Source organism: Carassius carassius, chromosome 3 (assembly GCF_963082965.1).
Source record: "Carassius carassius chromosome 3, fCarCar2.1, whole genome shotgun sequence".
In the NCBI taxonomy this organism is placed as follows: domain Eukaryota; kingdom Metazoa; phylum Chordata; class Actinopteri; order Cypriniformes; family Cyprinidae; genus Carassius; species Carassius carassius.
Window position 1 is genome coordinate 13,998,165 of NC_081757.1, and position 144,179 is coordinate 14,142,343.

At 38.7% G+C, this 144,179-nt stretch overlaps 7 protein-coding genes across 24 annotated transcripts in view; 4 read left to right on the forward strand and 3 right to left on the reverse strand.

The window, feature by feature from the left end:
• Positions 1-1,719: 1,719 nt before the first annotated feature.
• Positions 1,720-6,180, reverse strand: mphosph10 (M-phase phosphoprotein 10 (U3 small nucleolar ribonucleoprotein)). Its single transcript, XM_059530083.1, has 11 exons — positions 6,024-6,180; positions 5,035-5,728; positions 4,660-4,841; positions 4,409-4,571; positions 4,057-4,198; positions 3,905-3,972; positions 3,531-3,668; positions 2,795-2,905; positions 2,472-2,579; positions 2,084-2,317; positions 1,720-1,975 (listed from the first exon to the last, which is right to left on the reverse strand). Exons 1-11 carry the CDS (start codon positions 6,104-6,106, stop codon positions 1,823-1,825), a joined length of 2,076 nt encoding a protein of 691 aa, XP_059386066.1. The 5' UTR covers positions 6,107-6,180; the 3' UTR covers positions 1,720-1,822.
• Positions 6,181-6,238: 58 nt separating this feature from the next.
• mcee (methylmalonyl CoA epimerase) lies at positions 6,239-8,138 on the forward strand. Of its 2 annotated transcripts, none has more exons than XM_059530088.1 (3): positions 6,239-6,416; positions 6,624-6,970; positions 7,428-8,138. In XM_059530088.1, exons 1-3 carry the CDS (start codon positions 6,377-6,379, stop codon positions 7,578-7,580), a joined length of 540 nt encoding a protein of 179 aa, XP_059386071.1. In that variant the 5' UTR covers positions 6,239-6,376; the 3' UTR covers positions 7,581-8,138. The 2 variants fall into 2 exon arrangements, with proteins under 2 accessions (XP_059386071.1, XP_059386072.1); XM_059530089.1 differs by having other exon boundaries at positions 6,630-6,970.
• Positions 8,139-9,444: 1,306 nt separating this feature from the next.
• apba2b (amyloid beta (A4) precursor protein-binding, family A, member 2b) lies at positions 9,445-102,555 on the forward strand. 6 transcript variants are annotated; one of them, XM_059530076.1, is made up of 14 exons: positions 9,445-9,595; positions 33,674-33,712; positions 72,745-73,947; positions 76,178-76,258; positions 77,859-77,898; positions 78,720-78,865; positions 87,803-87,838; positions 88,879-88,965; positions 91,951-92,136; positions 98,545-98,724; positions 99,846-100,058; positions 100,326-100,445; positions 100,525-100,665; positions 101,131-102,555. In XM_059530076.1, exons 3-14 carry the CDS (start codon positions 72,787-72,789, stop codon positions 101,200-101,202), a joined length of 2,463 nt encoding a protein of 820 aa, XP_059386059.1. In that variant the 5' UTR covers positions 9,445-9,595; positions 33,674-33,712; positions 72,745-72,786; the 3' UTR covers positions 101,203-102,555. The 6 variants fall into 6 exon arrangements, with proteins under 6 accessions (XP_059386059.1, XP_059386057.1, XP_059386065.1 ...); XM_059530074.1 differs by having other exon boundaries at positions 9,446-9,595; positions 72,745-73,959; XM_059530082.1 differs by having other exon boundaries at positions 9,446-9,595; positions 72,745-73,899.
• Positions 102,556-104,890: 2,335 nt separating this feature from the next.
• Positions 104,891-107,260, reverse strand: sord (sorbitol dehydrogenase). Its single transcript, XM_059530084.1, has 9 exons — positions 107,110-107,260; positions 106,973-107,006; positions 106,724-106,888; positions 106,471-106,630; positions 106,235-106,353; positions 105,939-106,004; positions 105,679-105,857; positions 105,487-105,608; positions 104,891-105,319 (listed from the first exon to the last, which is right to left on the reverse strand). Exons 1-9 carry the CDS (start codon positions 107,161-107,163, stop codon positions 105,154-105,156), a joined length of 1,065 nt encoding a protein of 354 aa, XP_059386067.1. The 5' UTR covers positions 107,164-107,260; the 3' UTR covers positions 104,891-105,153.
• Positions 107,261-107,400: 140 nt separating this feature from the next.
• Positions 107,401-109,026, forward strand: si:dkey-1h4.4 (uncharacterized). Its single transcript, XM_059530086.1, has 4 exons — positions 107,401-107,775; positions 107,947-108,367; positions 108,644-108,783; positions 108,903-109,026. Exons 1-4 carry the CDS (start codon positions 107,614-107,616, stop codon positions 108,933-108,935), a joined length of 756 nt encoding a protein of 251 aa, XP_059386069.1. The 5' UTR covers positions 107,401-107,613; the 3' UTR covers positions 108,936-109,026.
• On the reverse strand, positions 108,821-110,999 carry terb2 (telomere repeat binding bouquet formation protein 2). Its single transcript, XM_059530087.1, has 7 exons — positions 110,447-110,999; positions 110,219-110,300; positions 109,915-110,054; positions 109,755-109,801; positions 109,590-109,678; positions 109,272-109,360; positions 108,821-109,173 (listed from the first exon to the last, which is right to left on the reverse strand). The coding sequence occupies exons 1-7, from the start codon at positions 110,508-110,510 to the stop codon at positions 109,046-109,048; spliced, it is 639 nt and encodes a 212-aa protein (XP_059386070.1). The 5' UTR covers positions 110,511-110,999; the 3' UTR covers positions 108,821-109,045.
• Positions 111,000-111,619: 620 nt separating this feature from the next.
• The window catches only part of tjp1a (tight junction protein 1a), a 141,407-nt gene continuing 108,847 nt past the window's right edge, over positions 111,620-144,179 (forward strand). For 7 of the 12 annotated variants that reach the window (XM_059530093.1, XM_059530092.1, XM_059530096.1 and 4 more), the window contains exon 1: positions 136,938-137,389. In XM_059530093.1, coding sequence (XP_059386076.1) covers positions 137,295-137,389 — 95 coding nt within the window. In that variant the 5' untranslated portion in view covers positions 136,938-137,294. Of the gene's footprint in view, positions 111,754-136,936; positions 137,390-144,179 lie in introns of those variants that run through there. The other 5 variants (XM_059530090.1, XM_059530094.1, XM_059530100.1 and 2 more) reach the window with 2 other exon arrangements.

The following is a 144,179-nucleotide window of genomic DNA, read 5'->3' on the forward strand; positions in this document are numbered from 1 at the left end:
GATTGACTGTTTGAAGGTGACCGAAGCTGCTCAAGCCAGTCAACAGGTTGATTTGACTTGAATTGCAGTCAGTGTCTCCAACAGAATCTGAGTTTCAGATTAGACGTTATCATTTGAGAAAGTTGTTCTAATGCACCTGTGAACTTTTGCTTTTATTTGGAGTTACTTTACTAGTGTGACAGTGATGTCTTGGTTTGATATGGAGCCTTTTTAATTACTTGGGGACTGTATTTTTATTTTAGTTTTTCTTCCAATTTATATGCTTTCACTTGTTTTTCCTAGAACTGGTACTTACCCTTTTCCCTTGATACCCTTTAACTAGTCTGAAGTAATGCACAGTATGTGTGTAGTTTACCACTAATGCTGTCTGGAGTATGAAAACTGTGTTTTTTTTCTAATGGCACAGTTTGATTTATCAAACAGCACTGCTATTTATTCAGTTATGCAAAGAAACTAAAACAATGATATTGTACATATCCTCTGTGCCTTGTTGTGGGCCCTGATTTTAGTGTACCTGTTAAATGTTTTTCACCCTGGATATTAAAAGCTACAAAACACATCACAGGAGATTTCCCTCTGGTGTGTCAATGGAACAACTCTGATTATTTCCAAAGCTTGGTGTGGAAGTTGTTTAGATATCATTGGTTGGTAAGTTGTGTCTGTGTAGAGTCAGAAAATGATCTTAATTTTAGTTTTTGTTTGTGAGCTCTTCAGATTTTCTTCCAAATAAAAAGAATTGCCACCTTTGAATGGAAACCTTCCTTTTTTGTTCTTTAAGACATAAATACTACTTTCTAATAGTTTTACAAGTTTAGAAAACAGTAAAAGCTTTCTTTAATCTAATTGGTTAGCATTCTCAGAAAACATGTTCAGCTGAAACTAGCATAACCAAAGAAAGGAAACATTACAGAGCACAACAGGAATGCCCTCTTCTGTCCACTTATCGCTATGACTAATGGAACATTTATTCATTTAGAAAACACTATTAGAAAACATAATTCACGAAATGTTAATGAATAAATATATAACTTGTATTTCTTTTTTTTTATTGGATTCATTTATTGGATGTTACATTAGCCCCCAAAAGTATTTTATACACAAGAAATAATAAAATCATTAAAATACTTAATAATACACTTTATGCATCATGTATCACAAATTGTATATCCCAAATTCAAAACCAGTAACATTTATTTGAAAGAAGTATAGCAAAGACATACTTTTGACATACCTGACATAGCCCCAAATTAAGCTTGTTAGGTTTTAATATATGAAGATATATTTTAAAAAAATACATTTTGCACACTTTCTAGTTGGCAAACATTGTGGAAAATGTAAATTTGTTACTGTGACAGGAACTGACTTCATAGATCCATGAAAACAGTTAAAAAAAACAATCAAAAAAGTGGCTCTACCAATGCCAGATGTTTTGATATTTTACATGTAATGCAATAAAACTGGCATTTTAATGTCTGACTTCGGTGTTTTAAGTACTTTTTATGGTTACTATACTGACAGTATACTGTGTACTGGTGATTTTAATAAAAGACTGATTTATTAATATATCACTCACGGTTCTCTGTGAGGTGATCTGTAAAAGAGCTTTCTATCTGTCCATAAGCAATATTTATAGTAAGAGTGAACAATATTTTTATTGTTTAAAGAATTAATAGTGAGACTTAGTTTGATATAGTCCAAAAATATAGAGAGACTCAAATCTACAGGAAAAAGCCATCTGTATTTTAATAAACAATGACAGAATGCAAAAATTAGATTTCTTAAAACTAACAACTGTACATATTGCTTTTGACACAAGTCAACATTACAACTTGAGCTTGCTAACAGAAATCTCTTTTTGTTTCTTCTTCTTCTTTGCTGTCTGGTCCTTTGAGCCCTTGATTTGGCTCTTGACTCGGTCTTGTAACTGGGAGAAGAAGGCTTGAGAGGAACGCAGGGCCTTATCCATGCCATCATTCTGTCAGAATGTACAGGAGGAAGAAAGAAAAAAAAACGTTATACACCTAAACAAAACCACAGTAACTTAATTAGATTCATTAATGCTGCACTTGACTTCGTTACTGACCGTGAGTATTTTGGCTTTTCCTCCTTTAGTAAGTTTCTTGAGAGCCTGTTCAACCTCCGCTTTACTCTTCTTCGTCTTGTCTCCTCCTCCTTTCATCACCTCTTTGACTTTCTGTCTCTTCTCCCGCTCTTGAATCTTCAGGCGCTTCAGTTTCTTCTTCTTGCGTCTCTCTCGTTTCTTATCTGTAGTGGTTTTCTCTGTGTCTCCGAGTATGTCTCCTGCCTTATTCTTCTCCTGAGATAAGGAAAATAAATGCATCGACATCTCATTAAGATCCTGAGATCTAACTTGTGTAAATGTTTCACTCAGAAACTACAAAGCAGGTTCTTTCCTAAACACTTAAGAGTGAGGTTTCCTGATAAACTTGATGTGAGCAGGCCACACAAACCTTAATCTCCTCTGGAGCCAGAAGTGTGGCGTCACTGGCGTTGACTGGAGCCACTTCCTCCATAGTTATAGAAGGCAAGTTGGAAACCACTTTCACTTCAGGAATATGCTAAACAGAGAAAGAACAGGAATCCATTTCACGTGTTTAGACCAATATATCTCAATGTTCGCAGATTTACATCAGCTGTTTCAATGAACAGCTAAATTGAACGTTTTTTGAACATTTCTATAGGCACAGAGCTGGAAATCAGTTTTGTTTGTTTTTCACGTCACATGCAGGAATACACTACAGCTGGCTCAAGCCACAAGGACAATTTTACTCACTGGTTTTGGCGTGAAGTGGAAGTTTGATAGCGCATCCAGTTTAAGGAAGAGTGTGTCCATGAGTTTCTGGATTTCTACATGCGCTGGGTTCTCTTCCTCTTCCTTCTTTTCCTGAATCCCACAAAAACACAATATAATAGAATACATTAGTTAAAAGGTCAGTTTTTTTTCTTGTGAAGAAATTCATACTACTTCCAGAAAGATGTATTCATTTGATCAAAAGTGTCAGGGAAACCATTTATAATGTACAAAAAGGTTTCTAATTCAAATAAATGCATCAAAATTCATCAAAGGGTCCTTAAAAAAAAAAAAATTATATATATATATATATATATATATATATATTTTTCCACAACAATATTTTTCAACATTGATAAGAAATATTCCTTGATCACCAAATCAGCATAACTTCTGAAGGATCATGTGATGCTGAACACTGGAGTGATGGATATTGAAAAGTCAGTTTTGCCATCATAGGAATAAATGACATTTTCAACCAAATTTAAAATGGTTCTCCTCAATTTTAAATCGTAGATTGAATAAATGCAGCCTTGGTAAATATCAGAGAATTATTTCAAAAAAGTATCTTAATCATTCCAAACTTTTGAATGGTTACGTATGTAACTCACATTTTTATATACATTGAACACAACTGTCGACTTCATTCAAATTATAACCTAAAATGTTTTTATAAGTGTTCATAAGAATGAGCAGGAAGTGAAATGTGAGGACTCACCTGTGTCTGTTTGATATACTCCTGCTCATAAACCTCAGCCAGACTCAGTTTGCTCTTCTCGTGGTCCAGAGTGAGTCTCTTCTTATATTCAAACACTTCCTCTTTAGGCTTCTCCTTCCTCACCACATCATCCCACACCTGAAGCACAACCATAAAGCCATAAGAAAGTGAAGTACACTGGGTCATATTTATGAAACAAGTGGACAATCATTCAAAAAAACATTCCGAAGTAAACTCTGGTATTCAATCCAATGGACAATTTGCATAAAATCTGAATTAAGAAATGATTTAGATCCACTTCACTTGACTTTATCTCTTGACGGCATCAAACTAGAACATGAACATTAAACACAGACCATGAGGTTTAAACCAACCTGATCTTTGATTCTCTGTTTGATGATATCCTCAAGCTGTAAGGTAGTTTCTTCTGTGATGGCTGGAGCTGTGGAGGAGAGAAACCAAGTAATGAACAAACCTATATGAGGCATTAAGTGTTCTGCTGTGACGATCAGCATGAAGCTCTCACCCATCCTAGAGGCCTGGTCAAACGCTATATCCTCTTCCAGCATGCTGTTCTCCGGTCGAGTCTGAGCGCTCACCTCTCCTGTCAGCTGCCACGGCTTCTCGGACAATGCAGCGGTCTCCAGTTCTTCAATCTTTTGTGCCATCTGTTTAAATTCATATCAAAGCAGGCTTAGTATTGTCGACTGACACTTAAAAAACAATGTTAACTGAAATAAAGCTGAAATGAAGCACACATAACACATGAAAAACTAAATGTTGAAGCACTAAAGTGACTAACTGAACTGAAATAATTAAAGATGCAGATTCTGATTAAATACTTTTTTTAGTTAAAGACACCAAGTACAGAGACAAACCTTTTCCTGTCTCTTTTCAAAGGATGACTTGGACTCAGGTTTAGGCATGTTTTTGGCTTTTCCACCTAGAATATCTTCCACATCCTCTCCCTCACTGTCATTATCATCATCATCAGGGAGGTCAAAGGTCACCTTGCGTAAAGCATTTCTTGCTGTGTCATCCCTAAATTAAGATGAGAAATGCATTAGATCTCTAAAAAGAAAATGCTGTAGCATTGTATTCTGTTAAAACAGGTATCCTCATGACTTACTCATTCATATCAAAATCCTCCTCATTCATATCATCTTCATCCTCCTCTTCCTCCTCCTCCTCCAGCTCATTGTCATCATCTTCTCCCTCATAATCATCATTAGATTCTGGATCCATCTTTTCAGGCTCTGCATCTACTGAAGCAAAGAAATCTTTGTATTTCATATCTCTGGAGCTTTTCTTCTGTAAAACAAAAGACATTGAGTTTCATGAGATGAGAATACATTTTTGATTTCGACACTTCTGTGTTACACAATCCTTTTACATGCATCTATATTAGACCCATAGTTTTACACCCTGGTGTCCATAAAGCTCATGCAACAAATGAAAATATCTGCAAAAACAAATAAATAAAGGCTCAGGAAAAGTCCATTACCTTTTTCTGTTTTGTGAGCGCTACAGGTTTATCAAAGCTGAGTTCCTCGTCATCATCAGATGGCAAATTCTGAAAGTAGTCGATGTCCCCCTCTAAGCTCTCGTTTCCTTCTCTTCGATCCATGTCATCCAAAAAAGCTTCCATTTCTGATAGTTTAAAAAACCTGTCATCTACTTCGGATTGAGTCCTATGAGATCTTGACTTTGATAATTTGGCAGCAGATTGTTTCTGTTTGTTTTTTTCTTCAAATTTATCTACATCAAAGTCCAAATCTGAGTCTTCACCAGAGAAGTCATCATCCTCGTTGCTTGCAGATGGCTTCAACCTCTGTTTAAATTCCTCCTCTTTGTCCTTATCATCATCATCTTCCTCTGCACTCTCTTCTTCTAAACTATTAGCAATTTCGCTATTATCAACATCTTCTTCTTCTTCTTCCTCCTCCTCCTCCTCCTCTGTATCTTTAAAAAATGTTATAGTGTCATCTGTGACCGCTTGTTCAACTGCCTGCTCAAAATGTGTCAGTAATGCATCGTTCTGAAGCTCCAGCTCCTGCCAGATCTGCTCCTCGTCAAAGTTTTCGATGACCAGCTGCTCCAGTGGGCTTCCTTTGCAGTCTGCAGGCTCGTGGGCTTTATGCAGATCATAAAGAGTCTTGGTAAGTGATTTGAAGTCTCTTGCCAGAGCATCCTGGACACTGAATAAAGGTCAAAAATATACAAAGAGAAACGTTACCATTTTTAAACACAATTATTTGTAATATTATATGACAATTTGCATATATTAATCATTCATTATATTTAGTTAGGTTTTATAAATAAAACATCCAAAGAAATCAACATGAGAGAAATGTATATCATATATATTACATTAGTAACCACCACAGCGTTAGACTTGTGCACGTGTGGCCCGATACGCGTTTAAGCTCGTATAACGTTAGAAATTAACAATCCATTCAGCAAAACAGTTTAATAATTTAACGTGTATCAAACCTGAGAAATAGCTCGGGGTGTGCTGTGTCGCTGTTTAGTAACTGTAAGCAACTCTCCAGCGTGCTGCCATCACCGCTCGCCATCTCTGCGCTCACGTGGGTTTCTCTCTGGCTGCGTAACGCCACGCTTTGTAAATACAACCCCCGGAAACAAAATGCGCTGTTGTTGCGTTCCACATAGAATGTTCCATAACCGCGGAGTTTCTTAATATAGCGATTTAGTGGTTTTTGGTCTAACGTAATTCTTTTTTTAAACTTTCAATATTATGATTTTTTATATGGGTAAATTATGCGTCTATTGCCATAACTGAACACGTGGTTCGTGCTGTTTAAATAAAGTTTTGTTTCTTTCAGATGACCGAAAAGATGGCTTCCTCTTTACTGAAGGTTGCAGGTAAACTGTAGTAAATCGATATTGTTTTAGTGTCTCTGTTTTTCCTTTAAATGTTAGCAACATTTACAGCTGCTTTATTTTAACTGGATACGTCACACTTGTCTCTTTCGTACTGTTTGATAGCTGTTGTTAATAAAATCCACCTATAGATTAATTTAGTTCCATATTTAATGAATCCACACTGCTGCAGTCTCATCTCTCTTGTAGTTACAGGTTTCTCGAGGTGTGCGTGGCACACTTTACCCTCAGTGAGGGCAGTGTCTCTGACTGTACCGGTGGGTCAAGGTGTCCCTCAGTCATTGTGGAAGTTAGGCAGACTGAATCATGTGGCCATCGCAGTGCCAGACCTGGAGAAAGCCACAGCGCTGTACCGTGATGTGCTGGGGGCTCGAGTGAGCTCCACTGTGCCTCTCCCTGAGCACGGGGTGTACACTGTGTTTGTGGAACTGGGGAACACAAAATTAGAGCTTCTGCACCCTCTGGGAGAGGAAAGTCCTATTGCAGGATTCCTGCAGAAGAACAAAGCTGGAGGGATGCATCATATCTGTATCGAGGTAAATACAAAATTAGGTTCGATCAGTGCTACGTAGTTCTCAACCATTTGAAACTAAAGGCCCCTTATTGTCCGACATAATATTCAAAGCCCTCCTATATTGGCTAAGATGTTTAGTATTTCTGCGCTGCCTTTTTTAATCTTTTCATTTTTATTAATTAAACAACATTTGATGATTCTGATTAAAAAAATTGTTTTTGAAAAATTGAAAATTACATACTAGGATACAGTATGAAATATTATTTTATTTGTTAATTCTAGCTTTTTGAATATTCCAATTTACAAATAACATTAAATGGGATAATAATAATACTAATAGTAAAGAAAAATAATGAAAATTCATAAATTAGATTTCTTGTGAATCAATCTGAAGTGAAGTGTCTTCACACTAAATATTGAACTTGTTTCACAGTTAAGTGTCAGTATCCATAATTTATGTGTTGCTTGTTCAATTGCAGGTGGATGATATCAATGCTGCAATAGTTGATCTGAAGGAAAAGAAAATCCGACTGCTCTCCCCAGAGCCACGGATAGGAGCTCATGGCAAACCTGTGATGTTCCTCCACCCGAAAGACTGTGATGGGGTTCTTGTGGAGATAGAACAAGCCTAGCTATCACACATCAGATTGTTGTCTAGTAAACAGAGACACTTTGATTAGGCTGTTCATTTTTGACACTTAAGCTATCGTGATCACTGCAAGAAGAATTGTACGATTCCACTTGTTCCATCAATTTTCAATCTGTTATGGTGTGCTTTATATTATTGGCATTTGTCTTTTTTTCTTTTTTTTCTGAAGTAAAGGTTTTGTTTAGTGACCTAATAAATGATTAAGTTCGTTTGATAATTTGACCCTTAACAAACTCACACATTCAAAATGTGCACAAAGTTTGTAAATCTTTTTCAATTCTATTCTTTTCGTTTTAATATTTGTGGGGTACACTAGATATTTTTCTTTTTTTTTAAATGATGATTACGCCAACAGAAGCCAAGATAAGCTCAATTAAATGGATGTTTTAAATGCTATGATGAAATGTTAGATACATTTTGCTATGTTTATGAATGTGAATTGAAATCCACGCAAGCCTCTCATCTGACTCTCAGTGGAATAGACAGATTGAAGCTTTCTTTTTTTTTTTGGCTGACAACCATTAGTCAACCCTCCGCCAAATAGATAGTTATTTTTTGTTCTTACTCCTTAAATCTTTTTTTTTAGAGTGAGAGAGCGATAACTAGAGGAGTGAGATTAGGAGCTGATGTTTGTGGGCTTTCTCACTGTTTGGTCTCCAAGGTCTTGTTTGAATTTTCCTGCTTCAGCACCGTTAGAATAAAGGGGTCTTTTCTGCCGTTTGCCGACACTTCAATTTATTTGGCAGTCTGAAAAGGAACAGAAATCTTTCCAGAGAAATTCACACACTGCCTGTAAAAAAATTCCTTTTGAATGACTTCCCATTTTTCCCATGCTACATTTTGGCTTTTATGCACAGGAGTCAAAAATAACTTATTAATAAAGCTATATTACATGTTGCTCTGAATCAAATGTGGAGAAAATAAGCACCACATAAATCTGATGCTAGATTAAATGTTTTCAGGGGAAGGATATCTTCAATGGGGCGAATCGCACTTCCATGATATTCTTCTGTATGAGCTTTTTGTAGAAATCATAGTGTGAAAACATCTGCCTGGATTAATCGTGAAACAAGACTAGCTGCATGGTAATTGTTTTCAGTATCCCAAAGGCATCTCATCCTAATTTCACGTATTTAAACCACATGTCCAGTTTTATCTGGGACACTGGAAGCTGTGTATTGCCTTAATCTTGAGAAACGCCATCTTCATGTTGTCTGGCCCAGAACACCATCTGCAAGAGAAGGGAATTGAGTATCACATACTTTCTGTTCTAATGTAGGCTAGTATTGATTATATTCTCATATTATTTTTTATTGTCCTATGACATCAGCTAATGTGTTCTCATTTGCATGTACGACCTAACATGTAACAACTAGCATGTACACCCAACAGCACCAGGAAGAAAAGATTATACGTTTCCTGGAAACGGCGAAAATCTCTCTTATGTAAAATGTGGAGAATCTGATCGTACAATGAGATGATGCTTAATTTGAGCGAAATCATCCTTCAAAACAAGACCAGAAAGAACTGGATTTGTGTAAATGACATCACGAGGGTAGTGGATTGGTAAACATTTGTATGGATACTAATTACTAATGATAACTAATAATGATTGATGACATATTAAACATCAATGACTGTTGTTAGTATGAAAGCTAAAGAATAACGCTTAGATCCGCGCGCGTTCAATGCTTAACTTTGTTAGTTTGGTGATCAAGACTTGATTGAAAGTAAATTTAAATGATAGCAACATTTTAAGGTCATTTCCTCACACAATGAAAGCTACACGCTCTCTCTCTCTCTCTCTCTGTGTGTCTCGGGTGGGGTTTGTGTTTGTGGTGATTGAGCGCCGCGCTGCAGTGGAGCGCCCCCTGCTGTTCTTCAGGCTTCTGTTCTCCTTAGTCTCCGGGATGCTGTGTCGATGCGGTTCCCACTCTCTATATCGCTGAAAACACAGGACTTCTATACGTGAACATTACAACATCAAAGGTTATGCAGGTAGGCTGGTTTACAGTGTTATGGTTTCCCCTATCTGAATGTTTAGTGTCGCGTGTTGATGCGGAATGAAGTGATGCGCTCGTGAAGGAGACGGCAGGATTTAATTCTCTCAGTGCAACATCAAACCCGCTACTGCGAGCACGTAGATGATGACAGTCCTCCTCCTCGGCCGTCTTTCAACTATTAAAATCGTTGTTACAGTACAGTCAAAGAGATTGTGCAATTATGCAAATCGAAGGGTTTTCGGTTTGTTCCTTTCATTTTTGTGTGCAACTCCTTTTCTTTTGAGAGCTTCTTTGGTGTGCCTGTGTTCACTTTCTCATTAAGATCCACGGCTGAAAATGTCATGACGAAAACGTGGAAAGTCTTCAAAAAAGTTGGTGAAAATATGTCGCACTGTAAAATAGTCCCAGTTATATTGCTTTATCAAGTTAAATCTCCATAAATTCAAATATCTATCTATCTATCTATCTATCTATCTATCTATCTATCTATCTATCTATCTATCTATCTATCTATCTATCTATCTATCTATCTATTTGACAAAATATATTTCTTTCAATGTCTTTAATGCTATATTTTATATTTTTAAATGAATAAAACTTGTTACAATTTTAATATATTTTTAAATAATGCATATTAAAATGCTAGTCAATATTCAATATTTAAAAATTGAGTTTGAGTGGTTAAAAGCTTAACAGAAGAGGGTCATGCAAGATTTACACTTTACTTCATACGCCCCTTTATGCTAATTCAAACCTACAATCTTCATGTTCATAGAAATGTCAGCTTATATGGGTAGTCGAGAGATATATCATTGTTTTTAGATATTGTTTTGTTTACAATTACAAGCAGACCTGCTTGGTAGTGAAGTCTGATTAATAAATCTGTTTTTACAGGGAATTTTGCATTCTATCCTGGTATAAATCTTTTAGCGACTGACACATAAAATCATGATTAGATGCTGAGATTCTAATTGTGGAATATCAACATAATTATGTCCTAGTCCTCCGGTTCTGGCTGATTTGTAGAGCTTATCATGATCATGCTAAATCAAGCATCAAATTCAAGCCTCAAGCTGGAAATCAAGCATCATGCTTCTGCTCTAAAAGATGAGCTCCTTTTTGTCCAGAGAACAATAGCCGGTCCACTCCCCTGAACCGATCAATGAAACCACAAGGACTAGAAAATATTGTGCATGCATATTCAAAAAATATGTGGAGTGGCTAAACTAAGAACATAACTAAGAACAAAATAAATACACATCTTCTAGCAATAAATGAACGCTCATGCTATGAGTCTGCTCGTCTTTGTGCGTATAGCACGAAGTAGTTAATATGAAATCTGAAACATAATATAGAGAAGTAGAGATACAGTTTACGAGTGGAAGGGACGAGAGACAGAGAGTCAGACTGAGTGTGAAGGAGAGACTGTGAGTGCTCATAAAGGTGCATAATTCCCGAGTGTGATCCCAGTTGGTGGTTCCGTCTCCACAACAGTCTCCTGCCGCGCTCTTGTCCAGGCAACCTGCTCCCACACACACACACACACACACACACACACACTCTCTGCCCCACCCCTCTTTTCATATCCCTTATAGTTACGCTTCTGTGCTGAAGGACAAACACTGTTTGCAAGAGCATGCTGAGATGATATTTATGCACCAGTAGGACATTTATAAATTGATCTCTTGCGGGAATTGGATAGAAACATAGATGGAAGGAAAAGCCTGGGTGAGGTTACTCACTTTTAGCAAACTAAATATTTAGTGGATAATCACAAAAATATACTGAAATGTAGTTTTCTTTCAAATTTTCAGGAGATTTTGAACTGTTTTGAAGGATAAATACAGTTGTGCAGTAGTGGTGAGATGTAGAGGGTGCGGGCAGGCGTTTTTTATAGTGTTACTAATGTGGATGTAAGCAGTTTTGGCCCAAAGCTGCTGTCTGGTTTAGCACTCGCTCTGATATATATGATCCTGTTGCCTTTGTGTGTGTGCACGTGTGTGTTTGTGTGATAACCTCTGGCAATGTGCCAGGGAAGAGAAGGACAAGGGTCAGAGAAGCATGCCCAATTTAAAATCTACTGCTCACTAAATATATACAGAAATGCTGATGTGCAGTTAGCAGTCTACAGCCCAGACAAGTGCAGAAAGGATACTTGTCTTCCAGTCCCATTCAAAAGTTTGGGGTCAGTGAGATTTAAAAAAAATGTTTTTGAAATAATCTCTTATTGCTCACCAAGGGTGCATTCATTTGAAATACAGAAAAAAACTGTGCTATCGTGAAACATTATTATAATTAAAACATGCATTTTGATCAGTTTAATGCATTCTTGCTAAATGAAGTAATTTCTTAACATTTTCTTAAAAAGTAAATAATTAATATCATAGAAATTTGACTGCCCACTGATGAAAATGTGGCTTTTTGTTCAACTTTAGAAAATGCTCTGCAGGACTTACAAAATATAAAAAATATTTCACCCACATGTACACTACTGTTAACGATCTTAACTATCTGTCCAGGATATGTGGTATCTCAAGCAGAATTTGTATTTCTTAGTACTATACTTCACGGACCAGAAGCTGTGTTTTCATGGTTTTGTCAGATATTGAGTTCTTTGAGCTCTTTTTAAATATGAAAATGTATTGTGATACATGACATTCAGAAATAAACATGATTTGCATTAGAATCTCCCTAAAAGTCACTGATTGTGAAGTGCCTCTTATCCTGGTATTTAAATGTTTTCGTTGTTCTTTTTAGTTTTTCGTTTCATATACTTGAGCATGTTCACACTAAAAGGCTTGATCGTTTAGAGTTTATATCAGAGATGCCATCTTCTATCGGCTCTTACACCACACAGTGCAGTGAAATAAAACAGAGGTGCCTTATTGGACACAGGTCCTATAATTCATTGCTTATGTGTCTTTTGATCAGACTGGAGAGTGATTAATATTGATAGCATAACTCAGCGACTCTGACTAGATGTGAATGAGTCGTCTGCTACCTTGATGTTTACTTCTGAAACAATCGAGTAGCCAAGCATGGTGACTTGCTAGATATTTTAAAAGCACATTCAAGCATCTGGTACTCGCAATAAATGAAAGCGGCTTTTTTAGCATACTATCAGCCCAGTATGATGTGAGAGGAGCTTTTGTGTTTGTGTCTTTTGCTTCCCTTATCATCTTTCCTTTTCGTACATAAATGGACATTTGCATTTTTGGGAAGCCGTCCACATTTAGATTGAATTCTTTTATCCATTTAGCGCTTTCATCCTCTTGTTTTTCATTTAAAAAGAGAATATTGTGAACTCAAGTGCGACGTGAGAAAGGTCTGTAGCCATTTTTTTTACTCGTTGGCTAAAGTTTATCTGACTCAAGATTATGAAACAATGTTGTTCTTGATCTTTTCATTCATTATTGAGTCAGTGTGTTCTTTGAAGAGCTAATTATTTTATGCCTCTGGCTATGTGTATCCTGCCCTCATATCTGATGTAATATCTGTCATATCGCTTTAAATAAGTAAGTATGTCGTGCACGGACTTCTGTACTAGGTTTTTCGACTATGTGAGAAGTTGCTTTTTTTGTACTGGTGACTCACAGCTTGGTGAATCACTCGCTGTATAATACTCAATTGAATTTTGGCATTTTGAATTTTGCACCCTGCATCTCTATATTTGATGAGTAGCAAGGCCGTTCCTTTTAAGATTTAGTCAAGTCAGTTTTATTTGTATAGTGCAGTGTTTTAGAGGCTTTTTCAGTCCAAGGACCCTGAGTGTGACTTTGCTGCAAAAATACAAGTATAAGAGTTTTGTGTCTTAAAATGGTCATGATATGAAAGTTTCCCAAATGCATCTTAATGTTCTTACTGTGAACAATTCAATAATTTGTTAATAATAATAAGACTTCTCCAATTATTTAGTCTGCATAAACTCTTTTTTAATGTCGACTGCAAGCTCAAATTTATATTTTTATATATTTTATATTTTAAGGGTACATGTGTGATAACCAGTTATAATTTTTACAGTATCTGTATTGCATTGTTAGGTGTACAGATGAACAGAGTCGCATTTGTGCACGTTACATATTTACATACACATTTTTTTTTAAGAGGTTAATAGAACATTAGGTTCGTAAATATATCTTTAGTTGATGTTACCCTAATATTGCATTTTTGCATATTTTTATTAATTCATTAATTAATTTAGCTATTGTGTCTTAAAATAACTTTGAGAGGAACCAGAGATCGCGAATAGCAGTACTCCTCTGGCAAATATGTTCATTCAAATGTCCATTTCTGATAATATTTCTAGGTGATAAAAAAAAACCCTACTTTCTTGTAGTATTGTCTGACCCCTGACCCTTCTGTGTAATTTGGTACAATCACTTTCAGTCACCTGTGTCTCTCCAGTCTTTTGGTGTGTGTTAGTGTGTATCAGGCAGCTGTGTTGAAAATGCAGAATGACTCATGTACAGTACCACAACCAGAAGAGCTCTGCCTTTCTACTGCTTTTTGTGTATCTGTCAATACATGTCTTGATCAACAGAAATGGGAATAAACAAATCATTCTTTTTAAGCTGGGATAAGGTATAACAGAGTATGGCATGTGCAGTGTTGTGAGTGTCTTGTGCTCTTGACCTGTTCTCTGTTGAGGGATGATGGTCTGTTATTATTTGTGATGGGTCATTTGGGCTTGTCTGCAGTCTGAAGGTCATGGAGGCTGGTCCTTGCTGGGGCCAACGGCACCTTAAATCTCTGCAGTGTCTGTTTTCAGCTATTCATATACCGAGGGCTGACTCATCGACAGAATAAATGCGTGTAGCTGTAGAGTCAGATCGAAGATTTATATTTATGTAAGCTTAACTTCCCTCCCACATTGAGAGTAGCACCTACAGATCGTCCTTGGAGTCTTTTCCAGCTCGACGAGTGGCAAAGTCTTGCCTGTAAAACACAACGGGTGAAAGTAATACGTCCAGAACAGGTATAGCTCTGTGAAAGGGTGATACATCTTTTCTCCTTTAGCTGCTGCACAGTTAGCCTCGCGCCATTTCAGATCCATGTACATTAGCATTTAAATGAGCTAACTTGATTTTACCCAGTTCAGGCTCCATTGTCTCCATTTGAATGAGTCCACACTCAGCGGACTGAAAGGAATGAGATCAGACGATCCATTCACTCTTGCTCTCAGCAGTCTTTAATAACGTGAAGGATTCACTAACTAATGGGACCACAGGTAAAGAGCGAACAAGCCTCCCTGTTCCAATGACTGTTTTCATCCAGAGCTACCAGGAAAGACCACAATTAGGTCCTATTATCATTCTCAAAATGTGGATTGATGTTTCTGGAAAGGCCTTTGGTTTTGGAACGAAGTTTGTTTTTAGCACATAAACACGACCAAAAAGTTATTACCTATGGCAAACTCTTGATTGTGTTTGCATTAGACTATACAGTTAATGATTTCAGTGTTTATCGCTCTGTTATTTCAGGTATTTTATTTTCATTCATTTTCTCTCCATTGTTAGTTTAAGTTCTAGTTTCAGTTTCTCCAGTTTCTTCAAGTTAATATTCAAGCTGGTATCGTTTAAAGTTGTCTAATAGTGTTCGATTTCACAGCACAGTCTCAAAAAGATGTTTAAACGCTGACGGGTTGGGTAATAAAGGCTTTAGGTTTTATAATATTACACAAATCTAAAACTGAAATTAATTAGGGAGCATTTTTATTTTATTTTAGTTTGTTTTTTAAGTAATGAAAGTGTTTAATTTAGATTAATTTAAAATGATTGTTAAAAAGGCACAACTTTAGTTGAAGAACAGTGGTAAAATAAAATAAAAATGCTACTTATTTAGCTGGTTTATGAGGTATGAAGAACTAAATTTCCCTCCATTCTGTTTGGCAGAACAATAATTATAAAATAGATAAAGCATGAATTACAAATTAAATGCACATCATTTGCTCTTTATTTCTACATCCTGCGCTGGCACTAAAACAGCTTCCTTCTTTGTCAGGTTGTGAAAATATATATGAGAATGAGAAAAAGATATTATATAAAAAGATATCAGTTTTTATTCTGACTTATTCCAAAATCATCTGAATTGTGTATTTTTGGAACTTTCTTGGAAGACCTGAAGGCAATGGATCCATCTGAAAATGAACACTATTGATAACTGGGAGGGAATCAGGTGGCAGGTTTACATTTACATTTAGTCATTTAGCAGATGCTTTTATCTATATCTATATATATATATATATATATATATATATATATATATATATATATATATATATATATATCAATATATATATCAATATATATATATATATATACCAGTCCAAAGTTTTTAAATGGTAAGATTTTTATGTTTTTTAAAGAATTCTCTTCTGCTGACCAAGCCTGCATTTATTTGATCCAAAATACAGCAAAAGCAGTAATAATGTGAAATATTTTAAATTGTAATTTATTCCTGCGATTTCAAAGCTGATTTTTTTAGCATCATTACTCCAGTCACATGATCCTTCAGAAATCAATCAGATATTCTGATTTGCTGCTCAAAAAACATTTATTATTAGGTTGAAAACAGCTGAGTAGATTTTTTTTTTGATGGATAGAAAGTTCAGAAGAACAACATTTATCTGAAATATAATTTTTTTTTTACATTTTAAATGTCTTTATCGTCATTTCTAAACAAATTAAAGTAACCTAATTGCTAAATAAATGTATTAATTTAATTCTAAATTAAGAATTTATACTGACTCCAAGCTTTTGAATGGTATATGTATGATGTTACAAAATCTTTTTATTTCAGATAAATGCTGATCTCTAGATCTTTCTACTGGATCTTTCATACTGGTCAAAATGTTGTGACTTGTAGTGTATGTAGTCTATGTATAACACTCATATCACATCTTGTTTTGGATAAGAATAAAACATCAGATCTGACAATATCTTGTCTTTTTTCATTTAAATCTATCTTTATTTGCATTGGCCCATGCAAACCTCTATGAACACACTTGACTTGGCCAAAAAAATCGCAGGGGATGAATTTACGTTTTATTAAAAAGTGTTTACGTATTCTACACTCATGGCACACACACATTAAGATAAGGTTAGATGTCTGCCTCCATTGCGAGTCCCTATTAAGCACTTCACCGATTGAACTACTCTCTTCTTCTCCTCCTGCCTGGCTCTTTGGCCCGCATCACTCACTGCAGAGCAAGCCTGTTCTTGAAAACCTGCTGGAAAAGCCGACGAGGAAGAAGTGGGAGTGAAGCGATCTTTATATAGACGGAGCAAAATACTTCATTGCTCCATCTATAGCGCATTGTTAATGGATGTTTACACTGTCAATACAGAAGACAAACCAATGGGCCACTGGCTGCTCGCTGTCCCTGGGTGATGGTCGTCATAAAAAAAAATAATAATTATGTCGGCCCACCGGGAAAATGCCCAGTATACCCGATTATAGATAGATAGAAAACAAAAAGATCTGTGAAAGGGATTTTGTGCCTCTTTGGGATGCACAATAAAGTGTTGTTCACTTGTAGAATGCAAGCTTCTAGAGGGCACAAAAGTCTGAAGTAATGAATTTAGGTAAAGGGGTGCAGAGCCAGTGGTGGTTTTGTAGACAATAAGTTATGGTTGATGTGCCTAAATGGATGGTGAAATTTTAATGAAAATATAGGATTGATGGAACCCCAACTTCTGTCTTGACAAGGTTGAGCTGAAGGTGATGGTCCTTCAACCAGAAAAATGTCTGTCAGACAAGCTGAGATGCGAGCAGCTACCTTCGGATCATCAGGGTGGAATGAGAGGTAGAGTTGAGTGTCATCAGTATAGCAGTGGTATGAAAAGCCATGTTTCTGAATGACAGAACCTAGTGAAGCCATGTAGGTTATTGTTCACATGCCAGGTTGTGATTGTTAGTGAATGTGGGCTGATACAGCTCATTTGACTGTACTATTTTCCAATCAGTTTGCTTTGTGTTGAAGGCTAGATTTTAAAATACAAACACCCAAATCTTCCTGGTAAAGAAAAAGCAACATCGACAGCTACTCTGAAGCAGTTATCTTGTCAGAAGTTTTAATGCGTGTTAAGTGTTAAGGTCTCTAGATAGTCTGCAGGTATTGTGGTTTTCTGTCTGCTGTTTTTCCCTCACTGTGCTTCAGTTATATCATTATTAGCACTTAAGCTTTCAGTGTATTCAGTACTAGGCCTGATCATTAGCTAGCCTATTTCTCTGAGAGATCGCATTCTATTAGCATTTAGATGAGGCGGTGATTTCTGACTGCCTCAACATACTGCTGAGCATATTCAGCTGCTGCCAACACTAGTCATTTAGACCTGCGCAAGTGAGTTTACATCTGTGGTATGAAGACTTAATATATATTTATTGTAGTACTAGGTTTTTCAGTCATTAATATAAATAACTGTATGTAGCATGAAACACACATCACATTTTATTTTCGAGTTATGCGTTAATCATTGTGAAATTCTTTCAAAGAAGTCGTGCATCTAAAAAAAGCTTTAGACATTCATGATTGATATTACTATTACAATCTCTAGTATTGCATGAAGTCTGCCTATTTTCCACTGTACATACGTACATTTTTACAGTTTTTCCAACTTAAATTAGTTTTTGTAGTTGTCAGTTTATGTTAAAGGGATACAATAGTTCACCCATAAATGAAATTTATTTGATCATTTATTCACCCTCGTGTCACTCAAAACCTGTATGGCTTTTTGCATCAGTAGAACATTAAAGGTAGACATACTCTCATATGGAATTCAATGGTGATCAAAAACATTCTTCAAAATATCTTCTTTTGTGTTCAACGGAAAGAGGCAGTCTTATAGGACATAGAAGTGAGTAATGTGGAGGACTATCCCTGTATTACTCTGTTCTGATTGGCCAATTGAGTAATTTAGTTACCTAATAGAGTTCTAATCTGGGTAACTGAATCTAGCTTTAGTGGACATCACTTTTAGTATTACAGTATTTTTTTTTCTTAGCAGAATCTTTAAGTCAAAACACAGGTACGAAATATTCAAAGTCAAATCAGTATTTCATGCGTATTGTCTATGAAATTATCATTATCCCTTAAATCATATACACAGTGCAAGTTTCAAAAATGGTCTGATTTTTGCCCAGTAAGAAACAGCATAACTAAGAGTGTGTGAATCATTATAAGAACTCTAGAAGAGGTCTTCTGGGATAATTATATAAGGTAGAAAGAGAATGAAGGATAGAGAAAATGTAGTCTTTGGGTATCACAAATGGAGCAGCTGGTGTGTGTGAGTAAAAGGTTAATTGATTTGATTCAAAAGGGTGTGTGTTCATCAGAGTGTGTGGGTCAGCTTTTACCTGCATGCTGGGAACCAGTCATAGTCCCAAAGAAGAAAATTATTTAATAAACCTATTAAACTTAAAAGTTGATGTAACCAAAATTTTTTTTTCTTTTTTCAGTTACTACAGGCCCTTTACTATTCAGTATGATGAACTCAGAGAATGAGAGCATTATTATTATTATTATTTATGATCTTGTGATATTTAGAGGGTATCTCTTTGTCTTGGTAATCCACTCAGTTTCCAAATGCATCCATCTAGTGTTGAGGATATTTTGATATTTTAATAAGAGAGCAGACATTTACTGCTATTTCTTTAAAAGTTTTCTGATACATTTGTATCTTTTGATTCATTTGGAATCAGTACTGAAAAAAACAATGAGTTTTTTGGGGCTCATATCATTAGACGGAGAGACGATGTGGAGATGGTAACACCCGGATTCAAGAGATTTCTGAGAGTTAGTCATCTGTGGAAAGCTAAATCCTTTTTTATATTCTGACATTAGCTCAAGAATGAGGCACACACACTCAGCTTGACAGATCATGGATGATCTTTACGGCGGAGCTGTCGTTTATTCAGGGAAAATATGTGGATCTGAGAGATTGCTCTCACTAATGGACCTCAAAATGGATTTATTGTAGTTGCACAAAAGGTGGAGGATCCCAACACATCCATACCGGGATAAATTGGGGACAGATTCTCTCCACACATACATTCATTTAAGGATAGCAGGTGCTTAAGATTCTTTTCTGTCAATAATCCTTACAAGCACATAGCATTTTTACAGCGAGGCCTGTCCTTGATCAGACGACATGGATCATTAATACCTGGCATATATTTGATGCTCTAAAGCCTTTGGGAATAAATGAATAGCAATTGCAATGCCTACTGACAGGTCTGTGTCTACTGTGTAGATGTAATTGCTTTAACAACACATGTGCTGCTCTGCAGGAATGTTTCAGGCCTTGATCCCTACTTTTCATCATTGGTATAAAAGCTTGAATAAAGCAGGTGTAAATAGATGAACCACAGAGGGTTTAGTCATATTCTTGTTCTGGTTTTGGCAACTTTGCTGGTTGAAGTAGGACATTAAAAGGAGCCATTCTAAAGTTAACAGATAATGACTTTTAAATCATTACCACAGTTCTTGTGTCAGCACTTGCAAAAGACTGCATGGCCTGTTATTCACCCTTGGTTTAGTGCTAATCAAATTCAGACTTTATTAGATCGTTTCTAACCTTCATACCGGATGTGACTGACAGTAGGGTTTCATTTCAAGACAAATGTAATGCTATATAAGATGCAAAAACCTCTGAGTTTTTTTTCTTCTTTTAAATGGGCAATTTTAACTCATGTTTAAAGGCAAATTTAATATTACAAAATATTATATAAATGTATATATGTAATAAAAATATAATACAAATGAATTAGGGTTTAATTTCAAATATAATGATATATATGTAAAGTCATTAATCATGAATAAAAAAATATGTAATAATATAAATTAATATATATATATATATATATATATATATATATATATATATATACACACACACACACGCATGTAAGATTTTGTGAGATCAACATTTAATGATTATGATATTCTAATAACATAAATATGTTTATATGTTATGTGTTTATATACACGCTAAATATTATACATTATGTAAATATGTGTGTGTGTGTGTGTGTGTATACATGCATATGAAAAAAAGATAACAGTAACTTTTTATGTTTACATACTACATTTTTAAACCAATAAGATGTTTTTTATATAATATTTATATATTACATAATACTTTACATGTAAAATACAAGTAAAATAAAAGTTCATTCAAAAATGAAAATTCAGACAAATACAGTGGATGAAAAGACACTGTTTAATAAGTCGTTTCGTGATCCTTTCAGGTCCTGGCAGTGAAAGCTTGTTACAGGTCAGCACAGATTATCTTCACTCATTGTCGGTGTTTATTATCCCCTTTTGCATTTACACTGTGGTGTCTCAGTGCTAGACAAAGTCATGCATACCTGCAGCATAGACAACAGCTTTGCTCTAGCAAACAAAGGCACATTGGCGCAGCAGCCTGTAACCTTATATAGGGGTTGATAGGGTGTAAATGGCAGGGAAAAGGGGCATATGCAAGCCTATAAAATGAAAAGTGTGTTGTAAGGGAAGCCTATGTAAGGAAGGAGATTGATGAGAATAGATTTTCTTCCCTCCAGCAGAACCTCCTGCGCTGTGGTTGCTGGGATGTCAGGAGGTCTGGTGCATTACTGATGGCTGGTAGACTCTAGCCAGTGCTCATACTTCAAAACAAAGAGAGAGTGAAATGTGCATTTGGATAACAGAGAAACGAAGGCAGAGAGAGCTAGGGCACTTCAGAGAGAAACTCTGAGAGAGAGAAAGAGTTTGTACAAAAGGGTCAATGAGATACAGAGGTAAAGACAGATGAAAGAGCAACGGAAATGACCTGGATTAACATCATTCATCCAGGTCATTCCCTTTAGCCTCTGGCAGCAGAGGTCTGATTACTCACCACTACAGCAGACTTCATATTCATTTTATGAAACTGAAGTTAATAACTACTGAAGTTGCTTTTTCCTCAAAGGTAAAGTTCATCAAAAAAATTTAATTAAGTTACTCACCCTCATGCCACTCTCAAAACACTCTGTTTTTTTTTTTTTTTTTTTTTTTTTTTTTTAATGTTCTTGAATTTAAGAATCTCCACACACCTATAGTTTATTTTGACCAAGAAAACATTTCTAAAAAGTATTTCATATAACTTGTTTTCAATGTTTTCAATCTTATAAAGCCAAACAACTGTATTGTATGAAAAATGAATCTACTGGATTATTGAGTTAAAACAAAATCCTCAGTCAGTTCACTCAGTAGCCATATTTGTAACATCTCTTGACAGCTATTTCAAACGTTTCCATCTACTTGAATGGGGAAATCATCAAATCTTAAAAACTGCATGACATACTTTTACATTTTAATTTTAAATCTGCAATAAAATCTGACTTGAAGTGGCCCCTAAATTATGTTTCATTTGCTCAAATATTGTTAAAAGACTTAACTATAAAGCTCAAAATATCAACATTTATTGTTCCACAAAAGAAAGTAAGTCCTTTGATTTTGGAAAAACAGAAGTAAATGATGACAGAATTTAAAATTTCTTTCTAATGTAAGTGACAATCTTGCTAAGTTCTGTTATTTTTGCTTAGACACCAGCAAAACTGAAGGTATAATAATAAGTAGCAGGCTTTTTGTTTTAAACACCCAGGTGTTTTGTACACTGAACAAAATTATAAATTCAACCCTTTTTTTCTTTTGCCCCCATTTTTCATGAGCTGAACTCAAAGATCTAAGACTTTTTCTATGGATACAAAAGGTTTATTTCTCTCAAATATTGTTCACAAATCTGTCTAAATCTCTGTTAGTGAGCACTTCTCCTCTGCCAAGATCATCCATTCACCTCACAGGTGTGGCATATCAAGATGCTGATTAGACAGCATGATTATTGCACAGGTCAACACATCTCCTTCGCATAGCTGATCAGGTTGTTGATTGTGGCCTGTGGAATGTTGGTCCACTCCTCTTCAATGGCTGTGAGAAGTTGCGGGATATTGGCAGAACTGGAAAACGCTGTCGTATACGCCGATCCAGAGCATCCCAAACATGCTCAATGGGTAACATGTCCGATGAGTATGCTGGCCATGAAAGAACTGGGATGTTTTCAGCTTCCAGGAATTGTGTACAGCAGTGGTTCCCAACCTTTTTCACCTCGCGGCCCACACAACCAAACACATATGTTTGCGCGGCCCAGTGCAAAAAAAATTAACTGACCCTGCTATTGTTGGGTTAATAACTTAGTACTCAGAAGCTAGATTGTTAACTGTATTTACTGAATGAACTATGGCTGTGCGATATGGACAAAAAAAAAAAAAAAAAAAAAACCTATCGCGATTTCTTTGATAAATTTTGAGATTTGGATTTTAATCACAATTTTGACACACACGGATATGCTTTACAGTCATAAATGCATTCAGGATGATTTTTCATATGACATATTTCCAAAAGAAAACCAATTAGAGCTTTATCAAAAAGTTGTAACATCTCTAGAACAGACATAAGTCAAAATAATCACTATAGTAAAGGTGTAACAAAATGTATAGACTTATGGCAAAAGAATATAAATAAATAAATCCAGATCCAGTGTCCAGGGACTTTTTTTCTTTTTTGCCATGTATTGTTCATAGAGCTCATTAATTGTAGCGGTGCCTCAGGTGTTGACATATATTTTTTTATTATACATTATACAGGTTCACACGTACTCCGTTTGCAGTCTGTGTAAGCGGTGCAGAAGCAGCAGCGAGAGCGCGTTATTATAACGCGAAAGCACATTAAAATAATGCGCGAGCGCGAATCTCTCGGTTCGCACGCAGATTTCCTTTGCTCTGTCACAAAACCAGACGTACTTGCTCAGATACACTGAGCATATACTATATATATATGCCTATACTAGGCGCGTTGCATTCGGATTGGATCATTGGACAGCATACTGCGGGAGGTCAGGTCCGCAGAAAATCGTGCTATAAAGCCATTTAGAAATCGTGCACGCTCAAATCGTGATTTTATGACGATTTCTATTAATCGCACAGCCCTAGAATGAACAGGCAATGAACAGAAAATAACTCGGGCTGGCACCGCTCAGCAAAACCAGATCCAGGCAGAGCTCGGCAGCGGGTAGACAGTCAGCGGAGCAAGCAGTCAGGAGGGGATGTTGCCAGCCATTTATGCATGTTTGAAATTGTTGTTTTGTAGCATATGCAGCAAAAATATAAATTGGTGGTTTATTCCTTAGTTACAGTTTAATATTTATTTTTTGTTATTTAATTACAATATATATAAAATGGTGTTATTATGTTATTACTTAGACATTTTTACATATATTAACAATATTATTAGGTTGAAAACCACTGGTGAACAGATTCTTGCAACATGGGGCCATGCATTATCATTCTGCAACATTAATTAAGGTAATGGTCATGAATGAATGGCATAACAATGGGCCTCAGGATCTCGCCATGGTATCTCTGTGCATTCAAAATCAATAAAATGCACCTGTGTGCGTTGTCCATAACATACGCTTGCCCATACCATAACCCCACCACACCACTCGATCCACAACATTAACATCAGCAAACCACTCACCCACACGATGCCATACATGCTGTCTGCCATCTGCCCTGTACAGTGATAACCGGGATTTATCCATGAAGAGAACACCTCTCCAAAGTGCCAGACACCATCGAATGTGAGCATTTGCCCACTCAAGTCGGTTACAAAGACGAACTGCAGTCAGGTCGAGACCCCGATGAGGATGACGAGCATGCAGATGTGGTTTCTTGAGACGGTTTCTGACAGTTTGTGCAGAAATTCTTTGGTTAGGCATACTGAATGTTGCAGCAGCTGTCCGCGTGGCTGGTCTCAGACGATCTTGGAGGTGAAGATGTCGGATGTGGAGGTCCAGGGCTGGTGTGGTTACACGTGGTCTGCAGTTGTGAGGCGGCTGGATATACTGCCAAATTCTCTGAAACGTCTTTGGAGACAGCTTATGGTAGAGAAATTAACATTCAATTCACAGGCAACAGCTCTGGTGGACATTCCTGCATTCAGCATGCCAATTGCACACTCCCTCAAAACTTGTAACATCTGTGGCATTGTGCTGTGTGATAAAACTGCATATTTTAGAGTGGCCTTTTATTGTGGCCAGCCTAAGGCACACCTGTGCAATAATCAAGCTGTCTAATCAGCATCTTGATATGCCACACCTGTGAGGTGGATGGACTATCTCGGCAAAGGAGAAGTGCTCACAATAACAGATTTAGACAGATATTGTAAACAATATTTGAGAGAAATAGGCATTTTGTGTACATAGAAAAAGTCTTAGATCTTTGAGTTCAGCTCATGAAAAAATGGGGGCAAAAACAAAAGTGTTGAGTTCATATTTTTGTTCAGTGTATATATGGTAGCCTATTTATATCAAATATCCATACCACAGGTTTGAGGTGTACAGTCTATAATATGTGTAGTGCGTAACATGACACTACTCAGTCTGTTGTTTTTGTGGGATCTCCATCGAATTCTGTTCCTGTGATCTGAAGGTGTTTCAGCACCAAAGACAGCAGCAAATCCTCACGCTGTGTTCCAGAAGAATGCTATCCCTGACATTCCTGAATAAACATCATTATTAATACAAACAAGGTCTCTTAATTTCAGTGGAATTCACCTGGGGCTTTAGGGTGTTTATTGATGACACTGAAAACTATTTTCTCTTTCCTGTTATGCACTTATTCATTTCCTTTCTTTAACATGCAATGCAAAGAGAGCTTTATAACTGGTTTTTGATAGACAGTCCACTGTGAATAAAACTTAATATTCACTAGCAAGAATCTGTTATCAAGAAAACTGTAACAGAAGGTTTTGAAACTAACAAGAAGAACAAAGTGTTTTCCACAAGGTAAAATATGATGCTTGAGTTTGATGAACAGGTGATAAACTAAGGGCTTGTAATGTATGAATTATATGAATCAAATTTACTGCAGCAGCCTTATTGTTAGCTTCTGAAGGCCGCGTGGTATAGAATACACCCCGCAATGCCTATGTTGTGATAAAAGGCAGAGGTGGGTAGAGTACCAAAAAACTGTACTCAAGTAAAAGTAAAAGTACTTCTAGAAATATTTACTCAAGTAAAAGTAAAAGTACTAGTCTGAATAGTTACTTGAGTAAGAGTAAAAGAGTATCGGATAAAAAATCTACTCAAGTAGTTAGTTACTAGTTACTTTGGGTCATATATACTGAGCCTATTTTTATTTAGATATATAGATAAAATGTATGTAATGTATGTGTGCATGTATAAATGTATACATTTCATCAGCCTTTACTCCAATTTATGTAATATATTATAAAACTTTGTCTGTTTACTTAAGGAACAGATATAGGTGTCATGCCATAACATTTTTAATACGACTGACTTTATATTAAATGTGAATTTAACATTGAAAGTTAATGTGATATAAAAATTGCTACTAATCTTTCATTGTTCAGAAAGAGAGAAAATAACATTTACATTATTAAAGATCATTTTCACTGACAGTCTAGAGTTCAATCACTCTCAGAAACTCCCATTAAAATCACTGAAATTGTTAACACTTTGAAATCAATATCTTAATTATAGATTCGTACACACATCTGCACTTTGTTGTTTCTGACGAGAGAATTTGCCAGAAAGAGGTATTCAGTCAGCGAGCGAGTGAAGGAAGAACCGGAATTTTAGCGATGACTCATTGGCCGAACACCTCTGATTGGCCAATGCTTTAATAAGCTCAAAAGAATCATGTGTGATTGGTTATAATGTGCCGCGCTGTAAAAACACATCTATCTCTGGCTCAGCGCAAGCAAGCAATCACAGATCTGAATTTAGCAGCTGATGATATGACTCGCTGAACGTACTCGCACATAATTCAACTTGACTCCCCTCTGTTATAAGCCACACACGTACAACAAACTAATGTCACAGTGGTATCGTGTACTGTAATCGAATGTAGCCCAAGTTATTACCTGTTAAACAGTAGACAGCACACACGGTGTTCATCTAATAAGGATCTCCATCACAAGCAAATAATAGCCTTTGCAGATTTGCTTTCAATTCAGTGCAGTTCCAGCCACGTTTTCAACGCTGCTGATGTTAAACATTACAACTCTGAGTGAACCGCTTCAGACTCTCAGCGCGTGCGGCAGGGAACTGAACGACTCATTCAAACTGATTCACGAACCAATTCACTCGTTTGCCAATTGGTTTGATCAAGCCTTTGAACGGAATTGACTCAAAAGAATGGGCGAATGGGCATCGCTCATTGTCCAGAGAAAAGTAGACGGCGAGCTTAGAATAAACTGAAGCCTTTATAACATTTATTGCATTAAGATAAAGTAACGAGAGGAGCGTCGCCCACAGTAACGAAGTAAAAGTACAGATTTTTCCCAAAAACTTTACTCAAGTAAGAGTAAAAGTACCCATCTTTAAATATACTCAAAAAAGTATTAGTTACCCCCAAAAATTACTCAAGTAAATGTAACGAAGTAAATGTAACTCGTTACTACCCACCTCTGATAAAAGGTATGTCTGTTGTCTGGTTTCACTACTAGCCTTTGTCAGGGAGCACAGCTTCTTTTCCTCTTCTCCTTGAAAAGCTATCTTCACCCATGGGAGCCTGAGTCAGGCAGTATTCACTCTTCACTCCAAGTGCAGCACTCTTTTGAAGACATAAATAGGCTGTGTGTTTACCTCCATCTGCAGCACTGAGTTGATGCACAGTGATCTATGGTGCTAGCTGTTAAAATTCAATTAGCTTTTGAAGCATGATGAGTTTTGATATGTTCGAAAGTTGCAGGATTTCATCGAATTTCAGTGTCAAGAGTGTTAGCATGGAATTGTTACTTTATGAAACTATGGAAGACTCATTTGACTTGTAAAAAGGGTATTTATTGGTGTAACCTAATGTATTCAGGTTAATTCATTTGGATTAAATCATATCTGCTGTCGTGGGTCCTATTAACATTTTTATTTAAAAATGTATTTATTTATTTAAGAGACACACATTTATCCAGATCCAAACTTTTATGACTGTCCAACATGTTCAAAGGTTTGGAGGTTAGTAAGAAATACTTTAAATAATTAATAAATTTTTTGGAAGAAATTAATACTTTTATTCAGTGAGGATTCGTTAAATTGATCAAAGGTGAGTGTAAACACATTTGTACTGCTAAGAATCTTGATAAAATGTATCACATTAAAAAATATATATATATTCAGCATCATTACTGTTTTCAACATTGAAAATAATAATAATGAAAAAAGAAATCTAATCAGCATATTGAGGTGGTTTTTGAAAAACATTACACTGAAGACTGAAATGACTTATGCTTATTATTGAGTTTGCCATCACAGGAATAAATGTGATAGATACACTTGTGATAGATAAATTGTAATGATATTAAATATGCATTTACCAAAAAAATGCTGACTTGGTGACTTGCAGACCACAAACCTTTGAACCAGTTGTTCAGAGGATCAATAAAAAAATAAAATAAAAATAATAATAAAAATTTTTTTTAGGCTAACTTAAAGGTTGTGTTTTTTTTAAGCTTTGTGTTTACAGTGTGAAGTATATAATGTGTTCATGTTTTGCGTGTAAAAAAACAGTATTTTTCACACAATTTACTTATCTGTATACCGCTGTTCTCACTGTCATAAAAGCGGGCTGATGACTTCCTTGTTCTATAAAGTCCCTCCTTCAGAAATACGTAACGAGTTCTGATTGTGCCAGCGGTTCCTGTGTTGTGATTCGACAGCAGCTTAGCGCACGCGGCCCTCCTGGAAACGTGATTGGGCTAGTTTTGGACTAGTTTTGAGAAGCAAGTGGGCAAGATTTGTTTTGAAAACCTGGCAATCCTGATCTGAACCATAGACAGTAAAAGAACGCACGTGCTGGAGATGTACTTATAATCAGGAGCGTTTTTACTTACGAGATGCACATGAAAATTGCATTCGTTTTTTTCCACTGCCCTACCATCTAGTTAACATAGCTAAACAGCGTTGCCCTTTGTGTAATAATTACAGAAACTGGTAAACGCACCAACTTAAATAATAAAATACACTTACCGGTTGTGGTCCATAAACAACGCCTTCTCCAGACAAAGAGGGAACTGCTCCATCTTTCAAGAATAATCTTTGTGTGAATCCGGCATTAAACTGATTCAGATTGAGGAAGCTCGCTGTCCTCATCAAAATGTGCTGCACATAGTTTTACATGTGGATTATAGTTTTCGGGAACTGAGTTAAACATAAATTGTAACCACTGATCTCTAAGTACAGCATCCCTGGGAAGCCCAAACAAAGGTGACTGGACTCAGAGATGAAAATAACAGCGTTTCGACGACATGGCGACAAACACACTCAACAAACACTTCCTCTTCTCCGCCGGAGCCCAACAAGACCACTCCCCCTTTTTTGTGTATTCATGTGGGCGGAGGTTAGTCAAAAAACTGTTTTAGTGACGTCATTCCTGCAGGAACTAGAGGGATGTAGTCCAAACGGGTCGTTTTTTTGTAGGCAAATTCTGTTAAATAAAATATCTTGCTTGGCATTGAACTTTGAGCTTTAGAATTTTACAGATATTATTTATACACTAACAACAACATTACACAACAACTGAAGTTTGAAACATGGGATCACGAAGAATGGGACCTTTAAACACAAAAACAGGCACAGGCAGCAATAGTATTGTAAAGAAAGCATTTTATTGATGCCAGCTTTTGCTATTTACAGTACCAGTTCAGCTGGGCTATTAAGGCTTTTAGGACAGAGTGAGACATGTTGTAGTGTCTTGACAAGGAACCATTTCTTCCCATATCAAAGGCCAGTGATGGATGCATGGCAAGAGCATCTCTCAGCTCAACCTATCCTGTTCACTTCCTCATCGTTTTCATCCTCCACATGGTCTTTCTCAGGCAGCCTCCTCAAAAGAGCCATTACACTGACACCAGGCAACATTCTGTCCTTCTGTGTTCATAATAGAGGAGAGGGCAGCGAGCAGCAGGTCTCCAGGGGTGCAGAGGGGATTTCAGCCACACTGCTCCGTGGTCATGCAGTGCGGACACTGCCATTTGACAGGATTTGGCTGGAAAATTAGACCCTGCTTCTACCCCAGATGGCAGCTTTTATCAAAATGGCTTTGAGGGTAGAGCTTTCTGAGAGATAGACAGAAAAAGATGACAGAAGTCTATAAAAAGTCTGCAAGTGTTAAAGGGACAGTTTACTCAAAAGTGAACATTTTTTTATTCTTAATTTGCTCAGCCTCATTGTCATTCTAAACCTAATTGTGTGATGATTAAAGCTCCATATATAGCCTATTTTTTATATCTATATTTATATATAAATGTTTTTGATATTTAATAATACATTTGTAATATACGCCACCTTTCAAAAGTTTGGGAACAGTACTTTTTTTAAGAACTTATACTTTTATTCAAATTTATCAAAAGTGACCATAATAATGTTTCAACAGTTAATAATTGCTCTCTTAATAATGTTTCTCTCTCTCTGTGTGTGTGCTCTTGTTTTTGTGACATATCAGGACACAACTCTGTATAATGACATGGGTATGACACAGGTATTACAAGGAGAGGGTGACTTATGAGGACATAACCCATGTCCCCATTTTTCAAAACGCTTATAAACTATACAGAATGAGTTTTTTTGAGAAAGTAAAAAAGTTTCCTGTGAGGGTTAGGGTTAGGTGTGGGGTTGGTGTAGGGCCATAGAATATACAGTTTGTACAGTATAAAAACCAATATGCCTATGGGATGTCCCCACTTTTCACAAAAACAAACTAGTGTGTGTGTGTGTGTGTGTATATAAATAGTATATTTAGCATGATTTCTAAAGGATCATGTGACACTGAAGACTGAAGTACAGACTGTGGGATTTTTTTTTAATATAATATATTGCCAATTATAATATTATAATTTACATTGTATGTAATAATAATAATAATAGTAGTGTTAATGATTTTTTTGTATTTTCATTCCAGTAAATGCAGCCTGTGTGAGTGCAAAAGTCTTATTTCAAAAACATTAAAAGAATCTTAAGACCCCTAACATTTAAATGGTATATACCATTTTTATCAAATACATATACATACATATACATATTATATATATATATATATATATATATATATATATAAATCAGATGAGATACTAAACAAATCGCAATACAATAAGGGGTAGGAGTTTATATGAATGTATGTCTGAGGGGAACTTACTGTCATTAGAAAAATTCAGTTGGTATTTTTTTCTTTTCATTTTGCCTCTGTATAATGCATATTAAAGTTCATAAGTGCAGCGCGGCTTTGTTTACAAAACCTGGGAAATACTTTAAGCACCACCTGCTGGCAGAGAGTGAATCTGCGTCTCTTTCAGCTCGGCTGCTGTTTTGGTTTCATGCAGATATTTCTTATGTATAGTTTCACAAAACTGAAGTCAGAACAATCTGTTTTTGCTTCAATCCCAACAAAAACAATTTAGATTAAAACTGCTCATGTTGCATGTATGCAGCATCTTTGTTTGGATCATGATTAAAATGCAGTGATTGCCTCTTTTTTTTTGGAAAGAGCACAGACGAAGCCTTTGTTTTTTTATATGAAGAGCTTTTTTTTATTTGTGTTACTTATTTATTGGATTTGGTTTTTTTTTTTTAAATTTCAATTTAGTTTTGTTATTTACATTATATTTTAATTTCACAAAGAAACATGCATCATTTTGTCCAAGCAATAATAAAAGGACACATTTCATTTAGAATTTGTCTTAAATCTCACTTTGTTAAAAATAATAATAATCATGAATTGAATCGAATCGAACCGTGAAATAAAAAATGTGAATCGAATTGTGAATAGAGTGAATCATTATATATATATGCCGGACTGTTGCAAGGGCTGTGCCAAGTCTGCACAGAGGGCTTCTAGAGGGCCTCGCTCCTGGCCTGTATTTTATGTTGTTTATGTCTATGTCTGTTTTTCCAAATATTTTGTCTTTTGAAAGACAAAAATAGTCATAGCTGATAGACAATATAAGACTCTGTGTATAAGAATGAGTAAAGCTGTTTGTTGTTAGGGTGACAAAAAGTTTTAAAGAGCAGGTCATATGCTATTTTAAAGTGTTCTAATATCTTGTTGAAGTTGTAATTTTCTCAGAATATACATGTAATATTAGAGTCATTTGCCAATGATTAGGAAACGATTCGTTCCTAGCAAGTTTGGAGCAAACCCCTCCATTCCACAAGCCTACTCTGCTCTGATTTATTCAACAAATTGTTGAATAAAGTTATTATTTTTATTTTATTTGTGTACAAAAACTATTCTCGTCACTTCATAACATTACGGTTGAACCACTGATGGTAGTTGGACTATTTCGACGACGTCTTTCATACTTTTCTGGACCTTGACAGTATAACTTATTTGGCAGTTTATGGGACAATCACAAACATCCCGGTTTTCATACAAAAAATATCTTAAATTGTGTTTTAAAGATGAATGAAGCTTTAAACCACACACGGATGTCAGTGGCTGCAGTCATTTAGCTTCCTTAGTAGTGCATCTGCCTCCCGTGCTGGAGTCCTGGGTTCGAGGCCCACTCGGAGCAAGGACAAGGTGTGGCGTTGAGGACCCGGGAGAGAGGGGTTACATATCCCTTTAAGCCCTGTTTTGTTCCTGAATTGGCTGTCTGCTATTGATTTGGATTTGTGTTGCTGAATGTTGGATTTACTCCTGGGTTCATGATTAAATACCCTGTTGACTCTGTTCCTTCGTTGTGCATTTCCTTCTTAGCCAGCTCACATATAGTATATATGTATGTATTGTACAGTGGGGGTCTCCTTCATGGTATAGAAATAAGCAGCATCAACTATCTGCTACACTTCTGTTTCTTTTGTGTTATTCAGAAGAAAGAGCAGGTTTTGAAAAACATGATGGTGAGAAAATAATGACAGAACTTTCATTTCGGATGAAGTATTCCTTCAAAAAGCAGAGAAAGAGGCAACATATTTCCTCTCTTCCTCTCAGTATTTCCATCTGTCCATAGAGCTGAATCCTCTTACTCAACTTATCACTGAACTGCATTTGAAAGAGCAGCATCTGCCAGCAAGATGTCAAAAAGATGTGCAACTGTGCAAATAACATCCTTATCATTCATTTTCCTATTTCCCTGAACAGTTGATGCTATATTAATCATTAGTCATAAGCCTTAAATCCTTTATTTCTTTGGGAGCTCTCTCCTGGTTAAATAAAGATGTTGTCGTCTTTCTCAGTCGATTATAGCTGATGGGAACTTTCTCCTCATCGTGTTCGGGGCAGGTGCAGAAAATAGGGTGTGACGGTGTCACTTCACATTGGATTTGATTTTTGTTCATCTCGGCCCGTCTGGAAGACACATGTCCCTTGGGAAATGAACAAATTTATAGGACACTTCCACAATTAAGTGTACAAATTACTGCCAAAGTCACCAAAGTCTGTGGGGGACATGTGTGGTGTTGTTATCAGTCTCATCTAATGGCAAACATCTGCTCGTGTAGAAGTACCCCCACGGGAGAACAAGTGACAATGTCAGGAGGAGAGGAAAGACAGAGAGACTGCTCTGCATCACTTGTCTTGGCTGGGACGTCCCTGTTTCTCCTCCTCCCTCCTTAGATTGTGCCAGAGCAGTGGCACTGTTGATTCAATCAGCCTCTTTGTGAGCTGGTGCTCAGTAATCATGGCACGCAAATCAACTCTCGGCTCCAAACAGAGTCAAAGTGTGAGACATGCCGAAGAAAACTAGCTTCCTGTTTCCCTTTAAACGCTAGATTTTATAGACATGTCAGTCAAACTCACACCTTGTCTTTTATCACTCATTGATGTGGCTTTACTAAAATTCATAGATGACCATGTTAGTAGATTGTGTATGCGTATGTGTTGTCATTTGTCTTTATAAGATCAATGAAGTTGAGGTTCTCCCATTAGACACAATATTAATAATATATTTAATCAACAAAATGTTAAATGTTCTTTAGCAGGTGAGGACAGATTCTGTGTGTGTCATGATGTTCTTATTCATTTCTTTGTTTTTTTCTTCTAGTTTTGTGCCTGAGACATCCCCTTCACCCCACAACAATCGGTAAGTGTCTCTTAAAATAAGAATGCTCTCTGCACAAACAGCAATCACACCAGATGGATGTCTCCCTTGTTTTGTGCGTCATAATCAGGCCTAGACTGTTTTTTTTTTTTTTTGGTAGCTTTTCCTGCACTGATTTTGAAGGAATGGTTTTCAACATAATAAAACGTTATGAATGTCTGTGGAAATTTGCAGTGCTTAATACAAAATATTGTGCAGATTTGGTGTGAGATGTCTTCATATATTCTCAAACTGATACACTTGGTTTGGCAAAATTTATAATTGACAACAGCTCGCAAAAAGTTTCAATCAGAATTTAAGTCAGAATTACAGGAAGTCGAACCAACTGATTTGAGAGAAATTCAACAGAATAACATTCTTGAAAATTATGTCAAAATGTATATTTCACCTATAAGAAATGCACATATTGCATTAATTTATATATGTATACGCATAGATACCATCAAAAGTTGGGGGTAGTTTTTTTTTTTTTTTTAAGCCTCACAAGCTCACCAAAGCTGGATTTGTTTTGGTTAAAAAATCCAGTAAAAACATTGCTACTGTGAAATATTTTTTATCTAATTTATTCCTGTGATGATAAAGCTGAATTTTCAGCAGGCATTACTCAAGTCTAACTGTCAAAAGTGACAGTTAAGAAACTCTCACTTTTGATCAATTTAATGTATCCTTGTTTCAATGTCATTCAAAATAAATTAATAGTTGAACAGCAGTATAAATCGAATGCAAATTTCTATAGGTGAAATTTAAAACCAGTTTTTATCTGTCTGTCAATCTTCATACAAGACTTGACAGTCCTCACTTTCCTGGTTATAAATTACACTTGTTGAAATTACATGAATTTTTAATTCTACTTCCATACATTTCAGTTGCAATTCAGCATTCAGTTTGCTACTTCAATTCAAACTGAGCTGCTGAATTGGAATGTAAAAAATATTCTCTGTTCAGTTCTGAATAATGTGCAACCCTGGGTAACACGGTTGTCTGGTTTTAACAGCTTTCTGTATTCATGACAAAAGTGTGATTTAACAGTGACATGCCTGGCCTTGTGCCAAATAATAAGGTGTGTGAATGCAATAAGAGCTGTGGGGGAAGGGCGGCACATGCTAATCTACGCTCAGAGGCTCAGTGTTGGTGGTGGGGCTGGTGGAGGAGTGCAGTATCATGGGAAATGTCTTTGAAGATGTTATGAGTTGGAGGAAGGATCACAGAGCGGCACGGCTGCCCAAACACCTCACTCTTCAGTATGTATTCATCTGCATTACTTTCACAAAAATTTTATAAGGATATGTCCAGGGAAAATATGTTCTTTTAGCATTGTTGTATTTTTGAAAGGACTGTTTGAGCGGTGCTAGAAAAGGGCAGGGATGGAGACCTGTAGCGGTTTACTGGAGGCAGCGTAGGGCGGGGTCAGACCGTCTTCTGTTGTCTATCAACAAGGGTATCAACTGACTTTTCTTCCTAATCTTGATTTCTAAGCAAAGAAAAATCACAGTCTTGTTGGATGGAAGGGGGAGGGTCGCAGAGACGTGCATTTTTTTGTCGATTAAGTCACCAATTTATTTAAATATTGTTGAAGTTAAAGAAAATGTACAGACTATGATATTATTTATTGATGCATTTAGTATAAACATATTCAGAATTGTTGTTGTCACATTACTGACTCTCATTGTATTTGTGCCATGTAAGTATTGATCTAGTTTTGTAAAATGATGTATGCCTGTTTAGAGCAAAAACAGAAAAACGTGTTGATTGTGGTTCCATCATGTCATGCTATTTAAAATCTCACAAATGTGAAGTTCTTGTAATACGGAATGACTGAAAAATTAATCAGTAAGGGAGTTGATTGTGAACAGTAGCAGTTGTGAACTTTGATTCAAACCATTTGCGACTGCTTTGTGAATCTTTTAGACTGACTCATTAAAATGAGCCATCTCATAAGAGTCATTTTTGGAGTTGGACATCACAGAAACACTGGTGTGTACTTGGATGATTTGCTGATATTTTTAGATGTATTATTGCTCGATTTTTTTTTTGTGCCCATCACTTCTCATGAGGGGCACATCACAGGCCAAAATCGAAGTATGTTTCTTTATTTCTCTGAAATTTGCCCTGAAATGTTATTGGTTCTTGTTGATTGTAAATTAGCAGAACACTGATTCTGTTGCTCTCCGCTGTGTTTCTCTGGCCTTGTGCTTTGTTCAGAGCACAGCATCAGTAGGTGGGGAAATGTAGCATTTGATGAAATGTGTTGCTGCCCTTGGTCGTACAAATCAAGCAATAATGGAAGCATTTGCATACAGATGGAGACAAAAATGCAAAACGTGCTGGTGTTTCCTGCTGTGCTGCCTCGTGCCCTTTCTAGCGTATTTTTTTTGATGGATGGAAACTGGAAATGGAGGCATGCAGACTACCCTCCTTCAAAGACTTTCATTGAGAAACTGACAATTCTGAAACACTGCTTTAGTGTTATATGATTGTTTTAGCCTTCAGTTTGGGAAGGGAAAATGTCTAATGAAGTGGTTTTGTGTACTGTTCTTTTTTCTTTTTTAAGTTCTTTTTTTTATTTTCTGGACTAGGTTGTGGTTCTCAGGTGTGTCTTGTTTAATGATGTGCTGCATTCAAGCTCTCCTGGGAAGTTATGAGTTTGGAAATCATAATAATGACATGATGATGTGCATTCAACTGATTTTGGTTGGAATACAATTGGCTCGATGGACAATTTCAGGTTTTACTCTCGCTTTTTCACTTTGAGGCAAAGACAGGAAGCTTTTTTAGCGCTTTTGCAAAATAATGCAGAGGAAATGATGTGCTCTGTGTATTTTATCATTCTCAAGCTGCCTCAATGCCTCAATTCTCCATGTTATTTAGTATTTTCTGGCAAGCTTTATTGCTATTCGTCACCACCATGGTTACTGTTTTAAGTCAGACAAGCTTCACAGTACAGTACATCCCATTGGAATGAACTGGAAATTTCTGTGAGCTGTGTGATTTGTGAGCTGTGGTAAAATATGATTAGATATCATATTCTTATCATATCTTATGTGGGCTGGGAAAAATGTAGACATTGCAAAACACTTTATGCACCATTTTTCTGTAAAGAAATGTTTAATTACAGTAACTTGATGGAAAACTGGCGATTTTGACTTTTCAACTTCTAAACATTTATTTAAAGATTTTGAAAAGAAAAATTTAAATACCTTAAAGGGTAACTAAACCCTAAACCAACTTTTTTTAGTTAATGATCTGTAAGAATGGGGCTTTATTATGTTCATTGATTCGAGTAACTTTTTTACATTTGAGTATAAAGTATTTTAATTTTACAATATATGGTGTTAAAACATCTAAGTGCTGCCCTCTTCAGGTTGAACGGTGGCTACTGCAGTTGATTTTTCCTATTGGATGTTTGCGGTGGTACGTAACATAAGCGGTGGCAGGTGACGTAAGTAGTTTCCAGCTCATCACACCCTTGGTACGAGCTACCACACCCTTGGCAGTATAAAACCATCTTGTTCCGTCAAAATAACTGTACCGAGTCAGGAGTTGGAATTGCGAGGAATGAAAACGATCAGGTCAGTATTTTAGCATCTATTTAGTATAGCATTTATATAGTTATTTAGATTATTTCATGTAGACTATGTAGTTAATTAGCATAGTTGTTAGAGTAACGTTTGTATTGTTAGAAGCATAGTTAGTTAGTAGCATAGTATTGCATCAGTTAGGATAGCTTCAAGTTAGCATAGATTTATCTACAGTATATTCAGTACAGTGGTCAGGATGGTACGTAGTGTTGCTGGTTGCAACAGCACTGCTGGACTGCATAGTTTTCCAGCAAACTTGAAAATTAGGTGCCAGTGGTTGCATGCACTTGGCCTGGAAGACCATGAGTTCCCGCCTAGAGCTGGAGTGTGCAAACTGCATTTTACGCGGGATTGCTTCTCCAACGCAATGGAGGTGGAAATGGGCTTCTCCACACAGCTCGCGCTGAAAAGCGACGCAGTGCCTTACTAAGAGACTGGCCCCATTCTCTCTTGCGTGGCTGCTTCACTAGCATCGTCGGATGCCGATCGTGATGCGGCAGTTAAGACCGCAGTTTGAGCCAGCAGCTCGAACTTATATGGCTCTGGCCCTGTGTCCACTGACACCTCGACATCCTCCACTTCAGGTGAAGGTGGAGGAGAAAAGTCCTCTACTTCAAATGAACGCTCTGTTGCAAAGCTACTTGCGTCACTACAGTCACTCTCCATTTTAGCTACTCTGACAGCAGCTGTCAATTAATCCATCACTGCAGGTCTCAGGTTCACGCCCCACCCGCTCAGCCCCACCCTCGGTTCGTCCCCTCTATCTCCGCTGTGCTCTGCCCACTTTTCAGCATTTTTCAAATATTGCCAGTGGGTGGAGTCAGGCTCTGACCAGGGGTTTAGTTACACTTTAAAAGACCAGTGACTCAGCAACAACGTTTTAGTCCATTTTGGATAATTTTCATAAAATTGCATTTTAAATTTGTCCAAACACACAGATCCTGCGTAGCTTTTCCAATAGAAGTCTGAAAAAAATGGTGGATGGTAACAGTAGCTAAGGTCAGTCTGAGTTTAAAGAAAGTATTGATTTTCCCATTGGAAATTGTGGCTTCAGGTGATGTGTGCTCATATCGTACATACAGTCCTTCCAGTTTGACAGAATGCACCAATTGGTTCTCTTGATCTGTTGCCTTCAGTCATTGCTTTTTTGTCTTGTGATTGCATTAACCGTTGTGTCTTTATCCTTCATGTTTTCCTTGTCCTTTGTCAGGTCTTTTCCTATTTAGGCTGCATGTTTGGTTAGATAATGCTTAAATTATCCTTTGTAAATAATAAAACTGCTTTAAGATCCTCTAACTCTTGCTGGTGTGAGTAAACATTACACCTGAATGTGCTGCTGTTGTTATTAGATAACATTATATTAACCTAATAAATGAAATGAAAACATCTTCCTATCCTTACGAAACATCTGTTCAACATTATAACCGGTGCAAACTGGTTGTGACTGAAACATCCTCAAGGGGGATTTTGCTTGGACAGACACATTTTTCCTCTCTCTTTTCAGTTTCTTTGCAGTGTGTTGTGTGATTGGGTTCGGGCAAGCTCATGATTGATCAAGTGCAAAAGAGGATTAGCGGATGCAGAGAGAAGGGATTCAATTCCAACTGCGCTCGCTTCGCTTATGGCAGTTAGCCGTCCTGCCGAATGCAGTGAAAGAGTGAGACAGTGTTGTGATTCACCCTCGGATCTAAACCGAGGCTCATAATCTTCTTTAGATAGTTTCAATCCATCAGCATCAAACTGACAGAGCACCCAGGAGGGCAGCAGCCATGTTGGACCCCAACAAACACCAGCCTGCTGTTTAAAACGATGAGGTTGACTGTTTTATTTTCTTGTGCTTAGACCAGTAATGATATGAGTTCTCATAAAAAAGTCTTTAAAAAGCTAAGAAAGGATGTTAAAAAAGCAGATCTGGCTATTTAATGAACAGGAGCCATGAAAAGCCTCAGTGTAAACTGATGATACGCTCCCCGCGGTGATGATAGGCCCTTAATCCATTGCATTTGGTGCAGAGCAGTCAGTCTGAATGTGGAGAGAACAGCAAGTTTCTGTTGCTTTCGCCTTCACACATACTTTCAGAGGCATACAGAATCAATTCACAGGCTGTAGGATGGCTTATTACTGATGCCTTAAAGAGAGACATACCCTCAGTTGCCTGCTTGATTTGTCATTTTGTTATAGTTAAAGATAATGTACCCTTAAACAGCATCCTTAGATGCTGGATGTTTCGGTGTTGCTACACTTGAACTAATCAGATGATCTCTCTGTGTACTGGATTTAGATGCTATTCGTGTTGTGCAAGTGCAATTTGTATGCGGGTGTGTGTTTACAAGTATATACAGTATGTGTTTTGGCAGACTGTCATATTCTTTTTGATATCGTTTGGTAATCATCAAGGCCTTTTGGTTTCATTCTGAACATAAATGTTGCTCCAAATGAATCCAGTCCATCGAGTGTACTTGAGGAAACAAAACAATAATTAGATTTTTTGCTACGAAATGTAATTTTTCCCCTCTATCAAACCTGTTGATGCCAAATCCTCCCAAAATATGAATATTCCTTCCTAAAGTATAATATTTTTGTGTAAAGACATGATGTTTTCTGAGTTTTAATGAATGGCTTTTATATTCTCACTGAACTATTGAAAATTATTAAAATATAAATTTGATATTAAGCAGATTTTCTGGTTATTATTGATAATGTTAGATATATAATAATGTATCACTTGTATATATATTTTAATAATGATAGGTTTGTATTACAATTTCTGAAACAGTAAATCCTTGGGTCAACAAGTTAATTTGAGTACTCAATTTTTTTCAAATTACATGAAAAGTATTTAAAACAAGTCAGGTGACTGAGTTTTTAGATACAGCTCTGTAGACCCATTGCTCAGTCAAAAACTTCAGAGTCACTTGTAAATGACACAAAGGGGTGTTGAATCAGGATGGAATGGAACTAAACTTTGGAGGACAGTGAGTCTTCATGGAGCAGTTTTGAAGACCTCTGAAGACTGCTCTCAGTATCCTATTACAGCTTTAGTCTCAAAACTTAGACAGAAAGCTGCTGAGGCACTTTATGATGTCAGCCTGTCATGGTAATCCAAAACCTAAAGGATGATGGGCGAAACAGCCTGCTTAAGTAGATCAGAGAACACTGCTTCTTCTGTGAGAACCCCTTTTACAACAGTCTCTGTCTATGCAGATCACACTATATGTTAAAAAGCACCTTGTAGCAGGTCTTATTGTTTTGTTTTTTTGTAAGCTGCAAGACACTGTTACACCATTTGATGACTGAAGATTCATGGTCGCCCTATTTATTTGGCTCTGACCTGCTTTTCCCCAAAGACTGATACGACTCTAGTTAGTCTGATCTGCTTTTCAACCCTAAGGCATACTGTTCTTTAAAATAATCAATTATACTGAAAGCAGAACCAATCTGAAAATATGTGCTCTTTTCATCTTGAACCTGCCAGTTCAGTCCGAAAAAAGTGTTGATAGGCAACCTGGAAGCACAGCGCTGCCAATCTGACCCATCATACTTTGCAGATATGATATCTCCTCACACTGTTACATCTGAAAATGTGGACCTGATATGAACCTTAAAATCACTTTCAGTGCTGTAACCTAATGTTGCCAGATTGATTCTGTCATATAAAATAACTTGACATGAAGATCATTCTGAGGATATCTGGCAAAACCATGCATAAATCGGTCCAACAAGAAAATAATAAAACCGCTTATTTTTGGAGGAAAAGTGATTTTCTAAAACATGTTTGACATGTATTTTATTAAATTCTAAGGAATTTCAAACACATTGAAGACGGCTTATTTTTTGACCTTCATGTGCAGTTTAAGAGTAAAAGTTCTGATTATACAAGAGCTTAAATGTAATTCAGTTATTTTTTTAAGCCAAACTACACTGAATTATTTTATCCTTACAGATAATGTGGGCAGAAGGTGGCATGTGCTGAAAACACCGTCTTAAAATAGCTCTGAATCATGCATTATTCGTACAGCGTGCACAAGGCCTGTCAGACTGTGTATTGCATGTTTATGTGTGCTCTCACACCCTCAGTTCTTCAACAGACCCTCCATTTCTGAACTAATTTCTTGGCTATAGTGTTTGTTTTTGAATTGACTTATGTTGCTGTGGTGTCCCAGCGGTGAGAAATATGAGGAGGAACACTCTGTTCCTTTGTGCTTTGGTACTAGCTGTTCCGCTGGGCGATGGATACGGATAGTGTGCCGATGGTAGCGTTTGCACCAGGTGAATTTGGCCCTCTTGTTTGTATCCTTTCTCTCTTTTTCTATCATGCAGGGTCGTCTGGGACTGGTCAGACCTCCACAACCTCTGAGAACAGAACAGGGATTTCATACAGCCACATGGCATATTACTGTATGGTAATAATAAATAAATGCTGAAGATACATCGGCATTTTAGTGCAGGAAAAATATGATACACAGTAATTAACTTGTTAAGTCATGATGCAAGTAAAACTGTATCTGGATCCAAGCTCCTACATGTTTTAAATGAGCATTATTTACTGTGTATCACACATTTAAGTTAAGCATTTTAAAAACAAACTGTGGCCATAGGCTTAGAGTGTCCTGCCAGTTTTATTTTAGTATCACAGGGATTAGAGTTTTTGTTAATATTAACAAACAAGCTCAACTAAAAACAGAATGACTGTGCTTATCTCTACTTAATCCTCATATGTGTAGCTCTCCTAGAAATAACTTGGAAGATGTGTGCACAAATCTGCCTACACACTCTGTGCTCCCAGTGCACCCTGGTAGATGAGCGTAGTGTCTTTGTGTCATTTGGAGCCTCATGAATATTTAATGAGCCGAGGCTGTCAGTGGGTGGAGCTTTTCCATGTTTCTCTGCCTCAGCGCTGCATTATCTCTGAGTTTAACCTTCCCGGTATTGACCATTTCTTCGTCAGCCTTCATATATCAACCACCTCATCACCCTGAGCGTCGACCGATTCCCCAACCCTGTCGACTTTTAATCAACTTCCTTTCGGCAAATGAAAAGTTCATTTGTCGTTACTGGGAAAAAACTTGTACAAATCTTTCATGGATGTGTTTTATCTGAAGGCAGTTCCACAAAAGGTGATTTGGTTGGTATGCTCTCTATTTTTTAACATCACTTTATAACGAAGAAATATTGGTCATAATTGACCCACAAATACCCGTGCTGTGGTGGTTGCTGGTCAGTAAGAATGCAATAGGCTGTTTGTGTTATAAAATGTGCATTTGGGGCAATTTGTTACTGCTTGGTAAGTATATTCATGAAATAATCATCCATTACTGCTGATGTATTAGAGATGCTGCCATAATGAGGGCGCACTGTAATGTTAACCTGCCTTAGAAATTAGGGATGCACCGAAATGAAAATTCTTGGCCGAAACTGAAAACCGAAAAAGAGAAAACCAAGGCCGAAAACCGAAACCGAAACACCGAAAGAAATTATCCCAATTATTAGTACCATTGCATTTATTGCTATGACCGTGTACTAACTTTACTAAAATTAAAACATTGCAATTGCATAAATTAATATTAAAGTTTCAAAGATAATTACAATTACATAAATTATAAAAAAACATAAAAATGCATAATTACAAATTATGCAAATATTTATTAAGCACATTGCAACAATGCACAGTATAAAATAAAATTCAAACTAAAATTTAATCCCACTCATCTGTATATTAAATAATAATGTACAGGCCTACTGGCCTGCAGAAAGGTTTTAAAATTAACTGTTCTCTCATAAAAAGTGCATTTAGGTGAAGAGCATTTGAAATTTTTCTCTGTAGTACTAGAAAGTGCATTACTTCTCCAGTAGACAAGACTGTTTTCACTTCTGGGGATGGGGACTTCAGACAGATAACCATCTAGCTGTTGAGCAGTTGAGCTTGTCATCTGCCTGACATTTGAGAAATATTTGAGAGAGTGTATTTAAATAGGGCCAGGGCATAAATAAACATTTTTATCAAATTAAAGCAGAAATCTAGCAAAAAATCTAGCAGAAATATGGCTACAATCTGATATTATGCATGTATATGTATATGTGTGTGTATTATATATGCAGAGACGAGTCTTTTTTTTTTTTGCGCTCTGTTCTCAGTCTCCTGCGCTTGGCGCTTCTCCGTCTCCACGCGGGTTCTCCGCATCCAGCGCGGCCTGGAGCATTTCTCGTGTGCTCTGCCATATTTCCGCGTCCAAGTAATGGTCTTTATAACGCGGATCAAGCACATTCGCGATGAAGTGCGGAGGATCCGAAAAGATCTCAGTGAGACGTGTGCTAACAGACTCTATAAGACTGTACTTTTCTTTGTTTTCACTTCGTGGTCCGTCTCAATCTCTTTGTTAGGAGACGCTTTAGTGCTGCGAATAAAGGAATAAGAATAGAGAGAATGTTCTCTATTAAGACCCACTGGTGTGAAGTGAATGACGCGGGGAGCTCGTGGTCTGCGCTATGCAGGTGCACGTGCAGGTCGCGGTTTCTGTTTGCGTCATCATAACATTTCGGCCGTGTTGTTTCGGTAATAAAAGTGTTTCGGCCGAAAACCGAAAATGCACTTTTTGGCCATTTTCGGCCGAAAATTTTCGGTGGCCGAATATTCGGTGCATCCCTATTAGAAATATGTATTCAGCAGCAAGCACAGGTGCCATAATGACTCATACATCATATGTCTAGCAAAGGTCATGGGCATCATTTATATGAGGGCATGTGGAGTACACCATGGGAATGTTATTGGGTGGGATTGATTGATTCACCCAGGGAAAGCAGTCCAACTTAACATGAAATTTTTAAGTAAAGCTGGATGGTTTCCCTTAGCAAGTTCTGCTTCTCATTATTTCAGTGCATCTACTTATTCTCTTAGACTTCTAGTTTTATTGCAGACTTATTGTGTTCTGTATCCAAGTGCTGTACCAATACTACTACTAATGTTTGGGGCTCATACAAGAAAGATTCATAAATACTAAATATAGATTGTTGCATCCAAAATGGGGTTCATGTCATAAAGCTGCTGCTAATAGGGATATATGCATAATTTTGTGCTTTCGCTTGTGTTTTGATTGCATGAACGCAGCAAATAAGGAGTATTAGGGAAGAGCAAATAAAATGGATCAGATTGCCTGTGGATTGGAAGGTAAAATTGGTGGTCTTGATTTGCTGTTTCACAAACTAGCTCCATTTTTGCATTTCTGCTCCTCTCCCATCCTCTCTGGCTACTTCCACTTCTCCCTCTTCTTGTTGTCAACCCCGTCTCTCTCCTTTTCTCTTTCTGGAGGCACTAAAGGGTCTGCTCCCAGCTGCCACAGCCCAGATGGCTGACAGGAGGCAAGCCGTCTACCGCAATGGCGGCTTTGTCTTGTGTGCTGGTTTGAATGTGGTGCGAGTGAAGAAGAGAATGAAAATATATTTTTGTATGTAATAATTATATTTATATATATTAGACTCAAAATGATTAATAGATGCACGCAAAAAATTTTATGTACTACATCAATTTTATACATGTATCTTACGAACCACAAACAAATGCCTTTCAATTTGATTCGGGATTAAATGATTGTGCAGCAATTTGTACATATACAGACATGTTTGTGAATAAAAATGTTCTGTTCTGCATTAATATATCATCATTTGCTCAAGCAAAAAGGAATCCATGCGTATGTGGATCTACGGAGCCCCTCAGTTTATAAACTGTGCCCACAAATTCTTAAACTGTTCCCTCAGTTTAACAAATCGTGCCCATGGATTAATAAACCGTACCCACGAATTTCCAATCCGTGCGCTCAGATTTTGTAAACCGTACCCTCGGTTTTTGAATCTGTACCCACTAATTCATAATCCATGCACACGCTTTCGCAATCCGTTCCCACGTATTTGTAAACTCACGTATTTGTGGCTCCGCCCCCAACGGCAGATTCATTTGTGTTTATGAAACATTATTTTTCATAGTATCCTATGAGACCATGATCGGCTTTTTAGCGTTTATTTTACAATAATCACCAATAGGATAAGACACCACCGCTTGTGTTTTATAGCCTAAAATAAATGCTAAGAAGAAGGAAAAAAAGGTAAAAAGCAATACAAAACAAATAATGTGCCAGTTATGTTGTCATTCCTTTTCTAACTGAATGTAATGTTATAATAGGCCTAATTATTTAATAATAACATTAACAGTGAAGCGTGCATCTAACTCTGGGGGGAGCTTAGTGTAATAAAATCACCAAAAAGTCTTAATGTTAAAAAAGAATAGTACACAAACATTTCCAATACTGTAAAAGGTTATTTAAAAATAAAACATTCATGAATTATTTTATGACAAACATTTTTACTAATACTAATAATAATATTCAATTAAAACTGTATGTTAACACGTAGGCGCTTGCTGCATGAATCCGTGAGTACAGTTTACAAATCTATGGGAACGGATTGCGAAAGCGTGCACACGGATTCAAAAACCGAGGGTATGGTTTACAAAATCTGTGCGCACGGATTGGAAATTTGTGGGTTTTGATTTGTTAAACCGAGGGAACAGCACGGTTTATAAACTGAGACGGATTGCAAAACCGACGCCACAGATTTTGTTTTTCTCCTACAGGTGACGTGCCGGGCTCCGTATGGATCGGGTGATACATGTTCATTAATTGAAGTCTAGTTCGAGTTATCTTGTTCGGTTCATTTGGATTTTGAGACTTCATTTTCGCAGTTTTCAGCATTTCACGTTCCACACACACACACAACTACTAACGAACAAGGCCCAGTGCAATTCATGAACGGGTACACGATTTGAACAATTTGCGAATGTGTGTCACTACACTGAAACAAATGCTTTTCAACCGGTGTCTGCAGAGTTAAGAATTACATTAATGTACAGCATTTTGTTCAAATAGAGACCTATACAAATGTTATAGTTTGTATTAAATTATCATAATTTGTGTATGTAGGGATTAAAATGTGCATTTGTAGATCATGCGATGCGTGTGCATTCATCCACATCTCTTCCGAGTCGATTCTATTTGATTCATTTGAATTTTGAGACTTTTCGTTATCATTTCCATTAACTCTGAGAAACAACATAATGAAGTGCATAATTAGAAATACCGGTAAAACACTGGTGAAAAATCAATAGAGATTTTTGAATGTATAGTACAGTATATAATGCACATTTATTATGACATTATAATACATATATTATAGTATATTTTGTCTTTATTTAATACAACAGTTCAATGAAGAAGTTAATACCAGTATCTTTTGTTTCAGACTATTTCTCTGTTATTCTTCAATGAAAATAACCCCAAAGGAAGCCAGCTCTACTCCACTTTGAGTTCTCCCTTGTCCTGTTCCCTGTTCAATGGTGAGAGAACTGAAAAAAGATGCGGTGTCTTTCAAATAATATGCTTTTCGCACCAAGCAAAACTCACATACTCTGTAATGCTGTGAACACAGGCAAGCAGAGTGATACAAACAGTGAAACGTCCCAGTTCACTCACTGACTCACATACTCAAGCAGCACTACCATTCCCTGCCAACATGGCCTTCCACTCTTTTCCTCTTTTCATTTGCTCTCGAATTCTCTACTCACGTCATATTGGAGGCCATCTGTGGCCTCCCCCTGTGCTTTGCTCGAGGGCATGGCACTGAAGGTAGTGCGGACGGCGCTGGACCAGCCGGTATTGTTGCTCGCTGGTCAGTTTTACTGATGAGTGACTGAGCAAGACCCTCAGCAGGTGTTCAAAGAGAGAAATACACAACTCAATATCCGATGTTTCCCATACCATCTGTGAGCTGTGCTGCTTGTCTGTGTTTTAGGGGAAGAGAACGTGTGTTTATGTGAGCTGAAACACTACTGTCAATTCTTCTTGCCTTGTGGATGTTGTGAGTGGTTGGTAGGCTGTTGCCAATGCGTTCTGAGGGTTTTTAGAATGATTCTGTATAGCTTTAAGGAGTTCTGGGTGGTTGGTGAATTATGATCCACTCCTCAAGTGCTAAGTCTGGATTGTGTGGGCAGGTGTTCACTTTGTATGCTAGAAATAGGAAGCTGTTATAATGGAAACAGGAAGAATTCACTTGTATGCTTGAAATTACAACCATGTAAACATGTTTACCCAGAGTCTCTCTACAGTATGTGGAATAAGTGGATGGACAATTTAATATGGTTGTATCTATGTTGTATACGACACATCTTTATATTCAAATGCATTCTTCAGTTCTGCATAATTTTCTCCCTCCTGTGTGAACTTGACACAGTGTTAAGTGTTTGCCATGTAAGCTGCTGTTATGTGCTCTGCACAGCATCTCCTGCTGACATAAAAGGTTCACCTGAAAACTAAAATGCTGTCATCATTTTCTGATCCTCATGTCTAAACCTGTATGACTTTCTTTCTCCGGCTGAACAGAAAAGATGATATTTTCAAACTCAGAAGAGTCTAAACAACATTGGACCCCACTGACTCATTGTGTTGGGTGGGGAAACATACTTTTTTAAAACGACATCCATAGAAGAAAAAAAGTCATACAGGTTTGGAACAACAGGAGGGTGAGTAAATGTTATTTAGGCGAGCTATCCCTTTAACTTTTACACAAAACATTACAATGAAATTAAGTTTTTCTAGTTTTGAATGTAAAGTAGAAAGAATAGAGAGTACATACAGGTGTGTAAGGCAGCAACAGCTCACATAATCACCATAGAGAGAGATACATGGTTTTCTGTGTTTTATTAGGGGTGCGATTATCTTAGCTATATCATTTGGAAGAAAATGTAAAAGGATGAAGGCTGAATGAGCTGCCTGGGTCTGTCATGTAATGAGGCTTCTGCCTGGATGTTTAATTAATCTGAGTAGTCTGATTTTCTTTCTCAGGATCTCTCTTACTTTCTTCTCAGATCAGAGAATTGCTTTTAAGTACATTTCTTTTTAAATTCTTGAACATCATTATCATTATTAATTAGTTTATCAGGGTTAGATTTTTTAAAAACTTATTTCTTCAACAGTTTATGTTGTAACTGCTTTTATACAGTTGTCTGAATTTTCATCAAGTTGGTGTGACTTCTTGGTGTGAACATTTAAACAGTTATTGCTGCCAGCACTAGCAGGCATGTGTAAGGACAATTACTAGCAGGTGCTTTGCTTGTGGGCTTTGCAGGGAGGACAGATACAGAGGGAGCAAGAGAGAGGGCATGAAAGTGAGTGTGGTTTAGCTCAACCCATTCACACAGCTGTTTCATTAACACATTCCCCTTGGGGGGCTTAATTATAACTATAACACGCTAACCCATTTCCACCTGAATCTTCCTTAAACATGTTCTCCCTGTTCATGCATGTATTATTATGTTTTCATTCTTATTTAGAATAATAGAAGAAGACTGAAATCACGTTATGTTCATAATTATGAACTATTTTTAGTGTTTTTTTTTTTTACAGTAACTAAGTCCCCATTAATTAGGAAATAAATAAAAAATATATAATCAGACTAACCCATTTCAGTTTGAATCATTCTTCTATTGATGCATATTCTCTTTTTGAAGATTTTTTGCCATTTATTCATAATAATAGAATATTGAAATTCTTGTTATTTTCTAATTCTGAGCTATTAAACTGTTAATTTACCTTTAATTACTAATGCATATACAGCTTTCTGACCCTTCATAGACAGCAATACAACTAACACGTTCAAGGCCCAGAAAGATAGTAAGGACATTGTTAAATAGTGCATGTGACATGATGTGACAAACATCATTTTTTGTGCAAAAAAAAAAAAAAAGACTTTATGCAACAATTTCTTCTCTTATGTGTCAGTATTCGATGTGCGTTCACCAGAGTAACACAATACATATGTTATTGTATTCTCTGGAACACAAAAAAGGAACCATAATGATAAGTCCATATGATACATGATCTATTTTTCACTCTAAATGACCTGTTGGACTGTAGAAAACATACAGGTTATGAACAACATGAGGATGAAAAATATTGTTAAGTGATCTATTCCTTTAAAACTCTAGAATATCAAGCAATGTCTTTCTCACACTGCACACTGTTGAAATGCATTTGTATCTTGTTTTGACCCACCACCGTGATGCCCACCAGTTAGCAATTATTCAGGGCTATGAATGCTGGCGGTGCTCTCCAACAAAAGAGTGTTGCCGTGGTGATTTGGAGAGGGGGCTGGTCTGGTGGTCTGGCCTTGGAGGAGGTTTGGGGTACTGTTAGTCCAGGAAATAAGCACTCCCCTCCCTACAGTGAGAGCGAGAGACAGACGAGCACACACCTAGAATCTCAATGAGAGAACGGTGCTTTCTCCTTGCAAGGAGAGTCAGAATACTGAAGCACAAAGCAAAACCCCAGAGTGCTGCTCTGCAGGGAGGAGTTTCCAATATCTTCTCTAATGTTTGTCTTCAAAATTCATCACAGATTCAAGTTTCATTTATGAAAGATGAAGTACAAAGTCCAACAATATTCTACGGATAAAAAAAGGAAGTAAACTCAATGTTACCTATAAATCATAACAACCATGAAGTGTGCCATTGGACATGACTGAACCCTCATGTCTTATAAAGTGCCAACAGATTAAAAGTACATGCTGGGTGAATTAAGTTTTAATAATGGTTTATGAACAGACAGGAGGAAGATACATTGTAAAGCTATCCTCTCAGTCAGGGTGTTATTATAATCTCCATATTCATGCATTTTGTGCCCCAGTTCTCTTTCACTCAGCCTCTGACAGAAGGAGGTGAAACGGAAGTCTTGACTGACCAAACTTGCATCTGAAAATGAGAAATGAAAGCATTTGTGAGTGGAGGACAAGGTGAGCTGTAATAAAGGTGATTCAGACAGTTCCAATGCATAAGGTTCACACACGCTGCGCCTCGGTTTCCTACATGGAAGACTTTTATATTTAGAATACCGTTAGCAAGAGTGGCTGCACAGTGGGATTTCTGTCTATTCTCTTGAAAAGAGGAAGTTCCTCTATCAGTATGTTCACAGTGGATCCTGCATGTCTTGCTTTTAACAGTTTTCTTTATTCTAACCTTTGTGTTATGCTATAATATGGGGAAGTCGTGGCCTAACGGTTAGCGACTCGGACTCGCAATCGAAGGGTTGTGTGTGTGTGTGTGTGTGTTCACTGCTCTGTGTGTGCCCACTTCGGATGGGTTACTTGGCTGAATGTCACGTCACTTTCATATTAGGGAAGTCCTGGCCTAATGGTTAGAGAGTCGGACTGGCAATCGGAAGGTTGTGAGTTTGAGTCTCGGGCCGGCAGGAATTGTAGATGGGGGGAGTGCATGTACAGTTCTCTCTCCACCCTCAATACCACGACTTAGGTGCCCTTGAGCAAGGCATCGAACCCCCAACTGCTCCCCGGGCACCGCAGCATAAATGGCTGCCCACTGCTCTGGGTGTGTGTTCACAGTTTGTGTGTGTGTGTTCACTGCTCTGTGTGTGTGCACTTCAGATGGGTTAAATGCAGAGCACAAATTCTGAGTATGGGTCACCATACTTGGCTGAATGTCACATCACTAATCTTTCACTTTTTCTTAGAAAAAGATGTTTTCTTATTAGGGCTGGTAAGCAATAAAAATTTTTATTCTAATTAATTACATTTTGTGGTGATTAATTAATCTAATTAATCACACATCAAATTTGGAGAAATTTCTCTGAAAAGATAATTTAAAGTCATTGTTGTGTAAAGCATCAAACAGGCATTACAAAAAGTAGGTTCAGCAAGAAATATTTTGTTTGATAAAATGTTTTACATATACTCTTTTGGACCATGTGAGTAAATGATGACAGAATTGTAATTTTTGGTTGGGTGAACTATAACTTTAATAATTTATTTTCTTTGTTTTATTATAATTTTTTGGAAAACGTTGATGAAAAACATACATTTACACACAAGACACCATCTTTATTTTTTGGCTTCACTGTCACAGAATGGAACACACAGGATTGTGGGATATCAAAGGAAGCGAAGTATACAACTATGATGGCTTCAAAAATCAGCCGGATGAAGGCATATCAGGAGACAGGAAGTGAAGCTAACTTTGATTTCGGAAGTGCCTTGATGCCCCTCTACTTTGGAATGCATCCAGGCAGCGCAGAAGACCACCACATCCGTGTGGTCGAGACAGAAGCCCACCAGGGCGTAGCAGAAGACCACCACATCCGTGCGGTCGAGACAGAAGTCCACCAGGGCGGTGCAGAAGACCACCACAGTGGGATCGATGACACAGGAGAGCAATTCTGGTTAGGCAAGTCTGAAACAGAGAACATGAACAAGTTAAGGGTGGCCTCCGTGGCCACGACAGGATCAGTTGAGCGCTCAGAGAGTTCAATGGAGACGGAAGCCCTGACTCTGGAGTGGACACTCTGGAGTGTCAACGGTGACTAGCCCTGACTCTGGAGGGTCAGCGGTGACTAGCCCAGACTCTGGAGGGTCAGCGGTGACTAGCCCTGACTCTGGAGGGTCAGCGGTGACTAGCCCTGACTCTGGAGGGTCAGCGGTGACTTGACCTGACTCTGGAGGGTCAGCGGTGACTTGACCTGACTCTGGAAGGTCAGCGGTGACTTGACCTGACTCTGGAAGGTCAGCGGTGACTTGACCTGACTCTGGAAGGTCAATGGGAACCTGACTCGACTCTGGAGGGTCAACGGGAACCTGACTCGACTCTGGAGGGTCAACGGGAACCTGACTCGAGTCTGGAGGGTCAACTGGAACCTGACTCGACTCTGGAGGGTCAACGGGAACCTGACTCGACTCTGGAGGGTCAACGGGAACCTGACTCTACTCTGGAGGGTCAACTGTGGCTGTCATCTTGTGCAGAGGCGCTGGACAAGTGGCCATCTTGTGCCATGACTCTGGACCGGCGGCCATCTTGGGCAGTGGCGCTGGGCCGGCGGCCACCTTGTGCTGTGGAGCTGGGCTTGCGGCCATCTTGTGCTGTGGCACTGGGCTGGCGGCCATCTTGGGCAGTGGCGCTGGGCTGGCGGCCATCTTGTGCTGTGGGCTGTGGCGCTGGGCTGGCGGCCATCTTGTGCTGTGGGCTGTGGCGCTGGGCTGGCGGCCATCTTGCGCCGTGACGCTGGACTGGCGACCACCTTGTGCTGGGCTGGCGACCACCTTGTGCCGTGGCGCTGGGCTGGCGGCCATCTTGTGCAGTGGCGCTGGGTCGGCGGCCAACTTGTGCTGTGGCGCTGGGCTGGCAACCACCATGTGCTGTGGCGCTGGGCTGGCGACCATACTGTGCAGTGGTGCTGGGTTGGTGGTCCTCCTGTTAGCCTGTTACCATCCCACCGGGAGAGACAGGAGTGGCTGGGGCAACCCACGGAAGCCGATGCTGCAAGTAGAAAATAAATTCCCAGAAGCCAAACCCGTCTGACTGATCCATTTCCATACGGGGTGCTGGGTCATCCAGACCGGTGTTAAAAATGTCCTTAAGGGCCTCATCATTGTATCCCATACCCTCCGCCAGGGTCCAGAACACATGTGCCATAGCAATCACCTCAATCCCCTCTTGGCGGAGGGTGGTTAATCTTAAGAATTTAGCCCTCCGCTGCACCATACTGGCTGGGGAGCGGGAATGAAGTCCCACACCGCTGGATCTCGACATTGATGGAGTCCTTCTGTTACGACCGGAGACCCAGGGAAACACTGGAGACGAGAGATTCAATTGCAGTGTGGGTTTTAATGGGTAATCCAAATCAGCATCCAACAAGCAGGGGTCAAAACCATAAATCCATCCAAAAATAAACAAACAGGGAAGGAACAGGAAAGGGAACCGGAAACTCGGAAGACGAGGACACTCGGAAGGCGAGGAAACTGGGTGACGGAATGAAAGGACTCCATGAAGACAAACAGAAAAGACAGGTTAATATAGGCAGGGTAATGACAATCAAGTGAAGACACCTGAGTGCAATTAACAGGAGTGCAATTACTGTGATGAAGGGACAAGGCTGTGTGGGAATTGTAGTGCCTACGGTGAGGTGCCTATGGGGAAGTGAGACCACTAGTGGAGACTCAGGGAACCAGAGACCAGACAGCGTGACAGGATTTGATCATCCTGTTACAACAGCAATTATCAGACCTTTAGTGCCCTTTGCAGGCATTTGTGATAATATCCTATGTAATGTACATAAATTGTTTATTTTGTATTACATTATGTATTTTAACAGTGTTATTAAGTAAAACCATACGATAATTATTAATTATCCAATCATTATTGCCTCATTGTTTTTATAAAATACATTTTATGGCATTTTAAAGGTTGTTGTTCGCTTAGGTCTGTTTTTATTACCACAAAAATATTATCTGAATTACTTCGTAAATTATTATTTGAAGTGATTTGAAGTATCAAAGCCAGGGTTAATTTGTAGTTACTAATGCTACAAGAACCATGTTTTTTTTGTTTTGTTTTTTTGGCATCAGTGTTTTAGGGCATCAGTTATGATCATTGCAGTAAGCCACAAACATGAGGTGAGAGCGGGCGCGGATGGGGGAATGGCACGTCACGTGTACTTCTTCTGTATACTGTCTTCACTGTAAAATTATTATTTTTTATAATTATGTACTGTATATATGTTCATGTTTCCATGTTTATTTACGTTTCTTTTTGAGCAGCTGGGATGGTGGCCCCCTGGGAGTTGGTGGCCTATGCAAACTGCTTACTCTGTGTATAGCGAGCAGCGGTACTGCCCCTGCCTCATATTAGTCATCAATTGACTGTATGAAATGGCAGATGATCCACGTAGGTCTGGGGCGGGGCAAATGTGTTAATAATTTTAATGCGTTATTTTTCTCCATAATTAATTAATCTTATTAACGCATTAAATTACCAGCCCTAGTTCTTATATATAAAACGATTAGAAAAGTTCACCCTCATTACACTAATATCTTTCTCTGAGAAGTACTTGGACCACATCACTGGGGCTGGATTCACAAAAAGAAAAGACATTTCATAAGATAAATTCTAAAAAGATTTTAATAATATTCTTCAGTTGAGAAATTCTTAAGAAATTTTTATGAATTTCATGAGTTTGTAAGAGCAGGCTTTGGTGCTATCTAATTATATGGGCATTTTCTGAAACAACCCAATACATTCTTTAAAAAGGTTACCTTTGGGCATTTAAGACATGTTGGAGGTTAACTTTAGGAGCTCATTTACAATTATTACCATTTATTATTTGCCATAATCATATAACTTTCCCAGGGTATAGAGATTAGAGATCGACCGATATGGTGTCACGCTGTCTAGTCTCTGTTTCCCTGGGTGTCCACTAGTAGGCTCACTTCCCCATAAGCACTTCACCGTAGGCACTAGAATTCCTCTAGTCTGGTCCTGTCTTCACAGTAATTGCACTCCTGTTAATTGCACCAGGTGCAGTCACTTGATTGTCATTAGCCTCCTTATAAATACCTGTCTTTCCCTGTTTTTTGTAAGGAGTCCTTACCCTTTGTGTATCCAGCGTTCTCGTCCCCCGAGATTCTTCCTGTCTGCTCGTCCTCCGAGTCATCTCGTATTCCGAGTTCCCTTTCCTGTCCCTTTTCCTTTGTTTGTTTGTTTTGGACTGTCTTTTGGTTTTGACCTTGGCTTGTGTTTTTGGATTACGATTTGGATTACCCTATAATAAAGACATCTGCATTTGGATCTCTCGCTCTCCCTGTGTCTCTCTGGATACGCGATCGTCACATATGGGTTTTTCTATAGCCGATGCCGATGTTTAGAGGTCAGGGTCAGCCGATGGCCGATATGTGCTGCCGATTTTTATGGCCGATATCTTGAAGTTTTCCCCTTCATTTGCATGCTAAAATGTCACACTAATAATAAGTGGATGCACAACATTTCAAACGTAAAAAAAAAAAAGTTCATTAAATGTATGTATTATATTATGAAAGCTGGGCACACGCTGTACACTTTTACTGTGCACTGTCCACACACTGCTTGTATTTGTCCATTTATTTTACTAGATTTACAATCCTAATAAATGACTGAGTCACTCTGACAGGCAGCTGTCAAACTCACGCGCGTTGCAACCGGGAGTGGTGCGAAAACATCTGACAGCTGGTTTTAGCACTTTAAATGATGGGGTAAAAGCCCCCCCTGGCGATTGTAGGCTATAAATGGTCATATATATATATAATCTTTTATGATGAAAAGAACACCCCAGCCATCGGGATCGGCTTTCCGAAAACGAAGGAAGGAGGAGGAAGAAAAACGGGCCCAAAGCAGAGGTAACTTATGTAGACTAATATCATCCAGCCTACCCGGAGGAGATAAAGACAAGGATGACCAACAACTTTTTACACCTTAACAGTAAATAAAATGCATTATTATTATTATTATTATTATTATATCAATTTACCAAAGGAAGTTTTTGCGGTAGGCTATGAGCTAACAGGAACAACATGCTGTGTTACAGCAGTGGAGTAGTCTACGTGATACGCAGGTATACGCCGTATACCCACTCTTTGTGTAAATAGGCCACAATCTTTTCTAACTTTGCCAAACCTAAAATGAAAACACTATAACTGCTTTTCCTTGAGGTGAGATCTTAATGCTTCTCTATTGTTTTCTACTGTATCCTTCAGGTTGTTGCTTTTAAAGAGTTGTTGTGTGAACATTTAAAATAAAAAATGAATAACTATAATAACCTAGGGCCGGCCCTGCTCTAACCTCTTTCCTTCACCATTATATCTGACAGGGAAGCCAAAATGGGCGGGGCGTTCAAGCCCCTCCGTTTCTCCGCTCGCCATGACCACTGAGTGTGGACAGAACATGCGCAACTTTTTTTTTTTTTTTTTTCATAAATCAATCTGCGGGTCACGTGTGTGCCGAACCTGAGATATTGATCAGAACGGATCACGGATCAATGATGATCCGTTGCACCACTACTATAGTGTCATTTGAAAACATTGCAGTTGTGTTTTAAAATACAACAACGAGCACCACGAAACCATTTAAAGAGGCGCATTCAGCGGTCTCCTTGATGGGAAACAGTCAACAAAGTAAAATGATCTCCAACGTATGGCGCGCTCTCCTCATTTTATCAAATGATCATAATCACATCTATTCATTTTACAGTCCTGCTACTAGCATTTTATTCATACTAAAACTCCTTTAATTCGGGTGAGAAAGCTTTTTTTCCAAGTGGCTTTTGCACATAATAATAATACCGCTTCAGACGCATTTTGCAGCATTAAGGTTATTAATTGATCATTAATTTAAATGACGATCGATCATGGAAATGATCGAATATTGACATCAGGGGCGCAGATGGGATTTTTTAATTGGGGGGGACCAAGTTGTCCAGCTGTCAAATTTTCTCAGTCTAGAGAAATCACCAGCTCAGTCATAGACGATTTTTTGTAACTTAATTAAAAAAAGCAAACTTTCTTTTATTCTAGATTCATTGCACACAAACTGAAATATTTCAATAGTTTTAATTCTGATGGCTACAACTTACAGCTTAAGAAAATAAAAAATTCAGTATCTCAAAAATTTGAATATTCTATTTTGAGCTTGATTAGTTTGATTAATTTTGAGTATAAATACAGGGTACCTCCTGGGATAGTTTAGAACATGCAACCACAATTATGAGAAAGACTACAGACTTGACATTTGTCCAAGATACAATCATCAACACCCTCCACAAGGAGTGTCAGTCACAGAAGGTCATTGCTGAAAGGGCTGCTGTTCACAGAGTGCTGTATCCAAATATATTAATAGAAAGTTGTCTGGAAGTAAAAGGTGTGGTAGGAAAAGGTGCACAAGCAACAGGGATGACCACAGCCTTGGGAAGATTATCAGGAAAAGCTGATTCAAGGAGAGTGTCACTTGCTCAGTGGTCCACAGTCCTCTTTTCAGATGAAAGTAAATTCAGCATTTCATTTGGAAATCAACGTCTGGAGTCTGGAGGAAGACTGTAGAGACACAGAATCCAAAGTCCAGTGTGAGGTTTCTGAAGTCAGAGATGATTTGGGTGCTGTGATGTCTGCTGGTGTTGCTCCATTGTGTTTTATCAAGTCCAGAGTCAATGCAGCCATCTACCCGGAGATTTAAATCTGCTGACAAGCTTTATGGAGATGCTGATTTCCTCTTCCAGCAGGACATTAGCACCTGCCCACAGCAACACGTGCTGACCATGATACTATTGTGCTTGATTGGCCAGCCAGCTCACCTGACCTGAACCTCACAGAGTTTCTGTGGGGTATTGTGAAGAGGAAGATAAGTAACATCTGACAAACAATACTGAGGAGCTGAAGGCCGCTATCAAAGCAACCTGGGCTTCAGTAACACCTCAGCAGTGCCACAGACTTATGCCACGCCGCACTGAATCCCAGGTTGTACTTGAGTATTGAGTGCATAATTAAACCTACTTTGGATTTTAATTTTTCTTTTTCTTTCAAAGTTTACTACTTTTAATTTTTCTAAGCTGGAAGTCACCATCATAATTAAAACAAAAAACTCTTGAAATATTTCAGTCTGTGTGCAATGAATCTAGAATATAAGAAAGTTAGCTTTTTTAAATTAAATTACAAAAATAAAGAACTTTTCCATGACATTCAAATTTTTTGAGATGCACCTGTATAAGAACACTATGGTTACCGCTACAGGCACAATTGAGGCAGCTACCAGCTCCTCGTAAGACCCCGCGGTCAGGAGTCATAGCACACACAAACACACACACACACACAGAGAGAACATAAACGTCAGTGGCAGCACCATCATCGTGTGTTTGACAACAGAACAGCGTGTAGTGAGAAGGTGGGTATAAAGTAATGGTCAGATTATTATTGTGCTTCAGCCTGCATCCGATTCTTTAGCACCAAAACAAACACACCCATACCCCAACAGGACCTGCTACGGTGGCCGAGAGAGCTAAACATGCTGCAAATGACAAAAATGCCTGCAAATTATGAAAACATCTCCATCAGTTTGACAACACGTGCTGCAAATACTTACAATACAAACAAATGAAGAAATTTAATATTTAAGGGAACCGTAAAGTGACAAACATGGCTGGGACATTATTGATCAATTTTTGCTCTGAAAAGATCTTTGTTTATTTGAACAATCCTGGTCATAGATTCCTTAGCTTTTTTTTATGGATATTATTAGCCTAAATAAGCTGACTAAATACACAATTACTGTAACTGTGAAAGGTTATGTAAGCTGGCTAACTTACTTTTACAACTTATCTTACAAAAACTAAACATAGCCTATGGTTTTACTATTGAAATGAATGAATTAATAAATACATTTATTATATAAAAAAAGCAAAGCACGTGTGCTGTCAAACTGATGAAGATGTTTTCTTAATTTGCTGGTGCATTTTCTCTTTGAACGCGTTTTGTGAAGTTGCAGCACGTTGAGCTCTCTCGGCCACCATGCCTCGCCCCTATTTTGAAATCTTCACCCCGCACGTACATGCGCAACCATGGCAACCACAATCGCGGAAACAAGCAAAGATGACAAACAAGCATATTCAAACAAAAGCTAACATGGATAGGTTGTGTGAAACAACACAAAATCAACGTTACTCACCAATCAAAAAGAAACAAAGAAACCTCAGCGTCCGATTCGAGCCCTTCCCAATCCTTGAGTTTCTCTCCACCGCTGGAAAGCTGCCCCGATATTTATGTGGGTCCTGCCTCTTGCCTGATTGTAAACCCTCTTTTTATCTGCCATCTCTCTCAATCTGTAGTCGATCTGCTAATATGCAAATTTTGAATAAACGCGTCTGCTAAATGACTAAATGTAAATGTAAAGTAATATGCGTCCGGTGCACTCAAATTGAGCGCTCTCTTCTCGCTATCAGGACAAGACACGCCCCTTACCGCTGATTGGCTACAAGTGTGTTTTGGGACTCGGTCAGACACTGCGGTCAAAAGTGTGTTTTCAAAAATCTTTTAATTCAATTCAATTCAATTCAAGTTTATTTGTATAGCGCTTTTTACAATACAAATCGTTACAAAGCAACTTTACAGAAAATTATGTTTCTACAATATTTAGTAGTAGCTAGTAGTTTGTGCACGTTTGACAGGATTTTAGAAAAATAAAAATAATAATAATAATAATACAAGACGTAGTCAGCTAGATGATGAACTATCAATATTATTAATTAATAGTAATTATAGGAGTCACACATGTAGCAATAATTGTTAGTTGTGTTTGTTGATTCAAGGTTAGCATCATCTGGGGTCCTCTGAGGGTCAGCATCATCTCTTCTCAGGTGTTCTGGATCCAGACTGGAGCTTGTGGCAATCCTACATCCCGTGGCAAAACATAGAAACAAAATAGAGACATCATTAGCATAGCTGCTGATCCAACAAAGTAAAATTAGTTTAACCCAAGCTAAAGAATAAAAATGCAGATGCAACTACACTCACAATTTAAGAGATACATTATTCGAATGCTTGGCGAAAGAGATGCGTTTTTAATCTAGATTTAAACAGAGAGAGTGTGTCTGAACCCCGAACATTATCAGGAAGGCTATTCCAGAGTTTGGGAGCCAAATGTGAAAAAGCTCTACCTCCTTTAGTGGACTTTGCTATCCTAGGAACTACCAAAAGTCCAGCGTTTTGTGACCTTAGGGTGCGTGATGGGTTGTAGCGTGGTAGAAGGCTAGTTAGGTACGCAGGAGCTAAACCATTTAGGGCCTTATAGGTAAGTAATGATAATTTGTAACTGATACGGAACTTAATAGGTAGCCAGTGCAGAGACTGTAAAATTGGGGTAATATGATCATATTTTCTTGACCTGGTAAGGACTCTAGCTGCTGCATTTTGGACTACCTGTAGCTTGTTTATTGACGAAGCAGGACAACCACCTAGAAGTCCATTACAATAGTCCAGTCTAGAGGTCATGAAAGCATGAACTAGCTTTTCTGCATCAGAAACAGATAACATGTTTCGTAGCTTGGCAATGTTTCTAAGATGGAAGAATGCGGTTTTTGTAACATTGGAAATATGATTTTCAAAAGACAAATTGCTGTCCAATATAACACCCAGATTTCTGACTGTAGAGGAAGTAACAGTACATCCGTCTAGTTGCAGATTGTAATCTACAAGATTCTGTGTGGTGTTTTTTGGTCCAATAATTAATATCTCTGTCTTATCCGAATTTAATTGGAGAAAATTATTTGTCATCCACTCTTTTACATTTTTAACACACTCTGTTAGCTTAGATAATTGGGAAGTTTCATCTGGTCTCGTTGAAATATATAGCTGAGTATCATCAGCATAACAGTGGAAGCTAATTCCTTATTTTCTAATAATATTACCAAGGGGCAACATGTATATTGAAAATAGAAGGGGGCCTAGGACGGATCCTTGTGGCACTCCATATTTTACTGATGATAAATGAGATGACACCTCATTTAAGTAAACAAAATGGTCTAAAGGATCTAAACCATCTTAGAGCCTGCCCTTGAATACCTGTATAGTTTTGTAATCGATCTATGAGTATGTCATGATCTATGGTGTCGAACGCAGCACTAAGATCAAGTAAGACTAGAAATGAGATGCAGCCTTGATCTGACGCAAGAAGCAGGTCATTTGTAATTTTAACAAGTGCAGTTTCTGTGCTATGGTGGGGCCTAAAACCTGACTGAAATTCTTCATACAGATCGTTTTTATGCAGGAAGGTGCTCAATTGAGCAGACACAACTTTTTCTAAAATTTTAGACATAAATGGAAGATTTGAAATAGGCCTATAATTTGCCAGTACACTAGGATCTAGTTTTGGTTTCTTAATAAGAGGCTTGATAACCGCCAGCTTGAATGGTTTTGGGACGTGACCTAAAGATAACGACGAGTTAATGATATTGAGAAGCGGTTCTTCGGCTACAGGTAACAGCTCTTTTAGTAATTTAGTGGGTACAGGATCTAATAAACATGTTGTTGGTTTAGATACAGTGATAAGTTTATTTAGCTCTTCCTGTCCTATATTTGTAAAGCACTGCAGTTTATCTTTGGGTGCGATGGATGAAACTGAAGTGTTAGACGCTGTAGAATCTACATTCGCTATTGTATTTCTAATGTTATCTATTTTATCAGTGAAGAAATTCATAAAGTCATTACTATTTAACGTTGGTGGAATATTTGAATCAGGTGGCGTCTGGTAATTTGTTAATTTAGCCACTGTGCTAAATAAAAACCTTGGATTGTTTTGGTTATTTTCAATGAGTTTGTGGATATGCTCTGCCCTAGCAGTTTTTAGAGCCTGTCTATACCTGGACATACTGTTTTTCCATGCAATTTTAAAAACTTCCAAGTTAGTTTTTCTCCATTTGCGTTCAAGACTACGAGTTACTTTCTTGAGAGAGTGAGTATTACTGTTATACCATGGCACAGTACGTTTTTCTCTAACCTTTTTCAATTTGATGGGGGCAACAGCTTCTAATGTATTAGAGAAAATAGTGCCCATGTTGTCAGTAATTTCGTCTAATTCATGTGTATTTTTGGGTACAAATAGCAGTTGAGATAGATCAGGCAGGTTATTTGCGAATCTGTCTTTGGTGGCTGGAACAATAGTTCTGCCCAGACGGTAACGCTGAGACATATAGTTAATATCAGTTATACACAGCATGCACGATACAAGGAAATGGTCTGTAATATCATCACTTTGGGGTACAATATCTATAGCAGTAAGATCGATTCCATGCGATATAATTAGATCTAGTGTATGATTAAAACGATGAGTGGGCCCGGTGACTTTTTGCTTGACTCCAAAGGAGTTTATTAGGTCAGTAAACGCAAGTCCTAATGTATCATTTGCATTATCAACGTGAATATTAAAATCTCCCATGATTAGCGCCTTATCAACTGTAACTAGAAGGTCTGAGAGGAAATCTGCAAATTCTTTTAGGAATTCTGTATACGGCCCTGGAGGTCTATACACAGTAGCCAGAGCAAGAGATACATTAGATTTCTTTTGCATGTCTGACAGTGTAACATTTAGCAAAAGTATTTCAAAAGAGTTAAACCTGTATCCTGTTTTCTGGGTAACATTGAGAATATCACTATATATTGTTGCAACACCTCCTCCACGACCAGTCTGACGGGGCTCATGCTTATAACAGTAGTTTGGTGGAGTAGACTCATTTAGACCAAAATAATCATTTGGTTTTAGCCAGGTTTCAGTCAAGCAGAGTACATCAAAACTATTTTCTGTGATCATTTCATTTACAATAACTGCTTTGGGTGTGAGTGATCTAATATTTATGAGCCCAAACTTTAAAAATTGTTTTTGTTCATTTACTTTACATTTTTCTGGTTTAATTACGATAAGATTTTTTCTAGATCCTACATTATATTTTGACTTCACTATTCGGGGAACAGACACAGTCTTAATAGTTTTTACAGCACAAGTACTTTTATCATTTAAGCGGGTGGAACAAAACTCATCATAATAGTTATTAGAGAATTGTCTTACTAGTCACATGGAGCGAAGTGTCCTGGAGATGTTGTCAGAGAGCAGCTCCGCTCCGATTCTGCTGGGGTGTAATCCATCAGCGCGAAACAGCCTAGGACGCTCCCAGAAAAGGTTCCAGTTATTAACAAATAGCAGTTTCTGTTCTTTACACCATGACAACAGCCATTCATTTAAAGCAAAAAGTCTACTGAACCTTTCGTGTCCTCGTCGATACGTGGGCATTGGTCCTGACACGACGATCGTCGCCGCGGGCGTTGTCCTGCGAACCGTCTCGATCAGGCTGCTGAAGTCCCTCTTCAGCGTCTCCGTCTGCCGCAGCGTGGTGTCGTTAACCCCGGCGTGAAGCACGACCGCTCTGGGGCTCTCGTCGACCTTCAGGATCGCGGGTATCTGCGCAGAAACATCGAGAACACGAGCACCAGGCAAACAATGAGTGTGCACTTTACCTTCGGCTAACGTAGCACTTACGTGTCGGACGATGGAGTCTCCGATGATCACAGCGTCGCGTCCTGTCTCGCGGAGGGGAGCGAAGTGGTTCCGGATGGAGATGTCGAAGGCAGGAGGGGGAGAAGTCGTCGCCCGGGACCTGGCTCGCGTCCTCCGCTGTGGATGCACCCAGGGTCCATGGTGTCCCGGCGTCGCAGTGAAGGACATCTGGGAAGATCGCGTCCTGGGTGCACCGGGCCTGTGCAGAGAAACACACGGAGTAGACGTGGTGGGACTGTTAGCAGATCGCTGTATACTTACCCCGGACTTGTGAGCGTCAGCCCGGGATGATTCCAGCGCGGTTCTCCGCTCTCTCAGCTGGGCCTGCCTCACCTCCAGGTCGCGAATCTGCTTTCCCACGGCCTCGAGCTCGAGCTGCACAGAGTGGAGACATTCATCCGCCATTAAAGCAAGTAACAGTGAGTACAGCAGTGGTAATGTGTGTGAATAGAGTATTAGCAATGTTAGCGCAGTTAGCTGCAACCACGCCGCTGATGCTAACGGGCTAAAAGCTAATAGCGGACCCGGGAGATCAAAATAAAACTAGTGATAGCGAGGCGCTCTGATTGTTTTTGTTGTAGAATACAATAGAGGATATATTCACACGTTATATAAACGGAAACGATGATGTATAAAATTGATTTTTGAGTTAAAAATAGTCAATGAAAAGAATATAGTGACGGAGCTCAAACGCAGTACAGCCGCCAACAACAAACAGGAAGTGACGTCTCGTTTAGTAACTTACACTTTTAAGGAGCGACGGGTCGGGTCGCTTCTACTTAGACTAATGTACATAGCGGAAACTCAGATTAATCCTCTGTTTACCAATAGAGCCTTTCCTTGAGACACTGAGGGGGACGGATCTGGTTACTATGAATCTGGGGGGGTCATGTCCCCCCCGTCCCTAGTGCCATCTGCGCGCCTGATTGACATCCCTAAATACAAATGAGTTGGATGGAAACCTGGTTATTGTCTGCATCAAACCATGCTTCCGAACAAATATCATTCACCGTTCTGGGCAGCTCCAGGACAGCTGTCTCTCCGAGCACGGTACTGTCTGTGAGCGGGGCGGAGTAACGGAGCCCTCAATCACGCTGCAGTGTTTGTAAGAGCTGCCAACTTCTCCACCCCATTTACAGAGTGAAATTCTTTGACTACCTTTATCTCCCAGGACTGTTGTTGAATCTTCCAAAAGTTTTGGCTTGGGGTCTTTCACATGCGCAGCAGCACTTTCCACGTCAACGATAACACGGGGCTGCCCGCCAACGTGCCTGACTTTAAATCGGCGCAACTAAACACGGATATCGGCCAATGCCGATATATAAAAAAAATGACAAAAATCGGCCCGATATATCGGTCGACCTCTAATAGGGATTAGGAACACAAAAGCAGACAAAATTTATTTATTTTTGCTTTCTAATGGCTGTTGAAAAAAATATTTTTATTGCATATTTTGGGTTTTGAAAATCCCATACAGCGACATACATACGGAAATAAATGCTATTCTAATCTTACAGTTTTTTTTGTTCTTGTGATGGCACTTCATATGCCAAATAGTGTAGCTCTTCGACCCTGAACAGACTCTTCAGAAATGAAGTGTAGCATGAATTTATTCGGCGCAAGTCAAATTTTTCTGGCTGACTTTCTTTCACATCTTTAATGGCTAAGCCACGCTTGATAAAGCAAGTCATTAAAAGCCATAAGCATCCCATTGGCTAACCAGAGAACTAAAAGGGTAAAGAGGATTAGACCTCACTGATGCTGGATTCACTGCTGTTTATGTTCAGCTTTCTTGAGGAGATGCTCACATACACATTTCATTGCATTTCTTAATCTTTTCTCAATGATAAGCGGTTAATGTGTGTGCTTTGTATACAGCAGATAGCTAGAGAGATGTGTTAAACTGTGATGTTTAAACAATGACCGTGTTTTATAGATAAGGAACAACTGTTGTTTTGTCTTAAAGACAGCAGTGAAGGAAACAGGGAAGCAGGGAGTGTTGCATAGCCTCACATCTCTCCATCGTAAGGATGGCAAGGAGAAATCTAATTCTCTCATCTCCTCGCTCATTTCCGTTAAGTGAAAGAGTGGAGACATTTGTCAAGGAAACAAGAAAAGTGTCCCACTGTGAGTTAAAGCCGTAGCTCATTTCAGAAATAAATAAGCCTGTTTACAGGAGGCAGCAAACGACTATGGCTGTGCCAGGCATCACTCCTCCGTTCTCACGCTGGAATACACCGCTGGAAGTGAAGCGCCTGCAAAATGCCAAGACTTGCAGGAGGAACTGGAGGAACTCACCTCTGAGTTTCAAATGGACTCTTTCACAGTCTGTCCTATGCTCACGAATGTGTAGCTTCTGTCCTTATTCCTTTTTTTTAATGGTGTGAATAGACAGCTGCAAAGAAAGTGAAACGATAGTGTCTGTGTCAGATAAATGCTGGTCTTTTGAACTTTCTAATTAGTATAGAATCCTAAAAAATGTATTATGGTTTCCACAAAAAAATTAGACACAAATAGCAATAGGAATTGGGAGTAATAGCTGCTGAAAATTCAGCTTTATATTTATATTTATATATATAGATTTATATAGAGAAATGTATATATAATATTCCATATATAGAGATTTTATATATATATATATATATATATATATATATATATAAAATCTCTATATATGGAATATTATATATAAATTTCTCTGTGCATTTGTGCTTGTCCAAAATAAAGCAGTTAAAGCTGGAAAGTCAAGCAATAGAAAAAAATAATAATAATAATAAATGGAGCAACAATTTATGTATGTCCATTTATTTTGCATAAACTTGAAAAATATGTTTGGTGAGAGAACTAATGAGTTGCTTACAATACTGATCAGGATTATTAAAAATGCAGCATAATAAATAGGCATACGTGTCTTTAATATGTCAAAGGTAAACCTCTTTTTTAAATATATATTACATACTACACATTATATACTGTATATTCTCTACTATGTAAAACATAGCATAAACTATGCAACAATAAACCTTTTGGACATCCCAAAATCAAAGACGCCTATTTTGTATTTTTAAATAAAATTTTGATTACACCTGTCTTAACCAAATTGGGGACTATTAGGTGATCATGTCTCCCATTCTGAGTGCACACCAGACACTCTCCTCAATACCACAGAATCACTGTAACTCTCTCCGCTTACTTAAACACCTTAGTCCATGAAATTCAATTCTGTAGCTCACACTGCCAAGGACAAGAACAGATTAATGTCCCTTACGAAAGGAAAATATATTTACCAATATATTTCTTAAAATATATTGTAATATATTGCAATATATTATTTTCCCTTTTTATTTTATTTTATACATACAAATGATTGCCGCTTTCAATATATTGCAATATATTGGAAAAAATAAATATATATAAGAATATATGCCTAATATATTACATGATATTTTCCAATATACTGCAATATATTTTTGTTTCATAAGGGGTTGGTCTGTGCTTGCCCCTTTGGACTTCACCCAGAGAGTTCCCTCTGCTTCTATGATTTCAGTAATGAGGACCCCTGAAGTAACCAAGTAACCTTCTCATCTACAATGTCATTAGCAAAGAAATCCAGCAAATCACGTTCTAGAATTACCAGAGCACCTTTGTTTTTACCATTGTGTTGCATCATCAGGGTTATTTCAAATGCTTCAGAAAACAAGTTAAACTTATTGTTAATGCGTCTCCAACAGAGATATTCCATGCAAAATACGATAATATACAAATGATTTATTTATTGGAACTCTTATCGCATATCTGTCTTGTTATACAATCATATATGTCCAGCTGTGAAACCCAATTTTCACATTGCCAGTGTGTCAGCTGAATCCACGCAATTATCCTCCAGAGTGTGTCGGTCAGTACAGCAGCACATAAACCAGACTAACAGTCACATTACCTCAGTTAAAGCTGGAGATGTTTGGGAAATCTCAAGGAAATAATTAGCACAGTGTGTATTTTTTTAACCCCCTCCTGTTTTGTAACCAAATGTATCTGGTCTTTACTGCTGCTCATTGAAAATGGAACAGAATGTTGCTTGTCTGCAAATCTGGTTTTTGGCTGTTTTGCTTGGCACAAATCCCTTATTTGAGTCTAGGTTGCATGTATTTTGAGGCACCGCTCAATGTTTAAAAGCTTACTTATGACACTACATAACCATTATGAAACTAATGAAAATTGGTGGTAAAACAATAGAATGATTCACTTAATATGGATTCTTAAAAACATTAATTCTGGGAGGAACTCTGCATTGTAACTCAAACTTTTGACTAGTATTTTGAGCATGAAAGAATGCTTGTGCTGTAAGGCTTTTTCCCCTACAGAAAATGCATGGCTTCGGTGGCTGTTAAATTGAAATCATGCATCATACTGATGCAGCATAGTAGGTCACTAGCTTCCAATAAAACCAATAAATGAATGCATCTTCCCAAAACATCTCAGACAAGCAATCTTCACATATTGATTCTAGACTTTCTGTAGTTATTTCAAAGTTTTAATCATTGTAATGCCTAATGAAACCTTGTTTGGGTCATGTGATGCAATTTAGTGCAAGGCACACCAGGACTGTTTGTCACAGTCTCAGAAAATGTAAGATTCTGAATAAAACGTCTGATTGCATAGATGCTTGTTTTCTCTAGCAGTGGATTTATATTTGTAACAGTGTTTTCGGTTTAAATGACTGTTCTTAAAGTAAAAAGATTTTTGTGAATTCTGTGCTCCTGAGTTCAAAGTAAAATTCCAGCATCTTCATATTTTTATATTAGCTTTTAGGTACACAACTACAATGGAATGCATTATAGCAGTGTTCAGCTATATAATACAGGTAGACTTTTACTGAAAGGATGAGCTGTGGGATGAGATCTATTCGTTGAGTCTAACCAGTGGTCTTTGTGAAGAGCATTCAAAATGCTATAGAGAGCAGAAAATACAGCGGGAAAATGGATTTGAGTATACTGCATTCTGCACAGTATGCTGTCCAAATGTAATATTTATGCTATAGTCTTGACCTCATAATGCCATTCTATTTGGTAAGTGGCTAATTTTTTTATGCATTTTCTGTAAAAATGCTATTAGGCATCTGGAAAAAATATATATTTTAGCATTTTAGTCTTTTTAAGTTTACTCCATGTGTTTGCACATCTCTTGTAATTTTTGCATGGGACTAAAATGCATTTTACAGCCATTTGTTATGTCTGATATAATCGGAGGTTGTAAAGTTCTCTGCAGGAGTCCACAGCAGTTTTATACCAATTTTCAATGAAAATGTTCCGTGGCCAATTAACAAAAAGGTTCTGGGTTTTTGTTCCCATGCTAAATGAAGCCTGAGCCATGAACTCCCAAGTGTGTGGTATCACGCAGCTTCAGTGTGTGTCATGGGTGCTGAACAGCTCTGGCCAACAAAGCACACAAGTCTTTGTAATATACTGTATATTATTTAGTAAAATCATTTATTCTTAGTCTGTTTTTCATAAAATGAATATCAATGGGGCTGTTTTGGACCTCACTGACTTTCCAAAAAAAAAAAAAAAAAACTTGTTTTCTGTTCCATGGAAGAAAGAAAGCCACACAAGCATGAGTAAATTATGACAGAATTTTGGATTGAGCTATGTTTTTCAACAACTGTTTCAGCTATTTTTTTTAGTAACATTTTTAGTTCAGGAATTTAAAGTGCCTCTATTATGGATTTTTGAAAATGACATTTCATGCAGTGTGTAACACAGCTCTAAGTGAATGAAAACATCCTGCAGTTTTAAATCTGAAAGTGCACCCTATACAAAGTTACTGTCTCTCAGAAGAAAGAGCCGACTCTGAATCATTGAAATGAATCGTTTTTAAAATGAATCCCAAGATGTTTCATGTTGACGTCAATGAAAATGCGTTGGTCTGAATGAAAATGCAAATTCATTCTTTGCCACTAGGTTTTACTTTTGGAGCAGTAAAATAGCAGTTTCCCATTGTACACAAAGCAACACAGCGCTCACAAACACTGGTTTACCAGGCATTACAGGCATGATGACATGAAATTGAGACCATTAGGACCAATCACTGCAGACTCTCGTCATGCAAAGAAAGAGGTTTGAAAAATAAATCATTAAGCGAATTGTTTGGGAGTCATTGAGAAAGTAAGGTAAAAATAAATGCATATTGTAAGACAATGAAAGTGTTTTTTGACCTTGCATGCATGTCAACCTGTTGTTGGGGACTCCCAAAACCAAAATATGAACCTTTCATTACCCATAATAAGGGCACTTTAAAATATTTTTAGGATTTATATTTAAAAACCAAATAAGCTTACATTTTGTTTGAGTTCATTTTAATATATTGTCTGCTGTGCTGCTTTAATGCCCTTATGTTTCATATTAAAAATGATGTGCATAAATGAATGGAATCCCAATTGTCCTGGGTAGACGAGATTTATTTCTCGTGCATCTTTCTTGACAGTCTGGTCATTGGCATGGTAATGTATTCAGCTTCAGTAAATGGAAATGATACTGTATGTACGCTATGTGTGTGCAATAAATTGGGTTAACCACGCTCTAGACATTATTCCTGGGTGTGGTTTATGACTGAACAATGAGGTGAAAGGTCGAGGGTGCCTTTGGGAGACTGTTGCCTTTAGTTACCAGAGCGTCGGTTGGGATTGACTGACAGAAGTTGGGGGAGGGCTCATAAAACACTTGTTATACTATATGCTCATCAATAACAGGTGGAGAGAAAACAGTGATTTCTTAAAAAAAATGTAAAATTATTAGTCGGATAGGGTTTAACTAAGATGATGAGTTTAATAAGGGTAAAATATGCTATAGTGTGTGAAGGCACCAAAAAATCAGGGCTTCATTAAAAGCTGCGGTATTTGTCTAGACACTTAAAGGTTCTATGAGTCGACAAATTCATGTAGTGTCACACACACAAGCTCAGAGCACTGTAAGATTGGAGGAGCAGAAGCAAAAAGATAATTAGTTGTTGTAATGGCTGGTGATGGAAGGCGTAATTAAAGGCAGGGAGAAAGGATGAACAAAAGGGAAAGCAGCAATAAAAGTCTCTCCGTAAGCTGTTGTTGCAGGCATCTGACAGAGACTGCAACATGGCATTGTGTTCGTGTGTGTGTCTGTAAGAGGGCGAACAAGATTTACACCAACACTATTACACGTTTGATTTGAGTTTTACATCCTGTTTGTGATTATGCAGCCTCTGTACAGCCGCTTTCGTCATGATTTATCTCTGAACACTGACATCTAATTGCTTTTTTATGTTAGTAAAATTTGTCTTGCCTACTCTTCCAAGCTTCAGACAGAAAACTTTGACCATTCTTTCTGTCATGTTTACATCTTTTCAAACTGCAATTTAGGAAGGTGAGATTTATCCCAGCATTTCCGTGGGTCCTAAGATGTGAAGATCTTAATGTTTAAGAGTCAGTGGAAATAGATTTTTCTACAAAAGACATTACATTTATTGATACTATGTTCAGTGCTTGATAATAAGGGTTTTCTCTTCGGCTGACCGACTTTCTTCATTTTTACTGCCAACATTTTCCCTGCATGCTCCATCCATAAAATCATCTTATTTTTTATACACTACCATTCCAATTTTGGAGTCTGTAAATGTATTTTTTATTTTAATATTATTAATTTTATTCTGCAGAGACGCATAACATTTATAAAAATTGACATCAATTTCCGTCAAATATTTGCTGTTCTTTTTAACTTTATATTCACCAAGTAATGCATTTCATTAGCTCTGTACTTGTACTCTGCATAATGACAATAAAGTTGAATCTTGAATCTAATCTAATGCTTAGAATCAAAATATTTAGCAGTACAACTCAACTGAGTGCCAAATCAGCATTTCTGATTTCTGAAGTATTATGTGTTACTGAAGACTACAGTAATTGCTGCTAAAAATTCATCTATCACAGGAATAAATTACATTTTAAAATATATTCAAATAGAATTCAACCTCATAAGAAACATTGAACATGAACACGGACATGTACAAATTTGACTGAACCCACACCTGTGTAAAGGTTTATAAAGATAGAATATTTTCATTTTTTTCATATTTGCTGGAAATAATATTTATATTTATCATTAATTTATTTATTAATAAATACTAAATGTTCTTTACAAAATGTCATAATAATAATAATAAAATTATGAATAAAAGTAATCATTATAGACTCCTGTTTTATTTTAGCCAAGATAATATATTTGTATGTCAGTGTAATGGTCCAAATATTTGAATTGCTATTATGCTTATGACTTAATTAGGCTGCTTTGGAGACTTTGAAAGGTAAGTCTGAGAAAACAGGTGTTGTTCTTCATATCATGTCAGACTCAGCTGGAGCGGTTCAATGATGGTGCAGGCAAAGGGGAATGAACATCAGTCAGACTGGATGACTGAAACTGATTAGATACTGAGAGCTGAGAAGAGATTGTGCCTCCACTCAGAGATCAATACACCCAACAGTGCTTGAATATGTGGATGTGTTACAGCTCAACTGTTCAGTCTCACACATCAAGACCTGTGTGTGTTCTCTTTAGACTGTTGCACAACTCGGAGGACTTGATTTGGAAACATGGTGTTCTGTTTTAATCTGATCGTAAATGACACAGACAGTAAAGCACGGCTCTTATGGCCAAATGCTAGGGGCTAAACTGTAATTATACCTACATACACACTACTATTTAAAAGAAGTCTCTTATGCTCACCAAGGCTGCATTTATTTGATCAAAAATTTAGTAAAAACAATAATATTGTGAAATTATACCAATTTAAATTAACTGTTTGCTAAACTTTCAACAGCCATTACTCTAGTCTTTAGTGTCACATGATCCTTGAGAAATCATTATAATATGCTGATATGGGGCTCAAGAAGTATTTATTATTATGATCTATTGAAAACATAGTGCTGCTTAATACATTTGTGAAAGCCATGCTAGATTTTTTTCAGGATTCTTTGGTAACGGATGTTCAAAGAACAGCATTTTATTGAAACAGTAAATACTTTTATAATGTAAATAATAAATGTTTTATTTATGAATAAAATATATCTTTCACTTTCAATCAATTTAATACACCCTTACTAAATAAAAGTTTTTTTTTTATAACGAACTCCTAACTTTTGAATGGCAGTGTATGCATTTGGCACAAACATTGTTTGAAAGTGACATAAAAAAATTTTTTCTCTACACAGTGTTTATGAGTGTGTTCCTTGGGAATTGAACCCACAGCCTTGGTATTGTTTCTGTCATGCTATACTATATGAGCAACAAGAAAACTTTCTTTATGTATATACTCATGTTGGTTGGTCACATACATTGTAAAGTTAATTGCTAAAACTAGGGAAATTTGTATCATTTGTCAGGGTTTGTTGTTAACATTAATTTATTAAATTTACTGTTTATATATGTGTTTATGAATGTTGCCATACTTATCAATGTGTTTTTGTTTGGCAGGATTGAGGTTTCCAGTGATGATCGGCCTGTGAGTGGTTCTCAATGGCTCAGAGGAAGAGGCCAGGGACCAACAGCAGCATGGCCACAGAGCCTCACGCTTCAGCTCCACGCTCCTGCCCAGCCCCGTACCCCGAGCCTGAGCTCCCTGAGGAGGAGTATGAAGAGCGCCAGGACCCTGAGGTATCCCAACACTCCTACCCCAACCAAGAGGAGGCAGACTTGACAGACAGCCGACCAGCCACGCCCACAATTCCAGACCACACCCATAGAGACTACCACAGGCACACGGACAGTCTGGATGGAGACTCTAGCTCCGACTATGTCAACAATACATCTGATGAAGAAGAGGATGATTTCGATGAAGGCCTACCAGAGGAGGATGAAGGTGTGACGTATTATATCCGCTATTGCCCTGAGGATGACAGCTACCTGGAGGGAATGGACCGTAATGAGCCTGAGTACGGACACCCGGACGATCGCATGGAGCCACCTCCAGAAACAGATGAGTGCCAGGAAGCGGTTGAGGAATGGGTGGAGGGAGAGGACGATGCACATGGTGATGATGGAGAAGTGCGTTGCGAAGTTCTCGAGCAGGACTCTGACCAGCAGTTGTATGATGGCAGACCCGAACCTGTCCTCGATCACCACCCCCAACAACAACAACACTATCCAGATCCCCATCAGGAACAGATTCCACCTCCTGCTGAAGATCAAGAAGTGCAGGATGTTGAAGGAAGTGAGGGCTACTGCCCTGATCAGGAGGAAGAGCCACAGGTGGGGCAAGACAGAGTTGGTTACGCAGGTGACTACTACACCACGGAGGACAATGGAAACTCTGTGCATACGTCACCATACAGAAGGCATAAGGGCACAGACGGAGAGACAGGAGAGGAGGCAGAGGAGGATATTGATCAGATAGTAGCTGAGATTAAGATGAGCATGAGTATGGGCAGTCTTAGCAGCGGCACTGATCAGAGTCCAGAGGAACTGCCGCCCGATCCAGCACCGAGCGGCTACCAGCCAGAGACACGCTCCAAACCCGAACCCGCCCCTGCTCCTGCCTCATACCCTCAGCCTCACCGTCATGACGGCAGACCCAAATCCCTCAACATCCCCCCTGCCAGACACAATCCTGAGCTCCAGAGGAACTTTAAGGTACAACCTCACACACCAGAGGAGAGACAGAGATGGACACAGGACCAGGTGAGAGAGCAGGTAGGCAGATTTGCATAGCAAGCTATAAATGGATCTGTATCTGTAGCAGCTTACTAACTACACTGACTAAATCAGCTCAGTAAAATATGAAATAAAAGCAATAGTATCAACTCAGTACATTAGACATTTGTATTAGACTTATGTATCAGTGTATTCTGTAGTAATATTCTATAGAAGGAGATGACAGAGTAAATATATCTTTGTTTTTTGGATCTGAGTACTCTAGCATCTGTGGATGTAATGGGTTACTGTAAGTGTAGCTATCTGGTCTGTGATATATACACACTACTGTTCAGAAGTTTGGGGCTGGTAATATTTTTTAAAACAGTCTTACTAAGGCTGCATTTATTTGTTAAAAAATAAAGTGAAAACAGTAATATTGTAAAGTATTTTTTATATTTTATAATAACACTTTCTACATTTCAAGTGATACTTTATTCTTTGTCATGATAAGGCTGTTTTTAGCAGGCATTACCAAAGTGATCAATGTCACGTGATCTTTTAGAATATTTTGATTTGGTGCTCAAGAAACATTTCTTATTATTACCAGTGTTGAAAACAGTTGAGTTGCTTTTTGTGGAAACCATTCAACTCTTTTTCAGAATTCTGAATAGAAACAACAAAGTTTATTTGTAACAGAAATCTTTTGCAACATTATACGTTTATTTTTGATCAGTTTAATGTATCCTTCCTGAATAATGAATTCAATTCTTGTTCTTATTCCTAGCCCCAAAGGAAAACAGTGACAGGCAAACTTGGACAGACTTCTGTTTCCTTTTAAATAGTTAAACAATTAGAAATATTAATGTAATATTAAATGTTATTTATTTTAATCTAATAGTAAAGATCATCCCAAAAGGGCTCTCTGAAATATGCATATTCCTTATTATTATTAAATATTAATGTCAATGTTGACAGCCCTGATTTAAATGCAAGTGGCATTTGAGTAACCAGGACTAGTGCTTGTTTATGCCCTGAAAGAGAACCTCAAAAACCTGACAGCTAAGCAGTCAGTAATGATGGAGTATTTTATGCTCTTATGAGCTGATGCTTAAAATGTGATATTTAGAGATGACATAGAATGTTTTCTTTAATGTGATGTAAATGTATTTTACATAATTTTGGGGTAGTTTAAAAAAAAAGTTATAGAGAATAGGCTGTTATTACCATTTACTCACTCATTTCAAGGGGAAAGTGCTCAGTTTGAGCGGCAAGTTGAAAAGGATGAAAGAAAGTAATCTGGCAGAAATTGGAACCGTCTCATTGTAACCTAGACATGAAGGGGACCCTGATCAAAAGCACTTTCTTGAAATCCCCGAATATGAATTTCATTACTGATGATTTGTGCAGCCATTTGTTAGTGCTCAGGAATAAACAAAATTCCACCCAGCTAGAATACATTACCTTGAGAAGCTTTTTAGATTCCGTCCCATTATTCTCGCTCAGGTACATTGTGTGGGTGTTTAGTTATTTATTTATTTTTGGCTTGAACAGCCCAAAAATTAAAACGGCTCATTTCTAGAAACCTCTGCCTAAAGTAACTAAGCAGGCAATAAAGACAAACACACTGATAGCCATGCATTATGCCAATAGACTTGTTTGCTGAAAATTGAGAGGAGGTGCTGACTTTTTAACTGAGTTTGAAAATTTGGGTTTCTTGGATATTTCCTTCAAAATACCTTACTTTGCATTTTCAAAACAGAATACGAAATTAAATTTTTCCAAGGGGGAATTAGGTGAAGGGGTGAGATTTAGTCTGATTGCCTCAGTGGTCCAGTGAATGTCTTGTGAAGTTCTATTACCCTCCTGCTTCTTTATTGCCTTTGGGCAATGAGGAGATTGCATTTTATCCTGTCAGGCAACAAATGAATTTCATCAAGTAATAATGTTCTTATGCGCAGTAGACAGAGTGCTCATTTGAGACTTTAACTCCCCTGCAGATAGACAAAGAGTAAAAGTGTCTTTTTTAGCACTGTGCATTTCCAGTTAAAGACAACATCTGTTCATTTCTCAGTACACTGTGTTTGAAAACTTTTCGTTGTGCTGCATAAAATATTCCCATTGGCATTTTGATTCTGATACGCATCAAATTGTTAATGCTGTTCATAAATGGCCTGCAACCCATCATCTCTGTCTTTTTTTTTTAGTCCGCTGTACATGTCAGATCTCACTCTCCACTCATTTGTCACCCATTTCTCCCAATTTAAATTCTTTCTAGGTGTCTAATAGTGCAGAACAGCCAAGGAGGCAGCAGCGGTCTGATCTCAATGGACCACTGGAGAACAACAATGTCCCTGAGGTGACCCTGTAATCATACAACATATTAGTCAATCAATACCTGACAGTATGCACCCTGCATAATCAGTGCACGTTTCCATCAGAGCTACTCTAGTTAGTGTTAGCCTGTCATCTTATTTATGCCACATTTCTCTGGATTTCTTAGGCAATTTATCATTGTTTTTCTCAGCAAATCAAACTTTCCACCATCCTCCCCCATGTGTTGATATAGTAAAATAATTGGCTTTGCCCTTTTCTACCCTGGCTCTACTGTATTTACATAGACAGAAGGGAGTTCAGCCTTGAGCTGCCTGTTCTACTGCTTCTCTGCACATTCTTTATGCATGAATTTTACCTCCATAAGAGCTTCGCACCATAACTGTAAAAGCCATAAAATATGAGACCTCATCTGGGCAGTTACTCAAAATCGTCAAATAGGTGTTCAAAACATGTTTTATAGCACTACCAAGCATTCTGCCAAGGTCATTTTTAGATCATTCTCAACACAAGCTTTTGGAATTTTATTTTATTTTTTTGTATAAAAGTTGCCTTATGAATGTATCACATGTACTGTAGGAGGTAGTGAGACATGAAAATTTACGAATTAGGGTCATGAGTATTAAGATAATATATTGTTAAACCTTCTTAAAATGTTCAGTCAATTGTTTTTTTTTCTTCTTGTTTATTTTCTCATGAATATGTAATTCTGAAACTTAGGTAACACTCACACAATAAGTCAAAACATGATGGTAATAACCCACAAAGTATTCACCCAGAGGAATTCTGTTTGTACACATCCCTGCTGTATGTCATGTAAAGCAGCATTCAGTCTTGCCTTACTTCCACTGAACACATTTAATTACCTTGGCTGAGGGAGCTTTTGAGTCCTTAGATTGCATTTAATGAAGGCCTCTCAAAGCATAACTTCCATTTGGATGGCTATGTTGTAAAATGATGATTATTACTTCGTCTGACGCTGTGTCGATGTCCTACGGCTCCTGCAAAGTGCCACTTCAGAATGACTGACAGGATTTTGTATTCTGATACAATGAGCCACATCCAGAGTCACCTGGATGGTTTCCATTTGAGTGTTAGGTTATTTATTTTGTTAGATTAAAAAAAAAGAAAAAGCACAGGTGTTTTACAATAACATTTCCAGTGCTATTCACTATTCTCATTCTGTTTGGCAATGTTTTTGTGATAGCATTTTAATATTAAAGTTATGGTTTTAGAATTAAGCAATATCATATGATCATGATCCAAATATGTCCTAGTGCTAGGCCAACTAATATTTAGACCAAAAGTATGATAAACGGTAAACAGGAAGTTAATATTCCGCAAACTATACATATTATACATAATATAAATGGACACTTTGTCTGTTTTGGCTCAGCTAGCTAAAATATGGGGAAGCACAGCCATGTGCAAAATTGTTCTTAAACAATACTGGTGTGTTTTTAACAAACCGTTTGAGGGACTGATTCAGTGACTCACTCATAAACACAGTTCCTGAATTTGGAATAGCATACTGCACTTACTTACTATTTTGTACATTGTGCTACAGATTCATCATCTCATCTCCTTTCATACAATTCATCAAACAATGTTTCTCTGTTTCTTAGCCGACAAAGAAGACAGCCTCATTTCCCAGCTTTGTGGATGGTAAGCGAGCATCTCCTATCTATTATTTTTTTTCTGCATTTGATAATCTGCCCCCAAAAGTTTTATTCTATTCCAATTAAATCAAGTCAAAAACAAATCAAATTCGCCAAACCAACTCAGAGTGAGGAGATTAGAGAGCCACGCAGAAGAAAGCATTATGTCTCAGTGGATTTACATGCTGAAATGCGAGCAGAATTTGTAAGCTGTTTTAATGGGTTGCAGTGGTGAGACAGTAATTAGAGGAGTCATGTTTGCTACTATAAAGGCATATTAGTGGATGCTCAGCTAGAGAAATGCTCACAAACTATAGCAGGAAGCGAATGAGAGTTCTGGAAAAGCAGGACAATCGATTGACCACAAGCTTATTTTTGGTTTACGGCAGCCTGAGAATGTATTGCTGCTGTCATGCCTTGCTTTTGGGAACAAATTCTGCTTTCTATTAAAAGGATAGAGTTCTGTCACATTTAAACCTTGTTCCTGAATGATGCCAGAATAATGTGTCCCTTGGTGGGTGTCATAACGTCCACATTTCCATATCACACAAGCAGAATACTCCCAGAACACCCTGCTTTTCCTCATGTGGCCACCTTCGTTCCCGCTTTTCAGTGTCTTTTCAGTGGTTTTATCAGGCCTCACAGTAGGATGGAATTGAGAACACATATTCGCACACAGTCTTATACACACAACATCTGCATGCAACTTTTCTGCCTGATAAACTCACACTCATAAACCTTATCAGTAACTGTTAGGTGGTCTACAGAGGAGGTGGCAACACAACAAATAGCTTTAATAATAAATTCTCAACACTTTCCCTTTAACAGTACCGGGTCCCTGTGAGCCTGAGGACCTCATTGATGGGATTATCTTCGCCGCCAACTACCTGGGCTCCACTCAGCTTCTGTCGGAGAGAAATCCATCCAAAAACATCAGGATGATGCAAGCCCAGGAGGCAGTGAGCCGGGTCAAGGTACAGAACCCGAGAACCTCTGTTTTTCCACATTATTTTGGTGTGGTTCTCAAGCGAGATGTTTAGACGAAGCGGATGCAGATTTCTCTGTGAAAAATTAGATGAGATGAGATTTGTTTGTTTATACCCCGGGACTTGTTGACTAATCAGTAGTTATAGGATTATTATCCTTGGTGTAGAAGTGTAATCCCTCTTCCCCCCAATTGGTTAACGCAGAAAGACTTCCTGTTGCCATGTTACATGGAAAATTCATGTGAATTTATTGTGTTTTAAGAGCATGTGGTGGTCTGAGCTGCATTAAATAGTCTGTGTAAATGCCACATTAGATGCAGCATCCATGCCACCTCTGCAGACCAAATTGATTTTGATTGCCAACAGCCCTATAGTGTCTTAATCTAATTGAATTCATTAGTTAAATGTAAGGATTGGAGATAAAAATGGCACATATTTAATAGGGTTAAAAATGCCTCTGGAATTTATTCAGGGTGGCCAATTTCTGCCACTTTTGTCAACTAACTACTGTACGGAGTATGAAAAATATTAAAAGCATTAGGAGTCAGCTGTCCACAACAGGCATAAACTAGCCAAGGAACCACCACAAAAACACCCACAGCAAAATGAATTGTCTAATTATTGTTATCAACAAAATCACAAAAAAGTTTGAGACATAGTTTTCAAAATCACACACCCCTAATAAGCAGTTACTCTAAATTTGTTTTTTTTGTTGTTGTTGTTGTTTGTCTTTTTTATATAGCAGAAGATGATTCATATTGCCAGGATGAATCTATGGGCTACATATATCTATTCATTGTACTGCTAAAGGAATAGTTCACCCAAATATTAAAATTGTGCCATTGTTTACTCACCCTCGTCCCGTTCAAAATCTGTGTGTTTCTTTCTTATGTTGAAAAAAAATATATATATATTTTAGGGGATATTTTGAGGATATTTTGAAGATATTTTGAAGAACCAAACAGTTGTTGGTCCTCATTGACATCTATAGTAGGGAAAGAAAAACTAAGTCAATAGGGACCATCAACTGTTTGATCACTAGCATTCTTAAAAATATATTTTTCTTATGTTCAACCAAGAGGTTTGGAATGACACAAGGGTGAGTAAATTATGACAAAATGTTCATTTTGGGTTAACTTTTCCTATAATTATTGGCTATAGTTTGCACTCCATTGGGGCAGGATGTAATGGATGAGTTGTCAGTCTTGTATTAGATGCCTTTCTGCACTCAGCAATGGGAATCCACACAGGCCATGTGAGAAGCTGCTGTCCTAACTTAAATATGCTGTGCACGATGTGCCTCAATCAGTTTCAGACTGCCTGGCTCCACTCATGCTTGATATACTTCAATTTAGTTTTTTCAGGACAGAAGCAGTTCCAGAGTAGTGCGTCTGAATATAAGAAATGGAAACATGCTGTAGAGCCGTAAAATTTGAATGCATCAGAAATATGCAACTTTTGGCTAAGTAAGATTGTTTATTCTTGACAGGAGCATCTGTGAAGTTTATAATTACTGTTGTCTGGTGCTGTGGATACTTTGATGGTATCAGATGGTGAATGATTAGAATATTCATGTTCCATGGTACAATATAAACCATTGTTTTGCCATGCACATGTCCAAAAAATGGCACCATACTACTACTTTTAATTTTAATTTTAAATGCTTTTAAATAAGTTACTGCAATCCTTATCCTTACAAAGGAGAAGTCTTTTAATAATAGTTTACATTGTTGCCTCTTGTATTGCATGTTATTTTAAGGAAAGACAGTTGTTGTAACTGCAGTGATGCTTCACTGCAGTCCTCCTAGTCAACAACTAGCAGTTAATTTTACATGAGATGCTCCACAGTGGCCCACAAAGCTGCTCCACATTTAGAAACACATACCTGTGGCAAGGACAACCACACATACCTACAGACAAAAATGCACACAATTTGTCAACTGGGTGCACATAGACCGATGGTGGGAATGAAGGATTGGGAATGTGCCTCAGGTCAGCAGGATCACTCCTGTATCAATGTAATACAGAGGTACTATGTAATACAGAGGTACTGTAAATGCAGGCCTCTCTGTCGTTCACTTTCACAAAGCTACATACTGTACACCTGTCTGCCCAGTGTCGCTCTCAGATTTTAAAAGCAAATTTTTCAGGGTATGTTCCAATTGGACCGTAGAGTTCTGTGGAGTGGACTTTACAAGGTATCGGGCGATTTTATAGGGGACCTATTATGCATCTTTTTACAAAATGTAGTTTACAAATGTAGTTTACAAAAAAAGTCTCAGGTGTCCCCAAAATTTGTGTTTGAAGTTTCAGCTCAAAATACCTCACAGATTATTTATTATATCATTTTGAATATGCCTATTTGAATGGAAGCAGAAACACGCTGTTTTCATGCATGTCTCCTTAAATGCAAATGAGCTGCTGTTCCCACGCCCCCTTTTCCAGATTAGGGCTGTGCCTTTGTCGCTTATACCCCAGATCTCTTCCAAAAACATCTGTTTGGTTTTGGTTATTATGTCTATCACGCTGTAATCATGTGATATCAGAAATCCATATCAGTTCAAACTTCTGATATACATTTTTCTGAGTGCAAACATCCGAAGCATGTGCACAGAAAGCGGCTCTCACATGGCATGAGTACTAACCTAAGTTCTCTTTCATGTCTTATTGCACTTAAATTATCAAATATGCTTATTAATTACATGATGTATTAATTAATTAATCTAATTAATCGCTAAATAAAAGTGACTGTGAAAATACCCACAAAAGATTATTTAAAGCTATTTTTGTATTAAAATAGAAAGTATTAAGTAGATATTAAAAATTGTAGCTTTATAAAAAAAATATTTAATTTGATTCAACATAAAATTAATTACATATAAACATTTAGACTACAACAGTCTAACATAAACTTTGGAACATAAAATAAGATCATTTGAGAAACATCTCAGTATTATTTGTTCATACAATGAAAGACATTAGTAACTAAAACAGCTTCTTCTTCAGAAGACCTTTTATTTTACACAGAAGAAAGGTTTGAAATGATATGAGGGTGAGTAAATGATGACAGAATTTTAATTGTTTTGGGTGAACTATCCCTTTGATGTATTTTTATTTTTATTATAATTATTTTTTAATGAAATGATACTCTAAATAAGAAACTAAATCTGCCAACATGTGGTGGTAAAAGTCTTTCATTCGATTTGTTTAAACGGCTGATTCATTCAGGAATTCAGTACCCGGCTCTCTTAATGAATGGGGCTTTGAATCATTGGTTCACACGATTTGTTCAAAAAGTCGATTCATCCAGAAAATAAACATTGCTGTGTTGCTCGGAGATGCACAACAATTCTGCTATGGCTTTAAAGGTAATATGTTCTCTGCAGAAGCACATAATATTGTGTTTAAAATATAACACAATATCAACTTCTAATTTACTGAACTGTTGTACAAAATCACTTGTGATATTCAGGACAAAATCAACACTCGTGTGATATTGTATGTTATAAATATGAGACAAAAACTCATACAGGAGCATTTTTTACACCAATATTTAGAATTTTAGGGCATAACTGCATTTATTAAGTTGTTGCCCTGTATCCATATTTATCAAAAGTCAACTGTGTGAAATATAAGATTACTTACAAGTCCGGGGCAGGGTCAGTGCATTAACTGTATTAAAATAACAAATTAATTAACATGTTTATATTAATCTGTGTGTTAAATGACAGTGGTGTAACATACAGTACCGTATTTTTCGGATTATAAGTCGCACCTAAGTATAAGTCGCATCAGTCCAAAAATACGTCATGACGATGAAAAAAACATACATAAGTCGCATTTATTTAGAACCAAGAACCAAGAGAAAACATCAACATCTACAGCCGCGAGAGGGTGCTCTATGCTGCTCAGTGTAGACTACAGTACATGAGCACTGAGCAGCATCTCTGGCAGCATTGAGCGCCCCCTCGCGGCTGTAGACGGTAATGTTTTCTCTTGGTTCATTTCTCTTGGTTCATGTCAAATTAATTTTGATAAATAAGTCGCACCTGACTATAAGTCGCAGGACCAGCCAAACTTTGAAAAAAAGTGCGACTTGTAGTCCGGAAAATACGATATCTATACTGCTGTCTATGCTGTTAATATGACCCAAACAATTAAATAAAAGAAGAAAATCACTCACTGTTCTGGACTGAATAACTGGAAAAAGGTTGTCTCGTCTTGATTTCTGCTGTGACATTCAGAAGGGTCAGAATTTGCTGTTAACTACATGAAAGCATGGATCCATCCTGCTGTGTATCCTGCTGTGATATTTCCTTGGCACATTTTGTGCCCCTTACTACTAATTGAGCATTGTTTAAAAGGGTCATATGATGCTTTTTTAAAGATCATTATTTTGTGTATTTGGTGTGAAAGAAATGTTGACAGGCTTTAATGTTCAAAAAACATATTATTTTTAAAAGTACTGTACATAATTGTAGTTCATCTATGCCCCGCCTTTCTCAAACGTATCATTTTCTACAAAGGCGCTCTTTCGGACAAGCGCAGTCTGCTCTGATTGGCCAACTGAACCAGTGCATTGTGATTGGCCGAACACCGCAAGCACTCGTCGGAAATGTAACGCCCCTTTCCACAATCGCAAGCTTCATCTTATAAATGTAAAGACAGTATGTAAAGACAGTTAATAATGTTCTTAGTTTTACCATCAGTTCAAGCCCAAAAGTGGAACAGACTGGTGTGACTGACAGTGATGAAGCTTGTATGTGTTTGCAGTACACAAGCCACAGACGGTTAAGACAGCTGACTCCACTGTGTGACCCTGTCTCTCTCTCTGTCTATCACACACGTGCATGCATGCGCACACTCACACACACACTCACACACACACACACACACACACACACACACACACACACACACACACACACACACACAGACACACACACACACACACACAATTTGCAAAAGTAATTTGCAAAACTATGCATTTGAACATTTAATAGCAAATACTTAAACTAATAACAAAACATACTTACAGTAGCTGATTCAGAAACAGCAGATTGTCGAAGCAAAGTCAGAATTACCTCCTCTCCTAGGTTCACAAAACGGATTTCCATAAAATGCATTGCTGTTCTGTTAAGTAATCTAAATATCTATAAGTAAATCTAATGCATCTACTTTCGGAAGGCCAAATAAAGTGTTTTTTTGCTTTCGCCTAAATACACACAGCATCTCCCTGACATGGCTGCTTCAACACTAACTGTGGTTACTGAAACCACGCTTTCTTTCTTAGCCTGAACATTTGGGAGGCATTATGCAAATATTTCCACATAGTGATGTAAACACGTGGGGGGGTGTTTGAATGAGCCATTTTAAGGGGGCGTGGCAGAGGCTTAACTTTGATAAAGAATATCTCTTTGTATTTGAGACTTTAGTTTTTGCAACTTTACAGATCTTCTTCATGCACCAGGAGCTTGTAACACTCCAATGAGAAAGGAAAAATGTAAATCACATCTTATGACCTCTTTAAAATCCACATATATAAAAGAAATGTAATATTTATAGTCATTAATGTAATAATTTGCAAGTTTCAGATGGTGTCTGGGTTCCTAGGCCCTACAGAGCATTCTACATGAACAAATTTTGTTTGGTGAACTGAACATTAACAGATATTCCCTGTGGAGTGAACACTTTAGAGACCTTCTGAATTAGAACGCAGCTTCAGCTCCCACCCCAGCTTCTAGTGTTCTCGACCACCTTCTGTTCCCTTTGCCGAGGGCCAATCCGGTCATTTCTCTTGCCTGCCACCTTTAAAAGCCATTCAAAATGAAACCATGGCAACACACTCTTTCCTTATCCTATCCATCCCTACTATTATTATGTGTCTAGATTTTTAAAAGATGACATGAGTTGCACAATTCTCCCTCCTTTCTCTCTTTTCCTCTCTTTCTCCTCCTTCCTTTCCGTATCTCATTCACACACAACTCTGACATTCATGCACCCACACATCTGCTCTTCCACTCTGCAGATGATAATGTGTCTGTCCACAGATGAGTGAGCAGTATGTCAGCACAGAGCCTGAGGACTGGGTTTTTCTCGCTGTACTTCTAAAGCAGTGATTTCCACCCAGGTGTACGCAAAACCAGAGGGGAGAGACGGTTCACTCATATAAGATTGAATGGGAGAAATCGTGATGCTCAGTATGTGTAGCTTTAGGTTCTACCTACAGTTAAAATAGCCTATTGATTTATTGATTTTTTTTTTTAAGTTTACTTTTGAATGTGCAACCATTTAAGGGATAGCTCACCCAATAATGATAACTTCCTGAAAATATACTTACCCTCAGTCTGTCCAAGATGCAGATGAATTTGTCTTTTTCATCAGAATGGATTTGGAGAAATGTAGCATTTCATCACTTTCTCACCAAATGATAATCTGCAGTGAATGGGTGCCATCAGAACGAGAGTCCAAACAGTTGATAAAAGCAAGACAACATTTGAACTTTTCGCTGTAATTTCTGCATACAGTACGAGTCCATCCCAAATATTCCTCTCACATCAAAATCCACAGACATATTTATTAAGGACTGTTTTGGTTTGTTTTTGCTTGTCAATGGTGCTTGACCAGTGCATATATTTTTCCTGATTCAGATGAGGCATATTTGTAACTGGAAGAAGGAATATTATGTATAGAGGACTCATATTTTAGCTGTAAGCAATGGTTTGGAATTAAAAATGTTGTTATGGATTTACTTAGAACAAATAGTTTTTCACTTCACAAGACATTCGTTTATGAATTGGAGTCATGTGGATTGTTGTGATGATTTTATCAGCTGTTTGGACTTTCATTCTGATGGCACCCATTCACTGCATAAGATCCATTGGTGAGCAAGTGATGCAATGCTAAATTTCTCCAAATCTGTTCAGAAGAAACAGAAAAACTCATTCATCTACATTTTGGATGGCCTGAGGGTAGTAATTTTCAGCAAATTTTCAGTTTTGGGATAAACTATTCCTTTAAGTGGACCAGCCTAATATAAACAGTTACTGTTGTTGTTGAATTTTTGAGCCAAAGAAACACAATGATACCACTGGTTTCCAAAATATGCTATTGAATCAAGTTCATAGCATGCAGGATATGCAAACACTGAATACAATGCTGTTCTTAAAAACCCACAGTCTTCTGCCAGTGTGGAAGTTCTCACTAACATTTGCGTTCACTTATGTGATATTTCATGTTTGTTTGTATGAGTTAAAAGGAACACATTTCAGATTTTTGTGTCAATGAAGGGGTACTTGATCCATACTGATGGAGGTACATAAAACAAAAGGGTTGAGAAACACTGGCCATACCTCAGTCTGGCACCAGCATCTCACTCCTCCTCTGAATAATAAGAGCAGTACCTAAGCCAAGAAAATTGCAGCACATTCTTTTGCATGCTGGCCAAGAAAGCCAGATGTAGCCATTTATTTTGTTTTAGGCAAGGAACAGGAAAAAAGCCTAATGTTTTATTGAAGTGTATCCCTGTAGCCTCCAGATTGATGCAATATTTATGCAACATTCATCGCCCACACGTTCACTGTCTCATTTCCCCTTGACTTTCAAGCTCTTTCTCTCTCTCTTGTGCTGTTGATTTATCTCCTCTTTTCTCTCTCTCATCTGCCAGTGGAGGATGAGGCATGTTGGCAGCAGAAATGACAGTAAAGGAGTAGTTGTGCTCATGATGCTCAGCCAGAAAGAGATGAGAGCAGTTCAAAGGATCATAACCCCAGTCAGGTGAAAGAAGGTAGAGAGAGGGGGAGAAACAGAAAAAGCTGAATGGGTTCAGAATACTCACACACTATCAGAATCATAATGAGTGTCTATAGATAGGGCTATTTTTCCTCTTCCTAACCTTCTCTCTTTTATTTATCTCTGTTTATACTGCATGTTCATTATACAGTTTATGCAATCTTTTATAAATATTTGATAAAACCTAAATACCTACAATATTTAAAAAGAAAACAAACTAATGAAAATGATAAAAGTATATAGCCAATAACACTTCAACTAAAATGAAAATAATAAAAAAAAAGATAAAAAATAATTCTAAATATTTATAAATTGTATATAAATAACACTAAAATGGTGCCATTTAGTTCCAGTCTACGAAATTATTATTTTACTGCAAAATTATATAATATTATTTAAAACAATCATATTCTTTATATATTTTCCTTCTTCAAAAACCATTGTTAGTGCACTGTCGAGATCTTGCCATTTTCATGATGTGTTGTTGTTGAGGAAATCAAAATAGCCTTTTATTATTAACATTTTCCTGTATGTTTTTGTTGACGAGTTTATCAATGTTGTACAATAAAAAAAACATTGTATGCTATCCAGTCAGTCCACTATGCCAGCTGCTGTTCTCCCTGCAGTCATAATATGGCAGGTTGATAAACTGAGGTCTTAGGCTGCATTTGTTGTGAGATTCTGACAATGAATCTAGTGTCAGTGATGAATCACACAACTATAACAATATGACATTTATTAAAAGTAATGACTACTTATGTTGAAAAAGGACTAACATATCTTATTGGATACAAATAGGCATTTTTTTTATCCTGTTGAGAAATGTCAATGCATAAAATAAGTAATTTTCTTTTTATGGCTTTCAGTGTACAGAAATAGTTATTTAACCCATATTTGCATGTCCTATGATTTGCTATTTGTATGTATGTGTGCAGGGGGAGATGTTGCTGCATTCTGGGTTTGTTTGTGTTTGTGTACAAAGAGCACACATGCCATACATGGCATGCAGACTTTGTGTTTGGTTGTTTATATGTTTTTGCCTGTTTTAATGTATTTTAATTTTTTTTTTTACCTTCATGCCTTTTTGCTGCTCCCGTGTGTGACGACCCCTGTACTGTCCTGAACGTCTTCCAGAGGGTACAGAAGGCAGCCAAAATCAAGAAAAAGGCGGTGTGTAAAAAAAATAAAGAGAGAGAGAGAGAGAAGAAGAACATGCCTTTTTTAACCATCTACTCCATGTCTGTGTTCATCATCTGTGTCGCTTTCATACGTTCTGGTGATACCATGTGAAATGAAGCTTTAGATCCGGCTGTCTTGGATCTGTGAGGACCTTTTAAATTCTAACTATCTATTGGCAAACCAGCCACTTCTGGGCTGCAACTGAGTCAAATTAACCTTAAATATATGGAGTCAAAATTTCAAGCTGTTTTGCACAGACTGCACTTTTAACCTTCTATAAAACATAGCTATAGTCATCCGTGTATACTGCCATTTCTTATTGCTGTAACACAAAACAAATGCAAGAATCTGAGCAGACATGTACTGACAGGTAAATGATTGGCACTCTGAGACAGCCTGACAGCTGGTTAAGTATTGCCATTGTGTCTTTTTACTTACCCGTCTGTCTTTGCATCACCCTGCACTCACTGCACCGAATGGGTCTCGCTCTTTTTTAACTTTCACTCACCCTCTAGTGTCAATCATCTCATTACTTCAAACCTCTGCATGGCTTACACTTATCACAGGGGGCTGTAAACCCAGTGATTATTTGTCTCTTGGCCTGATTAACTCACTGTGTTTCTCGGTTATAGGCTTTGAAGTTTTTTTTTATGTTTTGATTGTGCGACTCACTTAGTCAACGTTGCCCAGCATTAATCAATTATTAATTGGACAGGCTATTGATAAACAATGCAGTTTCACATTTCCAATCCATATGTTCTTTACACCTGAGCATACCATATTGTTTCCCATTTGGGCTATTAATGATGCAATTTACAAAGGTTAAGCATAGCCCTCCCATGTGTACAAGCTTATGCTAGTGAATGATTTATGAATACACATTTAAAATTCTTTCATTAAGGGTTTTGAGAGGTTGTGACTTTTCTTCAGGTCTTCTCATGAGCCATTGTAAGTTATGGCATGGTGACCTCTTGGAGGTCGGGGGTAGTTTTTCATATTTTTGTTCTTGTTTTTTACTTTGTTGTCAGCAGAGTCCAGAGGGAGACGCTCAGACTTTGACAGAGGTGGATCTTTTCATCTCAACTCAGAGGATCAAAGTGCTCAATGCAGACACCCAGGTGAGTTCATGCGGCTGCCTAGTGATACGGGTTTCAAAATAAATTCAGAAAAGATAAACCAAAAAAAAGTAAGAATAAATAAAAACACATTAAGCCATTAACTGACAGCTGAACTAATGGTTAAGCATAAGCAGATATAAACAAATAAGCCCCAAATAAGCTAGCTAACAAATAAGGCCCAAATTGGTTTAATATGCCTGCTGCTTATTTTCTTCATTTATATATAAAGTCAATAAAAATATTGTTAATATGTTCTGTTATACTATGCATGCTCTCTACTGTTCTTTTAGATATATTTAAGTGAACAACGCATTATAGTGCCATCCCAAAGGGGCACAATATCACTTTCACAGAACTGCCCAACTCAATCCAAGCAGAAAGCCATCTTCAAGAAACGGCTAAAAACACATATTTTCCATCTACACTTGACTCTCTAACTCTAGCATTTGGGGATGTAATGATTAACTGTGAAACAGTTGAAAATCGATTCAAATATGTAATGATTCAAATCGGTTGAGATGCTAAACAAATTGTGATTCAGTTAGGGGTTGGAAATACACTATATTTAAATTTTGTTTTTTAGCCGATGCTTTTATCCAAAGCAATTTACAAATGAGGACAATAGAAGCAATCAAAACCAACAAAAGAGCAATAATATGCAAGTGCTATAATAGTATATTATTAAAGTGTTATATTTCAATTTCAAAAAGAAACGTGCAGCATTTTGTTCAAGCAATGATAAAAGGACACACTTAATTTATAATTTTTTTTTAAATTGTGAATCAAATTGAATCGTGAGTTGAGTGAACAATAGCATTATATTTCTATTATATCTACCTTTCTTTATATATATATATATATATATATATATATAACACCAACAAACTTGACCCTCTTACACTTGCGCTCTCTATTCCATTTTTATTCTAACTACGTTTTCTCCTTATTTAAAAAAAAAATGACCTAACACTAGCGTTCTCTATTCTTTTTCTATTCTATCTACTTGTTTTCTTTTTATTTATTTATCCTTGCTGTGTGTACTGTGTGAGGCTAACTGAGACTTGTCATAGCACTTACATATTATTGCTCTTTTGTTGGTTTTGATTGCTTCAGTTGCTCTTATTTGTAAAGCGTCTGCTAAATGACTAAAAGTAAAAAAATACTGTCGTTGGTATTGAGGCAGAATGCCCAAAATCTGAATTCTCATGGAGAATTGGGTATACATTTTAAATTATAAATCTTACTTGGAGGAAAGGAGATAATTCATATTTGGTTTGATGAAATATTTATGCAAAGAGAATGCTCAGATGTTATATATTACATAACCTTTTTTACATAACTGACAAAACACGTAATGTGTGTGTGTAGGGAGAAGAGATGTGCATATGATCAGGCTTGTAGACAGTTGCTAGTGATGGAGAGCTTAATGATGGTTATAGGCTTTGTGCTTAATCTCCAGCTGCACATTTAACACATGCTATAGTCAACAGCTCCTCCTTTTCCACACTAGTGTTACTGTAAGCATAAGATAGGAAGAGCTACATGCTGTTTTAATGGTACATTTAGTACCCTGGTACGGAGTAACATCACTGTGTGAGTGTTGCTGAGTGAACAGCAGTGAGTGGGCAGGCTGGCACGGACATTTCGTTATGTGCTGCAATGCAGTGTCAGTCCTCGCCCTGCATGTCACATCTCACGGTGAGTCTGTATTGGCTGTTACAGATTCATTACAGTGCCTTCAAGCTTGTATTGATATTCCTCAGACATTCAAAGTACCCTGCAAGACTGAAACTTTTAGACTGAATTCAGCCCAATCTGCTTAGCAGACAGAATCCATTCAAACTTTACTTATTAAAATGTACTGTTAAATTTTTCATAATAACTTACAATGATAGAATATTCAGCATTCAAAATATAATTGACAGTGATGCCTTCATTGTAAGATTTGCATATAAATTGCAATCTTTTTTTTATTGCATATGAGATTATGATTCATCTTTTCTTTCATGCTTCTGTTAAACCATATTACCTTTACATTGACTAGTAGGCTGGTAAGGGACTACTTCGCTGCATGTAAATATAGCTAATGACTATGTGTGGATTCTAGTGCACAGCCAACTGAAAACGAAACATGATGACAAAGCATCTCAGATGCAGCATTTCAGTGACATAAAGTAAAAGTCGAAAACATAACCTTAACCTCAAACACTGTTCTTTTCACAGGTATTTTCATAATGTAACCTGTGTGTTCTTATCGAATAGAAGAGGAAGCTTTTTCAGCACTGTGTATCTGCAAACCGCATATAAAATATATGCATTAAGTTCCTAGAACTGATAGATTGAGCTTCATAGGTCTTTGAAGTAAACATGTCACATATTATGCTCCTATAATTTAAAGAAGAGCTGCAGCAAAATGAAAATCCCACTCATGACCTTTGTGTGCATTGAATCGAGATGCTGCATGAATTTCCTGTGCTCTGGATCATGAATTCTTCCAGCTCTTTGATGATTTATTACCTTTTTGTTTGTATATTAAATAGAGTGCATGCCGTACATGCCGTTTCTTGTGCTGCTCATTCAAACCCATGGAATATCGAATGTAGTACAATCAGAACAGCATCAAAGTTATTTTAATGAGTGCAATTTTTAAGGTCATCTTCCCTTTACTAAGCAAGGATGGCTGTAACTTTACTGTTTAAAGATCTGGGTTAACCCAAGCCTTTATGCTTGTAGCTTGAAACAGATCTTCCTGAAGGAGATTCATGAATAAGAAACCCACTGTGTATTCTTAACCCTAGGTTGCATCTGGAGGCTGTCCCCAAGAAAATATAATGTAAGCCCATTTGGAAGAAAATCTGTGAAATGAAAACTAAGCTGCTCAGTGGGATTAAAACACAGCCTTAACTCTAGTCTGGTGTAATGTGTTGGAAGGTGTTGCCACAGAAGGCTAAGAAATAATTGTGGTTACTCTCGTTTGTTTTATAGGAGACCATGATGGATAATGCTTTGCGTACCATCTCATACATCGCCGACATCGGGAACATTGTGGTTCTGATGGCAAGACGGCGCATGCCACGCACCGCCTCACAGGACTGCATTGAGACGACCCCTGGAGCCCCCGAGGCCAAGAAACAGTACAAAATGATATGCCACGTATTTGAGTCCGAGGATGTAAGTGTGAATCGTTTTGTTTCCTTTTTCTAATCTATATGCATACCAGTCCAAAGTTTGGACAAAAATAAATTGTGAAGAAAATATGACTTTCTTTTATAGAACTAAATGAAAACTTTTTTTAGTTGTTATTTATTTGATCATTTATTTATTTGTTTTTCATATATAAATTGGAAAATATGTTGAAGGAAAAACAGAGTACATGTGATCAGCATACATGGGAACAATTTTAATAACTTGAGTATTAATCTAATATGTAAAACTGTCCAAATTTTATATATATATATATATATATATATATATATATATATATATATATATATATACACATATATATATACACTACTGCTTAAAAGTTTGCTTTCAGTAAAAAATATATTTTTAAAGATATCTTTTATGCTCACCAAGGCTGCATTCATTTGATCAAAATACAGTAAAAACAGTACATTTGGGAAATATTATTACAATTTATAATAACTGTTTTGTAATTTAATTATGTCATTTATTCATATGATGGTAAAGCTGAATTCTCAGCAGACATTACTTTCAGTGTCACATGATCCTTCAGAAATCATTCTAATATGCCGATTTGGTGCTCAAGCAGGCTAACATTTCTTATTATTAATATTGAAAACAGTCATGCTGCTTAATATTTTTGTGGATACTAAAATACATTTCCTTAAGGATTCTGTGATAAATAGAAATTTCACATGAACAGCATTTATTGAAATAGAAATCATTTGTAACATTACAAATGTCTCTACTGTTCTGATTAATTTGCTGCATTGTTGCAGAATTAAAGTATTAATTTCTGACTGACCTCAAACTTCTGAACAGTAGTGTATACAGTACATAGCATGTGAGCAATTATTCAGCTGAAGCTCAGGTTCAGATTCACCTGAGGTTCAAAGAATAGCCTCAAAAGTAACCTTGGCTTCAGCTTTACATAATTCTGTTCTAATGGACCTACTTTTCTCTCCTCTACAATACTCTCCTCTGCATTGCAGTTGTTCCTCACTCATACTGTCTAATTACACTCTTTGATGTTTTAGTCAATGAGTGTGTGTGTCTGTGTGTGCGCGCCCACAAATGAGTCATTTATAGAGCCTTTATTGTCACGAAGGGGATTCAAGAAACACGGAGAGATCCAAATGCAGGTATGCGGTTTATTTAGGGGCAATCCAAAAAGCATAAACAGTCCAGGCAGGGTCAAAACCAGAATATCCAAACAACATGAAAACAGACAATAACACACGGCAAGGGCAAGACTACGGAAAGCATGAAACATACACAAGGACTCCGTGACACAGACTCAGACAGACCGGGTATAAATACACAAAAGGATGATGGGGAAACAGGAGACAGGTGGGGAACAATCAATTACCTAAACAAGGAGGAAGGTGACCAAATAAGGAGACAGGAAGTGATAAGGTGACAGACACCGTGAGAAAGGAGGACATCTAGTGGAAACCCAGGGACACAACCCAGACACTGTGACAGAACCCCCCCTCTACGGAGCGGCTCCCAGACGCTCCACGACAGACACAAAACAGACCAGGAGGGAGGCGGACAGGTGGAGGCTCAGGGGGAGGGATGGAGGGCCAGAAAAGAAAGACATTGGAAACAGGCACCAGAAAGTAACCACAAAACAGGAAGACCAGGAGGGAGGAGGACTGGAGGAGGTTCAGGGGGAGGGATGGAGGGCCAGACTACAGAGAGGAACAGGGACAGGAGTAAATACAAAAACAACAAACAAAAAACAACATGAAGCCCCCCAGGGCGGGGCAGAAGACCACCACGTCCTTGTGGTCGAGGCCAGAGTCCTCCAGGGCGGGGCAGAAGACCACCACAACCGTGTAGTCAGGGCAAGCGCCCCCCAGGGCGGAGCAGAGGACCACCATGTCCTCGTGGTCAGAGCGGAAGCCCCCCAGGGCGGAGCGGAGGACCACCACGTCCTCGTGGTCGACGCCAGAGTCCCCCAGGGCGGAGCGGATGACCACCACCCCCCTGTGGTCGATGCCGGAGTCCAACAGGCCCGAGCAGCAGCCCACCCAGTGACTTGACTTGACTCTGAACGTCCAACGGTGACCCGCCCTGACTCTGGAAGGTCATCAGTGACTGGCCCTGACTCTGGAGAGTCCACTGGGACCTGACTCGACTCTGGACGGTCAACAGGAACTAGCCCTGACTCTAGACCGTTCTTGGGCACCGAATCGGGAACGGCATCGGGCACCGCCTCGGCCTCCGGAACGGCATCGGGCACCGCCTCGGCCTCCGGAACGGCATCGGGCACCGCCTCGGCCTCCGGAACGGCATCGGGCACCGCCTCGCCCTCCGGAACCGCATCGCCCTCCGGAACAGCATCGGCATCGGGCACCGCCTCGGCCTCCGGAACAGCCTCGGCATCGGGCACCGCCTCGGCCTCCGGAACAGCCTCGGCATCGGGCACCGCCTCGGCCTCCGGAACAGCCTCGGCATCGGGCACCGCCTCGGCCTCCGGAACAGCATCGGGCACCGCCTCGGCATCGGGCACCGCCTCGGCATCGGGCACCGCCTCGGCCTCCGGAACAGCATCGGGCACCGCTTCGGCATCGGGCACCGCCTCGGCCTCCGGAACAGCATCGGGCACCGCCTCGGCATCGGGCACCGCCTCGGCCTCCGGAACAGCATCGGGCACCGCCTCGGCATCGGGCACCGCCTCGGCCTCCGGAACAGCATCGGGCACCGCCTCGGCATCGGGCACCGCCTCGGCCTCCGGAACAGCATCGGGCACCGCCTCGGCATCGGGCACCGCCTCGGCCTCCGGAACAGCATCGGGCACCGCCTCGGCATCGGGCACCGCCTCGGCCTCCGGAACAGTATCGGGCACCGCCTCGGCTTCGGGCACCGCCTCGGCCTCCGGAACAGCATCGGCACCGCCTCGGCATCGGGCACCGCCTCGGCCTCCGGAACAGCATCGGGCACCGCCTCGGCCTCCGGAACAGCATCGGGCACCGCCTCGGCATCGGGCACCGCCTCGGCCTCCGGAACAGCATCGGGCACCGCCTCGGCATCGGGCACCGCCTCGGCCTCCGGAACAGCATCGGGCACCGCCTCGGCATCGGGCACCGCCTCGGCCTCCGGAACAGTATCGGGCACCGCCTCGGCTTCGGGCACCGCCTCGGCCTCCGGAACAGCATCGGGCACCGCCTCGGCATCGGGCACCGCCTCGGCATCGGGCACCGCCTCGGCCTCCGGAACAGTATCGGGCACCGCCTCGGCATCGGGCACCGCCTCGGCCTCCGGAACAGCATCGGGCACCGCCTCGGCCTCCGAAACAGCATCGGGCACCGCCTCGGCTTCGGGCACCGCCTCGGCCTCCGGAAAAGCATCGGGCACCGCCTCGGCCTCCGGAACAGCATCGGGCACCGCCTCAGTCTCCGGAACAGCATCGGGCACCGCCTCGGGAACGTCCTCTGGGCCTTGAGGAACGGTAGACGCCTGTCTCCTCCTCCTCCGCCCTCTATGTTGGCGAGCCGGTGACACCTTATCTGGAGACTCAGGCGTTGAGTCGGCCATCTTGTGCTGTGGCCCCAAGCTGGCGGCCACCTTGTGCTGTGGCGCTGGGCTGGCGGCCATCTTGTGCTGTGGCGCTGGGCTGGCGGCCATCTTGTGCTGTGGCCCTGGATTGGCGGCCATCTTGAGCTGTGGTGCTGGGCTGGGGACCGCCCCACCGGAAGAGACCGGAGTGGCTGGGGCATTCCACAGAAGCCGATGCTGCACATAGTACACAAACTCCCAGTATTCCAGTGTCTCTAAATGTACCATCTCCTCCTGAGACACTGGATCATCCAGCCCGCCGTTGAAGTAGTCCTTCAAGGCCGCATCGTTGTATCCCATACCCTCGGCCAGGGACCAGAACACCTGTGCCAGGGCACCCACCTCATTGCCCTCTTGGCGGAGGGCGATCAGCCGGAGATACTTAGCTCTCCGCTCCGCCATCTTGGCTGGGGAACGGGAAAAAGACATACCGCTGGATCTCAGTGCGACAGAGTCCTTCTGTCACGAAGGGGATTCAAGAAACACGGAGAGATCCAAATGCAGGTATGCGGTTTATTTAGGGGCAATCCAAAAAGCATAAACAGTCCAGGCAGGGTCAAAACCAGAATATCCAAACAACATGAAAACAGACAATAACACACGGCAAGGGCAAGACTACGGAAAGCATGAAACATACACAAGGACTCCGTGACACAGACTCAGACAGACCGGGTATAAATACACAAAAGGATGATGGGGAAACAGGAGACAGGTGGGGAACAATCAATTACCTAAACAAGGAGGAAGGTGACCAAATAAGGAGACAGGAAGTGATAAGGTGACAGACACCGTGAGAAAGGAGGACATCTAGTGGAAACCCAGGGACACAACCCAGACACTGTGACATTTATTATATCCTAAATCTGTTTTTCATATCACATCTCAGTTATCTACTTAGCAGTGTCACACAATTTATCATGTCATATAAGTTTTTATCATCCTAAATTTTGATAACTTTGCTTTGTTCCTCCTTTGGGGCCCATATAAATCAGTCAGTTCTCTGGCAGTCTGATCACTGCCAGTCTGATTTTTCTTTGTGACTGATATAGATGCTCAACTCTGAAGCAGCCATGTTTCCTGTGAAAATCAAAGCCAGCACACATGTTGGGATGTTTCATTATTAATGGCATGACCCCTACCTGTGCGCACGTCGCCTGCGGGGTACTGTCAAATCAGAAAACAGCCACAATCATTAGCAAAGGGAGTGAACCTTTTTTCCACTGCGCCTCTTTAGCATTCTAGTGCCGACAGACTGGTATAATAGCCTTAATCCAGCAACTTTTCTGCTTCCATGGAAAATTATTCACTAAGATTTGAATAAGGTTGCAGTGCTTGAAATAGGCCAGTGTATTCACATTTCTCAGTGAGCACTACTGTAGCACCAGCGTCTCACAGTGTCTTCAAAGAGGACAGCTGGCGGTTACGGAAACCGTTCCAAAACCTAAATCTGTTCTAGAGTGAGAAATCAATGGACAATAATACACTATGAGTGAGAAGATTCACAGAATATCAAATCAATGAAGTGAAAAAATGACACAGTGTTCATCTGCTGCATTGATTTGTGTTATATAAATGTTTTTCAGGTATTGCCAAAAGCACATAATTTATGTACAACAACTAATGTGCTTCTAGGCCAGATGAGAGCTGGTTCTCTGATTGAGCCTGGTTTCTCCTGAGGTTTTTTTCAACTGATGGTGTGTAGGTTCCTTGTCATTGTTGCTTTGCTCAGCTGGGGCTTAAAATAATATTGATTTTACTACAATGACACTATTAAGGGAAGTCGTGGCCTAATGGTTAGAGAGTCGGACTCCCAATCGAAAGGTTGTGAGTTCGAGTCCCGGGCCGGCAGGAATTGTGGGTGGGGGGAGTGCATGTACAGTTCTCTCTCCACCTTCAATACCATGACTTAGGTGCCCTTGAGCAAGGCATCGAACCCCCAACTGCTCCCTGGGTGCCGCAGCATAAATGGCTGCCCACTGCTCCGGGTGTGTGCTCACAGTGTGTGTGTGTGTGTTCACTGCTCTGTGTGTGTGCACTTCGGATGGGTTAAATGCAGAGCACAAATTCTGAGTATGGGTCACCATACTTGGCTGAATGTCACTTCACTTTCACTTTCATTGGTTGAGAATAAAACTTAGACTGATATGAGCTGGATAATAACACTGCTGTCTTCTTTAGAGCTGCTTTATAGCAGCATTGTATTGGTTTCTTAACTGATTAACTTTGCAACATCAAAACTGTTATTGAACTGAATTGAGTCAATATTGAACTGACTTGAACTGAATAATAACACTATTGTCTTCTTTAAAGTTGTTTAATAGCTGTATTGAGTTTGTTGAATTTTCACCATTGACACTGTTAATGAAATTCAGTATCAACGCTGAACTACACTGGGCTGAATAATGGCAATTTTGAATACTTTAGAGCTGCTTTATCGAACTGGTTTCATAACAGATTAACTTTGCAACTTAACACTGTTATTTTAATAAACTTAATCAACTTTGAACTGACTTGAGCTAATGACACTTTTGTCTTAAGAGCTGCTTTATGGATCAAAATGAACTGGTTTCGTAACTGATGAATTTTGCAGCATTGACACAGCTATTTTCTGTATTACTTTAAAGCTGTTTTAAAAAAAATCTATATTGCATAAAGATAAATGTGACTTGACTTGCTTATGTCTTTAAAAGGCTCATAATTAAAGATATGTGTAATGATTTAGTTCTGATTATATATATCGTGTAACCAATTTATAATTAATGACAAATGTATACAAAAAAAAATATCTTTGTGGTTGTTTCACCTGGTTTTCTTCTCCAACATATGCAGGCCCAGCTCATAGCACAGTCCATTGGTCAGGCATTCAGCGTGGCCTACCAGGAATTCCTCAGAGCCAATGGAATCAACCCAGAGGACCTGAGCCAGAAAGAGTACAGCGACATCATCAACACACAGGAGATGTACAATGATGACCTCATCCACTTCTCAAACTCTGACAACTGCAAAGAGGTCAGCAGCCAGACTCTTTCCAATCTATTAAGTGTTGTCTTTGTGTTAGAACACAGCTGACCCAGCACACTGATGCGTTTCTGCTCAATACAAGGGGGATTACTAGAAAGCAGTGGACGGTGATGACGGACAGCAGTACTTTCGTTTGTTGAAAAAGAAAACACACACACATACCATAAAAACCACTGGTAATTTTTGAGCTAGTTTCCAAAGCATCCGTTGAACTCAGATACCCCAAAATTAAAATTGTCATAATTTATTCACTTTCCAAACCTGTATGAATGCTGAACCAAAAAGAAGATATTTTGAAGAATGCTGGTAATCAATCAGTTGGTGGTTACCATTGACTACCTTTGTAGGAAAAAAATACTATGGAAGTCAATGGCAACCACCAACTGTTTGATTACCAGCAGTCTTCAAAATATCTTCTTTTATGTTCAACATAAGAAAGCAACTCATACAGGTTTGGAACGACATGAGGGTGAGTAAATTATGAAAGAATTAAAATTTTTGGGTGAACTATCCCTTTAACATAGTGTTGTGTTTATAGTCAGTGGTGGCTGGTGCTTTTCAGAAGTGTGAAAGCACAGATGTCACTTGATAGAAAATTGTGTACTCAGATCATTTAAGGGGTCTTGTCTGTGATGTTGAAATGAAACATAATGCTCCAGTATGCAAAATGGTCAATTAAATGCTCCAAAAAAGATTTAAAATCTCTCTCTGAGCTCAAATGCTGTCAGTCACGTAAATCACAGTTTCAGTTAATGACAGTTTGTTGCAAAGACCCGCCCATTTAAGAGCTCAGCCAATTGTCATATTAAGAAGAAATGTTTCTTGAGCACCAAATCAGCATATTAAAATTATTTTTGAAAAATTTGTCATCACAGGAATACATTACATTTTTAAATGCATATAAAAAAAAGAAAACTGTTATAAGTTTTACTAAATGTATATATATATATATATATATATATATATATATATATATATATATATATATATTAAAAAAAAACTTTTACATGTAAGTGTCTAGGTTATTTGAACAATAATCAATTTTATTGGCAATCAACCCCAATCCCTTGCCTATTCCTCTGACTCTCTCCATCTCTCTCCTCCATCAGTTGCAGCTGGAGAAGCAGAAGGGGGAGATTCTGGGCATAGTTATTGTGGAGTCTGGCTGGGGCTCCATTCTGCCCACCGTCATCCTGGCAAACATGATGAATGGAGGTCCTGCCGCCCGTTCTGGAAAGCTCAGCATCGGTGACCAGATCATGTCAATCAACAACACCAGCCTGGTGGGGCTTCCTCTCGCCACCTGTCAGGGAATCATCAAGGTGTGCATAGGGTTGGGCTGTCACAGTGCGCAGTGGGCCGAATCTTGGCTCAGCCATGAATCCATCTGTGTTTTTCTGAGTAGCTGGTTATTAAGGGTCTGTGGTTCAGGGCTGCTGAAACACCACAGGGCAATCAATAAAGTGGTCACAAAGGCAATGCAATCTTCATCTCCTATTGTTATGATCCCAGTGTAATAATACAGTGCAGATGAGATCGCACTGAGTAATATAATCACATGTACTGTATGTTTTGTATATCTCCATCAGGGTCTGAAGAATCAGGTGCAGGTGAAGCTAAACATTGTGAGCTGCCCTCCTGTTACCACAGTTCTCATTAAGAGGCCAGACCTCAAATACCAGTTGGGTTTTAGTGTGCAGAATGGCATTGTGAGTATGGAGAAACAGGACGTCTGAAATAAAGTATTGACATCTCATTGTTACTAACTTTTTTTTTTGTGGTCCTCAGATCTGTAGTCTAATGCGAGGAGGGATCGCAGAGAGAGGAGGTGTGCGGGTTGGTCATCGTATTATTGAGATAAACGGCCAAAGTGTTGTGGCCACAGCACATGAAAAAATCGTTCAGGCTCTCTCCAATTCTGTCGGCGAGGTAAGCCCTATATAATACAGTATATTCTACCATTTGAAAGTTTGATGCTTTTTTTATGTTTCCATCGTATACCATATATATATAATTTTAAAATGCCATTTATTCCTGTAATGACAAAGCTGAATTTTTAGTAGCCATTACTCCAGTTTTGAGCGTAACATGATCCTTCAGAAATCATTTTAATGTGCTGATTTGGTGTTTAAAAAACATATCTTATTATTATCAATGTTGAAAACAGTTGTGCTACTTTGAAACCATTATTTGGGATTCTTTGATGAGTAGAAAATTCAACATTAGATGAACTGGAGATCCCCCAATTCATCAGTATCGAGGTGATGTCTCCGTTCCCTCCTTCAGGGAATGAGGGTTACATACGTAACCGAGACGTTTAGTGGAATAATACATAGTATATTAATGCTATTAATGCTTTTTAGTAAAAAAAGATCTTTCTTTGTTCTGGAACAGATCCACATGAAGACTATGCCAGCTGCCATGTTTAGACTCTTGACTGGTCAGGAGACTCCTATGTATATATGATCTGAGGTGGACTTCTGCTGAGATACACAACTCTGGGCACTGGGAAATGTCTGAATGCAGCAGTCACCTTTCTCCTTTTATCTTCACCAAAAATAACTCTCATCACTCTTGCTGTCTGCTAACGTTACTTAAGAGATATGGTGTGTCATTACTGCATAGTGTGGATTCTTTTTGATTTGCCACGTCTGCTCTTGGGTGTGTGCATAGTCAGATGAAAATGACTCAATGCATCTCAAGTCCTTTCTGCGTAACGAAAGGGGGGCTTTGTACATTTGATTTGGATGCTACTATGTTTACATTTATTTACAATTACATACATGTGGACTTAGTGGAGAGATGCAAGTTTGTTTTGTAAATAATGTAATTGTTATATCAATATCAGAAAGGAATGGAAAAGCCAGAGTGAGAAGTCCAGACAGAAGAAGCCCCAAACATCAAGCGACCATTCCAGAATTTTTTTTCTGTTGCTACTTTTTAGTATTTTTTTTTTTATAAATGTAATATATTGGATATTATACTTGATCCAGTTGTCATTGAATTTTACATTTATTCAAATCAAATGCACACCAAATCCATACACGTCCCTTACATATAAATAACTGAACTTACTGCAGTAAATGTGGCAAATAATTATGTGGCATGACACTTTTAAAAAAGAAATATGCTCAATAAGTACATACATAATACATACTCCAGACTCATCGTACTTTGAAAGACTGACTAGTATCAGCAGGGACTTTATCAACAAAGGAGAATCGTTTCACATCGCCAGCCTTCATTAATGGATAAATGTCATCTAGTGGGCATTAAAGACTGAGCAAATTTTGAGTAGCTTTTTTTTTTTTTACATACAAGCAAGTGAATCTTTTGTAAAATGCCATATGTAAACAATTTCTGGACTTCTCCCATGCTGTAATAATCAAAACATTCTCTTGCCATGCTGTAAATGAAGTTTGTTTCAAACACAAAAGTTTATTTTTTACGTGTGCTTTTTTGTGTATGCCCAGCTGCAACTCATTTGAGTCGGTGGTGAATGTAATAGTGTTGTTAATAGTGTGTCCACTTCCTTAAGCAGTATTAGAATGTCTGTACATAAACGTTTACCTTGTTTAGTACTGTGTCCATGTAGGAATCACTGTCAGTCCCATTGTATCTTTGTGAGGCTTTGGCCTTAGGAAAATAAGACACTGTGACCAAAAGCCTTACCGCCGCGTAAGAAAGCTTTTGAAAATTGTAATAAAAAAAAAAAGAGACATGAAACAGCCAATAATACATGAACATGTATACCTGTCTGCATGCATCTTAAAATGACACTATGGCAAAATAACAATAAAGTGTAATATAAGCCCTTCATATTGTTTTACCTTTGATTCCCTGGCGATTTATTTGGGAACTAAAGAATTGCATGAAGCCTGAGTGGGTCATACAACCTGGAAGCTTGATACAAAATCTATGCCAACTGCTTCTAACAGTGGCCGGCTTCCAGAACTTTAAAATAGATCCCTCATCGCATATTATGGACCTAATGAGCACAGATTTGAGTCTCAAAGTTGGAAATCAGTTCAGCCAGCTCACATTTCTCGGACACTGACATAGTCATGGAAAGAATAAGAAAAAAACACCCAATAATGAAACTCCTTTATCTGATCTTAGGAGAGATTAGAGGGACATTGCCAAGCTTTATAGCAAGATAGAGGCTATTCATCACGAGCGTGTGTGAGAGCAACAATCATTCTCCAATTTTGAAGATCACTGCTCCCCCTAGAGGTTATTAAAATACACTACAGTCTTTTTCATAAACGATGAAGAATCAAATAAGGATACAAAAACATGATAAGCATAATTAAACCTAGTCAAAGAGTTATATACTGTGCTTTAAGGTTACTTCAAGTATGAGATATCATTTGTAAAAATTAGCTGTTTATAAACAAGATTGACATTAGTAAACTCTTAAACTAAAAGCTATTATAAGAGGATAATATTTAAAAAAAAAATCAAAACTGGAAGCAGGAAGTCTGCCCCCATCTCTTTAGCCTTAGCAAGCCGATCAGAGTATAGATCTAAAATAAATAATACATAAAGTCCAATTTATTAATTCCCTTTCACATAACACTGGATGCATGACTTATTATTACTTGTTGCACCCATGGATTTAGCCACCAATAAATACACCAGCCCAATTGGTCCTATGTTGATAAAAACAAACACATATACAGTCTATTTTTAGCTATATACAACAGTCACACATCCCAAAAGTCATGTAACAGAGATGACATTCTGAAAAAAATGCATACTATCAGTGATTTTAAATTAGCAAGCACCAACTGTTTTACCATCCTGACACACTAAGTAACCAATAAGTGTAATGATCTCTGACTTCATGTCCATTGCAGCCATGAAGTCAGAGATCATTATACTGATTGGCTAGTTAATGTGTAACAGTTGCACAAACACGTGTAATCATTATAGACGACTGACCTGCACCACAGACAAACACTGAGCTTCCAAGAGTGACTCCTGCCAGCATGAATGCCCACTGACAAGGGTAAGATCACATGTATGTTTAAATTGCACTAAATTATATTTTTCATCCAGTAATAGTGATTTGACTTGTAGCAGCAGTTTACATTGTGTTTGTAGTATCTGCAGAGGGTACCATCATCTGGAGGAGTGGCACAGAAGAAAATGCTGGGAGACAGATTGTACTGTAGTGTGCAGATTTAAAGAACTCATCTATTTCTCGTGTAACTCCAGGCTCAACGGTAACTCTTGTCTCCTGTTGAATACAAACATTAAACCAGAAACATGTACATTTATTCAAAAGTACGGTTGTTCTAAGCGTAACACCTCTTCAATAAAGATCCAGCAAATTAATAAATTAGCATTAATGTTTACGTGTTTATCACGCTCTATTGAAAAATGTATAGTGACATTTGGTCCCGGAATGAAACGCTATTCCTATTAAAATTAAAGCAAATCTGCAATTATAAACTGCAATCAGGGTTCAAATCTTCAGCTAAAATTCATTAAAAATTACACAGTCTGAGCTCTCCTTTAAAGTGCACGACCACAGAGAGGTTGTCTTTGTCCATTTTATTCACTTACTCACACAACTGTTCTGTAGCGTCAGTTCATTTGTTTCCAGACGGAATCATGAGCGCGTTCACTCACGCGCACTGACGGTGTTGTGCTATTCATCGCAAGTCACTAAAAACTGCGCGCTGGAAAAGACGCAGTTTGAACAAAAATATGAAAAATGCTGTGCATTTCAGCAGTGCCTTTAATCTAATGATAATAAATATTAAATAAGATAAAAACAAACCCCAATGACGCGTAAATAAAAGTTATTCACTGATTTGCATTTGCATTTCAATTGCATGTACCATTTAAATTATTTTACGCAAAAAGATATAACGTACTACTTGCACAATTGCTTCCGAGTTCAACTTACTATGGTTCAATTTACATAGATAGCAAATACAGAGAAAAAAAAATACATAATGAAAATTATAAAAAATATAAGCAAAACGTGCTTGTACTTAAAGTAACTATTCAGACAAACTCAAGTATCTTTGCATCATAAATCTTTGGTAAAGCTTCATTGTTTGTCAACAAGTATAAGGTAAGTAAATTGTACAAATGATCATGTTTATTATAGCATTATATAAAAAACTGCACTCTGACAATGTTGCATAAAATTACATTTTAATACTCCTCATGATTATATAATAAAAGTTTGGTTTAAAAACACTTTACTAATGTAAAATGATACATATTCATTAAATTATAATGCATCTGGAATTATAAATAATTGGATCCACTGTGAAGAAGTATCATCTTAATTCCTATGACTTTTGTACCGGAGGTTACTCGCTAAATTAACTGGATCAAATAAATTTATTCAAGTCACTGTAGCTAGGCAATAATCAGGTGTGGATCTAAGAGTTGATCTCATGGGTTGTGATCCTTCTTGTCACATTTTATCATGACTTTAACCCCTAGTCCCTGGCGGGTGGTTTCAAAGGCCTCCACAGCCTGCTCCAGTGAGAAACGGTGAGTGACCATGGGCTTGACATTCACCTTCTTAGATGCCAACATAGAAATGGCCACCGGCCAGCTGGAAAAAAACAAAAACAATGCAGGAACATGAATAAAAGTGTGCAAAGAGGTAAAATCTTATTTTGAAATGCACATAAATCACAATAAATCTTTTTTTTATCTACATTGTACTCAAACTCCTGAAACAACCATTTGTAAATCCCAAGCCCAAATGATCCTACTTACGTGTTACAGTAGCGGAATACACCTCTGATGTCAACTTCTCTGACAGCTGCATTGAGAAGAGGTATGGTGGTCATCTCAGCACCAAGCCCAACTAGCACCACCACTCCTCCAGAACGGGTGGCCTAGACACAAACACCATCATCAGCACAAAATAAGGCTAGTAGTATGACTTATTATTTGTCTAAAACATACATAGATGGCTGTTTGAATGCTGCTCTGCACTCCAGTGCATTCTATGCTGATTTGAGGCATGGAACCAAGCATTCCCTCCACTTTTTTGGCCATCTCCTTTGGTTCATCCTCTTTCTTCACAGGAAGCACGAAGTCTGCCCCCATCTCTTTAGCCTTGGTGAGCCGATCAGAAGACAAATCTACAAATACAGATAAAAAAGATAGACTTTATAAGTGCAATTTATACATATATAGTTCTCTTTTATACCTATATACATTACCGCTTATTATTACTTGTGAAGCACCCATGGCTTTGGCCGCCAACAAAGACACCAACCCAATTGGTCCTATGTTGATAAAAACAAACACATATATAGTCTATTTTTTGCTATAACCACTCGCACTTCCAAAAAACCATGTTATGTAGATGTGATATTAGCTGACTGAGCAACAACTGTTTTACAGTCCTGCCACGCTGTAGAAAAGTGACAGTAGCCAAGAAGTCAGAGGTCATTACACTGATTGGCTAGTTAATGTGTAACAGTAGCATAAACATCAATCATTAGAAAAGACTGACCTGCACCACAGACAAACACTGAGCTTCCAAGAGTGACTCCTGCCCTCCTGCAAGCATGAATGCCCACTGACAAGGGTTCGATCAGGGCTCCCTCCTCATAGGTCACATTATCAGGAAGCCTGCACACACACACACAGCCACATACATGATTATTATGCAAATAAATAAAATAAAATAAATGAAAGAGCTATGGACTTTCTCTCATTATATAAACCATCCAGTAATAGTGATCTGACTTGTAGCAGAAGTTTGCATTGTGTTTGTAGTATCTGCAGAGGTTTCCATCATCTGGAGGAGTGGCACAGAAGAAAATGCTGGGAGACAGATTGTAGTGTCCAGATTTAAAGAACTCATCTACTTCACGAGGAACTCCAGGCTCAACGGCAACTCTGTCTCCTGTTGAATACAAACAAATGAAAAAAAAACTCACTTAACCTGAGTTTAACTAACATAATATTAAAAACTAAGCCAAATCCAGAGAGAACTAGCCTGCTTTGAGATGCGTCACAGCAGAGCCCACTTTGACCACACGACCTGAGGCTTCGTGTCCCAAAACCATGGGCTGCTTCACCACAAAGTCCCCAATGCGGCCGTTCTGCCAATAGTGCACGTCTGATCCACAGATGCCCACAGAGTGCATCTGAAGTAACACCTCTTCAATAAAGAAGCCCGAGAAATAAAGAATAAATATGAATATTGCAATGCATTTGGAAATATTACTAAGAAACAAATCTATACCATTTGGCCCTGGTTCCGGAATGGGACGCTGCTCCTGTTAAAATGCACAAAAATCAGCAATTATAAATCACTCAATATAAATCAATCTGAGTTCAAGGATTGCACGAACTTCACCCAAAATGCATAAAATGTCATACCAATCTTAGATCTCCTTTAGAGTGCAGGACCACGGTGAGGTTGTCTTTATCCATTTTATTCACTTATACTCGTAAAGACCAAACTCCAGAAACCTATGCAACCCTCCTCGCCCGCTTTCGCTCACATAAGCAAGTACTGACTGATGTCCCTCACGGCCAGCCCACTTCCTGTCCTCTGGGAAGTTATTCAAGAGCATCAAAACTGCGCTCTGTGCAGTCTGTACAAAAACATACAGAGAACTGCGATCAAAGAAAAAAAACATCCCTAAAGAATAAACAAAAATAACTATAAAAAGCGCTGGATTATCCCCTTTAAGCGCCGGATTGTCCAAAGACTCGCGTTAATTTAAAGACTGATGTGATGAATGTCACCATTCTGCGTACAAGAGCCATTCCAGAAATGCCGGAAGTTGTATGTAACCATGGTGATGACGACAAAGCTAGCTTCTCTTTTCAATACTGCCTGAATTTCTGATATATCTTGTTTTTATTAAATGAAATAAAATGAACGGTGATGAAATGGTACTGGAATGTCTTATCAAACAACAGGAAAGTCTGAACATGAGTCATCGGGGTCTAGTTGTTTTGCCACCTGGTGTTTCGAGACTTGTTGCATTGAAAAAACTTTTTCTGAACAACAATCAGCTCATTTTACCACCAGATGAGGTAAGCCATATCCTCAAACGTACTGTTTTTCAAAGTAGATACTCCAAAAAAAAAAAAAAAAACACTAACTGAATGAATTTGTTGCACATATCATATATAATAATGTCTAACACATTTTTTTTTACTGTAAGCAGAAATCGTGTCTAAAACAGTGTTTGCATTCCCTGTAAGATTCTGCATCTGGAAAAGCTTGAGGAACTGATACTGGATAGAAACCAGCTGACCATGCTTCCTAGCAACATTGGTTTACTGAAACACCTGAGTTACCTGGGTGTAAACCACAACCCATTATCTGTTCTCCCAGAAGCCATAGGTGACCTGAGACAATTGAGAGAGCTCTGGGCTGTAGGATGTGGTCTTGTCTCTATACCATCATCTATTGGTGAACTGAAGAGGTTAGAGAAACTTGGGCTCCATAATAACAAAATTACACACCTGCCGTCGCAATTTGGGGGTCTCAACAGTTTGCAGTGGTTAAACTTGGCTGATAATAAACTTGAAGACCTCCCAGAAGATGTTAATCACTTAGCGTCACTGGTCTTCATGAATCTGGACAAGAACTGTTTAACACACATTCCTACTGCACTGACAGGTTAGAAGTTTTACTATTAAATTTTACTTTACTATTTATTGCATGAAAACAGTTTCAAGAGGATGACTGGTGACAGCTGGCTGTAAGAAGCCGCTGTACCTTTGATCTATCACTTTGCTCTCATTAGACATATTAATGTTTATAGGTCTTATAGTTACTCTTTCACTGTCATTATTCTTCTAATGGTTATTAGGGATCAGTCCCTGTTTGTTCCTGCTGGTGCTCATGTGGAATTCTTTTCTGTTCTGTTAATTTTGCTGTCACACCTATTTCCAGACATGGCAAATCTGCAGATCCTGTCTGTTAAATTTAACAGCATCAGATCACTGGAAGATTACTTAATCCCTGGTTTCAGCAGACTTTTAAAACTTGACCTCAGAGAAAATCTTTTAATGGACAGACCAACTCACTGGAAGGTAATAAACCATCAACAGAAAATAAACAGAGACACAGTTTTGTTTTGAACTACGTCACTTTAATGATATTACTACTGTTATTCTCTTTAACCTGTCATATCACCTTTGTTCACATACAGGGACTGGATTTTATATTGCTGGGAAATGTCTGATACGCTGAGGAAGATTCATATGAGATAAGTAGAACCGGAAAATAAGCATCCATTTGGGCAAAGAAACATATAAACAAAGACAATCAACTTCTTACGCGGAGTATATTATATTACATTTCTTTGTGACAATGACGAGGTGTCACGTCATTAGATCTCGAAACGTTATGGCCATGGAGGGAGGGAAGAAAATCATAAAGGTCCCCTGAATACTTCTTCATTTGGTCAATATAAACATATCCTGCAAAAGATAAAACAATAAACGGTTTCAAAATTTGAGAACATGTGAATTATGGGTCAAAGTACAATGGTGTTAGTTTTGTTTCTTAATTAAAATACCTGAGATCATGTTGTTCACAGGATATTTCCACATGTCACTACAAGAACACACTTTGTTTGGCGATGCAATGGTCTCGTAATCATCCTGGCTAATAGATAACACGAACATGAAGATAACATGAGGTTAAACCATGCTTTTATGAAGATAAAGTGCTGTGGTAATGAAAATAATAGTTAGACCTTATTTGTAAAGTAAACAGAAGTACATTAAAGAATTATGTGTTTAAAAATGAAAATTCACTACAATAAATGTATGCATTCTGCCAATAACTATAAAGAATTGAGACATGATAAAAATACAAAGAATTAAATGCATACCTGTTCTTCTCTCTCACTGGTTGATGTTCAGTCTCATCAGACAGACTGTCTTCAGACACTTCAGTATATATCTGATCTTCACACATCACCTTTAATAGATAGAGAAGCTAACAAATGACAGAGAGGAATAACTGGACACTGCGTTAACAGACGGCATGTTCATACCTGTTCATCAGTTTCCCAAATGAACCTTCCGATTAGCGCTCTCATTTCTAAAGAGAACAATTGGAACAGTAATCAGGCATTCAATATCATTAAATGTAAAAACTACTCATTCTTTACATAGGAACATGTCACTAAAAATAATATCATGATTATGGTTTACCATTCTGGACAGAGTCGGGGGGCAGAACATAGTGGCCAATAGGCACAGATGTTACACTCTGCCGGGATTTACATGCTGACAGGAAGTTGCTGTGGAAAACCCTTGCCCTGTTTTTTACATAATCCTCACTTTCATATATCCTAAAACGTAAACAGAAATTAGGTAAACCTTTGTGGCAAAAGTTTTCAGGCATTTCAATGGGTACAGAAGATTTAGATTAAGTACATTCTATAAGCTGGTTTCTTTAGTATTCACTAGTATGAAATCACCCTCAAACAAGAACTGGACTGTAAACTAAACACACCTTTCAGTGTCTTCAGAGGAGGCATCAGCACTGAAGAGGTACCCTGCCGTTTTCCAGGAAGAAAGAGCTCCCCCTTCAGAAACTATAAATATAAACTATATAAGCTACGTCACATATAAACATATATAAGATGATATATTTCCAAATATTCATTAACAGTGTCTTTATCACTTTACTTAAGTTGTATTAGTAGCATTTAACGTTATAGACAAATAGTCAACATCTCACCCCAGAAGTTGGTTACCCCTTTTCCAACACTTTCGGAGAACCATGCCGTTTTGCCTTTAAACATGCTTGTGCTAAGGTGTTTGTCACTTCAGTTTGCACATAAACTATTTGAATGTCTTGATGCTAATTATCCTTCAGCAAAGGTGAGGACACACCAAACGTTGGCTGTGTTAGCTACTTATTTTTGAGCTATGTTCATATATCGTTACCAGCTCTCACTGTTATTCAAGACATAAATCATTAAAAAATTCCGGAAACACGTGAATAGTAACGGAGAACAGTTAGGAAAATTAACACGGAAGAATTATAATGTTTTGACGCTATAACGGACAAGCGTATATGAACTACATATATCACACGTCGCCTCAGGCCTGATCGAGCAATGTCCGATTCTTAAGTGAATTGTTCTTATGAGTCGAATCTTTTCACTGAACTGAACCTACTCAAAAACCGATCTGAACGATTCGTTCCGAATCTGAATCTGTTGAGTCAACAACTCGCGAACCGAGAAACTAGCGTACTTCATCCGAGTGGGCAGACTGTTGGAGCATTAGAAGTGAAGTGGGGATTTATCTAATAAGTAAATGTCTTTATTAATGTAATCGTAAAAAAAGTAATAGCCGTATGCACCTGCAAACATTTTAGAGCAGAATCTGTCAGGGCCCACGTGATGACGTAGTTGCGTTATGATAATGATAATGAAAATAACTAACACTGGCGTCTCTATTCTTTTTCTTATATATATATATATATATATATATATATATATATATATATATATATATATATATATATATATATATATATATATATATATATATATATATGTATGTATGTATGTATATATATATATAAACGTGCTTGTTAAGCACTTTTCATGGCACTTGCGTATCGTTGCTCTTTTGTTGATTTCGATTGCTTCCATTGTCCTCATTTGGTCGCTTTGGATAAGATGTAAATGTAATGTAACAATAATATATATTGTTGTTGTTGTTAACATAAATTATTCCTATGAGTTTTGAGACGTCATACGGAATGTTTTTTCTTTCTTTTGCTTTCGGTGTCACAAATGTCCAATAACATATCGTTGTTTTGTCGTGATTGAAGATTGCAGGAGAGCTCTAGTTTGTACACGGAGTAGAACTGAGCAGAATGAGGTAGTGTAATACATGGTCCTGTCCACTAGATGGTGCCAGAACAGCGTAATTTAAGAGAGAGGAGTCTAGTCACTAGTCACACCGCTGATGGAATGAATCGCAAGAACATGTTTCTGCCCTCTAATCAACCGGAGCTGATTCAGCCCAAGGGTACAAATTGCAGATATGATTTAGGTACGCGGAGGTTCTTTGATTATTTCTATTTCGTTTTAAACTGGCTGAGAGTTTATGTTGGCACACGTGCTTTTACTAAAGATAAACACATTTATTATGTTCTCTCAGGCGATTGTTTAATAATATGTCATATCTTGACGGCCAGTTTTTTCATACTGTCACTTATGACATGGCCAAAGTATACAGAGCCAAAGTGGCCTCTATATCTCCATTTGTATCTACAGCGCAGCTCAGAGAGAAAGATTGTACCTGACCTTGTGAAGATTATTTGTAAAAATGTGTTGATCTTGCACTATAAATCAAAACCAGTACAAAAATGAAACTTCACCTCAAGACTGCATTAATCACCATCGCATTTATTGAAAACAAATGCATGCTCTTCTGGTTTTATGGTGATCACAACATTGGGATTAGTGGTGCTAATCCTGTTTTTGTAGAGATTGTGGAAGTGTGTCATTTTATGCTTATCAACATGAAGTTTGCGCACAGATCAGTAATTTATATGGAGTTGGCTACTGTTGGCACACACTAAAGCTAAATTGCTTCCTGTTTTAAGTAGACAGTACTATTGTGTAGTCTTGTGTTTTAAGTTTCCAGAAGACCATTAGAAAAAGACAACTGTACAGTAGTTGGATAATGTGATATCTAATTGTGGATTCCTGCTGAGATGAGATTCTTCCGTCGCAATGGTTACAATTGGTTCAACACAAATAAAATAGTTTTAAATGCACATAAATGGGTTTTGGCACCCTCGTGACTGACACAGGAGAGAAGTAATTGTTGAATAAAGTCGTTCCCTTTCGAAAGGGAACTCTACACTACGTCAGAATGACGCTTTGGGGGAACGCCTCAGGTGTGACAGGTGTCTGAAATCACTATCAAATCACGGCAATCATAATGACCGGCGACAGCCCGTGAATCATTAACGTGAATGATTAACGTGCGACCTGCAAGTATAAAAGGGAGCCTTGCAAACATGACAAACATCTTTTCGTCTTCAGGGACTGTCTGTTTGATATCGCTGGAAAAGTCGGCAAAGAAAATGAAACGCACGGAGAAGGCTGAAAGCTTCAGGAAGTGTGCGGATCCGTGCCCAAGGTATTTGACGCCGGGTGATTCACACGAACTGTGCGTTCTCTGTCTGGGCAAAGAGCATGCACAGGCGGCTCTTGAGGGAGCTGTCTGTGCAAACTGTGAGCGTTTTGCTTTGAAAATGCTCCGCTCTCGTCTAGCCTTCTTCTCGAGTGAGGAGGGCTCACCATCTGTACCTCGTGGCTCAGGTCCCGCTCGCGCTGAGGCAGAGCGGCGACTCGCGTCATGGGGTTCCCAGAGGGATCTCGCCGATCGTCTTGAGAGGGGTGTTAACCTCTCAGATGATTCGGCGGATGACGAGGGTGAGTTGCAGGTGGATGACGAAGAGGATTTTTCTCCTACTGTTCCTGCAACAGATGCTCTTCAGGACGGGCAGGTGATGGATGAGGAGGAGGTCATTCAGGTGGACCCTGAACCCTCTCAGCCACCCTGCCCCGTGTATGCTGAGCTGCTGGATATAATGGAACGCGCCACTGACAGGTTGCAACTGCCATGGCGGCGCGTTAGGGGAGAAGTTGTTCGTGGCAGGCTGGACGATCGATTTCTCCCCGGCCATAGACCACCAGCTCAGGCGAGCCTTCCATTTCTTCCTGATCTCCATACTGAGATCGAGAGGGCATGGAAGAACCCATACTCTGCTCGGATCCACCGACATCAGCGGGCTAGATGTTGAGGGGATCGGCGAGTATGGGTATGTGTCGATGCCGCCCATTGACGAGACGTTTGCGAACCATCTCGTGTCTGGGCGGGCGTCGACACTGAGTGCTCCAGCCCTGCCATCCAAACCGCTCAAGACCACAGCGCGTTTGAATGGCAGAGCATACACGGCAGCGGGTCAGGCCGGTGCTGCCCTGCACACTATGGCGGTGTTGCAGGCGTACCAGGCCGACCTGCTGGGGGATCTCGACCAGGGTGCAGGGCTGTCCCCTGAGGCGGTGGCTGAGCTGCGCCGCACCACAGATCTTGCTCTCCGGGCCACTAAACAGACTGCCGCTTCGATCGGTCGATCGATGGCGGCAATGGTGGCCACGGAGAGGCATCTGTGGTTGAACCTGGCTGGCATCGGGGAGAAAGAGAAGGCCTTTCTCCTTGATGCACCGGTTTCCCCCTCTGAACTTTTTGGCACCTCCGTGGAGGCGGTGGTTGGAAAGTTCAGGGAGGCGAAGGCGCGCTCAGCGGCGTTTAAGACCTGTATACCGCTGAGATCCGGATCCGAGCCCAGACAGGCGGGAGAGCCTGGCCCTTCACGACCTGAGGGCCGTAGACAGGGCCAGAGAGCTAGTGTCGCCTCTCGTGCACCCCCTCTATGTAGGAGCAGGTCACAGAGGAGGCGTGACTCCCGCAGGAAAAAGAAGGATCTGAGGGAGGTGATCCAGTACAAACGATCACAGCGTTAGTGATGGATCATCTCCTGGAGGGCTGTTACTATCCTAGCCCTCTCCTCTTTTTCCTGACTCCCCAGGCGTTTCTTACACCAGGCCTGGGGCTGGGTCTAGGATGAGAACAAGGTTCTGATGGCCCGCCTCGGCTTGGTTGGTGAGAGCGCCTCTTTCAGGCATGTAAAGTGATGGCCCCCAGGTTCATAAGAGAACTCTCTGGCGAGTCTTCACTCTGCACGCCGCAGGTGAACTGGTTGGTTTTTAATATAATTTCTGTGTGTATACTAACACTGATTTGTATTTCTCTACAGACCTTGTTCCCTGTATAGACCTAGGGAGTCATTCTTAGAGGAGCAATGAGGTAAGGTATTGGAACTTCAGGGCCCTGAAGCCCCCCCCCAGCTTGTGGCTAGAACGATTTAGGGAGAAGCTCAAAAAAAGATTTGACTCCCGTGTGAGTAGGTGATGGCCTTCCTGTCATGACATTTTTATGCGTGGTGGGCCACCACTCATTTCTATGTTAGCCTCAGGGCTTTAAGCCGCCTAGGGGTAGAGTAGTTGGTCTTCCTAAAAAAAAAAAAAAAAAAACTTTTTTACTTTAGGTTTAGACTGACGCTGGCGCTTCAGATAGATCTTATGTCCTACCTTTCGGTTTGTGACATTGGTATCCTGAGTACTTCGCTCCCCTGGCAGTAGGTTGAGTGTTTCACAGCCTCTCAATCAAGTAGGCTGTGGCTCCTCCGAGCCCTCAGGTAGATCTATGCTTGTAGGTCGGCCCTAACCCGGGCCGCCTCTGTAGCTGGCCTAGGCTATGTTTGGGATGTTGGAGGCGTTTTGCTAAGTATAGCTGCCGCATTTTATTATGTGTAGGCTTCCTCCCCGAGATTTCAGCCTCCTCCCTTAAATGGGAGTTGTTGGCCAAAGCCCGCCCCTTTCACTGCATTCAGGGGTGATAGAGTAATGCAGGGTGGTAGTTGAGGTATGATCCTTCAGGCGGGTCAGGCTGTCTTTCGCTCTGCGATGTGATAGTTTGCCAGACCCTGCCGAACAGAGCTACTTGTTTTTAGGCCTCTAGAGCTGGCTCCACTCAGCCCGTTGAGCTGAACCGCTCGGACGATGGGTGAAAGTTGGTTGGCTTGCAAGCAAGCTCCGCTCCCCCAGGCTGGGCACAGGACAAATCCCTGTCACCCTTTGGAGCCACTTGCAGGCCCGCTCCCTGTCTAACATTTCAGGGGCATATGGTGTTACTCCCCCGCTAACGCAGGGTAGTTTTGAGTAATCCATTCTCAGCTCTGTATTATCTACCTCACACCATGATGGCTCCGGTTGAGCAGGGAGTTCTAACTACATTTCATTCCGGTATTTGAACTCCGCTCCCTTGAAGCCAGAGCATTGCCATGAGCTGATGCCCTTGCATTTAGTAGGTAGGCCCTTAAAATGGGGCCTCCACTAGGCAGAGTGGCGTATGTTGTACTCCCCTGCTATGAGGGTATTGCTTTTTGCTGAGTACACTGCCTTTGGCAATGTGATTAGGTACCAGGATGCTGTAAGCGCTGTAGTAACAGTTTTTCTGCCTTGAAGGCTGCACAGTTAGGTAGTAGGCCCCAGCAGGCCTCCTTGACTGGGTAACCCCTAAGATAGGGCTCCTAGGCCAGCTCACCTTTGGTGGTTGGCCCTGGTAGTTTGGGCAGAAGACTCACTACCGAGTAGTAGGTCTTAACAGGCCTCCTCGGAGGTGGGTCACAACATTGTGGAGCATACACTAGGTCAAAACTTTAGGAAAGTTTTTTATTAGTATGGTTCCAGCAGTGTTCATTAAAGTAGCAGAAAGACTCGCTATCAGCTAGTAGGCTCGACCGGGCCTCCCTGTTAGGCGAGTCCCCAGCAGCAGTACACATCCAGCTGATTAGACCGTTTCAGGAAGTAGGCCTCTTCAGGCCTCCCTGAAGATGGGCTCCCACATTTTTTGTGGAGATCAGGTAGTAGGCTTTACTAGGCCTCCCTGAGGGCTGAATCCCTCATACTGTGGTACTAAGTGGCCCTGAGGTTGGACTATCAGGTAGTAGGCCTCATAAGGCCTCCCTGAAGGCAAAGCCCCATAGACAGTCAACTGGACTGCCAGTCTGGCCCACTGTCAGCTGTGGTTTTCAGGTAGTAGGCCTCTCCAGGCCTCCCTGAAAGTAAGCTCCTTCATGTCATGGTTCTCTGGTAGTAGGCCTCACCAGGCCTCCCTGGAGTTGAGTTCCAACATACTTTGAGTTTCCACTTAATGTGGGTTTTCTGGTAATGGGTAGTAGGCCTCTCTAGGCCTCTCTGTAAGCGAACTCCTATGTACTGTGGTAGGCTTCACTAGGCCTCCCTTAAGTTGAGCTCCCAGGTTTTGTGGTTGTCATGTAGTAGGCCTCTCCAGGCCTCTCTGTAAGTGAACTCCCATGCGCTGTGGTTATCAGGTAGTAGGCCTCACTAGGCCTCCCTGAAGTTGAGCTCCCACATACTGTGGTTATCATGTAGTAGGCCTCTCCAGGCCTCCTTGGAAGGTTAGCTCCCACTTACTGTGTGTTCCACTGAGCATGGTTTTTCAGGTAGTAGGCCTCTCCAGGCCTCTCTGAAAGTGAGCTCTCACGTTTTATGGTTATCAGATAGTAGGCTGCACCACAGGCCTCTCTGATGGTGAGCTCCCACATACTGTGGTTGTCAGGTAGTAGGCCTCTCCAGGTCTCCCTGAGTAGTTTCACAGTGGTGCTGGGTTTTGTAAGCTAGTGGCCGCTTACTTTCAGTTTAGCAGACCTTATCAGGCAGCTACCAAAGGTGAGCTTGCGCCCTGGCTCGACTCAAGTTTTTATTCTCTGCTACGGGTTCCCTCCTGGAACCTCTTTATCTTGCTACAGCCTGGTTGCCTACCAGGTAGATCTAATGCTCCCCTCACTGAGGGTCAGTATGAGTATGTGGTCTCCTGAGTCTGATCAGTCGGTCGTAGGCCTCTCATGAGGCCTTCCAGTTAGATCAGTCCTTAGGCCCTCACAGGCCTCCTTAGTGTTTTGAAACACAAACACTGGGTTGATCCGTGGATCGAGTAGAGAAACTCCCCTCGCTGGCAAGGGTTGTAATGCACTATGCTGAGTCATACTCTCCAGGATATCCCGTCTCTGAGATCCGGTCCGAGTGGTTCACTGCCTGCTTCGCAGTCCCTCGGGTTGGATGCCTTCCTAAAGGCAAGTGTCCAGAGGCTCTGTCTTCGGACAGACAGGAAGTGGCCAGACTATAGTGTCTTGTATGGTGACACCAGGTCAGGCCTGCCTGGTGGCATTTCAGGTGGCACGTTCCCCTGAATAGTGACTGGCTGGGGTTCCCTCAGGTTCCCTAGCCACATTCCCTAGAAGGGACCCCTTCTAAGAAGTTGAAGTGTGGTCCTAGGCCCTTGAGCAGGCCCAGGTAGACCTTTCACTAAAACTATGTTTATGGAGGTTTTTCTGTGGTATCATATAGCTTGGGCTATGACCGTAGGGAGTGCTGTCACTGACAGCCCAGTGTGACCTGAGGGTGAGTGGTTCTAGCGTTTCATTTGAATTTGCTAGTTCTGTCAGTTGTCACTGCCGCTTGGCAGGCACTCCCCTTAGCATGGTGGCGTTGGTATATCGTTCCCCAAAGCGTCATTCTGACGTAGTGTAGAGTTCCCTTTCGAAAGGGAACGTCTCAGGTTACGACTGTAACCTATGTTCCCTGAGAACAGGGAACGAGACACTACGTCTTCCTGCCATGCCTCGGGGCCTGCCTGCAACAGTCCCTTCAGACGATAGGATGTTTGTCATGTTTGCAAGGCTCCCTTTTATACTTGCAGGTCGCACGTAAATCATTCACGTTAATGATTCACGGGCTGTCGCCGGTCATTATGATTGGCGTGATTTGATAGTGATTTCAGACACCTGTCACGCCTGAGGCGTTCCCCCAAAGCGTCATTCTGACGTAGTGTCTCGTTCCCTGTTCTCAGGGAACATAGGTTACAGTCGTAACCTGAGACGTTATTTTAGTTTTCCTCAGGATTCTTTCAAAGCTTAAAAGAACAACTTTTATTTGAAACGTATACCGTATTTTCCGGATTATAAATCGCACATTTTTTTTCATAGTTTGGCTGGTCCTGCGATTTACAGTCAGGTGCGATTTATTTATCAAAATTAATTTGACATGAACCAAGAGAAAACATTACCGTCTACAGCCGCGAGAGGGCGCTCTATGCTGCTCAATGCTCCTGTAGTCTACAGTCATGGCCAAAAGTTTTGAGAATTACATAAATATTGGAAATTGGAAAAGTTGCTGCTTAAGTTTTTATAATAGCAATTTGCATATACTCCAGAATGTTATGAAGAGTGATCAGATAAATTGCATAATCCTTCTTTGCCATGAAAATTAACTTAATCCCAAAAAAACCTTTCCACTGCATTTCATTGCTGTCATTAAAGGACCTGCTGAGATCATTTCAGTAATCGTCTTGTTAACTCAGGTGAGAATGTTGACAAGCACAAGGCTGGAGATCATTATGTCAGGCTGATTGGGTTAGAATGGCAGACTTGACATGTTAAAAGGAGGGTGATGCTTGAAATCATTGTTCTTCCATTGTTAACCATGGTGACCTGCAAAGAAACGCGTGCAGCCATCATTGCGTTGCATAAAAATGGCTTCACAGGCAAGGATATTGTGGCTACTAAGATTGCACCTAAATCAACAATTTATAGGATCATCAAAAACTTCAAGGAAAGAGGTTCAATTCCTGTAAAGAAGGCTTCAGGGCGTCCAAGAAAGTCCAGCAAGCACCAGGATTGTCTCCTAAAGAGGATTCAGCTGCGGGATCGGAGTGCCACCAGTGCAGAGCTTGCTCAGGAATGGCAGCAGGCAGGTGTGAGCGCATCTGCACGCACAGTGAGGCCAAGACTTGAAGATGGCCTAGTGTCAAGAAGGGCAGCAAAGAAGCCACTTCTCTCCAAAAAAAACATCAGGGACAGATTGATCTTCTGCAAAAATTATATTGAATGGACTGCTGAGGACTGGAGCAAAGTCATATTCTCCAATGAAGCCCCTTTCCGATTGTTTGGGGAATCTAGAAAAAGGCTTGTCCGGAGAAGAAAAGGTGAGCGCTACCATCAGTCCTGTGTCATGCCAACAGTAAAGCATCCTGACACCATTCATGTGTGGGGTTGCTTCTAATCCAAGGGAGTGGGCTCACTCACAATTCTGCCCAAAAACACAGCCATGAATAAAGAATGGTACCAAAACACCCTCCAACAGCAACTTCTTCCAACAATCCAACAACAGTTTGGTGAAGAACAAAGCATTTTCCAGCACGATGGAGCACCGTGCCATAAGGCAAAAGTGATAACTAAGTGGCTCGGGGACCAGAAAGTTGAAATTTTGAGTCCATGGCCTGGAAACTCCCCAGATCTTAATCCCATTGAGAACTTGTGGTCAATCCTCAAGAGGCGGGTGGACAAACAAAAACCCACTAATTCTGACAAACTCCAAGAAGTGATTATGAAAGAATGGGTTGCTATCAGTCAGGATTTGGCCCAAAAGTTGATTTAGAGCATGCCCAGTCGAATTGCAGAGGTCCTGAAAAAGAAGGGCCAACATTGCAAATACTGACTCTTTGCATAAATGTCATGTAATTGTCGATAAAAGCCTTTGAAACGTATAAAGTGCTTGTAATTATATTTCAGTACATCACAGAAACAACTGAAACAAAGATCTAAAAGCAGTTTAGCAGCAAACTTTTTGAAAACTAATATTTATGTAATTCTCAAAACTTTTGGCCACGACTGTACACTGAAGAGATAGAGCGCCCTCTCGCGGCTGTAGATGGTAATGTTTTCTCTTGGTTCTTGGTTCTAAATGTGACGTATAGTCCAGTGTGACTCATATATGTTTTTTTCCTCGTCATGACGTACTTTTGGACTGATGCGACTTATACTTAGGTGCGACTTATAGTCCGAAAAATACAGTATATTTTGTAACAACTCTATGTTAAAGTCTCTACTGTCACTATTGGTCAATTTAATGCATACTTGCTGAATAGAACTTAAAATTTTTCCTATATTAATGACCATAAACTTATGTGTGCAGTTTTGTATCTAAGGATCAAATTATATATAATATGAATAGTATTTAATCCTGATATAGATTACTGTACAATGATACTAAGATGCGTGCTCTCAACCTATAAAAATCGGTGTTTTCTGTGTTTTCATTATCCAAATAAGCATCTTAAACAAATGTAAAAGGCTTAAAATCAGTGAGCAGCTGAAGATGCGATAACATTTAAAACTGATTTGCCTCACTACAGTGACAGCAATTACAAATACTCTGCATATTCTGTAAATGTGTTAGATTAAATCTGGCAAAGGACAAACTATCCCAATTATATCTGCATTTTATGGTTCAGTGCTCCATGTTTTTTGTGATTTTCCACAAACTGTGTTATTTTAAGAGACAGGCCATCAGCATCATCGGCAACGCCTTTTGCTTTTTCTTTTTTTCTGCCAGAGAGAGCAGACAGAATAATTTTTCTTCATACTTAGCATGTACTTAAATTTATTTTCTATTATAATGACATAACTTTATAGTTTAATGTAGCACTTTTAAACGTAATAAGGCATAATCTAGAAAGCCATTACTTATTTGCAAGTCTATTCTTGGCTAAGAGGGGTAAACTGAAGTACACCCATCAGAGAGGACAAAGACTTCAAAGCAGAACTACCGTCTTTTCTTTTCATTGACTGACAGAACCCTGACAGCAAAATCTAAAATTAGAGTGAGGATGATTAAAAAAGAATCACATCTACTAAAATATGACTTCATAACCCTCGTACACTTTAATTTTTAGCTGTGGCGAAGCTGTGGGGGGTTGGAACAAGAAACAAACTTTTGCAAGAGGTACAAAGAACATTTTGCTGAGACTACTGCATAAAACATTACAAGCATATACAACGGGACAGACAGAGAGAGTTACAGATGCACTGAATTTAAACAGAATTCATCTTGCAGGATATGGCAACTATGTTTTTACTCATGCTGTTTATATGGAGGAGATGAATAGTTCAAGATTCTAGAATAACAAATGTTGTTATGAATGTAGTGATGTCATTAATGTTTTCTTTTTTGTTGTAAGCAATGTAAGCAAGTCATCATTATTACGTGATATTCTGCACATCATGTTACGTACAGTAGGTTCAAAAAGTAAAAGTAAAACAGAATTTATTAGAATTAATACATACGTTTTGGTTTTGGGTATCTAGCATTAAAATGGCTTTCTTGGCATCTAACAGTAGCATTGAGAAGAGAATGTAGAATAGACAGGTCAAGGTGAGGCTTAGAGTATTTGTCATCATATAATTGTCATGCAAACAATGCAATATTTTCTTGTTATGGTTGTTTATTGAAAAAGAGCTGATATAATAAATCTGTATTGTTTTGTTTTGAAAATTACATCAAAATATTGTTGCATGCATGATTACAAAGGGAGAGAGATAAAAATAGTGGTCTTAAAAACAAATGTAAATACATAGAATTGTCTGTATTTTAAAAGAATAGTTTTATAAAATTGTACAAACAGAAAGGAATACTATGAATAGCTGGAAACAACAGTTTAAAGCTAAATGTATTAATGATAAATTCACTATAAACACGCAGCTTCACAATGCATTAATTGATGGACTAGAGTTGTGTGGATTATTGTGATGTTTTTATCAGTTGTTTGGACTCTCATTCTGGTGGCACCCATTCACTGGAGATAATCCATTGGAGATTAAGTGATAAAAATGCTAAATGCTTCCACATCTGTGAACTCATCTGCATCTTTAGATGTCCTCAGGGTGAGTAAATTTTTTTTTCAATTATTGCTTTAAAATAGGCAGAAACATTTTAATATGGCTGATGGCTGATAAATATCTAAAAATCTAGAAAAGTACAATATGCCGTTCAACCAAAAGGCAACATTGCTATGTGTTTTATATAGATAATAAAGGGAATATTTAAACAGTCTGCAGATTTTACTTGTTTAATTTCATGTTTTCTTGTAGCCATGCAGTAGTGCATTTATTCAGTTTCTTTTAATGCCTGCTAAATTGTGTATGATCACATTACATTTTACCAGTGTGCATTACATTACTGTTCATAATATAGCCCACACATGCTTATTGGGTCGGCGGAGTGGTCCACATGGACAGATGAAAGGCGAGAGGATGATGGGGAGTGTGGGGGATTAGTATGCGGATGTCCTGTGAGCTCTGATTGTTCTGAAGCACCAGACCCTGCTTCACTGTGACTGTATAGTGCTGAGATCCAAGACCAAGCTTTTTTAAAGCAGCTGTGAGCAGCCTCAGATTTCACTTTGCCATGTTGCCTTCGTCACAAAGCCTGTCACATTGCTCTTTCTTCGTGGCCAGAGCTTGGTGTCAATTTGCAAATGGCACAACCACCCCCTAGTGTGGATTTTATTGTTTGTTTGGTGTGATAAAGTTGACATTATCATTCTATTTTGGTTAGTGTGTTCAGTGGCTCTTTATATGAGTAGACTGACAGCCAATCAGCCTCTTTGTTTCAAATGTAAATGCTATGTCTTGTTCGGCTCGGCTAATGACTTCAAAGGGCCCCTTTTTCATGGCAGGTGTCTCTGCATTAAGGCAATTGCAGGATTCTTGTGTGTGTGTGTGTGTGTGCGCCCCCCTTCCCCAGCATCACGTTTGAAGTGTCATCACCTGCCTTCCCTTTCAGTGTAATTTTGCTTGAGTCCAACTATCTCAGTAGAGATAAATGAAATAAATGTTCTTTTAAAAGGCGTAGTTTTAGTGTGAAGATGAGAGTTATTCTAAAACATTCTCAGATACTTCATATCATTTGGGGACAACATTTTTTTTAATTGTTCTCTAAGCTTCTAATGGTCAACAACAGCATTTATATAATTAAAAAAGGAAAGAAAAATACAGTAAAATCGTGAAATACTCTTACAATAAAAAAAATATTTTATTTGCACTGCATAAAATGTTGTTGTGAGAAACCAAAATGCAAATGGGCAGCTGCTGGGTACTATTTGCAGCATGTCCTGTTACTTGCTACAGTAGTTATTGCACCTGAGGATCTGAGAGCCCTTGGTGGGAGGACCTCTGGCCAGCTGGTTTGGTGAGTGAGTGGGACCGTTTGAATTTTACATCTTCAGCCATCAAGCAAATTAGGTAACTGCAATTTTGTGATCACAAAGCATTATACCCCTTTTCAAATCAGGTATGTTTGTGTGTTGGGCAAATCTAAAAGCTTCAACCTCTGGTAACAAAACATGGCTATTAGCACCAATATATATATTTAGATATTTGTTTGTTCTAGAACATCAACTGAATAACCCCCCCCCCCCCCCCCCAGTGCTGTGTCAGATTGTTTATCTCTATCTGCTTTTTCTCAGTTCGTGCTCAAGTGTAGGGTCTGTTTCATTTTGGCCTTACTAAACAGCTACAGTCTTGTCCAAACATACACCAAACACTTTTCTGCTCAATTCATGTTGTTGCTTTAATCTGGTTCTTACTGTATATGGTGCTCTGGGTTCCAGCGCTTTGATCTCACATCATCCCTTCAACAGTTTTAGACTGCCAGCTCTAATTTAGTAGTCTAAAGAGCTCTCCATTTTTCAGTATCTCTGTTTACATAGACACATGTTTGTTCCCAGTGTTTGGGTTTAGAGCATACTTAAAGACTCTTAAAAAGATCCAGGAGTACAAGAAGATGCATAATTTAGTCTTTGTTTTACCATGAGCTAAATACTTGCATAATTATTTTGCCTGCCCTAAATTCGTTGTACAAAACATTGCATAGAAAATAATCTCTCATTATGATAATCTGTCCAGGTTGACTGTTGACTGCTGCATTAGTTTAAGGACATTTTTAGGATATATTCCTGTAAATTTGACAGTAGCTTTCCCGGCCGGTAAATAACAGAAACTGGACTTTTATACTTACAACACGAAGGAACATCAACATATGAGGGCAGATGCACAGGAGTTCTCGTTCTCCAGCTTGTTTAATAATTCTAGCTATTGAATTATTAGATATAAAGAAAGTAAACAGTATATGGAAAAACCATTATAGCATTTGCCTATTATTAGAAAACTACAGCTAAGGTCTTAAGCAGTAAATATGCATTTATATAATTTAAACAAGTTTTGAACATCTAAAAAAATCTTTCATTAAATACAGTATTTACTTTTTTTGATGATTCTTTGATTCATCATTCTTTACAAGTTATCTTACCCAAATGGTATGTGAAACTATATAATCTACTTTTAAATGTGCCGAGTTTAGATTCTACTCACTTTTTAAAGTAAGGGACTGTCAATTGTATATGTCTATGACTCTTTGTAAGCACAGAGGACACATAGTGACACTTTGTTGCACTCAACATCTTTGAGTTTTTTGGAACTTAGTGACAAGCTACACTGAAAGCACTTCCTTTGCTCAGTACATTTGATTTACACAATTTGGCAGTTTCCTCATTTCATTCAGTTTGGTTTTGAGTTTGATTCTTCCCCTCTCACTTCTGCCCCCTGGTTTGTTTTCACATTGGCTGCATCCCAATTACCACACTTCTAAATATTAAACTTTGAGTGTGATAGGACTACATACTTTTAATTATGGTGTTAATTCACCAGTATCGAGAAATACAGCATCATATAATTGTATCTTGATAGCACAGAACCTTCTGTACTTGTGTTTTTAGGAAATTCATAATTTGTTTAAATTCAAAAGTTTATAAACTTTTAAGATTAATACATTTTTAAACCTACTACAGATTCAGCTGTGATTTTAGTCCATACAGCAAATGCAGTTTAAAAATTCAGCAGAAATAATATACTATCTAGGCACATTTTTAATATAATTTTCAATGCATTGTGATTTGAGAGACACTTATCCTAATTCTGCATAATGCAAATTAAGATGCAGCCATTGTAGTATTTGTGTCTGAACTACAGTAAGTCACTAGCGCAAAAAGAAAGCTTTCACAGTAACTAAACAAATTAATCATTTGACTACAAACCACTTCTAAAGCTCAAGCGTAAAGCACCTCAGACTAAGAAAGAAAGAAAAGGGAGGAAAAAGTGTGGATGGTGAGAAGACTGTCAGCCTGCATTAGGTTAGCTTTTTCATTCCTGGCCGTTAGGGGACAAAGCAATGAGATTTTTCAGAGCGCCACTAAATAGTTCCTGACTGATGCTGGCAGAGAGGCCATGTTTGTGAAATGTGCAAGTGACTCAGAGACTACGGGGAAAACCGCCAGAGATTCCTGGGTATGTTTGCGATTGGATCAACAACTTGTCAGTCACCCCCTTGCGTTTGTTAATGGGATGTCCTTGAATAGACTGCCAGGGAGTCTGTTGCTGTATATTTGCTGAGTGTGAGCTCACTCGGGCCGGTGCTGCTTGCCAGATTTTATATTAAACTTGAAAGTGAGTAAGTACAAAAGAGAGAGGTGGGTGACAAAAAAAAAAAAAAAAAAAAATATATATATATATATATATATAGGTCTGTCCGCTCGAACCTTGCGGGCTACAGAGTTTTTCAAGGATCCAGCTTGTTTCATCCATCTTAAATATTTAAAGTTCCACATGATGTGTGAAGTCAGCTGAACGGCTTATGTAATGCCTTTTTGGAAGAAACTGATTTATTATTCCCAATTTTTTTTTTTTTTTAAGTTTGATGCTATGGCACTCTAATGAATAAACTTAATACCTGAACATGCTCCGATGTTGAAAATCTGGCTCATACAGATAACTGACCAATATTAAACTTAAGCTGTTTTAAAGTAACACACTAAAAACTAAAATTGTAGGCTGATTTTAAAGGCATTAATTCAGATGCCACAGCTTTATACTGTAAACTATGAAGAATGGTTAAATGCATTTAGAAGTTTATTTGTTTTAATTATTAGTGTTTTTAAATATTAACTTTAGGTGTTCATTTCCTCTATTTTTTACAATTAAATATCCAATATCATCTGGTTTATCAGTACAAACTAAAATCTTAACATCTACTGATAACTGATATAGTACTGTTATGCAGGGCCATAGCTAGCATGTATGGGGCCCTGTTGGGCCTGGGAGAAATTGTGTTTCTTCCCCCTTGGTTGAAATAATCTGCCACCCCATATGACTGCATGAGAATTGTCACTTTCTCCACGTTAGCGACATCCCTGCCTATTATGTATTGTGCATCCTTAGTGTTACCATATCTTTATTTCAAGATACTTCAAATTCCTTTGTACTCGTCTTTTTTTAGTGTCTTGTTTCAGCCTAGGATTTAGGTCTATCACATAAAAAAAGTGTAATTTGATAACGTTCTGGCTAGGTCAAATCAAGAGTAGGCTGTGATGGATTAGGGCCCCATATCATTTCATTCCAGCTCCCTTAAGCTTGAAATTTCAGAGTGCTTTCTTTTCTGTAGGAGTTCTGTCTGACTGGTTGAAGTGAGATTATTGATAGGTCTCATGTGTGCATTGATGTGACTTGGGCTTTAATCTGCCTTATCAATCCAGCCACATACACAAACATTAGAGAGTGCATACTTTAATTGGCCATTTCAGAAAAGACCACAGAAATGATTGAATTATGTAAGAGATTGTGGATTGTTTAACTAAATGCATTGCCATAGGAGAGCTCAGAAAGTGCATTCAGAATTGGCTGACTATAAAGCAAGTCCTCCAGTGGTTCCACTGATTTGAATTTAATTTAATTTTATTTTATTTTAAAGTGTCTTGGCTGTGTGAAGCATCTCACAAATCTTCATTAAAGAAGGCATTAAATGAAAATTTACCCTATCAATTTCCTAAATACAAGTTATAGGTCCTGTTTTGAGCAGTTCATCGGTCCAAATGTTTATTTTTTTATTTAATGTTTTGACTTTGTAATGTTTAACTGGATCTTCCAGGGAAGATGACCGACTTCTCACTGGTGATGTATGCAGGGCTTCTCCACATGTGACGTAGGTGGAAGTACTGACCCAGTGTTTACAAAGCAAACATGCAAAGAAACTCAAACGCCAATTACGAAAAAGTAAAACAATGATGTCGGAAAATTTTGAAGTTGGAGAAAATTATGAAAATTTTTCATCCTACCCTACCATTTTGAAAGCTAGTGCAAGACAATAATTTGTGGTTAAAAACGATATAAAATGTAGATTTTTAAAAAAAAATTCCAATCATTTCACTAGATAAGGTCATTATTCCTTTGAAGCAGCATTTTGTACTTTTAAATTGTTGGCCTCCATTGAGGTCCACTATTTGGATAAAATGTTTTCATAAAAAAAACCTGTAAATTATCTGGAAATTTTTTATTCTGGAAGTGAACTAATACTTTAAAGGTATAGTTGACCCAAAAACGAAAATTCATTAAGTACTTACCCTCATGTCGTTCTAAACCCATAAGACCTTCATTCATCTTCGGAATACAAATTAAGATATTTTTGATGCATTCTGAGAGCTCTCTGACCCTCCATAGACAGCAATGTAATTAATCCGTGTGATGCAGCTGACACAGAACAGCAAACATTTTACATAAAATACAGTGCAATCAGTTCGGATGTCACACAGTGCTCATTCAATAAATGCACAGCTAAACAGACAGATTTTGAGTCTGCATTTAAATATGACTAATGTTTTAGCACTTCTGATCACTTCTGGAAGCTGGTTCCAATGGCATAATAGCTAAAAGCGGACTCCCCTTGTTTTGTGTGAACCCTTGGTATTTCTAACTGACTCGATCCTAATGAACTGGGTGGTCTGTTAGGTTTATATTCAGTGAACATATCTGCAATGTATTTAGGTCCTAGGCCATTGAGTAATTTATAGAGGAGTAAAAGTACTTTTGTAAGGCCAGTGTAAGGACCTGAGGACTGGGATGATATGCTCAGATTTTCTGGTTCTAGTCAGAATCCTGGCAGCAGCGTTCTGGATGAGCTGCAGCTGTCTAATGGTCTTTTTGGGAAGGCCTGTGAGGAGCCCATTACAATAGTCCATCCTGCTGGTGATAAAGGCATGAACAAGCTTCTCCAAGTCTTGGCTGGAAACAAAAGATCTAATTCTTGCAGTGTTTTTGAGAAGATAGTATGCTGATTTAGTTACTGCTTTGACATGACTACTGAAACTAAGGTCTGTCTCCAGAATCACACCAAGATTCTTAACTTGATTTTTAGTCATTAGACCCCTAGAGTCAAGGTGTGCATTCATCTTGAGAACTTCAACTTTTTTTCCAAATTTAATGACTTTATTTTTCTCCTTGTCTAACTGAACAAAGTTTTGGCTCATCCAACTGTTAATTTCATCAATGCATTGGCAGAGGAAGTCAGTTGAGCTGTAGTCATTTGGAGATAAAGCAAGGTAAATCATCACCATAGTTGTTATAGGCAGTTTGGTTCTTGGATTATTTTACATGGATTATTTTACTGGATTATTTTACCAATCTGCTTTCTACGTTTCTGGACGATGATCGTTTTAATTACATTGCTGTCTATGGGAAGGTCAGAGAACTCTCAGAATGCAGTCTAGAGCTCTCACTGTCTGCGCAGCACAAACAAAGCCAAAATGTGGATATTTAAGGCAATATAGAAATCCTGGCCAGGACGTGTACTGGGAAAATGGCACATTTGGTCACCCTTTAAGTTTATCTTAAGATGGAGATGACATTTCAAAAGTAGTCTATTTAAAACAACACAGTAAAGAAGTTAAACATCAGTCAGAAAGACCCTCCTTCAAAATGAGTCAAAAAGTTGGGAATTTAGTTTTGAAACAGGACACTGTCTCCTATCTCCTGTAGTTATGGACCAAGCTGGCTTGCCATGATTTGTGTGGGCCATGCTGTGATGCTGTGCTGGTTCAGGTTTCTTCCTCCACAGGCTCTGGCTCTCATCTTATTGGCTGACCTTGATGAGCCAATACAGAAGTGACTGGTGCAGCTGAAATATACCCCCTCCTTCCCATTCCTGTCATTGGCATTCATTCAGAACCAGGCCTGATGCTGTAAACAGCTAAAATAAACAGTGAACACAGTGAAACGAAGGCACATGAGAGGCATTGCTCAGTGTCAGGTTTCAAACAAAGGAAGCTCCAGAAGAACCTAAAATTAATTACATAAATTAAAATAGCTTGGCCTTGCATAATGGAAAAAGGAAGCTGTCTGATGTGTCTGAAAAGTGGACTAGATTTTAAACAAATGTGTTTGCCAAAATATAAGAGTGGAAAACTGTACCTGTGCTCCTACTTCTCTCTCTGTCTATCTCCGTCTTTAACGTTTATAAAATTGTCCCAGTCAGTATTGGCACAACAGGAATCATTAAGTCTAAATTTTTTTTTTTTTTTTTTTTTTACATCATATCTAACTTTGAAGTAATGTTCTCATACATCTGCTACATATTAATATAATTTAGAAACCTGTCTCTTATCCTTCAGCTGTTTCAACTAATATCAAGTACAAAGTGTGCTGTTTTTAAAACTTAAAAGTTCAGTTATTTTTAAAAGGTTACAAATTTTGTACATTAATTCATTGTAATAATTCAATTGACTTGAAATGAAAAGCTTGTGTGAGAATCTGCTAATGATCTCAGTTCTCTCATTTAACATAATATATCAAGATTGCAAATTAAATTATGTGTGAAATTTTTTTTTTTACCTCAAGATGGCTTGCCTCAAAATGATTCCAAAATTAATATAGGATACTGGAAATATATAATAGTGATTTCATTAAGTAAGTTCAGGTTGGTTAGTATGGTGCTGTTAAGGGGATAGATCACCCAAAAATGATTTGCATCATCGAGTCTATGGTCACCAAAACTGTTTGGTTACTAACTTTCTTCAAAATACCTTCTCATGTGTTCCACAGAAGAAAGTAAGTCATACATCTTTGGGTGAACTATCCCTTTAAGTAATAATTGGCAAAAAGGAGAGAGATACTTATATGATGGCTTTTCTCTCATGTAAAACTGTTGAGATTTTGTATTATTTATATACTATATACTATTTTTTTGTCTTCAGTTAAAGTGTTCTGATGCCATGGCAACAACAGCAATTGTTAAAACAGTTTTTTAATAGCACATTAGTAGAACCATCTCTCCATTTAGTTCTCAGACCATCATTTATCCAGTGATTGAAATTGACTAAGTGTGCACATGCTTGAATTCTAATGGGCTCACATCTAACATGTACAAACCACACACAGTAGACATTTGCAACTGACATAATCACAGTGCTTTGTCCTATATTTCTGTAGATTTCTCCATCCAGTCTACTCATTTTGAAAAAGGAAAATAAGCCTTCCAAAGAGAATTTCCACTGGAAGGACTGAAAATCTATTCACCCCATCACCATGGAAACACTGTCAGATTCTGACCCCCTTGTTAAGGAGAAGGCGCTATTCCAGCCTGTATACGCTGAAGAATGTGTTAGTGCACACCTCTTTCTTTTCTTTATACATGTACTGTAATATCTTAACAACTTCATTTTATGACTATATTCTCAGAAATTCACACTGATTGTTATTTAAAAAAAACTTAAATATTATAAAAAATTATTAGAAAATAATTCATATAAAATATATGAGTTTGTATAATAGTTTAATCACAAAATGTGTATTATATTTTGAGAACAATTTCAGATTTTTTATTGTTCACCTTCTCTCTTTCTGTCCAGTTACTAGTGGCTGTTTAATTTAGCGTTTAGGGTGTGGGTGCAGAAAGCTCAGTTGCTCATACTGTATGTTTGAGTTTCTTCCAGACCTGTACGACTCCAGGAGCCGTCAGCACTTTTCTCAGTGTGGGGCACTAATGACTAAAGAGAAGAGGTGACAGGAGAGATGATGAAAGAGCGAGTGAATGAGAGATGTAGGAGGCAGGTGACCGAGTCAGAGTGGGACTGCTGTGGCCTCATGCCTCACTGCCCTTCTGTCTCTGCCCGCTATGAAATGCAACAGCACACTGCCTTTACTGTCTGGCACTTCCCCCTCACCTGCTTCGGCTGTCCTCTGCCTTTTCCCCTGCCCTCTGGACAACTGTCATAAATCACTTCTCCAGTCCTGCCTCATGGCTCGACTTGTACTGAGCTCTTAGCCCAAGACCTCAACCCCTGTTTACTTCTTTTAGCCCTAGGTGACAGCAAGTCCCTTCTGCATACATGAGACCAATGTTTGAATTATACCAATGTGTCCAGAAGTTCCCAGGAAGAAATAGGTCTTAGAGAGCATTTCCTGGAATTCTGAAAAACAGGACTGGAATGTCAATATTCCAAGTAAAAACTAATATTTCAAGTGACTGATTTTCACATTCAACTGTAGTCAACTGCCGTCAGAGTTATTATATTTTTTTTATTTTGGCAGTTATCACATTTCAACTTTACATATATATGTACATACATGCATTATATATATGTATATATAATATATATATATATATATTTTTTTGTGCTTGACATTATTCTGTCAGTACTTCTGTCATTTGACAGTATTTTGTCATCAAAGTATTTCTGTATAATTGCCTCCCAGAACTGTTAAACGACTGCGTTCCCAAACAGCAGCATCCACCTCTGAAAGCAATGACCGCATTCATTGTGTTTCGTCTGCTTGCTCTGAGGTGCAAGTAATTTATTATATAGGGAAATTATTGTATTCAGTAGCTTCTCCTATGCTTTTATTTACTTTTTCTTTTATGCTTTTATCCAAAGCGACTTACAATTGGGGAATACATAAAGCGATTCTTCTTAAAGAAGCAAACAAAGTAGTAGTAAATATTAGTATTTTATTTTTAAGTTTACTATAAAATAATTGTATTTTTATTTAATACTAGGCCTTCCTTTTAATTTTAAATAGTATTAACACACATTATTATTTAGTTTATTATTTTATTTTATTTTCTTATAAAGAAATAATGTGCAATAATATTATAACTATTATAAAAAAAAGTGTGTGTGTGTGTGTGTGTGTATGTGTATATATATATATAATGGGACCTTAATGATTGAATGCTTTTTAGCCATTGATGAAATGTTTCCTAAGGAACAAATCAACAAATTATAATTAATTTGTAAGGGTCATGTGACACTGAAGATGGCTGTTGAAAAAAAATCGGCTTTATCAAAGGAATAAATGAAATCTTAAGATAAATTAAAAAAGAAAAGCATTTAAATTTTTATAACTTTTCATAATAGTACAGTTTATACTGTATTTTTAAACATAAATTAAGCCTTATTTAACATAACAGACTTCATAAGAAAATGAAAATCTGTTGTAAACATACAAATGTTTGACGAGAAAAATACTCACTTAGTTTTTTCTAATTTATTTGAAGTTTGGAAAAAAACTACTTTTCTGCATAATTGCTTTTGGTTCTTTTTAACATTAGAAACAAGTATTTATTTTCCCTTTTGCCAAACCACACCCTCATTATGTGATGTGATATATATGAGCAGACAGCATATCAGTTTCAACTGTAGTTAACATTTTCTAATATTTCTTTGCAGTAATCAGTCTCAGTATGTGTCCACTTCCTGCTCTAACAGCAGTGATCCGTTGACCCCCCCTTGAACCTGCTTTTAGAGTTGACTAGAAGGACTATGACAGGAGCTAGAGGATCTTGACCTCATCTAACCTTTCCGTAATCCGAACACTTCCTGATGCCACTGGAGGTATCGGCTCATGCGTGGAAAACTGTAGCATCAGAGATTAACTGAGACGAAAGAATGAAGAACAGGAAGTGGTGTATTCCAATGTAGGCTCGTTTACATGCATACATTTTAGATTACTTTGTGCATATTTCATGTTACAAGTGTGCCAGCTGTCAAATTGGCATGCTCATTTTCTGGCATGTGGTAAAGCTAAAGTCTTTGTGGAAAGATTCCCATTGTTAAGTATAGATTTATTTGTGTATGCATATATTATTTTCATGCATGTTAGTATTACAGTCCACAGTTTTCATGCCCCAAGTGAGCGGGTGATGGTGATGACCGGGCGTGATTTTGTCATGCCGATTATGAGTGGGTTGCTATGTTAGGGTTGAGTTACAGTGGTCCTGTAGTGCAGTTACTGGTGTGACAACTAGCAGCTGGTGGACGGCACAGTCTGTCTCTATTGCCTGACTTCACCCGAATCTGATTAAATAAGGGCATCTGTTTGTTTATTTGTTTGTTTGATTTTCTCTCCCTATGTAGCAGCATTCATCTTCTCATTAGTCTCTGTGTGTGCTCATCTTATTGGCCGTCTCTTTTAGATTTCCATCCATGATTGAATGGAAGGGGCTGTTGTCCAAAGTTTTAGAATTAATCTCGCCACGGTGGGTCATGTGATTAATTGTGTCCGCGGGCCAGTTGAGAGTGTAACTTATGGCCGAGGATAATCAACACGTTCACATGCACTGTGTCCCCGGGGGAAATCTCCATCTTAAACACATCCGGTGCTCCTCAAAGCAGGGACAAACTACGACAAGTAGTTTTTAAATGCCAGCTTTAATCAATGTATGTCCTCTGCTCAGCAGGCCGGTCGCTGTCTTCTCAGTTAAGCACCTCACTGTCATCTGTGACTGAAAGGTGTGAGGTTTTAATAGGAAAACCTGCTGTGGCTGTCTGTTGTTGTGCAAGTGTGAGTGTACCAACCACCTCTCCTGACCTTTGGCTACTTCTGCTGCCCAGACTCCTGCTTGCTGGTGAGAGACCGCCCTGAAACACATTAAAACACATTTAATGTGACGATTAAATGAGATGGGAAACACCAAAAATGTGGTATGCTGGATGAGACAATGTCACTTAGATTGTTTGACCTTTTATTAAATGACATTACAAAGTATAAGTAGTTCTTTAGAGAGTCCTGCACACTTTTAGCAAAGATGATAATTGGCTGGGACACAAGTGTCAGCTCTGTGCTTGAATTTATTAAACGTATATAAATTATGTAGTGCAAAAAGGCCAGTGCAACATGAATTATGCAGTGTTTATCATACTAATTAGAATGGATTAGACAGACTGAACTGATGATGATGAGCATAACATGCATTTTCGGGACTTTGTTTCTAAATTTAGTAAATGAAACATGTCCTACGATGGACATTTTCTTTTTGTGTGCATTTAGATGTGTAAATATGAACAGAGTGTTTGTTTAAATGCATACTCTTTTGCTCATCTGTAAAGCTCATGAGTAGAATAGTACAGCTATTATCCAGGTCTTCATTTTAAAGCCTTGATTTGAAGTGTCCCAAGGACCTGTCGAGAAATGAGTATTGACGGAATAAAACGGACAGAAAAGTCTATTTTCTTTCTTTTATTAGAGACCTCAGGGCATGCAAGTCGCTGACACGCCACTTTCTTTCTGACCTTCATGCTCTCTGACCAGGATGGATGCTGTAACAAGAGAAACTTGCCTTTTGGTCATGTGATTCCTACATGCCTTTAATGCACTGGTTTTTGATTTGATTTCTGCTGTCACATATCATCAAAGACATTAAATAAATATTCTGTGCCGTTATCCTCTGACTTCCCACTATCCTTTTATGTCGTAAAATATAAAAATTTTCACGGTCACGAAAGAGTAGCTCCTCTCTTATATCCTTCCATCTCCTCCTTGGGACTCGAGACCAGTGAGTGGAGCAGGTGTCGCTCATTTCCCAATCACTCCACCGGCCTGGCTCCGTTCCCACGGCTCTCGGCCCCGCCCCACTCGTCACAGTACTTCTAATATGTGAGCAGTGTTTTGTTTTTCTCTTTCCGCTGTTTTTCCGTATTCATCACTTCTCACCAGTGCATACACTATGCTGACATCATACGTCATCCGCCTGGAGCTGCGTTCTATTGTAAATGCACATATGACATTTAGTAAAAGTTAGAGATTACAGTTTATAAAGTTTTAAATATGGATATTTTTCCTTACAAAATGCATCAATTCACCACATTTTAAATTACTGTCCCTTTAAGTTAGAGAGAGGGAGAGAAAGAGAGAGATTATTCCTGTTAAATAACTTATTTTCTTTAAAATATGTATCTATGATCTACTTAACACATTTTTCAGTATGACTCATACAGTATTATAGTTGCTATATTTAGTAGGACTTGATATGAATCATTAGTGAGGCTCAGTTCAATAGCTTAGATGCACATAATTGCTGGGGGTAACGTGTTCGTATTACTTTTAGCTCTGTTAGAAAATAAATGTGTTGAGAGTTGAGACAAAGTTATTACTGCGCTTATTTTCTTTGTTATAAAAGTACTGCAAAAATTTCCATCAAATAGCAATACTCTCAGGCTCCACATAATCTCTGTGATATTTCTGTGTGTGTGTTGGTGTTTGACCTCACTGAAGAGCATCTCTCTTAGTCATTCTTAACCTAAAAGGGTTAATGGGCTCTCCTGTGGGATCGAGGCACTGGTGTGCTCTCAAACCACTGCCTGCTCGCATTTCATTTTACTCCGTATAGCTTGTGGATAGGTATTTCCTGCAATATTATAACCCATAGAAGATTAATTGCTTCGTGACTTTTTGTGAGTCACAAAGTTCCTTTGGTTATTTGACAGCATGAAAAATAGTTGTTCCGCACACCCAAGAGGTCCATTATAATAATCAATCAATCTCACTCTACACAATTACAATGGACTCGCTAATCACTTAATTCCATTTCTTAATCACATGCCTATTTAAGTGTAGAGCCCCCCCTCTCAATCCCCCATCTCATTAAGTGCTTCAGAGGCCTAAAGGTTAAGGATCTGGATGTCCTTCAGGCCCATGTGGGCAGGAGCCAGGAAGGAATAATGGTTACTGAAATTGCTTTCCAATACAAAGCACTCAATTGCAGGTACAAGTAAAAAGTGTCCGTTGAAAGACAAAAACATTGCTTAGTTAGGAAATCAAAGGCACTTACAATTGATCCTATTGTATGTCCTGGTTCCCTTAAAGCATATGACAAACAACGTTCTTTTGTCTAATGGCGAAGTGCCCTTTCTAATTAAGCCAGTGCTTTAACTTGGTTAAGGCATTCAATGGTCTAAGAAACGGCTAACAACGGCTGCTCTTTAGACCTCTGCGGTATCAGATGAGGGTTACTTAAACAGATTGAGACCGAAAGAAGCTCAGCAGGTAGTCATTGTAATGGCTCTTGTTTAGGTTCATTGCTTGGGGCAGAATGTTGCTTTACATGGAGTAAAATAGCACTGCTGCATCCCTATTCGTTAGGTTGCAAAACTTAATCTGTGTGTCCAGTTAATTTACTGATGATTATGTGCATGTGTTAGGGATTAAAACATTCATTGTGCCTTCTCTCCCTTTCTTCACATCTCCCTCGATCCTATTCCTGCATGTCTCCCATCCCCCTCTGCCATTAGTAAACACCGGTCACAGAGCCCAAATCACAGAATGCTCAATTTTGATATGACTTGCATTGAGATGTTTTTGTGAGCTGGAAGAACTGAAATGTTTTGTAAATCATCTGACATTATGTTTAGATACTCTTAAATCTATTTCCGTGCTATCTGAGAGATGCTCTCTCGCTGTCTGTCTCTCTCGCTCTTTGCTTCTCACCCCCACTCTTGCTCTTCCAGAGCATTTGCACGTCTCTCTCTCTCTCTTTCTCCCTCCCTCTCCCTTGTCTCTCTCTTTTTTGTGCGTATATACATGCACACTTTTCCTCTCTCCTACCTCACACACAAATGCTCAGCCGCTGTCACTTGCCACTGGCTTCTGTCAGAGTTTCTCTCTGATTGTTTTCAGAACAGAAAGTGCTTTGCGAGGAGCATGCAGAAACAATGTGCCGCTCCTGACCAACACTGAATGGATTAGCTGGCTATTCAGAGCACTAATGAGATTACAGAGTCACAACAGACATGGGTCCTAGCGGCATGGTACCTTTTGCCGCGCTTCTTGAGGAGTGTTTTCCTTGTCAGTCCCTCAGCACTGGAAATGGCGCTCTGAAAGTGACCGAGGCGGACCCGGCGCAGACGGATGCCAGGGAATAGACGCGCACAAGCTCACCTATGTTGGTTTCGTGGTGGTAGTGGTGGACAATATGAAGTACCAGAAATACATAACAGTGATGCAGATGGCCATGGGAGTGACAGCTTCCAACAAAGACGACTGCATCCCTCCAAAGAGACAGCTGTGGTGAGTAGAAACTGAACAGTTTGAGAAGTGAGCAAGTGAGTGTGGAATGGGAGGAGAGTGAAGTGTGACGTGCGCCGGGGTTTTGTCAAACACAAAAAAGGAAGAAAAAAGAGATGGACAGAGGAATAGATGAAACTGTTGCATTTTACCTTTGACAGCACTATTAGAGCTGTTATGTATCCTTTTGTTTGAGTTTTTGCTCTTTTCTTCTCTTGAACTCACCTTTTTTCATCTTTCATGTCTAAAATATTTTACAATTTATATTATTATTTTTTTTATGTTTTTTGTTTTTGTCTTTTTGATATGTTGTTGTGCTGTAACTCTCTCTCTTTGTACGCTGGTGATACACTGAATTGGTTCTTCTCTGGTATAAAAAAAGCTAACATATGGACCAAGAAATAATGTTGTTGAGCCTGAATAGTTGATTTAGCGATAATAACCTATTACAAAAATGAATTTAATATTTATGTAATGATATTTTGCGTTTGCAATTGACTTGGTTAGTTTTTCATTTTCATTCTCCAGTGCCTCCACGCTGAATGCACTCAGACAGCTTATTAATCACATGGGTGCAGCCACTCAAATCCATTTAACAATTACCTCTCAGTGCATTTGCAACATTCTTCCAAATGAAAGATCAGAATTATCCACATCCTCTGATTTTACAGCGGCATGTGTTCATTATCTTAATGATATTTGTGTTCGCTGGTCAAGTGGCGTTTGAAGCTGGTTATTATTATTATTATATTACATTTATATTATATTGCATACTGTACCTCTCTATTTTTGTATTTTTCTGTATTTTTTTTTACTTTTTTTAATTGTACTTGCTTGTTATATTCAAAATCAATCAGAACATTTCTGTTCCATCCAAAACACCTGCTGACACCCAAACCAGTGGATTGTGATTGCACACACATGGTCCTCAGAATTCAGACTCAACCATGTGTTCTGCAATATGTTATGCAAACCCGCATTATCATTCAGTATTTTAATGGTGCTAAAATTTAATCTGTTATGGAATGCAATGAGCAAATTAATTCCATTGATAAATGTTTTAGGAATGAGGTGAATCTGAAGAAGATAGGTTAGTTATAAAAGCTTCCATTTGAGATACAAATGCATTTCTTTTGTGCTGTCCTTACTGTATTTAATCAGTTTCATTATAGTGTTCCAGAGATTAAAATATTACAAATAAATAAATTGACTTGTATATAATATATACATTTTAATCACTTGTTGTCCAAATAATATATAAACCATTGTTGTCTCCTGAAAAGATTCACAAGGGTATGTCGTGTGTTGGCACCACCACATCCCCATCAGCACAGCAGTCATGTGCATTGATAAGGGGAGTGGGGGGTTTCATCAGAATTATGTTACATTATTGTCATAATGGAGGCATCCATCCATCCAGCTAGCCTGCAGTTATTGGCTCTCTGCTGGTTCCTGTTCATACCGTGAGCGTGGCAAACGAATGTGTTGACAGTGGGAGGCGACCGTTGTATTGCACCCTCCCAGATGTCTGTCTGTTGCCTCCTGCAAGCTATTGTTCTCCCACTTGCTTAATGATGCATGAACTCACCCAGAAGCATCACACCCCCAAACCCCCTCAAGTGTGTTGAGCAGAGTGGATTTTAATTGCAACTTCCAGAAAATATATTTAACAATGAATGTAGCTCTAGACTATCCAGTGTTACAAAAGTACATGTTTTCCTTTTGGACACTCAAACAGTCAAACAGTATAATTAAGTCGTATGTCATGTGTCACTTGCCTTTTGAAACAAGTGTGCAATGTGGTGAAAAATTGTAGTCTGATTCAAACATACTCTGAAAATTTGGTGAAAAAATATCCATTCAGAAATTGCTAGTATATTTCACTAATAATTACAAAGAAGTGGCAAGTAACTTGTAAAAAAACATTTTTTTTTTGTTACAGTGTGCATGCTAGATGAAGGCGAGCTACAATCACATCATGTGAGGTCTGTTAGGCTGATATCACAAAAACCTAAGACAGACAGCAGAGTAAATTTTATTGATTCTGTCAGACTAAAATACAGCTTTTAAAGTGAGCCAACACTTAAAAAGAGTTTCAGAGTTTCAAAACTGACAATGCTGAGCTTCAGTTACTCGAGTAGGCACCAGGGAGAAAATCGAAGCACTGATTGACTGACTGACTGATTTCTCTCCATGTCCTCAACATTGTCATTGTTTCAGGGATGTGTAGTCAGGATAAAATCGCTGTTTCTCTAGGTTATTTTTTTACACGTTTTCCACTCTGCCGTGAGATTGTAATCTCCTTTCAGATGCTTTATGGCACTGTGAGGGACAGATTACCCTGGGTTTACTGACTCATGACTGCCTCATCCCTGCCTTACGGCTCTTGCTCCTCTGCCACCCCACAGCCTCCTCGTGTGGAATGTCTTTTAAAGAGGGTTATGTGTTTGAGGGGTTGTAGGGGGATTCTGCTTAAAGTTGAAATGGTTGAAAAAGTGGGAATGTGGAGATTGGGATGTAGAGAGTTATTAACACAAACCTTGCTCACAAAACGTTAAGTGAAATTAAACATAATGCAAGTGCCCAATTACGATCATTTAGTTAAAGCTTCAAAAAATCTTCAAAAAAAAAAAAAAGAACATTATAAAGTGTGCAATATTGTGAAGACTGTAAATCCCTTACAGCCTTGTTTTTATCCATGGTAAATTCAATATAGCATTAACCTACCTAAGCTATGTATTTATTTTTGGGTGAACTATTTGTTTAAAGTTAATGCAACACAAATTTTCTCTCGATTAGCCATTTGGTTATAGTATGGTTTCAATCTGTTTAGCTCTACAGCACAATGCTGTCCTCTAAAAGTGTCCCACTTTATGACTTTTAAACCTGTCCCTTAACTTCTTAGTCACGACTCCTTTAAAAAAACATCCCACAGGGAGGGATGATGACGTAAGTTTTTGCTCCTGGTGGGCTGGCCTGGACAAGTATGACCCCTCTGATCTTTGAGTCAGATCTGCTTTCAGCCGGGCTGACTCGTAGTACTCACCATATTGACCTGCAGGATAAAAACAACATGCAGTTGGTCACCAAGCTGAAGCTGCAACCTGAGGGTGTGACACAATGCTTAGTCATAACAGCAGAAAGTGTCCTGTTTCTGTAACACTCTTCTACAGGACGATCATGCAATACATTTACATGAACTTTGAAATTAGATTTTTGTTAGACTAAAGGAATAATCCTTCTTTTTATTTTACCTGAATCTTGTGAAGTCAGAGTAAAATACTGTCCACCATGTATACAACCGTTCAAAAATGTTTGTGAAAGAAGTCTCTTACATTCATTAAGGAAGCTCTTATTTGATGAAAATACAGTGAATGGTAACATTGTGAAATATTACTGGAATTTAAACTTTTCTTATTAAAGGGCTCATATGATGTTGCTAAAAAGAACATTATTTGGTGTAATTAAATGTTTATGTGGTTTAAGGTTCAAAAAACACATTATTTTTGCACATACTGTACATTATTGTTTCTCCTTTATGCCCTGCTTTCTGAAACGTGTTGATTTTTACAAGGCTCATTGGTCTGAAAAGCAAGGTCTGCTGTGATTGGCCAGCTATCAAAGTGCGTTGTGATTGACCAATACCTCAAGCGTGTGACGGAAATGCTACGCCCCTTGACATATTGTGATCCCCTGTCCTGCCAGAGTGACGAGACATAAACATTAAACACCATTATAAACGTGATATAAACATGATTTCTAGTTGTGTCCTCTTTTGGAAGGGCAAACAAAGTAGTAGCCGGCGGCGGCAACAACAATACTACAACCAGAATAAAAGGTATGCCCTCTTTCTTTGCGAGATCATCTGGGCGGCGTTATGCAAATCTTCCCACATATAGACGTAGAGATGTGGGGGTGTGTTAAAACGAGCCGTTTTAGGGGTGCAGATGAGTCTTTTATAAAGAATATCTCTTTGGATTTGAGACTTTAGTCTTTGAAACTTTACAGATCTTCTTTATGCACCAAGAGCTCATAACACTCCAAAGAGAAAGGAAAAATTTAAATCGTATCATATGAACCCTTTTAAATTATTTAAATTATTCTTGTAATGGCAAAGCTGAATTTTCAGCAGAACAATGCATCCTTACTGAATAAATATATTAATTACTTTCAAAGCAACAACAAATCTTACAGATCCCAAACTTTTGAAACAGGGGTGACATGAGAAATGTACTGAATCCTTTAAATATTCTATTATGCATGGGTTTGATCCCCAGAAACAAAAATACACCTTTACCATACTATAAGTTTGTACCATACTCTGGCACATTTTTAAAATCTGGCAACATTAAAAAAAATTCTCCATGTCAGAGGTGTTTGTCTTTATGATTTTGCCATATTTGTGGCAAGACCTGCATTTTGCTCTAGGTGCGGGTGCCGGGTTGTGTTTGTGTACTGCTCTTGCAGTCAGGATGGGTGAACGGTGGGAGACATTACGCATGGGCCTGTGACCGCTGTACTGTCATGTCTGATACACGTCTATATCCCTAATCTCCCTCTCCATCTGTCGAAGCTGTCTGGCCCACCTAATCAGCATGTCACTTTCTGTTCTGCTCGTGGTCATCTCATGTCAAAGGTCCACTGCTATTTACAGTTATCCCATCAATGTGACCACCAACACAAACACACAGATTTCCGCATGCTTAAAGTTTTATACTTGCTGTAATATTCTTTGCTTTGTAGTCTTGTGACTTTCTAAACTCTTTGGTGGTATTAATCTAGGTTTCATGATTACACAGTCATTTTAGGAAAGCAGAGGGAAAGACCTGTCTGCTCAGGTCACAGGAGCCTGTGCAGTGTTAATGGGATTCAGGGATGAGTGTTGCAGATTAACCTCTGAACGACGGGTGAAGACGAGGAATCATTACAGAAGGGCTACTTAGACTAAAGCCGTGTGTTGTGTCCTTATCTCTGCTTCTGTGTTTACATGAACTCTGTACAAAAGTTCCCAGATGATTCCTCCACTTGAGTTGCTTCCCCAAAAGACATTAAAGGAGATTCACCAAAGACTGAGGTGTCGAGTTTTAAGAATTTGGATGTAGATTTGCAGATTTAGTTTGACCCTTGATGTCTTTGGTAAGTTGCACTTTATTGCTCTGCAGAAAACATCCAGCTCTTCGTGCCAGGGATGGCTATAGAGCATAAAGTCACATGAGACCGTTTGAAAACACCTTGTTACTGAGCTTGAATGCAGGGTCATTGCGTAAAATATCATTCAGTAACAGGGGTCTTTAAACCAGACCCCCATGGAGACTTCAAAAGTGATGGGGGCTCTGTAATTTAATGATAATTTGTGAATGCATTTGTAGAGAAACATTTTTATTAGTGCTCTTTGAACATGATGCAGTTTGGGCCTGAAACTGGTCTTGGTCAAAGCACATCCCTCAGAGTGAGTCTCTGGCACTTGTCCGCTTTCATCTGAGAAAGATTTGATGACTGGTAGTATCCTCAGGTCACTTTCTTTTTTTAGTTATGCAGTTTAGCCTTAAAACTATCACAGCTTGCAATCAGCACACACCCAAAGTGCGGTCTTATTTTCTCTCATATCAGGTGTGTACATCACTGACATGATTACATCAAAGCTCCTTGCCCTCACCTTGGCATCCTATTGAATGAATGTATCATAAGAAGGTAGTGTCACAATCACTGAACGGAGTAATGGATCTACATCGGCACAAGGTCTCTGCTCCTCCGACTATGCAATGTCATACGGCATGGCCTTGCCGGGCTATCTGTTTATGTTGAACCCTCACATGAGCACATCACCTCTGTTAACTTAGAGCATGCCGAGCGTGGCATGAGTGATCACACATCCTTGGCTGTGGGCTGTTTATTTATTTTTTTTGTACGATTTATTTTTGGCATTTTATGTCTTTATTTAGATAAGAAATATGGTGGACGGGAAGTAAAGTGGGAGAGAGATGGGGATAAGATAAGGAAAGGTCCATGAGCCAGGACTCGAACTCAGGACAGCCGAAGCACAACAGCACTACGTCAACACACTGCCCACGGGGCCACAAGCACTGATGGCAATGGGCTATTTTAACATACACAAATGACTATAAATGTGATTCTGTAGCAGTATCACTATTGATGAGGCAGTCAGACTTTGTTTCACCTCATCATATCAGCATCTTGTGATGGATTTCTTTTCTTTAAAATGTTATTTCTTTAAATATGGGGAATAGTCATAGCAAAAAGTAGAATAGAAAATATAGATTTTTTTGATGAATAGTTAAACTGACTGTTCAGAGATGGCATGAATGCATTTACGCAAATAGAGTTACATGAATTATGCTATGAGAAATTGTTTTAAGAAAAATTAAATGATGCTTTATGAAACTAAAAGCCCTACCAGTGTCAAACTTTCCCTAAAGTCGAAGAGCGAGGAATTAGGAAACCAGGAATGCACAGGAAAATCTTCTGTTAATTCAATAGGACACAGGAATACATGGGGCAGACAGGTGCACAGGAAACACAAAGATAGATGTACAATCTCCAACAAACTTGAACTGAATGGACATGGGCTTATAAACACAGGATGATTGGGAAAACACAGGTGCTAGGAATGTCACAATCAACATGGGACACAGAACACATGGAGGGAAAACACAACATAATGAGTCCAGGTGCGTGACAACCAGTAGGTGGCAGCAAGTCACTTTCTTAACGAGTGAGTCATTCAGTCATTCATTCAACTGAATGGTTCAAGTGGTTGATTCATTCAGAAGCA

Bases quoted from the DNA above. Each gene is read 5' to 3' on its own strand.
- terb2 (XM_059530087.1), bottom strand. From the start codon at position 110,510: ATGTTTAAAGGCAAAACGGCATGGTTCTCCGAAAGTGTTGGAAAAGGG. The intron at 110,055-110,218 runs GTGTGTTTAGTT...TTTACGTTTTAG, and splicing joins TCCTCTGAAGACACTGAAAG to GATATATGAAAGTGAGGATT. The intron at 109,802-109,914 runs GTAAACCATAAT...TGTTCTCTTTAG, and splicing joins CCCCGACTCTGTCCAGAATG to AAATGAGAGCGCTAATCGGA.
- sord (XM_059530084.1), bottom strand. From the start codon at position 107,163: ATGGATAAAGACAACCTCACCGTGGTCCTGCACTCTAAAGGAGATCTA. The intron at 107,007-107,109 runs GTATGACATTTT...GCATTTTAACAG, and splicing joins CTAAAGGAGATCTAAGATTG to GAGCAGCGTCCCATTCCGGA. The intron at 106,631-106,723 runs GCTAGTTCTCTC...TGTATTCAACAG, and splicing joins TGTGACGCATCTCAAAGCAG to GAGACAGAGTTGCCGTTGAG.
- apba2b (XM_059530074.1), top strand. From the start codon at position 72,787: ATGGCTCAGAGGAAGAGGCCAGGGACCAACAGCAGCATGGCCACAGAG. The intron at 73,960-76,177 runs GTAGGCAGATTT...AATTCTTTCTAG, and splicing joins AGGACCAGGTGAGAGAGCAG to GTGTCTAATAGTGCAGAACA. The intron at 87,839-88,878 runs GTGTGTAAAAAA...TGTTGTCAGCAG, and splicing joins CCAAAATCAAGAAAAAGGCG to AGTCCAGAGGGAGACGCTCA.
- si:dkey-1h4.4 (XM_059530086.1), top strand. From the start codon at position 107,614: ATGAACGGTGATGAAATGGTACTGGAATGTCTTATCAAACAACAGGAA. The intron at 107,776-107,946 runs GTAAGCCATATC...ATTCCCTGTAAG, and splicing joins TCATTTTACCACCAGATGAG to ATTCTGCATCTGGAAAAGCT. The intron at 108,368-108,643 runs GTTAGAAGTTTT...ACCTATTTCCAG, and splicing joins CATTCCTACTGCACTGACAG to ACATGGCAAATCTGCAGATC.
- mcee (XM_059530088.1), top strand. From the start codon at position 6,377: ATGACCGAAAAGATGGCTTCCTCTTTACTGAAGGTTGCAG. The intron at 6,417-6,623 runs GTAAACTGTAGT...TCTCTCTTGTAG, and splicing joins CTCTTTACTGAAGGTTGCAG to TTACAGGTTTCTCGAGGTGT. The intron at 6,971-7,427 runs GTAAATACAAAA...GTTCAATTGCAG, and splicing joins TGCATCATATCTGTATCGAG to GTGGATGATATCAATGCTGC.
- mphosph10 (XM_059530083.1), bottom strand. From the start codon at position 6,106: ATGGCGAGCGGTGATGGCAGCACGCTGGAGAGTTGCTTACAGTTACTA. The intron at 2,318-2,471 runs GTTTGTGTGGCC...TCCTTATCTCAG, and splicing joins TGGCTCCAGAGGAGATTAAG to GAGAAGAATAAGGCAGGAGA. The intron at 1,976-2,083 runs GTCAGTAACGAA...ACATTCTGACAG, and splicing joins GAAAAGCCAAAATACTCACG to AATGATGGCATGGATAAGGC.